This window comes from Haliotis rufescens, unplaced genomic scaffold (assembly GCF_023055435.1).
Source record: "Haliotis rufescens isolate VD_foot unplaced genomic scaffold, xgHalRufe1.0.p SCAF_15, whole genome shotgun sequence".
In the NCBI taxonomy this organism is placed as follows: Eukaryota; Metazoa; Mollusca; class Gastropoda; order Lepetellida; family Haliotidae; genus Haliotis; species Haliotis rufescens.
The window spans coordinates 6,289,340-6,433,518 of record NW_025963835.1 but is presented as its reverse complement, the minus strand read 5'-3'; the positions used below and the strand labels follow the sequence as shown (position 1 = coordinate 6,433,518).

The following is a 144,179-nucleotide window of genomic DNA, read 5'->3' as shown; positions in this document are numbered from 1 at the left end:
CTGGTGTCAAGATGCCTCTATGAGAGACAGGTGGTAAAATGTCTGTTTGAGAGACTGGTGTCAACATGTCCCTGTATGAGAGACTGGTGTCAACATGTCCTTGTACGAGAGACAGGTGTCAACATGTCTCTATATGAGAGACTGGTGTCAACATGTCCATGTATGATAGACTGGTGTCAACATGTCCCTGTATGAGAGGCTGGTGTCAACATGTCTGTATGAGAGACTGGTGTCAACATGTCGCTGTATGAGAGACTGGTGTGAACATGTCCCTGTATGAGAGACTGGTGTCAACATGTCCTTGTATGAGAGACAGGTGTCAACATGTCCATGTATGAGAGACTGGTGTCAACATGTCCCTGTGTGAGAGGCTGGTGTGAACATGTCTGTATGAGAGACTGGTGTCAACATGTCCCTGTATGAGAGACTGGTGTCAACATGTCCCTGTTTGAGAGACTGGTGTCAACATGTCCCTGTATGATAGGCTGGTGTCAACATGTATGTATGAGAGACTGGTGTCAACATGTGTGTATGAGAGACTGGTATGAACATGTATGTATGAGAGACTGGTGTCAACATGTCTCTGTATGAAGGACTGGTGTCAATATGTCCCTGTATGAGAGACAGGTGTCAACATGTCCATGTATGAGAGACTGGTGTCAACATGTCCCTGTGTGAGAGGCTAGTGTGAACATGTCTGTATGCGAGACTGGTGTCAACATGTTCCTGTATGAGAGACTGGTGTCAACATGTCCCTGTTTGAGAGACTGGTGTCAACATGTCCCTGTATGATAGGCTGGTGTCAACATGTATGTATGAGAGACTGGTGTCAACATGTGTGTATGAGAGACTGGTATGAACATGTATGTATGAGTGACTGGTGTCAACATGTCTCTGTATGAAGGACTGGTGTCAATATGTCCCTGTATGAGAGACAGGTGTCAACATGTCCATGTATGAGAGGCTGTTGTCAACATGTCCCGGTATGAGAGACTGGTGTCAAGATGCCTCTATGAGAGACTGGCGTCAACATGTCTCTGTATGAGAGGCTGGTGTCAACATGTCCCTTGTATGAGAGACTGGTGTCATCATGTCCCTGTATGAGAGACAGGTGTCAACATGTCTCTATATGAGAGACTGGTGTCAACATGTCCATGTATGATAGACTGGTGTCAACATGTCCCTGTATGAGAGGCTGGTGTCAACATGTCTGTATTAGAGGCTGGTGTCAACATGTCTGTATGAGAGACTGGTGTCAACATGTGTGTATGAGAGACTGGTGTGAACATGTCCCTGTATGAGAGACTGGTGTCAACATGTCCCTGTATGAGAGACAGGTGTCAACATGTCTCTATATGAGAGACTGGTGTCAGCATGTCCATGTATGATAGACTGGTGTCAACATGTCCCTGTATGAGAAGCTGGTGTCAACATGTCTGTATGAGAGGCTGGTGTCAGCATGTCTGTATGAGAGACTGGTGTCAACATGTCCCTGTATGAGAGACTGGTGTCAAGATGCCTCTATGAGAGACAGGTGGTAAAATCTCTGTATGAGAGACTGGTGTCAACATGTCCCTGTATGAGAGACTGGTGTCAACATGTCCTTGTATGAGAGACAGGTGTCAACATGTCTCTATATGAGAGACTGGTGTCAACATGTCCATGTATGATAGACTGGTGTCAGCATGTCCCTGTATGAGAGGCTGGTGTCAACATGTCTGTATGAGAGGCTGGTGTCAACATGTCTGTATGAGAGACTGGTTTCAACATGTTGCTGTATGAGAGACTGGTGTGAACATGTCCCTATATGAGAGACTGGTGTCAACATGTCCCTGTATGAGAGACTGGTGTCAACATGTCCATGTATGAGAGGCTGGTGTCGACATGTCTGTATGAGAGGCTGGTGTCAAGATATCTGTATGAGAGGCTGGTGTAAATATGTCTGCATAAGAGGCTGGTGTCAACATGTCTGTATAAGAGACTGGTTTCAACATGTCCCTGTATGAGAGGCTGGTGTCAAGATGTCTGTATGAGAGGCTGGTGTCAACATGTCTGTATGAGAGGCTGGTGTCAACATGTCTGTATGAGAGGCTGGTGTCGATATGTCTGCATAAGAGGCTGGTGTCAATATGTCTGAATAAGAGGCTGGTGTCAATATGTCCCTGTATGAGAGGCTGGTGGTAAAATATCTGTATGAGAGACTGGTGTCAGCATGTCCCTGTATGAGAGACAGGTGTCAACATGTCCCTGTATGAGAAACAGGTGTCAACATGTCCCTGTATGAGAGACTGGTGTCAGCATGTCCCTGTATAAGAGACTGGTATCAACATACCTGTATAAGAGACTGGTGTCAACATGTCCCTGTATGAGAGGCTGGTGTCAACATGTCAGAATGAGAGATTGGTGTCAACATGTCTGTATGAGAGACTGGTGTCAACATGTCCCTGTATGAGAGATTGGTGTCAACATGTCTGTATGAGAGACTAGTGTCAACATGTATTTGTATGAGAGACTTGTTTCAACATGTCCCTGTATCAGAGACTGGTGTCAACATGTCCCTGTATGAGAGACAGGTGGTAAAACGCCTGTATGAGAGACTGGTGTCAACATGTCCCTGTATGAGAGACTGGTGTCAACGTGTCCCTGTATGAGAGACTGGTGTCAACATGTCCCTGTATAAGAGACTGGTGTCAACATGTCCCTGTATGAGAGACAGGTGGTAAAACGCCTGTATGAGAGACTGGTGTCAACATGTCCCTGTATGAGAGACTGGTGTCAACGTGTCCCTGTATGAGAGACTGGTGTCAACATGTCCCTGTATCAGAGACTGGTGTCAACATGTCCCTGTATGAGAGGCTGGTGTGAACATGTCTGTATGAGAGATTGGTGTCTACATGTCCCTGTATGAGAGACTGGTGTCAACATGTCCCTGTTTGAGAGACTGGTGTCAACATGTCCCTGTATGATAGGCTGGTGTCAACATATCTGTATGAGAGGCTGGTGTCAACATGTCTGTATGAGACGCTTTTGTCAACATGTCCCTGTATGAGAGACTGGTGTCAAGATGCCTCTATGAGAGACTGGCGTCAACATGTCCCTGTATGAGAGGCTGGTGTCAACATGTCCCTGTATGAGAGACTGGTGTCAACATGTCCCTGTATGAGAGACAGGTGTCAACATGTCTCTATATGAGAGACTGATGTCAACATGTCCATGTATGAGAGGCTGGTGTCAACATGTCTGTATGAGAGGCTGGTGTCAACATGTCTGTATGAGAGACTGGTGTCAACATGTCCCTGTATGAGAGACTGGTGTGAACATGTCCCTGTATGAGAGACTGGTGTCAACATGTCCCTGTATGAGAGACAGGTGTCAACATGTCTCTATATGAGAGACTGGTGTCAACATGTCCATGTGTGATAGACTGGTGTCAACATGTCCCTGTATGAGAGGCTGGTGTCAACATGTCTGTATGAGAGGCTGGTGTCAACATGTCTGTATGAGAGACTGGTGTCAACATGTCCCTGTATGAGAGACTGGTGTCAAGATGCCTCTATGAGAGACAGGTGGTAAAATGTCTGTTTGAGAGACTGGTGTCAACATGTCCCTGTATGAGAGACTGGTGTCAACATGTCCTTGTACGAGAGACAGGTGTCAACATGTCTCTATATGAGAGACTGGTGTCAACATGTCCATGTATGATAGACTGGTGTCAACATGTCCCTGTATGAGAGGCTGGTGTCAACATGTCTGTATGAGAGACTGGTGTCAACATGTCGCTGTATGAGAGACTGGTGTGAACATGTCCCTGTATGAGAGACTGGTGTCAACATGTCCTTGTATGAGAGACAGGTGTCAACATGTCCATGTATGAGAGACTGGTGTCAACATGTCCCTGTGTGAGAGGCTGGTGTGAACATGTCTGTATGAGAGACTGGTGTCAACATGTCCCTGTATGAGAGACTGGTGTCAACATGTCCCTGTTTGAGAGACTGGTGTCAACATGTCCCTGTATGATAGGCTGGTGTCAACATGTATGTATGAGAGACTGGTGTCAACATGTGTGTATGAGAGACTGGTATGAACATGTATGTATGAGAGACTGGTGTCAACATGTCTCTGTATGAAGGACTGGTGTCAATATGTCCCTGTATGAGAGACAGGTGTCAACATGTCCATGTATGAGAGACTGGTGTCAACATGTCCCTGTGTGAGAGGCTAGTGTGAACATGTCTGTATGCGAGACTGGTGTCAACATGTTCCTGTATGAGAGACTGGTGTCAACATGTCCCTGTTTGAGAGACTGGTGTCAACATGTCCCTGTATGATAGGCTGGTGTCAACATGTATGTATGAGAGACTGGTGTCAACATGTGTGTATGAGAGACTGGTATGAACATGTATGTATGAGTGACTGGTGTCAACATGTCTCTGTATGAAGGACTGGTGTCAATATGTCTCTGTATGAGAGACAGGTGTCAACATGTCCATGTATGAGAGGCTGTTGTCAACATGTCCCGGTATGAGAGACTGGTGTCAAGATGCCTCTATGAGAGACTGGCGTCAACATGTCTCTGTATGAGAGGCTGGTGTCAACATGTCCCTTGTATGAGAGACTGGTGTCATCATGTCCCTGTATGAGAGACAGGTGTCAACATGTCTCTATATGAGAGACTGGTGTCAACATGTCCATGTATGATAGACTGGTGTCAACATGTCCCTGTATGAGAGGCTGGTGTCAACATGTCTGTATTAGAGGCTGGTGTCAACATGTCTGTATGAGAGACTGGTGTCAACATGTGTGTATGAGAGACTGGTGTGAACATGTCCCTGTATGAGAGACTGGTGTCAACATGTCCCTGTATGAGAGACAGGTGTCAACATGTCTCTATATGAGAGACTGGTGTCAGCATGTCCATGTATGATAGACTGGTGTCAACATGTCCCTGTATGAGAGGCTGGTGTCAACATGTCTGTATGAGAGGCTGGTGTCAGCATGTCTGTATGAGAGACTGGTGTCAACATGTCCCTGTATGAGAGACTGGTGTCAAGATGCCTCTATGAGAGACAGGTGGTAAAATCTCTGTATGAGAGACTGGTGTCAACATGTCCCTGTATGAGAGACTGGTGTCAACATGTCCTTGTATGAGAGACAGGTGTCAACATGTCTCTATATGAGAGGCTGGTGTCAACATGTCCATGTATGATAGACTGGTGTCAGCATGTCCCTGTATGAGAGGCTGGTGTCAACATGTCTGTATGAGAGGCTGGTGTCAACATGTCTGTATGAGAGACTGGTTTCAACATGTTGCTGTATGAGAGACTGGTGTGAACATGTCCCTATATGAGAGACTGGTGTCAACATGTCCCTGTATGAGAGACTGGTGTCAACATGTCCATGTATGAGAGGCTGGTGTCGACATGTCTGTATGAGAGGCTGGTGTCAAGATATCTGTATGAGAGGCTGGTGTAAATATGTCTGCATAAGAGGCTGGTGTCAACATGTCTGTATAAGAGACTGGTTTCAACATGTCCCTGTATGAGAGGCTGGTGTCAAGATGTCTGTATGAGAGGCTGGTGTCAACATGTCTGTATGAGAGGCTGGTGTCAACATGTCTGTATGAGAGGCTGGTGTCGATATGTCTGCATAAGAGGCTGGTGTCAATATGTCTGAATAAGAGGCTGGTGTCAATATGTCCCTGTATGAGAGGCTGGTGGTAAAATATCTGTATGAGAGACTGGTGTCAGCATGTCCCTGTATGAGAGACAGGTGTCAACATGTCCCTGTATGAGAAACAGGTGTCAACATGTCCCTGTATGAGAGACTGGTGTCAGCATGTCCCTGTATAAGAGACTGGTATCAACATACCTGTATAAGAGACTGGTGTCAACATGTCCCTGTATGAGAGGCTGGTGTCAACATGTCAGAATGAGAGATTGGTGTCAACATGTCTGTATGAGAGACTGGTGTCAACATGTCCCTGTATGAGAGATTGGTGTCAACATGTCTGTATGAGAGACTAGTGTCAACATGTATTTGTATGAGAGACTTGTTTCAACATGTCCCTGTATCAGAGACTGGTGTCAACATGTCCCTGTATAAGAGACTGGTATCAACATACCTGTATAAGAGACTGGTGTCAACATGTCCCTGTATGAGAGGCTGGTGTCAACATGTCAGAATGAGAGATTGGTGTCAACATGTCTGTATGAGAGACTGGTGTCAACATGTCCCTGTATGAGAGATTGGTGTCAACATGTCTGTATGAGAGACTAGTGTCAACATGTATTTGTATGAGAGACTTGTTTCAACATGTCCCTGTATCAGAGACTGGTGTCAACATGTCCCTGTATGAGAGACAGGTGGTAAAACGCCTGTATGAGAGACTGGTGTCAACATGTCCCTGTATGAGAGACTGGTGTCAACGTGTCCCTGTATGAGAGACTGGTGTCAACATGTCCCTGTATAAGAGACTGGTGTCAACATGTCCCTGTATGAGAGACAGGTGGTAAAACGCCTGTATGAGAGACTGGTGTCAACATGTCCCTGTATGAGAGACTGGTGTCAACGTGTCCCTGTATGAGAGACTGGTGTCAACATGTATCTGTATGAGAGACCGGTTTCAACATGTCCCTGTATCAGAGACTGGTGTCAACATGTCCCTGTATGAGAGGCTGGTGTGAACATGTCTGTATGAGAGATTGGTGTCTACATGTCCCTGTATGAGAGACTGGTGTCAACATGTCCCTGTTTGAGAGACTGGTGTCAACATGTCCCTGTATGATAGGCTGGTGTCAACATGTATGTATGAGAGACTGGTGTCAATATGTGTGTATGAGAGGCTGTTGTCAACATGTCCCTGTATGAGAGACTGGTGTCAAGATGCCTCTATGAGAGACTGGCGTCAACATGTCCCTGTATCAGAGACTGGTGTCAACATGTCCCTGTATGAGAGGCTGGTGTGAACATGTCTGTATGAGAGATTGGTGTCTACATGTCCCTGTATGAGAGACTGGTGTCAACATGTCCCTGTTTGAGAGACTGGTGTCAACATGTCCCTGTATGATAGGCTGGTGTCAACATATCTGTATGAGAGGCTGGTGTCAACATGTCTGTATGAGACGCTTTTGTCAACATGTCCCTGTATGAGAGACTGGTGTCAAGATGCCTCTATGAGAGACTGGCGTCAACATGTCCCTGTATGAGAGGCTGGTGTCAACATGTCCCTGTATGAGAGACTGGTGTCAACATGTCTCTGTATGAGAGACAGGTGTCAACATGTCTCTATATGAGAGACTGATGTCAACATGTCCATGTATGAGAGGCTGGTGTCAACATGTCTGTATGAGAGGCTGGTGTCAACATGTCTGTATGAGAGACTGGTGTCAACATGTCCCTGTATGAGAGACTGGTGTGAACTTGTCCCTGTATGAGAGACTGGTGTCAACATGTCCCTGTATGAGAGACAGGTGTCAACATGTCTCTATATGAGAGACTGGTGTCAACATGTCCATGTGTGATAGACTGGTGTCAACATGTCCCTGTATGAGAGGCTGGTGTCAACATGTCTGTATGAGAGGCTGGTGTCAACATGTCTGTATGAGAGACTGGTGTCAACATGTCCCTGTATGAGAGACTGGTGTCAAGATGCCTCTATGAGAGACAGGTGGTAAAATGTCTGTTTGAGAGACTGGTGTCAACATGTCCCTGTATGAGAGACTGGTGTCAACATGTCCTTGTACGAGAGACAGGTGTCAACATGTCTCTATATGAGAGACTGGTGTCAACATGTCCATGTATGATAGACTGGTGTCAACATGTCCCTGTATGAGAGGCTGGTGTCAACATGTCTGTATGAGAGACTGGTGTCAACATGTCGCTGTATGAGAGACTGGTGTGAACATGTCCCTGTATGAGAGACTGGTGTCAACATGTCCTTGTATGAGAGACAGGTGTCAACATGTCCATGTATGAGAGACTGGTGTCAACATGTCCCTGTGTGAGAGGCTGGTGTGAACATGTCTGTATGAGAGACTGGTGTCAACATGTCCCTGTATGAGAGACTGGTGTCAACATGTCCCTGTTTGAGAGACTGGTGTCAACATGTCCCTGTATGAGAGGCTGGTGTCAACATGTATGTATGAGAGACTGGTGTCAACATGTGTGTATGAGAGACTGGTATGAACATGTATGTATGAGAGACTGGTGTCAACATGTCTCTGTATGAAGGACTGGTGTCAATATGTCCCTGTATGAGAGACAGGTGTCAACATGTCCATGTATGAGAGACTGGTGTCAACATGTCCCTGTGTGAGAGGCTGGTGTGAACATGTCTGTATGAGAGACTGGTGTCAACATGTCCCTGTATGAGAGACTGGTGTCAACATGTCCCTGTTTGAGAGACTGGTGTCAACATGTCCCTGTATGATAGGCTGGTGTCAACATGTATGTATGAGAGACTGGTGTCAACATGTGTGTATGAGAGACTGGTATGAACATGTATGTATGAGAGACTGGTGTCAACATGTCTCTGTATGAAGGACTGGTGTCAATATGTCCCTGTATGAGAGACAGGTGTCAACATGTCCATGTATGAGAGACTGGTATCAACTTGTCCCTGTATGAGAGACTGGTGTCAACATATCTGTATGAGAGGCTGGTGTCAACATGTCTGTATGAGAGGCTGTTGTCAACATGTCCCGGTATGAGAGACTGGTGTCAAGATGCCTCTATGAGAGACTGGCGTCAACATGTCTCTGTATGAGAGGCTGGTGTCAACATGTCCCTTGTATGAGAGACTGGTGTCATCATGTCCCTGTATGAGAGACAGGTGTCAACATGTCTCTATATGAGAGACTGGTGTCAACATGTCCATGTATGATAGACTGGTGTCAACATGTCCCTGTATGAGAGGCTGGTGTCAACATGTCTGTATTAGAGGCTGGTGTCAACATGTCTGTATGAGAGACTGGTGTCAACATGTGTGTATGAGAGACTGGTGTGAACATGTCCCTGTATGAGAGACTGGTGTCAACATGTCCCTGTATGAGAGACAGGTGTCAACATGTCTCTATATGAGAGACTGGTGTCAGCATGTCCATGTATGATAGACTGGTGTCAACATGTCCCTGTATGAGAGGCTGGTGTCAACATGTCTGTATGAGAGGCTGGTGTCAGCATGTCTGTATGAGAGACTGGTGTCAACATGTCCCTGTATGAGAGACTGGTGTCAAGATGCCTCTATGAGAGACAGGTGGTAAAATCTCTGTATGAGAGACTGGTGTCAACATGTCCCTGTATGAGAGACTGGTGTCAACATGTCCTTGTATGAGAGACAGGTGTCAACATGTCTCTATATGAGAGACTGGTGTCAACATGTCCATGTATGATAGACTGGTGTCAGCATGTCCCTGTATGAGAGGCTGGTGTCAACATGTCTGTATGAGAGGCTGGTGTCAACATGTCTGTATGAGAGACTGGTTTCAACATGTTGCTGTATGAGAGACTGGTGTGAACATGTCCCTATATGAGAGACTGGTGTCAACATGTCCCTGTATGAGAGACAGGTGTCAACATGTCCCTGTATGAGAGACTGGTGTCAACATGTCCCTGTATGAGAGGCTGGTGTCAACATGTCTGTATGAGAGGCTGGTGTCAACATGTCTGTATGAGAGGCTGGTGTAAATATGTCTGCATAAGAGGCTGGTGTCAATATGTCTGTATGAGAGACTGGTTTCAACATGTCCCTGTATGAGAGGCTGGTGTCAATATGTCTGTATGAGCGGCTGGTGTCAACATGTCTGTATGAGAGGCTGGTGTCAACATGCCCCTTTGTACGAGAGACAGGTGGTAAAATGTCTGTATGAGTGACAGGTGTCAACATGTCCCTGTATGAGAGACTTGTGTCAACATGTCCCTGTATGAGAGACTGGTGTCAACATGTCTCTATATGAGAGACTGGTGTCAACATGTCCCTGTATGAGAGACTTGTGTCAACATGTCCCTGTATGAGAGGCTGGTGTCAACATGTCTGTATGAGAGGCTGGTGTCAACATGTCTGTATGAGAGGCTGGTGTAAATATGTCTGCATAAGAGGCTGATGTAAACATGTCTGTATGAGAGGCTGGTGTCAACATGTCTGTATGAGAGGCTGGTGTCAACATGTCTGTATGAGAGGCTGGTGTCAACATGTCCCTGTATGAGAGACTGGTGTCAACATGTCTCTATATGAGAGACTGGTGTCAACATGTCCCTGTATGAGAGACTGGTGTCAACGTGTCCCTGTATGAGAGGCTGGTGTCAATATGTATCTGTATGAGAGACCGGTTTCAACATGTCCCTGTATCAGAGACTGGTGTCAACATGTCCCTGTATGAGAGGCTGGTGTGAACATGTCTGTATGAGAGATTGGTGTCTACATGTCCCTGTATGAGAGACTGGTGTCAACATGTCCCTGTTTGAGAGACTGGTGTCAACATGTCCCTGTATGATAGGCTGGTGTCAACATGTATGTATGAGAGACTGGTGTCAACATGTGTGTATGAGAGACTGGTGTGAACATGTATGTATGAGAGACTGGTGTCAACATGTCCCTGTATGAGAGACTGGTGTCAATATGTCCCTGTATGAGAGACAGGTGTCAACATGTCCATGTATGAGAAACTGGTGTCAACATGTCCCTGTGTGAGAGACTGGTGTCAACATATCTGTATGAGAGGCTGGTGTCAACATGTCTGTATGAGAGGCTGTTGTCAACATGTCCCGGTATGAGAGACTGGTGTCAAAATGCCTCTATGAGAGACTGGCGTCAACATGTCCCTGTATGAGAGGCTGGTGTCAACATGTCCCTGTATGAGAGACTGGTGTCAACATGTCCCTGTATGAGAGACAGGTGTCAACATGTCTCTATATGAGAGACTGGTGTCAACATGTCCATGTATGATAGACTGGTGTCAACATGTCCCTATATGAGAGGCTGGTGTCAACATGTCTGTATGAGAGGCTGGTGTCAACATGTCTGTATGAGAGACTGGTGTCAACATGTCGCTGTATGAGAGACTGGTGTGAACATGTCCCTGTATGAGAGACTGGTGTCAACATGTCCCTGTATGAGAGACAGGTGTCAACATGTCTCTATATGAGAGGCTGGTGTCAACATGTCCCTGTATGAGAGGCTGGTGTCAACATGTCTGTATGAGAGGCTGGTGTCAACATGTCTGTATGAGAGGCTGGTGTCAACATGTCTGTATGAGAGGCTGGTGTCAATATGTCTGCATAAGGGGCTGGTGTCAACATGTCTGTATAAGAGGCTGGTGTCAACATGTCCCTGTATGAGAGACTGGTGGTAAAATATATGTATGAGAGGCTGGTGTCAACATGTCCCTGTATGAGAGACTGGTGTCAACATGTCCCTGTATGAGAGACATGTGTCAACGTGTCCCGGTATGAGAGACAGGTGTCAACATGTCCCTGTATGAGGGACTTGGTGTCAACTTGTCCCTGTATGAGAGATTGGTGTCAACATGTCTGTATGAGAGGCTGGTGTCAACATGTCTGTATGAGAGGCTGGTGTCAACATGTCTGTATAAGAGGTTGGTGTGAACATGTCCCTGTATGAGATACAGGTGTCAACATGTCCCTGTATGAGTGACAGGTGTCAACATGTCCCTGTATGAGAGACTTGTGTCAATTTGTCCCTGTATGAGAGACTGGCGTCAACATGCCTGTATGAGAGACTGGCGTCAACATGTTCCGGTATGAGAGACTGGTGTCAACATGCCCCTGTATGAGAGATAGGTGGTGAAATGTCTGCATGAGAGACTGATGTCAACATGTCCCTGTATGAGAGACTGGTGTCAACATGCCTCTATGAGAGACTGGCGTCAACATGTCCCGGTATGAGAGACTGGTGTCAACATGTCCCTGTATGAGAGACTGGTGTCAACATGTCCCTGTATGAGAGGCTGGTGTCAACATGTCTGTATGAGAGACTGGTGTCAACATGTCTGTATGAGAGGCTGGTGTCAACATGTCTGTATGAGAGGCTGGTGTCAATATGTCTGCATAAGAGGCTGGTGTCAATATGTCTGCATCAGAGGCTGGTGTTAATATGTCCCTGTATGAGAGGCTGGTGGTAAAATATCTGTATGAGAGGCTGGTGTCAACATGTCCCTGTATGAGAGACTGGTGTCAACATGTCCCTGTATGAGAGACAGGTGTCAAAATGTCCCGGTATGAGAGACAGGTGTCAACATGTCCCTGTATGAGAGGCTGGTGTGAACATGTCCATGTATGAGAGACTGGTGTGAATATGTCCCTGTATGAGAGACAGGTGTCTACATTTCTCTGTATAAGAGCCTTGTGTCAACATTTCTCTGTATAAGAGCTTTGTGTCAACATGTCTGTATGAGAGGCTGGTGTCAACATATCCCCGTATGAGAGACTGGTGTCAACATGTCCCTGTATGAGAGACTGGTGTCAACATGTCCCTGTATGAGAGGCTGGTGTCAACATGTCTGTATGAGAGGCTGGTGTCAACATGTCTGTATGAGAGACTGATGTCAAGATGTCCCTGTATGAGAGACAGGTGTCAACACGTCTCTATATGAGAGACTGGTGTCAACATGTCCCTGTATGAGAGACAGGTGTCAACATGTCCCTGTATGAGAGGCTGGTGTCAACATGTCCCTGTATGAAAGACTGGTGTCAACATGTCCCTGTATGAGAGACTGGTGTCAAGACGTCCCTGTATGAGAGACTGGTGTCAACATGTCCCTGTATGAGAGGCTGGTGTCAACATGTCTGTATGAGAGGCTGGTGTCAACATGTCTGTATGAGAGACTGGTGTCAAGATGTCCCTGTATGAGAGACAGGTGTCAACACGTCTCTATATGAGAGGCTGGTGTCAACATGTCCCTGTATGAGAGACTGGTGTCAACATGTCCCTGTATGAGAGACTGGTGTCAACACGTCCCTTATATGAGAGACTGGTGTCAACATGTCCCTGTATGAGAGACAGGTGTCAACATGTCCCTGTATGAGAGACTGGTGTCAACATGTCCCTGTATGAGAGACTGGTGTCAACATGTCCCTGTATGAGAGACAGGTGTCAACATGTCTCTATATGAGAGACTGGTGTCAACATGTCCCTGTATGATAGACTGGTGTCAACATGTCCCTGTATGAGAGGCTGGTGTCAACATGTCTGTATGAGAGGCTGGTGTCAACATGTCTGTATGAGAGACTTGTTTCAACATGTCCCAGTATGAGAGACTGGTGTCAACATGTCTCTATATGAGAGACTGGTGTCAACATGTCCCTGTATGAGAGACTGGTGTCAACATGTCCCTGTATGAGAGGCTGGTGTCAACATGTCTGTATGAGAGGCTGGTGTTAACATGTCTGTATGAGAGGCTGGTGTAAATATGTCTGCATAAGAGGCTGGTGTCAATATGTCTGTATGAGAGACTGGTTTCAACATGTCCCTGTATGACAGGCTGGTGTCACCATGTCTGTATGAGAGGCTAGTGTCAACATGCCCCTTTGTACGAGAGACAGGTGGTAAAATGTCTGTATGAGTGACAGGTGTCAACATGTCCCTGTATGAGAGACTTGTGTCAACATGTCCCTGTATGAGAGACTGGTGTCAACATGTCTCTATATGAGAGACTGGTGTCAACATGTCCCTGTATGAGAGACTGGTGTCAACATGTCCCTGTATGAGAGGCTGGTGTCAACATGTCTGTATGAGAGGCTGGTGTCAACATGTCTGTATGAGAGGCTGGTGTAAATATGTCTGCATAAGAGGCTGATGTCAACATGTTTGTAAGAGAGGCTGGTGTCAACATGTCTGTATGAGAGGCTGGTGTCAATATGTCTGCATAAGAGGCTGGTGTCAATATGTCTGCATAAGAGGCTGGTGTCAATATGTCCCTGTATGAGAGGCTGGTGGTAAAATATCTGTATGAGAGACTGGTGTCAACATGTCCCTGTATGAGGGACTGGTGTCAGCATGTCCCTGTATGAGAGGCTGGTGTCAACATGTCTGTATGAGAGACTGGTGTCAACATGTCTCTATGACAGACAGGTGTCAACATGTCTGTATGAGAGACTGGTGTCAACATGTCCCTGTATAAGAGACTGGTATCAACATACCTGTATAAGAGACTGGTGTCAACATGTCCCTGTATGAGAGGCTGGTGTCAACATGTCAGTATGAGAGATTGGTGTCAACATGTCTGTATGAGAGACTGGTGTCAACATGTCCCTGTATGAGAGATTGGTGTCAACATGTCTGTATGAGAGACTAGTGTCAACATGTATTTGTATGAGAGACTTGTTTCAACATGTCCCTGTATGAGAGATTGGTGTCAACATGTCCCTGTATGAGAGACTGGTGTCAACATGTCCCTGTATAAGCGACTGGTGTCAACATGTCCCTGTATGAGAGACAGGTGGTAAAACGCCTGTATGAGAGACTGGTGTCAACATGTCCCTGTATGAGAGACTGGTGTCAACATGTCCCTGTATGAGAGGCTGGTGTCAACATGTATCTGTATGAGAGACCGGTTTCAACATGTCCCTGTATGAGAGACTGGTGTCAACATGTCCCTGTATGAGAGACTGGTGTCAACATGTCCCTGTATGATAGGCTGGTGTCAACATGTCTGCATAAGAGGCTGGTGTCAATATGTCTGTATAAGAGACTGGTTTCAACATGTCCATGTATGAGAGGCTGGTGTCAACATGTCTGTATGAGAGGCTGGTGTCAACATGTCTGTATGAGAGGCTGGTGTCAACATGCTCCTTTGTACGAGAGACAGGTGGTAAAATGTCTGTATGAGTGACAGGTGTCAACATGTCCCTGTATGAGAGACTTGTGTCAACATGTCCCTGTATGAGAGACTGGTGTCAACATGCCTCTATGATAGACTGGCGTCAACATGTCCCGGCATGAGAGAATGGTGTCAACATGCCCATGTATGAGAGACAGGTGGTGAAATGTCTGTAAGAGAGACTGGTCTCAACATGTCCCTGTATGAGACACTGGTGTCAACATGTCCCTGTATGAGACACAGGTGTCAACATGTCTCTATATTAGAGACTGGTGTCAACATGTCCCTGTATGAGAGACTGGTGTCAACATGTCCCTGTATGAGAGGCTGGTGTCAACATGTCTGTATGAGAGGCTGGTATCAATATGTATGTATGAGAGGCTGGTGTCAATATGTCTGTATAAGAGACTGGTGTCAACATGTCCCTGTATGAGAGGCTGGTGTCAACATGTCTGTATGAGAGGCTGGTGTCAACATGTCTGTATGAGAGGCTGGTGTCAACATGTCTGTATGAGAGGCTGGTGTCAATATGTCTGCATAAGAGGCTGGTGTCAACATGTTTGTATAAGAGGCTGGTGTCAACATGTCCCTGTATGAGAGGCTGGTGTCAACATGTCTGTATGAGAGGCTGGTGTCAACATGTCTGTATGAGAGGCTGGTGTCAACATGTCTGTATGAGAGGCTGGTGTCAATATGTCTGCATAAGAGGCTGGTGTTAATATGTCTGCATCAGAGGCTGGTGTTAATATGTCCCTGTATGAGAGGCTGGTGGTAAAATATCTGTATGAGAGGCTGGTGTCAACATGTCCCTGTATGAGAGACTGGTGTCAACATGTCCCTGTATGAGAGACAGGTGTCAACATGTCCCGGTATGAGAGACAGGTGTCAACATGTCCCTGTATGAGGGACTTGGTGTCAACTTGTCCCTGTATGAGAGATTGGTTTCAACATGTCTGTATGAGAGGCTGGTGTCAACATGTCTGTATGAGAGGCTGGTGTCAACATGTCTGTATAAGAGGCTGGTGTGAACATGTCCCTGTATGAGATACAGGTGTCAACTTGTCCCTGTATGAGTGACAGGTGTCAACATGTCCCTGAATGAGAGACTTGTGTCAACATGTCCCTGTATGATAGACTGGTGTCAACATGCCTCTATGAGAGACTGGCGTCAACATGTTCCGGTATGAGAGACTGGTGTCAACATGCCCCTGTATGAGAGATAGGTGGTGAAATGTCTGCATGAGAGACTGGTGTCAACATGTCCCTGTATGAGAGACTGGTGTCAACATGCCTCTATGAGAGACAGGCGTCAACATGTCCCGGTATGAGAGACTGGTGTCAACATGCTCCTGTATGAGAGACAGGTGGTGAAATGTCTGTATGAGAGACTGGTGTAAACATGTCCCTGTATGAGAGACTGGTGTCAACATGTCCCTGTATGAGAGACTGGTGTCAACATGTCCCTGTATGAGAGACAGGTGTCAACATGTCTCTATATGAGAGACTGGTGTCAAAATGTCCCTGTATGATAGACTGGTGTCAACATGTCCCTGTATGAGAGGCTGGTGTCAACATGTCTGTATGAGAGGCTGGTGTCAACATGTCTGTATGAGAGACTTGTTTCAACATGTCCCAGTATGAGAGACTGGTGTCAACATGTCTCTATATGAGAGACTGGTGTCAACATGTCCCTGTATGAGAGACTGGTGTCAACATGTCCCTGTATGAGAGGCTGGTGTCAACATGTCTGTATGAGAGGCTGGTGTAAATATGTCTGCATAAGAGGCTGGTGTCAACATGTCTGTATGAGAGACTGGTTTCAACATGTCCCTGTATGAGAGGCTGCTGTCAACATGTCTGTATGAGAGACTGGTGTCAACATGTCTGTATGAGTGGCTGGTGTCAACATGCCCCTTTGTACGAGAGATAGGTGGTAAAATGTCTGTATGAGTGACAGGTGTCAACATGTCCCTGTATGAGAGACTTGTGTCAACATGTCCCTGTATGAGAGACTGGTGTCAACATGTCTCTATATGAGAGACTGGTGTCAACATGTCCCTGTATGAGAGACTTGTGTCAACATGTCCCTGTATGAGAGGCAGGTGTCAACATGTCTGTGTGAGAGGCTGGTGTCAACATGTCTGTATGAGAGGCTGGTGTAAATATGTCTGCATAAGAGGCTGATGTAAACATGTCTGTATGAGAGGCTGGTGTCAACATGTCTGTATGAGAGGCTGGTGTCAACATGTCTGTATGAGAGGCTGGTGTCAACATGTCCCTGTATGAGAGACTGGTGTCAACATGTCTCTATATGAGAGACTGGTGTCAACATGTCCCTGTATGAGAGACTGGTGTCAACATGTCCCTGTATGAGAGGCTGGTGTCAACATGTCTGTATGAGAGGCTGGTGTCAACATGTCTGTATGAGAGGCTGGTGTAAATATGTCTGCATAAGAGGCTGATGTCAACATGTCTGTAAGAGACCCTGGTGTCAACATGTCTGTATGAGAGGCTGGTGTCAATATGTCTGCATAAGAGGCTGGTGTCAATATGTCTGCATAAGAAGCTGGTGTCAATATGTCCCTGTATGAGAGGCTGGTGGTAAAATATCTGTATGAGAGACTGGTGTCAACATGTCCCTGTATGAGAGACTGGTGTCAGCATGTCCCTGTATGAGAGGCTGGTGTCAACATGTCTGTATGAGAGACTGGTGTCAACATGTCTCTATGACAGACAGGTGTCAACATGTCTGTATGAGAGACTGGTGTCAACATGTCCCTGTATAAGAGACTGGTATCAACATACCTGTATAAGAGACTGGTGTCAACATGTCCCTGTATGAGAGGCTGGTGTCAACATGTCAGTATGAGAGATTGGTGTCAACATGTCTGTATGAGAGACTGGTGTCAACATGTCCCTGTATGAGAGATTGGTGTCAACATGTCTGTATGAGAGACTAGTGTCAACATGTATTTGTATGAGAGACTGGTGTCAATATGTCCCTGTATGAGAGACAGGTGTCAACATGTCCATGTATGAGAGACTGGTGTCAACTTGTCCCTGTATGAGAGACTGGTGTGAACATGTCCCTGTATGAGAGGCTGGTGTCAACATGTCTGTATGAGAGACTCGTGTCAACATGTCGCTGTATGAGAGACTGGTGTGAACATGTCCCTGTATGAGAGACTGGTGTCAACATGTCCGTGTATGAGAGACAGGTGTCAACATGTCTCTATATGAGAGACTGGTGTCAACATGTCCATGTATGATAGACTGGTGTCAACATGTCCCTGTAGGAGAGGCTGGTGTCGACATGTCTGTATGAGAGATTGGTGTCAACATGTCCCTGTATGAGAGACTGGTGTCAAGATGCCTCTATGAGAGACAGGTGGTAAAATGTCTGTATGAGAGACTGGTGTCAACTTGTCCCTGTATGAGAGACTGGTGTCAACATGTCCTTGTATGAGAGACAGGTGTCAACATGTTTCTATATGAGAGACTGGTGTCAACATGTCCATGTATGATAGACTGGTGTCAACATGTCCCTGTATGAGAGGCTGGTGTCAACATGTCTGTATGAGAGGCTGGTGTCAACATGTCTGTATGAGAGACTGGTGTCAACATGTCGCTGTATGAGAGACTGGTGTGAACATGTCCCTATATGTGAGACTGGTGTCAACATGTCCCTGTATGAGAGACTGGTGTCAACATGTCCATGTATGAGAGGCTGGTGTCAACATGTCTGTATGAGAGGCTGGTGTCAACATGTCTGTATGAGAGGCTGGTGTCAATATGTCTGCATAAGAGGCTGGTGTCAACATGTCTGTATAAGAGACTGGTTTCAACATGTCCATGTATGAGAGGCTGGTGTCAACATGTCTGTATGAGAGGCTGGTGTCAACATGTCTGTATGAGAGGCTGGTGTCAACATGTCTGTATGAGAGGCTGGTGTCAACATGTCTGTATGAGTGGCTGGTGTCAACATGCCCCTTTGTACGAGAGACAGGTGGTAAAATGTCTGTATGAGTGACAGGTGTCAACATGTCCCTGTATGAGAGACTTGTGTCAACATGTCCCTGTATGAGAGACTGGTGTCAACATGTCTCTATATGAGAGACTGGTGTCAACATGTCCCTGTATGAGAGACTTGTGTCAACATGTCCCTGTATGAGAGGCAGGTGTCAACATGTCTGTGTGAGAGGCTGGTGTCAACATGTCTGTATGAGAGGCTGGTGTAAATATGTCTGCATAAGAGGCTGATGTAAACATGTCTGTATGAGAGGCTGGTGTCAACATGTCTGTATGAGAGGCTGGTGTCAACATGTCTGTATGAGAGGCTGGTGTCAACATGTCCCTGTATGAGAGACTGGTGTCAACATGTCTCTATATGAGAGACTGGTGTCAACATGTCCCTGTATGAGAGACTGGTGTCAACATGTCCCTGTATGAGAGGCTGGTGTCAACATGTCTGTATGAGAGGCTGGTGTCAACATGTCTGTATGAGAGGCTGGTGTAAATATGTCTGCATAAGAGGCTGATGTCAACATGTCTGTAAGAGAGGCTGGTGTCAACATGTCTGTATGAGAGGCTGGTGTCAATATGTCTGCATAAGAGGCTGGTGTCAATATGTCTGCATAAGAAGCTGGTGTCAATATGTCCCTGTATGAGAGACAGGTGTCAACATGTCCATGTATGAGAGACTGGTGTCAACATGTCCCTGTATGAGAGACTGGTGTGAACATATCTGTATGAGAGGCTGGTGTCAACATGTCTGTATGAGAGGCTGTTGTCAACATGTCCCGGTATGAGAGACTGGTGTCAAGATGCCTCTCTGAGAGACTGGCGTCAACATGTCCCTGTATGAGAGGCTGGTGTCAACATGTCCCTGTATGAGAGACTGGTGTCAACATGTCCCTGTATGAGAGACAGGTTTCAAGATGTCTCTATATGAGAGACTGGTGTCAACATGTCCATGTATGATAGACTGGTGTCAACATGTCCCTATATGAGAGGCTGGTGTCAACATGTCTGTATGAGAGGCTGGTGTCAACATGTCTGTATGAGAGACTGGTGTGAACATGTCCCTGTATGAGAGACTGGTGTGAACATGTCCCTGTATGAGAGACTGGTGTCAACATGTCCCTGTATGAGAGACAGGTGTCAACATGTCTCTATATGAGAGGCTGGTGTCAACATGTCCATGTATGATAGACTGGTGTCAACATGTCCCTGTAGGAGAGGCTGGTGTCAACATGTCTGTATGAGAGACTGGTGTCAACATGTCCCTGTATGAGAGACTGGTGTCAAGATGCCTCTATGAGAGACAGGTGCTAAAATGTCTGTATGAGAGACTGGTGTCAACATGTCCCTGTATGAGAGACTGGTGTCAACGTGTCCCTGTATGAGAGGCTGGTGTCAATATGTATCTGTATGAGAGACCGGTTTCAACATGTCCCTGTATCAGAGACTGGTGTCAACATGTCCCTGTATGAGAGGCTGGTGTGAACATGTCTGTATGAGAGATTGGTGTCTACATGTCCCTGTATGAGAGACTGGTGTCAACATGTCCCTGTATGAGAGGCTGGTGTCAACATGTCCCTGTATGAGAGACTGGTGTCAACATGTCCCTGTATGAGAGACAGGTTTCAAGATGTCTCTATATGAGAGACTGGTGTCAACATGTCCATGTATGATAGACTGGTGTCAACATGTCCCTATATGAGAGGCTGGTGTCAACATGTCTGTATGAGAGGCTGGTGTCAACATGTCTGTATGAGAGACTGGTGTGAACATGTCCCTGTATGAGAGACTGGTGTGAACATGTCCCTGTATGAGAGACTGGTGTCAACATGTCCCTGTATGAGAGACAGGTGTCAACATGTCTCTATATGAGAGGCTGGTGTCAACATGTCCATGTATGATAGACTGGTGTGAACATGTCCCTGTAGGAGAGGCTGGTGTCAACATGTCTGTATGAGAGACTGGTGTCAACATGTCCCTGTATGAGAGACTGGTGTCAAGATGCCTCTATGAGAGACAGGTGCTAAAATGTCTGTATGAGAGACTGGTGTCAACATGTCCCTGTATGAGAGACTGGTGTCAACGTGTCCCTGTATGAGAGGCTGGTGTCAATATGTATCTGTATGAGAGACCGGTTTCAACATGTCCCTGTATCAGAGACTGGTGTCAACATGTCCCTGTATGAGAGGCTGGTGTCAACATGTCTGTATGAGAGATTGGTGTCTACATGTCCCTGTATGAGAGACTGGTGTCAACATGTCCCTGTATGAGAGATTGGTGTCAACATGTCTGTATGAGAGACTAGTGTCAACATGTATTTGTATGAGAGACTTGTTTCAACATGTCCCTGTATGAGAGATTGGTGTCAACATGTCCCTGTATGAGAGACTGGTGTCAACATGTCCCTGTATAAGCGACTTGTGTCAACATGTCCCTGTATGAGAGAAAGGTGGTAAAACGCCTGTATGAGAGACTGGTGTCAACATGTCCCTGTATGAGAGACTGGTGTCAACGTGTCCCTGTATGAGAGGCTGGTGTCAATATGTATCTGTATGAGAGACCGGTTTCAACATGTCCCTGTATCAGAGACTGGTGTCAACATGTCCCTGTATGAGAGGCTGGTGTGAACATGTCTGTATGAGAGATTGGTGTCTACATGTCCCTGTATGAGAGACTGGTGTCAACATGTCCCTGTTTGAGAGACTGGTGTCAACATGTCCCTGTATGATAGGCTGGTGTCAACATGTATGTATGAGAGACTGGTGTCAACATGTGTGTATGAGAGACTGGTGTGAACATGTATGTATGAGAGACTGGTGTCAACATGTCCCTGTATGAGAGACTGGTGTCAATATGTCCCTGTATGAGAGACAGGTGTCAACATGTCCATGTATGAGAGACTGGTGTCAACATGTCCCTGTATGAGAGACTGGTGTCAACATATCTGTATGAGAGGCTGGTGTCAACATGTCTGTATGAGAGGCTGTTGTCAACATGTCCCGGTATGAGAGACTGGTGTCAAGATGCCTCTCTGAGAGACTGGCGTCAACATGTCCCTGTATGAGAGGCTGGTGTCAACATGTCCCTGTATGAGAGACTGGTGTCAACATGTCCCTGTATGAGAGACAGGTTTCAAGATGTCTCTATATGAGAGACTGGTGTCAACATGTCCATGTATGATAGACTGGTGTCAACATGTCCCTATATGAGAGGCTGGTGTCAACATGTCTGTATGAGAGGCTGGTGTCAACATGTCTGTATGAGAGACTGGTGTCAACATGTCGCTGTATGAGAGACTGGTGTGAACATGTCCCTGTATGAGAGACTGGTGTCAACATGTCCCTGTATGAGAGACAGGTGTCAACATGTCTCTATATGAGAGGCTGGTGTCAACATGTCCATGTATGATAGACTGGTGTCAACATGTCCCTGTAGGAGAGGCTGGTGTCAACATGTCTGTATGAGAGACTGGTGTCAACATGTCCCTGTATGAGAGACTGGTGTCAAGATGCCTCTATGAGAGACAGGTGCTAAAATGTCTGTATGAGAGACTGGTGTCAACATGTCCCTGTATGAGAGACTGGTGTCAACGTGTCCCTGTATGAGAGGCTGGTGTCAATATGTATCTGTATGAGAGACCGGTTTCAACATGTCCCTGTATGAGAGACTGGTGTCAACATGTCCCTGTATGAGAGGCTGGTGTGAACATGTCTGTATGAGAGATTGGTGTCTACATGTCCCTGTATGAGAGACTGGTGTCAACATGTCCCTGTTTGAGAGACTGGTGTCAACATGTCCCTGTATGATAGGCTGGTGTCAACATGTATGTATGAGAGACTGGTGTCAACATGTGTGTATGAGAGACTGGTGTGAACATGTATGTATGAGAGACTGGTGTCAACATGTCCCTGTATGAGAGACTGGTGTCAATATGTCCCTGTATGAGAGACAGGTGTCAACATGTCCATGTATGAGAGACTGGTGTCAACATGTCCCTGTATGAGAGACTGGTGTCAACATATCTGTATGAGAGGCTGGTGTCAACATGTCTGTATGAGAGGCTTTTGTCAACATGTCCCGGTATGAGAGACTGGTGTCAAGATGCCTCTCTGAGAGACTGGCGTCAACATGTCCCTGTATGAGAGGCTGGTGTCAACATGTCCCTGTATGAGAGACTGGTGTCAACATGTCCCTGTATGAGAGACTGGTGTCAACATGCCTCTATGATAGACTGGCGTCAACATGTCCCGGCATGAGAGAATGGTGTCAACATGCCCATGTATGAGAGACAGGTGGTGAAATGTCTGTAAGAGAGACTGGTCTCAACATGTCCCTGTATGAGACACTGGTGTCAACATGTCCCTGTATGAGACACAGGTGTCAACATGTCTCTATATTAGAGACTGGTGTCAACATGTCCCTGTATGAGAGACTGGTGTCAACATGTCCCTGTATGAGAGGCTGGTGTCAACATGTCTGTATGAGAGGCTGGTATCAATATGTATGTATGAGAGGCTGGTGTCAATATGTCTGTATAAGAGACTGGTGTCAACATGTCCCTGTATGAGAGGCTGGTGTCAACATGTCTGTATGAGAGGCTGGTGTCAACATGTCTGTATGAGAGGCTGGTGTCAACATGTCTGTATGAGAGGCTGGTGTCAATATGTCTGCATAAGAGGCTGGTGTCAACATGTTTGTATAAGAGGCTGGTGTCAACATGTCCCTGTATGAGAGGCTGGTGTCAACATGTCTGTATGAGAGGCTGGTGTCAACATGTCTGTATGAGAGGCTGGTGTCAACATGTCTGTATGAGAGGCTGGTGTCAATATGTCTGCATAAGAGGCTGGTGTTAATATGTCTGCATCAGAGGCTGGTGTTAATATGTCCCTGTATGAGAGGCTGGTGGTAAAATATCTGTATGAGAGGCTGGTGTCAACATGTCCCTGTATGAGAGACTGGTGTCAACATGTCCCTGTATGAGAGACAGGTGTCAACATGTCCCGGTATGAGAGACAGGTGTCAACATGTCCCTGTATGAGGGACTTGGTGTCAACTTGTCCCTGTATGAGAGATTGGTTTCAACATGTCTGTATGAGAGGCTGGTGTCAACATGTCTGTATGAGAGGCTGGTGTCAACATGTCTGTATAAGAGGCTGGTGTGAACATGTCCCTGTATGAGATACAGGTGTCAACTTGTCCCTGTATGAGTGACAGGTGTCAACATGTCCCTGAATGAGAGACTTGTGTCAACATGTCCCTGTATGATAGACTGGTGTCAACATGCCTCTATGAGAGACTGGCGTCAACATGTTCCGGTATGAGAGACTGGTGTCAACATGCCCCTGTATGAGAGATAGGTGGTGAAATGTCTGCATGAGAGACTGGTGTCAACATGTCCCTGTATGAGAGACTGGTGTCAACATGCCTCTATGAGAGACAGGCGTCAACATGTCCCGGTATGAGAGACTGGTGTCAACATGCTCCTGTATGAGAGACAGGTGGTGAAATGTCTGTATGAGAGACTGGTGTAAACATGTCCCTGTATGAGAGACTGGTGTCAACATGTCCCTGTATGAGAGACTGGTGTCAACATGTCCCTGTATGAGAGACAGGTGTCAACATGTCTCTATATGAGAGACTGGTGTCAAAATGTCCCTGTATGATAGACTGGTGTCAACATGTCCCTGTATGAGAGGCTGGTGTCAACATGTCTGTATGAGAGGCTGGTGTCAACATGTCTGTATGAGAGACTTGTTTCAACATGTCCCAGTATGAGAGACTGGTGTCAACATGTCTCTATATGAGAGACTGGTGTCAACATGTCCCTGTATGAGAGACTGGTGTCAACATGTCCCTGTATGAGAGGCTGGTGTCAACATGTCTGTATGAGAGGCTGGTGTAAATATGTCTGCATAAGAGGCTGGTGTCAACATGTCTGTATGAGAGACTGGTTTCAACATGTCCCTGTATGAGAGGCTGCTGTCAACATGTCTGTATGAGCGGCTGGTGTCAACATGTCTGTATGAGTGGCTGGTGTCAACATGCCCCTTTGTACGAGAGATAGGTGGTAAAATGTCTGTATGAGTGACAGGTGTCAACATGTCCCTGTATGAGAGACTTGTGTCAACATGTCCCTGTATGAGAGACTGGTGTCAACATGTCTCTATATGAGAGACTGGTGTCAACATGTCCCTGTATGAGAGACTTGTGTCAACATGTCCCTGTATGAGAGGCAGGTGTCAACATGTCTGTGTGAGAGGCTGGTGTCAACATGTCTGTATGAGAGGCTGGTGTAAATATGTCTGCATAAGAGGCTGATGTAAACATGTCTGTATGAGAGGCTGGTGTCAACATGTCTGTATGAGAGGCTGGTGTCAACATGTCTGTATGAGAGGCTGGTGTCAACATGTCCCTGTATGAGAGACTGGTGTCAACATGTCTCTATATGAGAGACTGGTGTCAACATGTCCCTGTATGAGAGACTGGTGTCAACATGTCCCTGTATGAGAGGCTGGTGTCAACATGTCTGTATGAGAGGCTGGTGTCAACATGTCTGTATGAGAGGCTGGTGTAAATATGTCTGCATAAGAGGCTGATGTCAACATGTCTGTAAGAGACCCTGGTGTCAACATGTCTGTATGAGAGGCTGGTGTCAATATGTCTGCATAAGAGGCTGGTGTCAATATGTCTGCATAAGAAGCTGGTGTCAATATGTCCCTGTATGAGAGGCTGGTGGTAAAATATCTGTATGAGAGACTGGTGTCAACATGTCCCTGTATGAGAGACTGGTGTCAGCATGTCCCTGTATGAGAGGCTGGTGTCAACATGTCTGTATGAGAGACTGGTGTCAACATGTCTCTATGACAGACAGGTGTCAACATGTCTGTATGAGAGACTGGTGTCAACATGTCCCTGTATAAGAGACTGGTATCAACATACCTGTATAAGAGACTGGTGTCAACATGTCCCTGTATGAGAGGCTGGTGTCAACATGTCAGTATGAGAGATTGGTGTCAACATGTCTGTATGAGAGACTGGTGTCAACATGTCCCTGTATGAGAGATTGGTGTCAACATGTCTGTATGAGAGACTAGTGTCAACATGTATTTGTATGAGAGACTGGTGTCAATATGTCCCTGTATGAGAGACAGGTGTCAACATGTCCATGTATGAGAGACTGGTGTCAACTTGTCCCTGTATGAGAGACTGGTGTGAACATGTCCCTGTATGAGAGGCTGGTGTCAACATGTCTGTATGAGAGACTCGTGTCAACATGTCGCTGTATGAGAGACTGGTGTGAACATGTCCCTGTATGAGAGACTGGTGTCAACATGTCCGTGTATGAGAGACAGGTGTCAACATGTCTCTATATGAGAGACTGGTGTCAACATGTCCATGTATGATAGACTGGTGTCAACATGTCCCTGTAGGAGAGGCTGGTGTCGACATGTCTGTATGAGAGATTGGTGTCAACATGTCCCTGTATGAGAGACTGGTGTCAAGATGCCTCTATGAGAGACAGGTGGTAAAATGTCTGTATGAGAGACTGGTGTCAACTTGTCCCTGTATGAGAGACTGGTGTCAACATGTCCTTGTATGAGAGACAGGTGTCAACATGTTTCTATATGAGAGACTGGTGTCAACATGTCCATGTATGATAGACTGGTGTCAACATGTCCCTGTATGAGAGGCTGGTGTCAACATGTCTGTATGAGAGGCTGGTGTCAACATGTCTGTATGAGAGACTGGTGTCAACATGTCGCTGTATGAGAGACTGGTGTGAACATGTCCCTATATGTGAGACTGGTGTCAACATGTCCCTGTATGAGAGACTGGTGTCAACATGTCCATGTATGAGAGGCTGGTGTCAACATGTCTGTATGAGAGGCTGGTGTCAACATGTCTGTATGAGAGGCTGGTGTCAATATGTCTGCATAAGAGGCTGGTGTCAACATGTCTGTATAAGAGACTGGTTTCAACATGTCCATGTATGAGAGGCTGGTGTCAACATGTCTGTATGAGAGGCTGGTGTCAACATGTCTGTATGAGAGGCTGGTGTCAACATGTCTGTATGAGAGGCTGGTGTCAACATGTCTGTATGAGTGGCTGGTGTCAACATGCCCCTTTGTACGAGAGACAGGTGGTAAAATGTCTGTATGAGTGACAGGTGTCAACATGTCCCTGTATGAGAGACTTGTGTCAACATGTCCCTGTATGAGAGACTGGTGTCAACATGTCTCTATATGAGAGACTGGTGTCAACATGTCCCTGTATGAGAGACTTGTGTCAACATGTCCCTGTATGAGAGGCAGGTGTCAACATGTCTGTGTGAGAGGCTGGTGTCAACATGTCTGTATGAGAGGCTGGTGTAAATATGTCTGCATAAGAGGCTGATGTAAACATGTCTGTATGAGAGGCTGGTGTCAACATGTCTGTATGAGAGGCTGGTGTCAACATGTCTGTATGAGAGGCTGGTGTCAACATGTCCCTGTATGAGAGACTGGTGTCAACATGTCTCTATATGAGAGACTGGTGTCAACATGTCCCTGTATGAGAGACTGGTGTCAACATGTCCCTGTATGAGAGGCTGGTGTCAACATGTCTGTATGAGAGGCTGGTGTCAACATGTCTGTATGAGAGGCTGGTGTAAATATGTCTGCATAAGAGGCTGATGTCAACATGTCTGTAAGAGAGGCTGGTGTCAACATGTCTGTATGAGAGGCTGGTGTCAATATGTCTGCATAAGAGGCTGGTGTCAATATGTCTGCATAAGAAGCTGGTGTCAATATGTCCCTGTATGAGAGACAGGTGTCAACATGTCCATGTATGAGAGACTGGTGTCAACATGTCCCTGTATGAGAGACTGGTGTGAACATATCTGTATGAGAGGCTGGTGTCAACATGTCTGTATGAGAGGCTGTTGTCAACATGTCCCGGTATGAGAGACTGGTGTCAAGATGCCTCTCTGAGAGACTGGCGTCAACATGTCCCTGTATGAGAGGCTGGTGTCAACATGTCCCTGTATGAGAGACTGGTGTCAACATGTCCCTGTATGAGAGACAGGTTTCAAGATGTCTCTATATGAGAGACTGGTGTCAACATGTCCATGTATGATAGACTGGTGTCAACATGTCCCTATATGAGAGGCTGGTGTCAACATGTCTGTATGAGAGGCTGGTGTCAACATGTCTGTATGAGAGACTGGTGTGAACATGTCCCTGTATGAGAGACTGGTGTGAACATGTCCCTGTATGAGAGACTGGTGTCAACATGTCCCTGTATGAGAGACAGGTGTCAACATGTCTCTATATGAGAGGCTGGTGTCAACATGTCCATGTATGATAGACTGGTGTCAACATGTCCCTGTAGGAGAGGCTGGTGTCAACATGTCTGTATGAGAGACTGGTGTCAACATGTCCCTGTATGAGAGACTGGTGTCAAGATGCCTCTATGAGAGACAGGTGCTAAAATGTCTGTATGAGAGACTGGTGTCAACATGTCCCTGTATGAGAGACTGGTGTCAACGTGTCCCTGTATGAGAGGCTGGTGTCAATATGTATCTGTATGAGAGACCGGTTTCAACATGTCCCTGTATCAGAGACTGGTGTCAACATGTCCCTGTATGAGAGGCTGGTGTGAACATGTCTGTATGAGAGATTGGTGTCTACATGTCCCTGTATGAGAGACTGGTGTCAACATGTCCCTGTATGAGAGGCTGGTGTCAACATGTCCCTGTATGAGAGACTGGTGTCAACATGTCCCTGTATGAGAGACAGGTTTCAAGATGTCTCTATATGAGAGACTGGTGTCAACATGTCCATGTATGATAGACTGGTGTCAACATGTCCCTATATGAGAGGCTGGTGTCAACATGTCTGTATGAGAGGCTGGTGTCAACATGTCTGTATGAGAGACTGGTGTGAACATGTCCCTGTATGAGAGACTGGTGTGAACATGTCCCTGTATGAGAGACTGGTGTCAACATGTCCCTGTATGAGAGACAGGTGTCAACATGTCTCTATATGAGAGGCTGGTGTCAACATGTCCATGTATGATAGACTGGTGTGAACATGTCCCTGTAGGAGAGGCTGGTGTCAACATGTCTGTATGAGAGACTGGTGTCAACATGTCCCTGTATGAGAGACTGGTGTCAAGATGCCTCTATGAGAGACAGGTGCTAAAATGTCTGTATGAGAGACTGGTGTCAACATGTCCCTGTATGAGAGACTGGTGTCAACGTGTCCCTGTATGAGAGGCTGGTGTCAATATGTATCTGTATGAGAGACCGGTTTCAACATGTCCCTGTATCAGAGACTGGTGTCAACATGTCCCTGTATGAGAGGCTGGTGTCAACATGTCTGTATGAGAGATTGGTGTCTACATGTCCCTGTATGAGAGACTGGTGTCAACATGTCCCTGTATGAGAGATTGGTGTCAACATGTCTGTATGAGAGACTAGTGTCAACATGTATTTGTATGAGAGACTTGTTTCAACATGTCCCTGTATGAGAGATTGGTGTCAACATGTCCCTGTATGAGAGACTGGTGTCAACATGTCCCTGTATAAGCGACTTGTGTCAACATGTCCCTGTATGAGAGAAAGGTGGTAAAACGCCTGTATGAGAGACTGGTGTCAACATGTCCCTGTATGAGAGACTGGTGTCAACGTGTCCCTGTATGAGAGGCTGGTGTCAATATGTATCTGTATGAGAGACCGGTTTCAACATGTCCCTGTATCAGAGACTGGTGTCAACATGTCCCTGTATGAGAGGCTGGTGTGAACATGTCTGTATGAGAGATTGGTGTCTACATGTCCCTGTATGAGAGACTGGTGTCAACATGTCCCTGTTTGAGAGACTGGTGTCAACATGTCCCTGTATGATAGGCTGGTGTCAACATGTATGTATGAGAGACTGGTGTCAACATGTGTGTATGAGAGACTGGTGTGAACATGTATGTATGAGAGACTGGTGTCAACATGTCCCTGTATGAGAGACTGGTGTCAATATGTCCCTGTATGAGAGACAGGTGTCAACATGTCCATGTATGAGAGACTGGTGTCAACATGTCCCTGTATGAGAGACTGGTGTCAACATATCTGTATGAGAGGCTGGTGTCAACATGTCTGTATGAGAGGCTGTTGTCAACATGTCCCGGTATGAGAGACTGGTGTCAAGATGCCTCTCTGAGAGACTGGCGTCAACATGTCCCTGTATGAGAGGCTGGTGTCAACATGTCCCTGTATGAGAGACTGGTGTCAACATGTCCCTGTATGAGAGACAGGTTTCAAGATGTCTCTATATGAGAGACTGGTGTCAACATGTCCATGTATGATAGACTGGTGTCAACATGTCCCTATATGAGAGGCTGGTGTCAACATGTCTGTATGAGAGGCTGGTGTCAACATGTCTGTATGAGAGACTGGTGTCAACATGTCGCTGTATGAGAGACTGGTGTGAACATGTCCCTGTATGAGAGACTGGTGTCAACATGTCCCTGTATGAGAGACAGGTGTCAACATGTCTCTATATGAGAGGCTGGTGTCAACATGTCCATGTATGATAGACTGGTGTCAACATGTCCCTGTAGGAGAGGCTGGTGTCAACATGTCTGTATGAGAGACTGGTGTCAACATGTCCCTGTATGAGAGACTGGTGTCAAGATGCCTCTATGAGAGACAGGTGCTAAAATGTCTGTATGAGAGACTGGTGTCAACATGTCCCTGTATGAGAGACTGGTGTCAACGTGTCCCTGTATGAGAGGCTGGTGTCAATATGTATCTGTATGAGAGACCGGTTTCAACATGTCCCTGTATGAGAGACTGGTGTCAACATGTCCCTGTATGAGAGGCTGGTGTGAACATGTCTGTATGAGAGATTGGTGTCTACATGTCCCTGTATGAGAGACTGGTGTCAACATGTCCCTGTTTGAGAGACTGGTGTCAACATGTCCCTGTATGATAGGCTGGTGTCAACATGTATGTATGAGAGACTGGTGTCAACATGTGTGTATGAGAGACTGGTGTGAACATGTATGTATGAGAGACTGGTGTCAACATGTCCCTGTATGAGAGACTGGTGTCAATATGTCCCTGTATGAGAGACAGGTGTCAACATGTCCATGTATGAGAGACTGGTGTCAACATGTCCCTGTATGAGAGACTGGTGTCAACATATCTGTATGAGAGGCTGGTGTCAACATGTCTGTATGAGAGGCTTTTGTCAACATGTCCCGGTATGAGAGACTGGTGTCAAGATGCCTCTCTGAGAGACTGGCGTCAACATGTCCCTGTATGAGAGGCTGGTGTCAACATGTCCCTGTATGAGAGACTGGTGTCAACATGTCCCTGTATGAGAGACAGGTTTCAAGATGTCTCTATATGAGAGACTGGTGTCAACATGTCCATGTATGATAGACTGGTGTCAACATGTCCCTATATGAGAGGCTGGTGTCAACATGTCTGTATGAGAGGCTGGTGTCAACATGTCTGTATGAGAGACTGGTGTCAACATGTCGCTGTATGAGAGACTGGTGTGAACATGTCCCTGTATGAGAGACTGGTGTCAACATGTCCCTGTATGAGAGACAGGTGTCAACATGTCTCTATATGAGAGGTTGGTGTCAACATGTCCATGTATGATAGACTGGTGTCAACATGTCCCTGTAGGAGAGGCTGGTGTCAACATGTCTGTATGAGAGACTGGTGTCAACATGTCCCTGTATGAGAGACTGGTGTCAAGATGCCTCTATGAGAGACAGGTGCTAAAATGTCTGTATGAGAGACTGGTGTCAACATGTCCCTGTATGAGAGACTGGTGTCAACATGTCCTTGTATGAGAAACAGGTGTCAACATGTTTCTATATGAGATACTGGTGTCAACATGTCCATGTATGATAGACTGGTGTCAACATGTCCCTGTATGAGAGGCTGGTGTCAACATGTCCCTGTATGAGAGGCTGGTGTCAACATGTCTGTATGAGAGACTGGTGTCAACATGTCGCTGTATGAGAGACTGGTGTGAACATGTCCCTATATGAGAGACTGGTGTCAACATGTCCCTGTATGAGAGACTGGTGTCAACATGTCCATGTATGAGAGGCTGGTGTCAACATGTCTGTATGAGAGGCTGGTGTCAACATGTCTGTATGAGAGGCTGGTGTCAATATGTCTGCATAAGAGGCTGGTGTCAACATGTCTGTATAAGAGACTGGTTTCAACATGTCCCTGTATGAGAGACTGGTGTCAACATGTCTGTATGAGCGGCTGGTGTCAACATGTCTGTATGAGAGGCTGGTGTCAACATGTCTGTATGAGAGGCTGGTGTCAATATGTCTGCATAAGGGGCTGGTGTCAACATGTCTGTATAAGAGGCTGGTGTCAACATGTCCCTGTATGAGAGGCTGGTGGTAAAATATCTGTATGAGAGGCTGGTGTCAACATGTCCCTGTATGAGAGACTGGTGTCAACATGTCCCTGTATGAGAGACAGGTGTCAACATGTCCCTGTATGAGAGACAGGTGTCAACATGTCCCTGTATGAGGGACTTGGTGTCAACTTGTCCCTGTATGAGAGATTGGTGTCAACATGTCTGTATGAGAGGGTGGTGTCAACATGTCTGTATGAGAGGCTGGTGTCAACATGTCTGTATAAGAGGTTGGTATGAACATGTCCCTGTATGAGATACAGGTGTCAACATGTCCCTGTATGAGAGACTTATGTCAATTTGTCCCTGTATGAGAGACTGGTGTCAACATGCCTCTATGAGAGACTGGCGTCAACATGTTCCGGTATGAGAGACTGGTGTCAACATGCCCCTGTATGAGAGATAGGTGGTGAAATGTCTGCATGAGAGACTGGTGTCAACATGTCCCTGTATGAGAGACTGGTGTCAACATGCCTCTATGAGAGACTGGCGTCAACATGTCCAGGTATGAGAGACTGGTGTCAACATGTCCCTGTATGAGAGACTGGTGTCAACATGTCCCTGTATGAGAGGCTGGTGTCAACATGTCTGTATGAGAGGCTGGTGTCAACATGTCTGTATGAGAGGCTGGTGTCAACATGTCTGTATGAGAGGCTGGTGTCAATATGTCTGCATAAGAGGCTGGTGTCAATATGTCTGCATCAGAGGCTGGTGTTAATATGTCCCTGTATGAGAGGCTGGTGGTAAAATATCTGTATGAGAGGCTGGTGTCAACATGTCCCTGTATGAGAGACTGGTGTCAACATGTCCCTGTATGAGAGACAGGTGTCAACATGTCCCTGTATGAGAGACAGGTGTCAACATGTCCCTGTATGAGGGACTTGGTGTCAACTTGTCCCTGTATGACAGATTGGTGTCAACATGTCTGTATGAGAGACTAGTGTCAACATGTATCTGTATGAGAGACTTGTTTCAACATGTCCCTGTATGACAGATTGGTGTCAACATGTCCCTGAATGATAGACTGGTGTCAACATGTCCCTGAATAAGAGACTGGTGTCAACATGTCGCTGTATGAGAGACAGGTGGTAAAGCGCCTGTATGAGAGACTGGTGTCAACATGTCTGTATGAGAGACTGGTGTCAACATGTCCCTGTATGAAAGGCTGGTGTCAACATGTATCTGTATGAGAGACTGGTTTCAACATTTCCCTGTATCAGAGACTGGTGTCAACATGTCCCTGTATGAGAGGCTGGTGTGAAGATGTCTGTATGAGAGACTGGTGTCAACATGTCCCTGTATGAGAGACTGGTGTCAACATGTCCCTGTATGATAGGCTGGTGTCAACAAGTATGCATGAGAGACTGGTGTCAACATGTCTGTATGAGAGACTGGTGTCAACATGTATGTATGAGAGACTGGTGTCAACATGTCCCTGTATGAGAGACTGGTGTCAACATGTCCCTGTATGAGAGACAGGTGTGAACATGTCCATGTATGAGAGACTGGTGTCAACTTGTCCCTCTATGAGAGACTGGTGTGAACATATCTGTATGAGAGGCTGGTGTCAACATGTCTGTAAGAGAGGCTGTTGTCAACATGTCCCGGTATGAGAGACTGGTGTCAACATGCCTCTATGAGAGACTGGCGTCAACATGTCCCTGTATGAGAGGCTGGTGTCAACATGCCCCTTGTATGAGAAATAGGTGGTAAAATGTCTGTATGAGAGACTGGTGTCAACATGTCCCTGTATGAGAGACTGGTGTAAATATGTCCCTGTATGAGAGACTGGTGTCAACATGTCTCTATATGAGAACTGGTGTCAACATGTCCCTGTATGATAGACTGGTGTCAACATGTCCCTGTATGAGAGGCTGGTGTCAAAATGTCTGTATGAGAGGCTGGTGTCAACATGTCTGTATGAGAGACTGGTGTCAACATGTCGCTGTATGAGAGACTGGTGTCAACATGTCTCTATATGAGAGACTGGTGTCAACATGTCCCTGTATGAGAGACTGGTGTCAACATGTCCCTGTATGATAGGCTGGTGTCAACATATCTGTATGAGAGGCTGGTGTCAACATGTCTGTATGAGAGGCTGGTGTAAATATGTCTGCATAAGAGGCTGGTGTCAACATGTCTGTATGAGAGGCTGGTGTCAACATGTCTGTATGAGAGGCTGGTGTCAACATGTCTGTATGAGAGGCTGGTGTCAACATGTCTGTATGAGAGGCTGGTGTCAACATGTCTGTATGAGAGGCTGGCGTCAACATGTCTGTATGAGAGGCTGGTGTCAATATGTCTGCATAAGAGGTTGGTGTCAACATGTCTGTATAAGAGGCTGGTGTGAACATGTCTGTATCAGAGGCTGGTGTCAACATGTCTGTATGAGAGGTTGGTGTCAACATGTCTGTATGAGAGGCTGGTATCAATATGTCTGCATAAGAGGCTGGTGTCAATATGTCTGCATCAGAGGCTGGTGTTAATATGTCCCTGTATGAGAGGCTGGTGGTAAAATATCTGTATGAGAGGCTGGTGTCAACATGTCCCTGTATGAGAGACTGGTGTCAACATGTCCCTGTATGAGAGACAGGTGTCAACATGTCCCGGAATGAGAGACACGTGTCAACATGTCCTTTTATGAGGGACTTGGTGTCAACTTGTCCCTGTATGAGAGATTGGTGTCAACATGTCTGTGTGAGAGGCTGGTGTCAACATGTCTGTATGAGATACAGGTGTCAACATGTCCCTGTATGAGTGACAGTTGTCAACATGTCCCTGTATGAGAGACTTGTGTCAACATGTCCCTGTATGAGAGACTGGTGTCAACATGCCTCTATGAGAGACTGGCGTCAACATGTCCCGGTATGAGAGACTGGTGTCAACATGCCCCTATATGAGAGATAGGTGGTGAAATGTCTGCATGAGAGACTGGTGTCAACATGTCCCTGTATGAGAGACTGGTGTCAACATGCCTCTATGAATGACTGGCGTCAACATGTCCCGGTATGAGAGACTGGTGTCAACATGCTCCTGTATGAGAGACAGGTGGTGAAATGTCTGTATGAGAGACTGGTGTCAACATGTCCCTGTATGAGACACTGGTGTCAAGATGTCCCTGTATGAGAGACAGGTGTCAACATGTCTCTATATGAGAGACTGGTGTCAACATGTCCCTGTATGAGAGACTGGTGTCAACATGTCCCTGTATGAGAGGCTGGTGTCGTCATGTCTGTATGAGAGACTGGTGTCAACATGTATGTATGAGAGGCTGGTGTCAACATGTCTGTATAAGAGACTGGTGTCAACATGTCCCTGTATGAGAGGCTGGTGTCAACATGTCTGTATGAGAGGCTGGTGTCAACATGTCTGTATGAGAGGCTGGTGTCAACATGTCTGTATGAGAGGCTGGTGTCAATATGTCTGCATAAGAGGCTGGTGTCAACATGTCTGTATAAGAGGCTGGTGTCAACATGTCCCTGTATGAGAGGCTGGTGTCAACATGTCTGTATGAGAGGCTGGTGTCAACATGTCTGTATGAGAGGCTGGTGTCAACATGTCTGTATGAGAGGCTGGTGTCAATATGTCTGCATCAGAGGCTGGTGTTAATATGTCCCTGTATGAGAGGCTGGTGGTAAAATATCTGTATGAGAGGCTGGTGTCAACATGTCCCTGTATGAGAGACTGGTGTCAACATGTCCCTGTATGAGAGACAGGTGTCAACATGTCCCGGTATGAGAGACAGGTGTCAACATGTCCCCGTATGAGGGACTTGGTGTCAACTTGTCCCTGTATGAGAGATTGGTGTCAACATGTCTGTATGAGAGACTAGTGTCAACATGTATCTGTATGAGAGACTTGTTTCAACATGTCCCTGTATGAGAGATTGGTGTCAACATGTCCCTGTATGATAGACTGGTGTCAACATGTCCCTGTATAAGAGACTGGTGTCAACATGTCCCTGTATGAGAGACAGGTGGTAAAGCGCCTGTATGAGAGACTGGTGTCAACATGTCTGTATGAGAGACTGGTGTCAACATGTCCCTGTATGAGAGGCTGGTGTCAACATGTATCTGTATGAGAGACTGGTGTCAACATGTCCCTGTATCAGAGACTGGTGTCAACATGTCCCTGTATGAGAGGCTGGTGTGAAGATGTCTGTATGAGAGACTGGTGTCAACATGTCCCTGTATGAGAGACTGGTGTCAACATGTCCCTGTATGAGAGACTGGTGTCAACATGTCCCTGTATGAGAGGCTGGTGTCAACATGTCCCTGTATGAGAGACTGGTGTCAACATGTCTGTATGAGAGACTGGTGTCAACATGTATATATGAGAGACTGGTGTCAACATGTCTGTATGAGAGGCTGGTGTCAACATGTCTGTATGAGAGGCTGGTGTCAACATGTCTGTATGAGAGGCTGGTGTCAACATGTCTGTATGAGAGACTGGTGTCAACATGTCCCTGTATGAGAGACTGGTGTCAACATGTCCCTGCATGAGAGACTGGTTTCAACATGTCTCTATATGAGAGACTGGTGTCAACATGTGTCTGTATGAGAGATTGGTGTCAACATGTCTGTATATGAGAGACTGGTGTCAATACGTCTGTATGAGAGACTTGTGTCAACACTTCTGTATATAAGAGACTGGTGTCAATATGTCTGTATGTGAGGCTGGTGTCAACATGTCTGTAGGAGAGACTGGTGTGAACATGTCTGTATGAGAGACTGGTGTCAACATGTCCCTGTATGAGAGGCTGGTGTCAACATGTCTGTATGACAGACTGGTGTCAACATGTCCCTGTATGAGAGGCTGGTGTCAACATGTCCCTGTATGAGAGACTGGTGTCAACATGTCCATGTATGAGAGACTGGTGTCAACATGTCTCTATATGAGAGACTGGTGTCAACATGTCTGTATGAGAGACTGGTGTCAACACTTCTGTATATGAGAGGCTGGTGTCAACATGTCTGTATGAGAGACTGGTGTCCACACTTCTGTATATAAGAGACTGGTGTCAATATGTCTGTATGAGAGGCTGGTGTCAACATGTCTGTATGAGAGGCTGGTGTCAACATGTCTGTATGAGAGGCTGGTGTCAACATGTCTGTATGAGAGGCTGGTGTCAACATGTCTGTATGAGAGGCTGGCGTCAACATGTCTGTATGAGAGGCTGGTGTCAATATGTCTGCATAAGAGGTTGGTGTCAACATGTCTGTATAAGAGGCTGGTGTGAACATGTCTGTATCAGAGGCTGGTGTCAACATGTCTGTATGAGAGGTTGGTGTCAACATGTCTGTATGAGAGGCTGGTATCAATATGTCTGCATAAGAGGCTGGTGTCAATATGTCTGCATCAGAGGCTGGTGTTAATATGTCCCTGTATGAGAGGCTGGTGGTAAAATATCTGTATGAGAGGCTGGTGTCAACATGTCCCTGTATGAGAGACTGGTGTCAACATGTCCCTGTATGAGAGACAGGTGTCAACATGTCCCGGAATGAGAGACACGTGTCAACATGTCCTTTTATGAGGGACTTGGTGTCAACTTGTCCCTGTATGAGAGATTGGTGTCAACATGTCTGTGTGAGAGGCTGGTGTCAACATGTCTGTATGAGATACAGGTGTCAACATGTCCCTGTATGAGTGACAGTTGTCAACATGTCCCTGTATGAGAGACTTGTGTCAACATGTCCCTGTATGAGAGACTGGTGTCAACATGCCTCTATGAGAGACTGGCGTCAACATGTCCCGGTATGAGAGACTGGTGTCAACATGCCCCTATATGAGAGATAGGTGGTGAAATGTCTGCATGAGAGACTGGTGTCAACATGTCCCTGTATGAGAGACTGGTGTCAACATGCCTCTATGAATGACTGGCGTCAACATGTCCCGGTATGAGAGACTGGTGTCAACATGCTCCTGTATGAGAGACAGGTGGTGAAATGTCTGTATGAGAGACTGGTGTCAACATGTCCCTGTATGAGACACTGGTGTCAAGATGTCCCTGTATGAGAGACAGGTGTCAACATGTCTCTATATGAGAGACTGGTGTCAACATGTCCCTGTATGAGAGACTGGTGTCAACATGTCCCTGTATGAGAGGCTGGTGTCGTCATGTCTGTATGAGAGACTGGTGTCAACATGTATGTATGAGAGGCTGGTGTCAACATGTCTGTATAAGAGACTGGTGTCAACATGTCCCTGTATGAGAGGCTGGTGTCAACATGTCTGTATGAGAGGCTGGTGTCAACATGTCTGTATGAGAGGCTGGTGTCAACATGTCTGTATGAGAGGCTGGTGTCAATATGTCTGCATAAGAGGCTGGTGTCAACATGTCTGTATAAGAGGCTGGTGTCAACATGTCCCTGTATGAGAGGCTGGTGTCAACATGTCTGTATGAGAGGCTGGTGTCAACATGTCTGTATGAGAGGCTGGTGTCAACATGTCTGTATGAGAGGCTGGTGTCAATATGTCTGCATCAGAGGCTGGTGTTAATATGTCCCTGTATGAGAGGCTGGTGGTAAAATATCTGTATGAGAGGCTGGTGTCAACATGTCCCTGTATGAGAGACTGGTGTCAACATGTCCCTGTATGAGAGACAGGTGTCAACATGTCCCGGTATGAGAGACAGGTGTCAACATGTCCCCGTATGAGGGACTTGGTGTCAACTTGTCCCTGTATGAGAGATTGGTGTCAACATGTCTGTATGAGAGACTAGTGTCAACATGTATCTGTATGAGAGACTTGTTTCAACATGTCCCTGTATGAGAGATTGGTGTCAACATGTCCCTGTATGATAGACTGGTGTCAACATGTCCCTGTATAAGAGACTGGTGTCAACATGTCCCTGTATGAGAGACAGGTGGTAAAGCGCCTGTATGAGAGACTGGTGTCAACATGTCTGTATGAGAGACTGGTGTCAACATGTCCCTGTATGAGAGGCTGGTGTCAACATGTATCTGTATGAGAGACTGGTGTCAACATGTCCCTGTATCAGAGACTGGTGTCAACATGTCCCTGTATGAGAGGCTGGTGTGAAGATGTCTGTATGAGAGACTGGTGTCAACATGTCCCTGTATGAGAGACTGGTGTCAACATGTCCCTGTATGAGAGACTGGTGTCAACATGTCCCTGTATGAGAGGCTGGTGTCAACATGTCCCTGTATGAGAGACTGGTGTCAACATGTCTGTATGAGAGACTGGTGTCAACATGTATATATGAGAGACTGGTGTCAACATGTCTGTATGAGAGGCTGGTGTCAACATGTCTGTATGAGAGGCTGGTGTCAACATGTCTGTATGAGAGGCTGGTGTCAACATGTCTGTATGAGAGACTGGTGTCAACATGTCCCTGTATGAGAGACTGGTGTCAACATGTCCCTGCATGAGAGACTGGTTTCAACATGTCTCTATATGAGAGACTGGTGTCAACATGTGTCTGTATGAGAGATTGGTGTCAACATGTCTGTATATGAGAGACTGGTGTCAATACGTCTGTATGAGAGACTTGTGTCAACACTTCTGTATATAAGAGACTGGTGTCAATATGTCTGTATGTGAGGCTGGTGTCAACATGTCTGTAGGAGAGACTGGTGTGAACATGTCTGTATGAGAGACTGGTGTCAACATGTCCCTGTATGAGAGGCTGGTGTCAACATGTCTGTATGACAGACTGGTGTCAACATGTCCCTGTATGAGAGGCTGGTGTCAACATGTCCCTGTATGAGAGACTGGTGTCAACATGTCCATGTATGAGAGACTGGTGTCAACATGTCTCTATATGAGAGACTGGTGTCAACATGTCTGTATGAGAGACTGGTGTCAACACTTCTGTATATGAGAGGCTGGTGTCAACATGTCTGTATGAGAGACTGGTGTCCACACTTCTGTATATAAGAGACTGGTGTCAATATGTCTGTATGTGAGGCTGGTGTCAACATGTCTGTAGGAGAGACAGGTGTGAACATGTCTGTATGAGAGACTGGTGTCAACATGTCCATGTATGAGAGGCTGGTGTCAACATGTCCCTGTATGAGAGGCTGGTGTTAACATGTCTGTATGACAGACTGGTGTCAACATGTCCCTGTATGAGAGGCTGGTGTCAACATGTCCCTGTATGAGAGACTGGTGTCAACATGTCCCTGTATGAGAGACTGGTGTCAACATGTCTCTATATGAGGGACTGGTGTCAACATGTCTCTGTATGAGAGACTGGTGTCAACATGTCCCTGTATGAGAGGCTGGTGTCAACATGTCTGTATGAGAGACAGGTGTCAACATGTCCCGGTATGAGAGACTGGTGTCAACATGTCCCTGTATGAGAGGCTGGTGTCAACATGTCTGTATGAGAGGCTGGTGTCAACATGTCTGTATGAGAGACTGGTGTCAAGATGTCCCTGTATGAGAGACAGGTGTCAACACGTCTCTATATGAGAGACTGGTGTCAACATGTCCCTGTATGAGAGACTGGTGTCAACATGTCCCTGTATGAGAGACAGGTGTCAACATGTCCATGTATGAGAGGCTGGTGTCAACATGTCCCTGTATGAGAGACTGGTGTCAACACGTCCCTGTATGAGAGACTGGTGTCAACATGTCCCTGTATGAGAGGCTGGTGTCAACATGTCCCTGTATGAGAGGCTGGTGTCAACATGTCTGTATGAGAGGCTGGTGTCAACATGTCTGTATGAGAGACTGGTGTCAAGATGTCCCTGTATGAGAGACAGGTGTCAACACGTGTCTATATGAGAGGCTGGTGTCAACATGTCCCTGTATGAGAGACTGGTGTCAAGACGTCCCTTGTATGAGAGACTGGTGTCAACATGTCCCTGTATGAGAGGCTGGTGTCAACATGTCTGTATGAGAGACTGGTGTCAAGATGTCCCTGTATGAGAGACAGGTGTCAACACGTCTCTATATGAGAGGCTGGTGTCAACATGTCCCTGTATGAGAGACTGGTGTCAACATGTCCCTGTATGAGAGACTGGTGTCAACACGTCCCTTGTATGAGAGACTGGTGTCAACATGTCCCTGTATGAGAGACAGGTGTCAACATGTCCCTGTATGAGAGACTGGTGTCAACATGTCCCTGTATGAGGACTGGTGTCAACATGTCTGTATGAGAGGCTGGTGTCAACATTTCCCGGTATGAGAGACTGGTGTCAACATGTCCCTGTATGAGAGACTGGTGTCAACATGTCCCTGTATGAGAGACAGGTGTCAACATGTCTGTATGAGAGGCTGGTGTCAACATGTCTGTATGAGAGGCTGGTGTCAACATGTCTGTATGAGAGGCTGGTGTCAACATGTCTGTATGAGAGGCTGGTGTAAATATGTCTGCATAAGAGGCTGGTGTCAACATGTCTGGATAAGAGCCTGGTGTAAACATGTCTGTATGAGAGGCTGGTGTCAACATGTCTGTATGAGAGACTGGTGTCAACACTTCTGTATATGAGAGGCTGGTGTCAACATGTCTGTATGAGAGACTGGTGTTAACATGTCCCTGTATGAGAGACTGGTGTCAACATGTCCCTGTATGAGAGACTGGTGTCAACATGTCCCTGTATGAGAGACTGGTTTCAACATGTCTCTATATGAGAGACTGGTGTCAACATGTCTCTGTATGAGAGACTGGTGTCAACATGTCTGTAAATGAGAGACTGGTGTCAATACGTCTGTATGAGAGACTTGTGTCAACACTTCTGTATATAAGAGACTGGTGTTAATATGTCTGTATGTGAGGCTGGTGTCAACATGTCTGTAGGAGAGACTGGTGTCAACATGTCTGTATGAGAGACTGGTGTCAACATGTCTGTATGACAGACTGGTGTCAACATGTCCCTGTATGAGAGGCTGGTGTCAACATGTCCCTGTATGAGAGACTGGTGTCAACATGTCCCTGTATGAGAGACTGGTGTCAACATGTCTCTATATGAGAGACTGGTGTCAACATGTCTCTGTATGAGAGACTGGTGTCAACACTTCTGTATATGAGAGGCTGGTGTCAACATGTCTGTATGAGAGACTGGTGTCCACACTTCTGTATATAAGAGACTGGTGTCAATATGTCTGTATGTGAGGCTGGTGTCAACATGTCTGTAGGAGAGACAGGTGTGAACATGTCTGTATGAGAGGCTGGTGTCAACATGTCCCTGTATGAGAGGCTGGTGTCAACATGTCCCTGTATGAGAGGCTGGTGTCAACATGTCCCTGTATGAGAGGCTGGTGTCAACATGTCCCTGTATGAGAGGCTGGTGTCAACATGTCCCTGTATGAGAGACTGGTGTCAACATGTCCCTGTATGAGAGACTGGTGTCAACATGTCCCTGCATGAGAGACTGGTGTCAACATGTCTCTATATGAGAGCCTGGTGTCAACATGTCTCTGTATGAGAGACTGGTGTCAACATGTCCCTGTATGAGAGGCTGGTGTCAACATGTCTGTATGAGAGACAGGTGTCAAAATGTCCCTGTATGAGAGGCTGGTGTGAACATGTCCATGTATGAGAGACTGGTGTCAACATGTCCCTGTATGAGAGACAGGTGTCAACATTTCTCTGTATAAGAGCCTTGTGTCAACATTTCTCTGTATAAGAGCCTTGTGTCAACATGTCTGTATGAGAGGCTGGTGTCAACATATCCCCGTATGAGAGGCTGGTGTCAACATGTCCCGGTATGAGAGACTGGTGTCAACATGTCCCTGTATGAGAGGCTGGTGTCAACATGTCTGTATGAGAGGCTGGTGTCAACATGTCTGTATGAGAGACTGGTGTCAAGATGTTCAATATGAGAGACAGGTGTCAACACGTCTCTATATGAGAGACTGGTGTCAACATGTCCCTGTATGAGAGACTGGTGTCAACATGTCCCTGTATGAGAGACTGTGTCAACATGTCCCTGTATGAGAGACTGGTGTCAACACGTCCCTGTATGAGAGACTGGTGTCAACATGTCCCTGTATGAGAGGCTGGTGTCAACATGTCTGTATGAGAGACTGGTGTCAACATGTCTGTATGAGAGACAGGTGTCAACACATCTCTATATGAGAGACTGGTGTCAACATGTCCCTGTATGAGAGACTGGTGTCAACATGTCCCTGTATGAGAGACTGGTGTCAACACGTCTCTATATGAGAGACTGGTGTCAACATGTCCCTGTATGAGAGACAGGTGTCAACATGTCCCTGTATGAGAGACTGGTGTCAACATGTCTCTGTATGAGAAGCTGGTGTTAATATGTCTGTATAAGAGACTGGTGTCAACATGTCTGTATGAGAGACTGGTGTCAACATGTCCCTGTATGAGAGGCTGGTGTCAACATGTCCCTGTATGAGAGATGTGTGACCATTTTTTTCCTTAAGTTGTATTCAATATTTGTGAAATTTTATGATTTTTAAAACAGTACCTCAAAACCTCAGGAAATAAATATCAATTGTCAAAAAAGAAACAAAGATAAAGAAAATGAAGGATACTTTATTTAGTGATTTCAACCGCATTCAAACAGTGACAAAATATTTTTTATGTTTGCAATGTAGTATTCTCACTTCAGAGAAAATGAATAAAACTCCATAATCATACACCAGTATCCATAACATCTGTAGGATTAATGAAAAGTATATATGATAATCACAAAAATAATGCCACAGCACAGTAGCTCACCTAGATATGACGTCAACAGAGACGGACACTTAACAATCACTGATGTAGCATTTTCTACTAAAATATTTTCTGCTTAAATACTGATGACAAAAGTATTAAATATGAAACAAGCATCTAAATTTCCACAGTGCTTCCAAATCTGCAAGAAAGACTGCATGTACTATTGTAGAGCATTGTTGCAATACACATTAGTAATGCGGTTTTTTTAATGCCAGAATATATGTGTTAGGCACCACTACAAACTACAGAGGTACCAAATGTTTGGAAATAATAACAGAGTAATAACATATTTCAGCTTTTAGTATGATGTATGAATTGCAAAGGTCAAATCAAGATCAAATTATAAAATATCAGAAAAACTGGACCATATAGTTTGAGCTCCACTACAAAATTTCATTCCAGCTTGAACAAAAGTGACCAAGAAAAGGCTCTAAATAGGTCTTTCAACATAGTCGCCCTGTCAGACATATCAAAATTTGCATTAGAACCCTTTGAAAAATTCAGTTGTCATCATTAGTTGGTACAAGCATGTGAAGTTATAGGTATGCTGGTTCAGCGGCTGGTGAGGAGACGACGTTTACAGTGAAAGGAAATGCATTTTGATTTAGAATTTAGGAGCATTAAATACAGGTCAAAATTGATAATATCACGAAAAACGGACCATATGTGTTGAGCCCCACTACCAATGACACACATGACAAATTTTATGATATTCTGAAAGAAAGTGTTCGAGTAAGGGCCAAATGAAGTTTCAGCTTTCAGTATGGTCAAAGTGCAACTGTCAAAATCAATTTGATTTAACCTCTTGAACAAATTGTGGTGGCATCATCGGTGGGGACAAGCACGAGAAGCAGAAGTTGCATTGGTATCATGGAGGAGAAGATGCTTACACGACAGACACCAGTCGAACGGGCCACAGCATAAGCTCACTTGACTTTCAGTCAGGTGAGCTGATTAAAAATATACATGAAGAGGAATCATTCAACATAAAGCATTCACAAGAAAACCTGTGATTGAAGTTCAACATAGTAAGAGGAAAAACAAGGTCATATAAATTCAATATCTCTTCCAAATGTGATGAAACTTGGTATGCAGGACTCCAGTCTGCTGATCTCATTATAGGCTAGATATTACAACCAAATCACTTGCTTGCCAAAAAGACTCACAGTCACACATCAGTGAGCGGGTGAGCTTAATTTCACATTACTTTATTAACATCTATACCAAGGCATTACTGCATTTGCCATATTAAACACCTTTCTTCCATAAGTGGCCCTGACCAACTTGTAGAACAATTTGTACGTATAACCTTCATGAGTGAGTGAGTGAGTAAGTATGGTTTTACGTCTCTTGAAGCAATATTCCAGCAATATCAAGGCAGGGGACACCAGAAATGGGCTTCACAGATTGTACCCATGTTGGGAATCAAACCTGGGTCTTCAGCGTGGCGAGTGAACACTTTAACCTCTAGACTACCCGACCGCCCTCTTTATAAGAGCCCGTACTAAGACCGAACATTTACATGACAGTCCATACTTTCTCATGCATATTACAGTTTTTAATATAGAAAATAGTAACTTAGAAAAGGTATACAAGTGCAAAAAATGTTTTTGAGTTTCACTGACATCTGAACAAAGTTCATTCACTAGAGCTTGATTTCTGACAACAAATTTAACTTGCTGTGTATGTTTTTAATAAGCGCCTCTCTTTATCAATTTTCTAAGCGCGCAGTGCAATTATTACGGCACCCAAAGAGAACTCAATTATGACATGTTCTTAATGTCTGGAAGCTTAAAATTAACACTTGATGAAGACCAAAATAGTAAACACTAATTTTACATCTACACGTCTGTCAGGGGATTGAATCATTCTCATTCTCCCTTTACAAGCAATGTTACTTCAAAATAGATGGGCCAGCAATAATGTTACTTCAAAATAGATGCGCAAGCAATAATGTCACTTCAAAATAGATGCGCAAGCAATAATGTCACTTCAAAATAGATGCGCAAGCAATAATGTCACTTCAAAATAGATGCGCAAGCAATAATGTCACTTTAAAATAGATGTGCAAGCAATAATATTTTCCAAATATGATAGGATCCATGAAGATCCGGGATAGAATAGGTCTTCAGCAACCCATGCTTGCCGTAAAAGGTGACTATGCTTGTCGTAAGAGGCGACTAACGAGATTGGGTGGTCAGGCTCGCCGACTTGTTTGATGCATGTAATTGTATCTCAATTGCCTGGATTGATGCTCATGATGTCAATAACTGGATTGTCTGGTCCAGACTCGATTATTTACAGACGACCGTCATATAGCTGGAATATTGCAAAGTAACAACTCAACCAACCAACCAAATATGACAGAATAGGACAGAACATGAAAATACAGTAAACTACCGTTATAAAGAACACGCTTATAACGATCTGACGGGTATCACGACGGGGGACACCAGAAATGGGCTTCACACATTGTACCCATGTCGGGAATCGAACCCGGGTCTTCAGTGTGACGAGCGAACGCTTTAACCACTAGGCTACCCGACCGCCCCTGCTTACAATGAACTAAGGTTATAACGAACTAAAAATAGTAGTCCCTTTAAGTTCGTTATAACCGTAGTTTACTGTAGACAAAAATTCTAAAAGTGATGATAATATATGCTTTAAACATTGACTGACAATCTTACAAATAGAACAAGCAGGATACTTTTGGTCTTGTTGATCATTTTTGAGAGTTTTTAATAATGATCGATGTCTTCATTCTTAAAAAAAGTAAATAAATATGGCATATTTTCAAATTTTCAATATCTTGCTGACAAAAGTGAAATATAAAAATGACACATAAAAAAATATACAATATCCAAAATGATGAAGTCTTCATTTTATCTCTTATAGTCTAGTTGATATACATGAGCCTATTAAACATGATTCTAGAGAAGCAGAGTACATACATAATAACGATTATATTTATGCTTAGTCTATTTTTAGAAATACAAGTGGCCAGTCAAATGACCAGTTCCAACATGGTGCCGTTCACATAACAACACATATTTAGCATTATATGTTTTATTGAAACTGAAGATTCTTAGCATAATTGGTTTGGCAAACCTGTGCATAAGCATTACATTCCTTTTTACTGAGTCTTTTTCAAGAAGAAAAAACAAAGCATATTTCTTTATGAAACCATCAGTCACTGTATAAATTCCCCCCCCCCCCCCCCCCCCCCTCCAATATTTAAAAAGGTGTCTCTCATGCATGCCTAATTGCTCCACATTTGTTGAGATATTTAACTGAGCATCTTGAGATCATTCATGATGACAACACATTCAGACAGAACATATTCATGAGCATTTCATGAGAATTTTTGCATGCTTTAAAGGGTTCATATTTTTGGAGATTAATAACAATATATCTGGAGATGAATACCACCAAACATGATGCATATAATATAATCATCAACATGATAATAATCTTTCTCAATCTCTGGTTATTTATTAGAAAAATAGTACTCATATTCTACATGTTTACTATAATAAATGAGTAATATGAAATATGACATTTTGAATAATCATAATTTTCCAATTAGACAATAGCTGTAGAGGTAAATGGATACACATTGAAGTGGACTTTGGAAAAAAATAAACAATGATAAAAACAAGAACATGGTAACAAGGTGAAATTGAAATCTGAAATGATTAATGACCAGATGGTTTGTATCCTAGTGATGGAAAAACATTCAAAGAGCATTCATAGAAAACAGAACAACTCCTGCACAAACTTGCAGGAACCAGCTGATGAAATGTACAAGCAGTGATATAAAGGACACATTCACACAAACATCTGGAATCTACATTATTCCTTCCAGAATGAACAGGACAAAATAGCTGGCCTCATGTTTTACAAAACAACAGGTGGCCCCCTAGCAGGTACAGACAACTGTCTCCAACAGGTGGCCCCCTAGCAGGTACAGACAACTGTCTCCAACAGGTGGCCCCCTAGCAGGTACACACAACTGTCTCCAACAGGTGGCCCCCTAGCAGGTACAGACAACTGTCTCCATGAGATGGCCCCCTAGCAGGTACAGACAACTGTCTATATATTGTATTTACTTATATCTTTATTCAGGTTGGTGGCGATACAATATTTCATAAACATGACATTTAAAATTATTTATTGTTTTCATTTTCTCAGTGTTTGAGTCGGTGGATCCGTGAACAAACTGAAAAAGAAATGACTGTACATAATGTAAAATGTGTACACAGAAATTAAGGTCATACAAAAAGAATGTCTTTATTAAAATGGCGAATGAAAATATGACCTTCCTGAGCATGTGTCTTGTTACTAACATACTACATAGTCACTGATACACACAGCAAATAAATGCAATAAATGCTCAGTTCCACAAAAATATATGGTCCACACATATTTGTCTATACAAATTCCAAATGTGTATCATCTAAAATAAGATTTGTATTCAGATCTTTCTGTACAAAATTGCCCCTGATAACGATTGTATTGCATAAAATAGGCCTGTAGCTCACCCAAGTTTTCTGATGTATTTTCATATATATATATAACCTCCCTGCATGTAGATTATTAGATACAATGATGATAACTTGCTGCGTAGAGGGCACATGATTGCTAAAGTAACCACAGCAGTACATAAAGGTCAACTATCCAAGATGAGTTTCACAACTGAACATGCTGATAAGACAGGTGTGAGATATGACATTTTCAATATGGCCGCCAGGAGATGCCATTGCTGGGATGATCCCTGGGAAGTTCTAGCTGCATGGGTTTTATGGTTTCAGCAGAGATGTCGAAAGTGTAGAGGCTTTCGCCATACACATGAATTAGGTAACAGAGGAAGTTAATGTGCTATGACAAACTCTAGTGCATGGTTCCCACTGTGCAACAAACACTCCCTTGTGATATTCTAATTCTAAGCCCTGACAAAGTTGTCTCCTTGTTTTACAGATGAACCTGTCACCCACTATTTTAATGACATAAACAGTTGCAACAAATTACTGTGTTTCATGGTTTTATGACTGTTTAGATTGCCATATTATTCGTAATATAAATGAACTTATTCAAGAGATCTTTTTCAATCAAGAGGAACCACAAAAATAGCATAAAAGTTTACATTGAATGTTACTTGACCTTCAGTCAACACTGACCACATATTGCGCATCAATAATCTTGCCAAATGTCTGTACAATAATGGTGAACGGGCATGTCCCAAAAGAAGGTGGAAGGACAACTGTGTCTACACAGTTTCAATGGAGCAGAGCATGACAAGAAGTAACATACATAAACTCAATCAAAGTGAGATACACAAAAAGTTCAAATCTCTGAAAATATACTGGCCCTATATTCATTTCTATCACCTCCATGTCAGAATGATGAGATCAGATTGATCTTGATAAAAACACAAGCTTCACATGGATTTCTGAGTGGGAGAATAGATCTCTTATACCCTGCCTCGAAACAAAAAGTTGTACGCTTTTTCCGAGTCAATGAACTGCACGTGACACAGCACAAGTTAACCTCAGCTCAATCAAACAGCTGTTTTCTTTCAAGTTTGAATTTGTTTTAATTGCTTTACAATGGCAAATAATGGTAAGATAAATTTGTTGTAGCAGTGCCACTTGAGGTACATGTGGTTCTATGCGCCCCCAGCTCGTAGTATAAATCCTAACACGGGAAGCATAAAACCACTTAAACCATGGCACCTTTGTCTTTGACTGTGGTCTAACTAACTAAATTGTTAGTTAAACACCACTTGGCAATGACGGAACTTCTTTTTTCCCCCCATCATTTGTCTTGATGATAGAACAATTTCATGAAAAACGTTGTAGCCAGTGCAATTCGAACCCGCGAAGTCCGCAGTGAAGGCTAACGAATGTAGTCTTAACAACTAAATATTTACTTATATCAGTACCAATTGCTTATCCCTTTATGAACTGCAAAATGTGTTTAATGCAATTTGTATACAGTATGTTACTCTATGCATACTAGTATTTGTACAGTACTTGTGATTTTGTAGCTTTTCATTCAACAAAACGAACAGATAGAAAAGAAATCACTATTATCTTGATCAGGGCTATATTTGCTCATAATAGGCCCATCAACATGGGCAAGTAATATTTAGTCGGGGGAACACATTTCATGTGCTTCATGCAGGGCAGACTCACACAGCGTTCTCACAGTTGAGCATAGATTTCCTGAATATCTTTCAAACTACCATTAACAAAACAATTTTAGTTTTTTACGCATTTTAGGTGCCATAAATGTTGGACATGGTTTAAGCTGCGCGCCTCGTAGTTTAATTAACCATTTCAACGATTAGACACTGGGTCCTCGTGGTCTAACCTATACCTATACCCCGAGTGATACAGCTGCAACCTATAGTAGGAGTTTTTGTTTTTGTTTCAGTAAACTTGGAGGTGTATTTCACCAAAAATTACTGTGGAACCCTCCAGTTTTGTTTTGATGTGTGTTCACTGTCTTCACAGATCCTTGCATTGCCAGCTGAACAGAAATCCAAGAGAACGGAATATATACACATCCACAACATTATTTAACTCCCACGTCTCAACCTTTGGTGAACACGTTATTCTAAAGTTTACATCAACCAATCATCCATTTGTTCCAAGAAAGAACCTATCAAAACTGGTTATTTCAGCATAGATTTACTGAAACAACAGTATCATATGTGCTGGTGATTAGGTGCCTCACTCTGAGAGAGTGGGTTTCGATTCCCGCATGGGACTCAACCCAAACAAGTACTAGGATTTGTACTTTACTTAGAAAGCGTTATCTAAAATATAACATTTATTACATTTAACCACTTTCTAATTGTGTATCACAATTAGATCTTATTCAGGATGACAAGAAAGATGCAGATTTATATACTGGCCTAATTTTACACTAAAATACCAATGTACTTTTACATACACCCTCTGAGAAAAATGATCCATGTTATTCCAGGATGAGTTTTTAAACCAATATTCCACTTTGTTACAGCCATGCTGGAACACTTATCAAAGGGAGATAACTCTAATGAGTTGTGATACTGTGCCGAGCTAAGATTCCTGCTAACTGAGGATCTACTGTTGTAACAGGCACCAGAATATTGATCTGCTTTGCCAGTCCATCCCTGTGAAGAAGATTTTGTGCATAGCAACTCCGTTGGCTGTCGGGTGATGACATATGTCATTTGGTATTATGTGGGACTCCCATACATACACACAGCAAGTCATGTAGCAAGGAATCACGGAACATTTATTTCCACAGACGCTCTAGGTTCTTAGCAATACTCTTGACATATTACTGGTCCATATAGAACGATGACTAAGAATCTTATCTCCCTTGAAGATTTCTGGCATCAAAAACTATAAAATGCAAATACAAAAGCTTGGTTAAAAACACAATATTCAGTCATTATAGTTCCAGTCTCTGTCTCAACACATATCACAACAGTAGGCTAAAAATAACGCAATGCATGTCATAACCAGTAAGCAGTATATACAGGAATTTAAAGGCTTTAAAGAAGAAGCAAAACAGAACCAGCATGTGAGCAATATCATCCTGTGATATGTTTAATTGATACCTTGAAAATGTACTATATAAATGGCAGAAACCAAAATCAGTGGTCAGGTCCCTTTGATTGAGGTAATATATAGTTGCCTGGAGATTTGGTCAGTTTGAAGTCAGTTTGAAGTCAGTTTGAAGTCAGTTTGAAGTCAGTCCATCAAGTAAATGCACTACAATTGAGTTATGTTAACCTCAACCATTTCGGAACCTTATAACTACTAGAGTGAGTGAGTGAGTTGGGTTTAACGCCGCTTTTAACAGTATTCCAGTTACATCACGGCGTGTCAGCTTAATGTTTGAGGAAAGCCCAAAGTGATTCAGGTATCAGACGTTTACCACTTTGATGAAACCAACAAGCATGGGTATGGTGCTGACAAACCTAGAGACATAATCGGGGCGAACCGGGATTCGAACCCACAATCATAGGTTTCAGACAGATCCAATGAAATATTTCTTCCACCTCAACATCATGCAGGTCGCCACACACACTGTCAACAGGTTGTATTTTACAGTCTACCATTGTACATGCAAAAGGAATGACCGTAGTTGCTCTCTAATATATCCAGATCTCTTAACGTAATAAGGAAATACTGAGTACCTAGTACCAGAGAGAACATTGTCCTCTACTGCATTAACCCACCTCAAAACAACGGTGACATTCTTAACTGAGCACACGCTGAAAACACTTTTCTAGATTCAAACTGATTTGTCTTTATCAGCTGGTGCTGTTTTTCCGACTCTGCTCCTGAACACACATATTGACCAGCACATATCAAACACTGGTGTCCTTGCTATCAGTTGGTAGCTGGCCGTTTGATATGAGTTTGACGGGATGTTTGTCAACAGTGTCTTCCTGCCATAACGGCGGTGATGTTTCTTCTGTCATCTGTGAGCGGAGACTGTTGCGGAATTTCTGTAAAAACAAAAGTGGGAGTTTCTTGAATATTGTTTCATGGCCTAGTCAGCAATATTCAAGCTATATCACAGCAGCAAAGTATATACTGTATCTAGGTAATCTAAACACCCAGTTCTAAGCATGAAAATTGTATGAGAGGTCTATTTTCTTGCATATAATACAATTTTCTAAGTCCCCTGGGTGCCTATTATGACAAATACAGTAATCAAGGCTGGACCAGCGGTTGATAGCAGGAACAACAATTCAGCCAGGGTCAGATTACCGTATTAAAATACGTTGTCAACTCTGCTATCAGTAGAATAGTAACAAACATGAACTAAGATATAATATTGTTAATAAAATACCACAGGCGATGGTGAGGATATAGCATTCTCAATGGATGCCCCAAGCACAAGATTTCACAGGGTGTCATAGAGGGGGCGTGTCACTTATTTTCAGGGCTCATGTCATGGGTGTCATGAGAGCTAACAAACCTGGGTATACATACTCATTTGTTCTGTGACAAACATGGGAAAGTATATGTTTTCACAAAGCCGAGAGGTAAATTATGGTAATAGTCTCTTTCCACAGATAAACATGGTATCTGTCAAGACAAAAAATATCAACATTCTGAAATGTTCTTGGAAATGCTAGAAAAGACTTTCTGATTTTGTTTGATCAATACTATTCATAGTGTTAAAAAGATAGATATCACAATAACGCAAACCTACCTGACCTTGACTTTTGTTACTAAAATCGATTATCATTCACAAAAACATACATTTACAGGTAAAATGAAGATATTTTTGTGTGTATGAGACACATTCTCTGAAACAAGCTAGAACTAGACCAGAGCTCCAGATAAGCTGACTATCTGCATAAAATACGCATCAGAAATGCAGAAATACGCAGTAAAATAAAATCCAAGCGTATCAAATATGCAACGAACATTACAGATACACTACAAAAATAACACTCGTGCGTATCATCAAAATATTGTGAAGTAACCCTGCATATTCGATTAGCAAATCAGCAACTATTTTTGAAATTATAAATGGGCATTCCGTCAACCTTGCCAAACTCCATGATCACAGTTACATCATGATCATTTGCCATCACACTTTCTTGTGAAAGTATCGTGGTATTTTTGAGTCCTATAAAACTCTCGAACCCACACGACACCAGTTTGCAGGGACTAGATGAATAGTGTTTTTAAATATTTAACTTAAATACCCACATGTGTAAAAAACTAGTGGGTAACAGAAATTTGAATATCCAGATAGAATTACTGATACCCAATGATTTTAAAATGCATGGGTAAAATACCCACAACACCAAAAGCTTATCTGGAGCTCTGACTAGACGTGACTACCTGACACCTGTTCCGTGTCATCTCACAGGTGTAAATGGCACCCAAGTTGACAATCAAGTTGAAGGGTCATCTCGAAATATACTTTAGGTATACTTAACAGAATGTTTAAGTATGTGATTGAGGAGGTAGCAGTAAATGTGTACTGTATTATTTTGGTTGTGAAATGGTAGAATGGCTTAAAATGTTGGTCAACATGCAATGTTTATTAATTATGTATATTTTAATCATCATTTACAGAAACAGCAAAGGAGTAATTGTTTCTTTTCTCAATCTTTCCAAGTGAAGTTAATGAAATCTAACATTAATCAGTTGAAAGATCGTAAATTTTGTGGTTTATGCTGACAGCCTGAAATGATACAAAAGAAAAGTCTGTGCGTATTACACACGACAGATATATTTTGCCAGAATTTATTTGCCCGTAATTAAGGGTGCATATAACACACGAGGCCGAATTATACCCGAATAAATAAGTCTTGTGTACATTGATCAGTCGGAAGGGTGCTAATTGGGATTGTTCACTTGCCAATATACTGGCAAAAATGGTCGTGGGCGCTTATTACGTTGAATACGGTACTTGAGAAGAAATAGAAAAATCTTAAATGGTTTTCTGTTGGTAAATGTTTGCTCTACCATGTGTGGTGTAATAACATATAGTTTGGCCCTGATCTGTTATAGTTCAGCATTAGGATGCCTGCAGGAGCGGAAGTTTCATCCACTCTATGAAGCTTCACCATTCATTTCCCCGTGTTCGTCCAGCTGTTCTGGGCATCAAACCCCCGACCTTCCGCTCTCTACCACTAGACCATGAAGGTGGTGGGCATCAAACCCCCGACCTTCCGCTCTCTACCACTAGACCATGAAGGTGGTGGGCATCAAACCCCCGACCTTCCGCTCTCTACCACTAGACCATGAAGGTGGTGGGCATCAAACCCCCGACCTTCCGCTCTCTACCACTAGACCATGAAGGTGGTGGGCATCAAACCCCCGACCTCCCGCTCTCTACCACTAGACCATGAAGGTGGTGGGCATCGAACCCCCGACCTTCCGCTCTCTACCACTAGACCATGAAGGTGGTCAGCATCAAACCCCCGACCTTCCGCTCTCTCCCACTAGACCATGGAGGTGGTCCGTATCAAACCCCCAACCTTCCGCTCTCTACCACTAGACCATGAAGGTGGTCAGCATCAAACCCCCGACCTTCCGCTCTCTCCCACTAGACCATGGAGGTGGTCCGTATCAAACCCCCAACCTTCCGCTCTCTACCACTAGACCATGGAGGTGGTCAGCATCGAACCCCTAACCTTCCGCTCTCTCCCACTAGACCATGGAGGTGGTCAGCATCGAACCCCTGACCTTCCGCTCTCTACCACTAGACCATGGAGGTAGTCAGCATCGAACCCCCGACCTTCCCCTCTCTACCACTAGACCACGGAGGTGGTCAGCATCGAACCCCTGACCTTCTGCTCTCTACCACTAGACCACGGAGGTGGTCGGCATCAAACCCCCGACCTTCCCCTCTCTACCACTAGACCATGAAGGTGGTCAGCATCGAACCCCTGACCTTCTGCTCTCTACCACTAGACCATGAAGGTGGTGGGCATCGAACCCCCGACCTTCCGCTCTCTACCACTAGACCATGGAGGTGGTGGGCATCGAACCCCCAATCTTCTGCTCTCTACCACTAGACCACGGAGGTGGTCAGCATCGAAGCCCTGACCTTTTGCTCTCTACCACTAGACCATGAAGGTGGTGGGCATCGAACCCCCGACCTTCTGCTCTCTACCACTAGACCATGGAGGTGGTCAGCATTGAACCCCCGACCTTCCGCTCTCTACCACTAGACCATGGAGGTGGTGGGCATCGAACCCCTGACCTTTCGCTCTCTACCACTAGACCTTGAAGGTGGTGGGCATTGAACCCCCAACCTTCCGCTCTCTACCATTAGACCATGAAGGTGGTGGGCATCGAACCCCCGACCTTCCGCTCTCTACCAATAGACCACGGAGGTGGTCAGCATCGAACCCCCGGCCTTCCGCTCTCTACCACTAGACCACGGAGGTGGTGGGCATCAAACCCCCGACCTTCCGCTCTCTACCACTAGACCATGGAGGTGGTCAGCATCAAATCCCTGACCTGACGCTCTCTACCACTAGACCACGGAGCTGGTCGGCATCAAACCCCCGACCTTCCGCTCTCTACCACTAGACCACGGAGGTGGTGGGCATCAAACCCCCGACCTTCCGCTCTCTACCACTAGACCATGAAGGTGGTGGGCATCGAACCCCCGACCTTCTGCTCTCTACCACTAGACCATGAAGGTGGTTGCCATCAAACCCCCGACCTTCCGCTCTCTACCACTAGACCACGGAGGTGGTCAGCATCAAACCCCCGACCTTCCGCTCTCTACCACTAGACCATGAAAGTGGTCGGCATCGAACCCCCGACCTTCTGCTCTCTACCACTAGACCATGAAGGTGGTTGCCATCGAACCCCCGACCTTCCGCTCTCTACCTCTAGACCACGGAAGTGGTCGGCATCAAACCCCCGACCTTCCGCTCTCTACCACTAGACCATGAAGGTGGTTGCCATCAAACCCCCGACCTTCCGCTCTCTACCACTAGACCACGGAGGTGGTGGGCATCAAACCCCCGACCTTCCGCTCTCTACCACTAGACCATGAAAGTGGTCGGCATCGAACCCCCGACCTTCTGCTCTCTACCACTAGACCATGAAGGTGGTTGCCATCGAACCCCCGACCTTCCGCTCTCTACCTCTAGACCACGGAAGTGGTCGGCATCAAACCCCCGACCTTCCGCTCTCTACCACTAGACCATGGAGGTGGTCGGCATCAAATCCCCGACCTTCCGCTCTCTACCACTAGACCACAGAGACGGTCCAAAATGTTAAAATATCTTCCCTTATATACAGTAACAGTCAAAGAGTCTGGAATTGTAACAAGTTGAAATCCAAGTCTTACCTGTAAAAGATTATTTCCTTTTGCCTTGTAGACAGCATGGACCATGCCCAGAGGTATACACACCATCGACACAAGGGCCATGACCCAGCCCAGGGCTTGTGCCCATTGTGGATACTTGTACCCTGCCATTGAGAGAGGCTTGTACTGTATCATGCTGAACACCAATATTCCCTGAAAGTAGGACATAAAATCATGTAAGTTCGTATCTCTCAATAAAATCAGATCTTTTAACACTAATTCAAAATCTCCATTAGAGGTCACATTAGGTTTGTTTGTTTGTTTGTTGTTTAACGCCGTATTCAGCAATATTTCAGCTATATGATGGCAGGCTGTAAATAATAAAGTCTGGACCAGACATCCAGTGATTGACATCATAAGCATCGATCCCTGCAATTGGAACATGATGTCATGCATCAACCAAGTAAGTAAGCCTGACCACCCGATCCCGTCAGTCGCCTGTTACGACAAGCATAGTCACCTGTTACAGCAAGCATTGGTTGCTGAAGACCTATTCTACCCCGGATCCTCACGTGTCCACATTAGGTGAACAAATTCTGCTCATTGAAAATGAAGGATGTGTGGGTTCTCGCGCCCATCAGATGTCAGCTTCCTCAAATGATTCACTTCACAACATTCTCAATTTTGTCAACATTATCTGTTGTCTGTCATTGTGTTTCTGGTTGCTATATTTCTTTACCATTTTGATTTAAAAAATTTGGTCTTGACAAAAGAAATCCCATGCACCTAAACTTTCCCTTGATAGTTCACCCTTTTGGGTAACAGGTCAATAATACAGCCAATATTATTCTCCATTTGGAATGGCTCATCTGTATTTAATAGCATTCAAGATACAGACCTGAGCCACATATTATACAGCCTTCATGGTGATTAGACAGTTCCCCCGACAAAACCTTCAATGAAGGGTATTTAAGATCTTGAAAGGTGTTGAATCAAAGTAATGGGGGAGGAAGTACAAACTATTCAGGCTGAAGGCATTTATGACCTTGGTGAAAGCAGACGTTTCCCATTTCATGCCACTAATCTTCATTTGTTTCACAAATATTCCCGCTGCATTCGAGGGTACTGAGGCTGAAGTACGAGTAGGTGATGAAATGGTTTTTGTTTTTTGCCTTTCAGCAAATTACAGCCATATCACAGTGATCTTTAAAACATGCTGTCTCAATATATCACCATCTGATTTCCGTGGATTGCAGAATTTGCAAAGCATGTGCACTGCCAACTCGTTGTCAGCAGATATTTTCCAAGTCTTTTCATGTTTTTAATCAAGATGCTCACGTGATTTGATGCATTTCGCGATGTAAGACCCATTTTATCACAATTTAGATCTTGATTATCGATCAGATCATTTTGACTGTGCGCCACCATTTTGTGTGAAGCAAACAGAAGTGATACGAGAGGTGGAATTGGTTGGTCCATAGGAGAGGCTTAGAAGGGACATAACTGGTAATAGCCACTGGTGGCGCTATGATTGAGCCCAGTAATTCCAGCCTAGTTCGGCAAGGGTGGAAACTGGACTTTTATAGTCAGTTAACTCTCTAGCCTTGGGAAGATGTATATCACAAACATAGAGCCTCCCAACTTATGAAGTAATAATTTTATGTCACATCAATCATATTTAGGTACAAATATCTGTAGTGAGTTAAGAAACATTGGTGCAAAAGATACTGTGAAAATGCGAGTGCAAACAGTGATGCCTTGAACAAAGCTGGACTTTGATAAGGTCATGACATTCACACAGAGTTTAGCCTACTCAAGTAGTAACAGAGGAGATATTTAAAAGCATGGCAAAAGTGCAACGGTCTTTCACCTGCAAAGGTCAGCATAAGTGTGGCAGATACCAGACCAGTCAACCCCTCATCATCACGATGGGAGAGATTGGTCCCAAAAAGGGGAGATTTTTAAAATAGTGAAGATAAGATAATTTTCAATTTGTATATCAAAATATTTTGAAACAATAATCAATAATTTTCTTGTACGTACAGCTTGCTTAAATTCTGTTTGCATTTTTCACCTCAAAGAATAAATCTAGCACAATCTACCCATATTACTTTCGTTCAAAGATCGTCTCAGGTAAACACACAGATATTGAAAACAAAAGATCAGTAGCTTGACCAGTTGACGACGTGTTCAATCCGACCAATTGTCAATTGTTTTGTTACAAAATACGCCAAAGAAATATTAAGTGCATTTATCCTGACACAACATGGTTGCCCATAATTTCTTTCAGATATATTGGTTGTTTTTTTCTGTCAGCAGTAGTCTGTTTACTTTGCTTCATAAATTTCCTAGAAATGTATGCCATATTTGGAAGTACTATTACATTTTACGACAATTGATGAATTAAATGAGCCTTGTTCTCATTGTTGACCTTTCTGACCTTGACGTGTATTAATCTCATTGGCTGACCAGTACCGTTGTATGCAAATTAGATTGTCGATCTGGAATGCTAGCAAAGTATAAGGCAATCAACTTGTGTAAAGTAATCACATGATAAATTCTCGTGAAATTTGATAGTTCTGTGTCTTGATATTTCTGTGCAGACGAGTAAAGATGTCAGTCGAAAGGAAATTTAAAAGTTTTACTTAAACTTTGACTTTGAAACCCTAGCTATGAGGAAGCCTGACCGTTAAACATTATTTTGACTACCGAATCAACCAATCACGCATAGTGTTGTTTCTGGAGATGCCGTTTGCTGGTCATATTTTGTTTTCATTTCTGAGAGTTTAATGACGTAACTTTGAGGTATGTTGATGTTTTAACAACATTTCTGACAAATCTGATAACCAATAAAGTTATGTATAACTGGGCCGATCATATGTATCTACGTTCTTAAATTATAGATGAATATACATGCTAAGAACATAAATAGAAGAAGGTTAATTTCATGAAGTGATAAGTACTCGGCTGAATATGTATTTCAAGTTCAACCCTTCACATTCTCCAGGCACCTGTTAGGACTATCCCAGTTTTCTTTACAGTTTACGTTGTTAAATCGTTCACCATATTGATTTAATTACCAGTTGATTACTAGACAAAGGCTCATCTGGGTCCCCCAGTGGATGGTCGTGATAAGGGTCGCTAATCCGGGATCGGGAGCTTCCCACATGCATGTATGCATACGGATTTAATCGGAAACTTGCTCGTATATTTCTGTAATTGTAACCTTCCTATTTTTTGTTTTTACTCAAGGGACAATGGAGGGGAATTTATAAAATAATTAAAATGCTGTTTTGTAGGAGAAATAGTCTCTCATGCAGGAGACCTGGGGATTTCATCAAATTGCGGGGGGGTTGACAGATCTGAGATACATATCATTGTATTATACAGGCATTTAACGTAGGAGTTCTAAGCCATGTAAGTGTTGCATTGATATTTGTATACTAACAACTGCTTTAAGAATTGCAGGTATATCATTTCCTATTTTAACTAATGAATGTATGTTTCTATCAACAGGTTTGGTCATATTGAAACAGACTATACTTCTGAGGACACAGAAGGTTTCAGAGTTGGCTCTATTATTAGCTCTGCAGTTACTTTCATTCTTACCCGAATTAAGGGTAGATAGGTAGGGTTACCACATTATTACGTGGCCTGATTTAATCAATGCTGATTGGATCATTCAAACTCTTGCCCTCTTTCCTAGTTCAAATCTGTACTTCACATTCACCCTTTGTACAAGCACGACTGTTCTATATTGGAGCCAACAATTGTTTTGATGTGTTCCATGGGTTTGTGATGATAATAGATATGTTGATTTGTTATGGGCGGCCATTCGGTCAAAAAATACAAAGGACAAAAGTACTCAATTAAGGTCAAATATTACGAATAAAGAACTAAATGTTACTATTAAAGGCCAAAATATAAAACAAACAGACGAGGGTTAAAAATACAAAGTTGAAATAAATGTCAAAAGTATGCAATATTAATAGTCATGTATTTATAATGTATAATGAACACATTGTGTATAAACATGTTGCGTTAAGCTTTGTCACCGCTAAAGGGCCTTTTCACAAATACAGTATACTGTGTAATCCAACACCTGCCTAACATTAGTACATGTATTTTGTATACAACCTTCATAAAACACTCACTTAATGCTAACCTAGGATTCATCTACAATGATCCAATAACTGTTCATGCTTGGTGCAACACGAGGGTGCTATGATGACGAGTTTTGTTTCAGATGCACATTTTCATCTGAAAAGTGATCGTTGTGCGAGAATTTGTTTTATTTGTTTTATTTAACAGTTTATTATACATTATAAATACATGCATATATATGTGTGACGTCAGACGGTGAGTGCACGAGGAATGACGTAATACATTGTGCACCTCGGCATGCTGTTATCATATACACGGCGGAACAAGCCGATTAAACTTGGAATGTTTTACAAATTGCAGCGCCATCTGGCGTTCTTTATTGTCAAAGTCCTTTCGTGCTCACTGACGTTCTTTATTGAAAACGTCCTTTCGTGCTCACTGACGTTCTTTTGTACACATTGTTCTGTCTTATGACGTCTTTTCGTAACATTTGACTATTAATATTGCGTACTTTTGACATTTATTTCAACTAGAGTTGATTGTCTCTCCAACAGTATCTAATGGTAAATGCACCGTCTCCGACCAAAATGCTGGTATTCTAAGTTTGCTATTTTCTTTACATAAACTGTAATATTGAAGCACCCAAAATGTGGAAAGTAAAGTCTAGCATGTGGCATTGTTTGAAATCTAGATCTTCAATAATTCATATCATTGGAAAGTACATATCCTAATGATGACATACATATGACATTTAAGTCAAAGTATTTTGAGAATTGACAAGTTTAATTTAATACAAGGAAATGATAGGCTAACCTTCGCAGGTAAAAGAAGGAAATATTATTGTATTTACAGTACAATAAGTAATACCTAGATTAAGTGATAGAGAAAATTACGAAAATATGAATTACCTGGATGAAACTATTTAAAAAAAACACATTTTCTTTCATATTATTTTTTATAAATACAACTTTAGAATTGTATTTACACTATGGTATACATGTACATTTAAAGACATATGTGATAGTTTATTTCAAGTTCAGTTTCCCATTTCATCCCATTCTACAAAAGGAAAAGTTTGAAAGAGATAATGATCCTAGATAAATGAAACTAATGGAATTATTTGTCATAAAAGGGAAAGCAGCATATGAAACTGAATTACGAAATTAAAACTAGCAAAATCCTTAATAGCAAAATCGTTTTGGCCTAGCTACAGCATAGAGGGAACATAACTTAAACTTGTTAAATAAACACAAGAATGCATTTATCTTGCTCCTAGACAAGATCTTTTTTATACAAATGTTATTTAAGGATACAAAATAAACAACACAGCATCATCACTATCCCCCACCATAGGGCACAAAAGACGGTTGTTTGTTCGTATAGTAGTGACCAATAAGGATGTTAAATGATGAAATGTGAAATTAATACATAAAAGGACCCTTCTCTGGGAAAAATAATTTATGACACCAATTTTCAAACAGTCTTGACAAGTATTCATAGTTAGGCATGTAAACTTTCATTCAAGTAACTTCAGTAGTTTCTGCGAAAACTTGTCCCCATTTCATGCAGTATGCACGAAGTTGAAAAGCACGGAGCAAGGCCCCTAAGTCTGTAAAACATTTATTTACGACCCTGATTTTCAAACTCATAAGAAATCATGACCAGTAAGATAATTATATTAAATTTCATTTCTCTAACTCAATTAGTTTTTGAGAAAAGTGGGCCCCATTGATTCTCCGTTCCTATATCACCCGCTGGGGTATAATTGAATAATACTAAAAACTTATGTAAATGACATGGCATTAATCAAAGTATTTGATAATTTCGATAATGCAGGTTAAAAATGAACATAATGCAAATTATTCAAAACATGAAAACTACATCACATTTACAATAGAAATGTTAACATTTTGTCATTCAGAAATTTATTATCAATTTTTTGTTTATTTGTTTATTTAATTTATGACTGCTTATGTTATTAATTCGAGATTCTAATGTACATATGGCTACTAAATAAAAAAGGCTGTTTAATCTGGGATCCATTTTGGCAGCTTTCTCACTATAAAACTTTCCATTCCTCTACTCAGTAATATGCCCCTTATTGCTTCCAATATCACGCCTTCAAACAGATAGGAAAAGCACATGTCACCATACCAAAATTAGAAAACTGTGCCAAATTCTAATGATGTTAGTAAAGCGATCAACAGTTAATGTGTAAATCTTCCCAATCGTGATGTTCTAGATCTATGTTCTAGTTCAGTTCAGTTCACTAGAATATCATACAATAATCAAGAGTACAATCTACATCAATAATTTTTAAATCTAAACTTAATTAGATCTAACATCCATTGCAGAATGTTGGAAATATGAACCCTGTCGTGTTATGATAATATACTTCATTTTCTGAGAAGATTTATATTGTGTATTTGATAATATATACATAATTGGTTATCAGTTACCTTGTACAATCACAGCATGTTACATGTAAATTAGACAGACGCTAGTTATATCAAAAAGCATATCACAGTTTCAATGAAAGGAAAAACACGGCACAGGAAGATTTCATGCGAATGTGCCCTGTCGATCACTTCAGGCTTGGCCATTCAATTTTAACATATTGATCATGAACTTCCTGCCCATAAATATACTTTATACCACCTTAATATTAACGATCACTGCTATCTTTTCACATACTAGATTTGAATATTTTCTGCCAATTAGCATCATAAATAGCACAACAATCTAGCTGCACTGTCGTTTCATCTCTAGTGTTGTGCTAAATCACCATGACACACAGTTGATAAAAATATGCAATACTTGAACAAAAAGCTTCCATTGCAGCTTAAACGTTAGCAGTCTTGCAACAATAACTGAATAGTGGGGAAAAGTAAAGCTTTCTGACCAGCCTGATCAGATTTCTTTTTCAAATTGGTTTCTGATACTAAAAAAGTTACGCGTATGTAACATGGGTGCATAATCACAATTTGCTGTCATTCGTTTGAAATTCAAACATGGCAGAAAAAGGGCGTCAGGCGTGATAAGTACTTTACTAATCTCACCATTTTTCACAATCTGTAGTAATCTATAAAATATGAGTTACACAATGTTGAAGATGAGGTGATTATGGTGATGATAGTTATGGTCATAAGTTTGGTTTTGCGCACTGACATCTTAATTCACAGTTAAAAAGAGACATTTTAAAGGGACCACATATGGTCCCGTGGCACCAAGAGGGTTAAGATAAGCATGGTGTACTGGGAACTTGTCCTGCCCCTGTGGGGTTAATTAGACTATAACGGTGGCTTACCAACAGCAGCAGAGGAGAAAGGAAGTACCAGCACACGATGAAGAACATAGGGGGATGATGTCCAGTCATCTCTTCAATGTCCCGAGCCAAGCGTCGGGCACCTGAAACCGTTGTTAACATAACTCACCCACCAAAGTATTGCACGCTACACTAGTGGTTGATATTGTGAACATCTGATAAACACTGAATCATAAGGTAGTGTAAGCATGAACGATGGCGTTTAGCATAAATGTTAATTGCAATAAAACAAATTGTCGCACCGTACTTGTATCTGTGTACGATAATAAGTGGCGACATATGCTGTTTGTTTACTCATAACAAAACCTCAGACAACACTTAGTAGTGTCTCTTTTTCATATAGGTGATATATTTGCAGTTTCATTTACAAGATATCATCAGACAGGAAAGTGAACATGTCACATCTCTGCGTAATTTCATTGTCTGAAGTTGACACAGTACCGCGCAAGTGCAATCCTCGCACAACCTTCACTTTTCAGATGTTATGAAAATGACGTAATATATTGTGCACCTCGGCATGCTGTTATCATATACACAGCTGTAACGGGAGTGGTTTAGGTGAATGAATCACTAAAGGCAGGTTGATTTGTTGATGACAGTTGTTTAATTCAATTGAATTAATGAACAGAGGCCCTGTGACAGTTGACTGAATTATTTCAGCGATGAACTGAGAACTTGTCTCCATACATAGTCAAATACAAGTGTAAATTCAAACTGCCCAGTCCCATAATGCACCCTGTCACTGAAAGTAAGGGGCTGGGGCTAGACAATAGAGACCAGAGAAACAATAGAGAAGGCAAGCGCAAGGGTGACTGTGCTATTGTAATAGTGAAGCAGGTTAGATTGGAGGGTAGACTAATACTTAGGTATTAAAATAAGAGGTGACCTTAAAATACACGTGATGATATGTACATAATAACATACCGCTACACAGCGGAACAAGACGATTAAACTTGAAATGTTTTACAAATTGTAGAGCCATCTGGCGTTCTTCATTGTCAACGTTGTCCTTAAGCAGTTCACTTTCCTTTCGTGCGCACTGATGTTCTTTAGTACACATTGTTCTTTCTTTTCAAATGACATCTTTTCGGAACATTTAACAATTATATTGCGTACATTTGACCATGATTTCAACTTTGCATTTTTTTACCTTTATTAGTAACATTTAATACTTAATTCACAACATTTGACTATTATTGCATACTTTTGTCCTTTTTTTCAACTTTGCATTTTATAACCCATAATATTTTTGTACTCCCAGGACAACTCACCATAAAACCAGGTGACAGCAATGACTTCAAAGAATGCCAGCACCATGAGTGATAAGGCAGCTGTGTAGTAATCTATCAGTTGGAAAAAATAGATCCCTCCCTGCAAAGATAAACACAACACAAACGTTTTTGTAATGAAATGTTTTTGTTATTCTATTCAAAGAGCTTCTATGGAAGGGAACCAATGAGACAACATGTTACTTTTGATCAATAGAAAAAAATCAACACACAAAGCCACACTATAAATGATGCTATACTAGAAATGAATGAAAATATGTAAGTGCTCACATTTGTATCCATTTACTGAAAATTTAGTTCAATAACATTGAAGCTATGATAAGGTCTACCAGAGGGACATTTGTGAACAGAGGGCGTTACCTGAGTTATATTTGGCAGGCCACACAGGCAAGACACCAAACACACAATAAGCACCAGGAGTTCCTTCCGGCGGAGATACTTTTTTATCTTTTCCCCGAAGTGATCAGAGATGGCAGTAACAATGACCTCCACGGAGGCAAACTGAAAACATCAACAGTTTCCGTCTTCACATGTCAATTCATTGGATGCTTCTGAATATACTTACATGGAGGCTCATCACCAGCACTGGTGAGTTGACAATGGGGCAGTCAACCTCAGGGAATGGAGCCACCAACAGGACTGTCAGTGGCCATAAGTGTTTATGATCAACAATATTTTGACATCAGGGATTTTAACTTCTTCTGTCACCAACAGGACTGTCAGTGGCCATAAGTGTTTATGATCAACAATATTTAGACATCAGGGATTTTAACTTCTTCTGTCACCAACAGAACTGTCAGTGGCCATAAGTGTTTATGATCAACAATATTTAGACATCAGGGATTTTAACTTCTTCTGTCACCATCAGGACTGTCAGTGGCCATAAGTGTTTATGATCAACAATAATTAGACATCAGGGATTTTAACTTCTTCTGTCACCAACAGGACTGTCAGTGGCCATAAGTGTTTATGATCAACAATATTTAGACATCAGGGATTTTAACTTCTTCTGTCACCATCAGGACTGTCAGTGGCCATAAGTGTTTATGATCAACAATATTTAGACATCAGGGATTTTAACTTCTTCTGTCACCATCAGGACTGTCAGTGGCCATAAGTGTTTATGATGAACAATATTTAGACATCAGGGATTTTAACTTCTTCTGTCACCATCAGGACTGTCAGTGGCCATAAGTGTTTATGATCAACAATATTTAGACATCAGGGATTTTAACTTCTTCTGTCACCATCAGGACTGTCAGTGGCCATAAGTGTTTATGATCAACAATATTTAGACATCAGGGATTTTAACTTCTTCTGTCACCAACAGGACTGTCAGTGGCCATAAGTGTTCATGATCAACAATATTTAGACATCAGGGATTTTAACTTCTTCTGTCACCAACAGGACTGTCAGTGGCCATAAGTGTTTATGATCAACAATATTTAGACATCAGGGATTTTAACTTCTTCTGTCACCATCAGGACTGTCAGTGGCCATAAGTGTTTATGATCAACAAGATTTAGACATCAGGGATTTTAACTTCTTCTGTCACCAACAGGACTGTCAGTGGCCATAAGTGTTTATGATCAACAACATTTAGACATCAGGGATTTTAACTTCTTCTGTCACCATCAGGACTGTCAGTGGCCATAAGTGTTTATGATCAACAATATTTAGACATCAGGGATTTTAACTTCTTCTGTCACCATCAGGACTGTCAGTGGCCATAAGTGTTTATGATCAACAATATTTAGACATCAGGGATTTTAACTTCTTCTGCCACCATCAGGACTGTCAGTGGCCATAAGTGTTTATGATCAACAATATTTAGACATCAGGGATTTTAACTTCTTCTGTCACCAACAGGACTGTCAGTGGCCATAAGTGTTTATGATCAACAATATTTAGACATCAGGGATTTTAACTTCTTCTGCCACCAACAGGACTGTCAGTGGTCATAAGTGTTTATGATCAACAATATTTAGACATCAGGGATTTTAACTTCTTCTGTCACCATCAGGACTGTCAGTGGCCATTAGTGTTTATGATCAACAATATTTAGACGTCAGGGATTTTAACTTCTTCTGTCACCATCAGGACTGTCAGTGGCCATAAGTGTTTATGATCAACAATATTTAGACATCAGGGATTTAAACTTCTTCTGTCACCATCAGGACTGTCAGTGGCCATAAGTGTTTATGATCAACAATATTTAGACATCAGGGATTTTAACTTCTTCTGTCACCAACAGGACTGTCAGTGGCCATAAGTGTTTATGATCAACAACATTTAGACATCAGGGATTTTAACTTCTTCTGTCACCATCAGGACTGTCAGTGGCCATAAGTGTTTATGATCAACAATATTTAGACATCAGGGATTTTAACTTCTTCTGTCACTATCAGGACTGTCAGTGGCCATAAGTGTTTATGATCAACAACATTTAGACATCAGGGATTTTAACTTCTTCTGTCACCAACAGGACTGTCAGTGGCCATAAGTGTTTATGATGAACAATATTTAGACATCAGGGATTTTAACTTCTTCTGTCACCAACAGGACTGTCAGTGGCCATAAGTGTTTATGATCAACAATATTTAGACATCAGGGATTTTAACTTCTTCTGTCACCATCAGGACTGTCAGTGGCCATAAGTGTTTATGATCAACAATATTTAGACATCAGGGATTTTAACTTCTTCTGTCACCATCAGGACTGTCAGTGGCCATAAGTGTTTATGATCAACAATATTTAGACATCAGGGATTTTAACTTCTTTTGTCACCAACAGGACTAGCCACAGAACTTAGTGATAAACAACATTTTAGTGATAAACAGACATCAAGAGTTAAATCTGTCAGATACCAGATTCACAGTTATTATTCCGTCTGTTTGTGCTACCCACCTGACTGTCAATGCCCAGACAGATGAGCATGAAGAAGAAAAGTGCGGCAAACAGCTGGGAGACAGGCATACTGGTGAAGGCTTCTGGATAGATGACAAACACCAGGCCAGGACCTGCAACAAACATGGATGTTGTACATTTGGGTGGCATGGACTTCGGGATGTGACCAGTCCATCATATGTGATGCACACGTCACATATGAAGTCACCATCACATGCAAGATGCACCAGGTCACTGACAGGATTCCACAAACATAACTTTTTGTCATAGCAACAGGATCTGCACTACACAGAAAATCTCTAGACCCCAGCACATATGCTAGACAACTGTAATACGCCAGAATATCTGTTTCACACCAACTTTTATTCTGCTGAAGGTAGATATTGACATATCATATTTGCTATATTTATCTAGTGGGCCAGCATATTTGTCCAGTGTATACACTATGGACCAGTGTATGTGTTGTGTGAACCAGTGTATGTGTCTAGTGGACCAGCGTATTTGTTTAGTGGATCAGCTTATGTGTCTAGTGGACCAGCGTATTTTTCTAGTGGACCAGTGTATTTGTCTAGTGGACCAGCGTATGTTTCTAGTGGACCAGCGTATGTGTCTAGTGGACCAGTGTATTTGTTCAGTGGACCAGAGTTTTGGTCTAGTGGACCAGTGTATGTGTCTAGGTGACCAGTGTATGTGTCTAGTGGACCAGTGTATTTGCTTAGTGGACCAGTGTATGTGTCTAGTGGACCAGTGTATTTGTTTAGTGGACCAGTGTATGTGTCTAGTGGACCAGCATATGTGTCTAGTGGACCAGTGTATTTGTTAAGTGGACCAGTGTATGTGTCTAGTGGACCAGTGTATGTGTCTAGTGGACCAGTTTATTTGTTTAGTGGACCAGTGTATGTGTCTAGTGGACCAGTTTATTTGTTTAGTGGACCAGTGTATGTGTCTAGTGGACCAGCATATGTGTCTAGTGGACCAGTGTATTTGTTTAGTGGACCAGTGTATGTGTCTAGTGGACCAGCGTATTTGTCTAGTGGACCAGTGTATGTGTCTAATGGACCAGCATACGTGTCTAGTTGACCAGTGTATTTGTCTTGTGGACCAGTGTATTTGTCTAGTGGACCAGTGTATGTGTCTAATGGACCAGCATACGTGTCTAGTTGACCAGCGTATTTGTCTTGTGGACCAGTGTATGTGTCTAGTGGACCAGTGTATTTGTCTGGTGGACCAGTGAATGTGTCTAATGTCTTCCCTGTCCCTTAGATGAGCTCCCACCCCTCAGACAGACTTCCCTGTCCCAAAGGTGGGGTCCCACTCCTCAGGAAGACTTCCATGTCCCTTTGATGAGCTCCAACCCCTCAGACAGACTTCCTGTCCCCTAGATGAGCTCCCACCCTTCAGGAAGACTTCCCTGTCCCTTATATGAGCTCCCACCCCTCAGGAAGACTACCCTAGCCCTTAGATGAGCTCCCACCCCCCAGGAAGACTTCCTGTCCCTTAGATGAGCTCCCTTCCCTTAGGAAGACTTCCTGTCCCTTAGATGAGCTCCCACCCCTCAGGAAGACTTCCCTGTCCCTTAGATGAGCTCCCACCCCCAGGAAGACTTCCCTGTCCCTTAGATGAGCTCCCAGCCCTCAGTAAGACTTCCATGTCCCTTAGATGATCTCCCACCCCTCAGGAAGACTTCCCTGTCCCTTAGATGAGCTCCCACCCCTTAGGAAGACTTCCTGTTCCCTAGATGAGCTCCCACCCCTCAGGAAGACTTCCCGGTCACATGGATGAGGTCCCACCCCTCAGGAAGACTTCCCTGTCCCTTAGATGAGCTCCCGCCCCTCAGACACACTTCCCTGTCCCTTAGGTGAGCTCCCACTCCTCAGACAGACTTCCCTGTCCCTTAAATGAGTTCCCAGCCCTCATGAAGACTTCCCTGTCCCTTAGATGAGCTCCCACCCCCAGGAAGACTTCCCTGTCACTTGGATGAACTCGTACCCCTCAGGAAGACTTCCATGTCCCTTAGATGAGGTCCCTTCCCTTAGGAAGACTTCCCTGTCACTTGGATGAACTCCTACCTCTCAGACAGCCTTTCCTGTCCCCTAGATGAGCTCCCACCCCTCAGGAAGACTTCCATGTCCCTTAGATGAGCTCCCACCCCTCAGGAAGACTTTCCTGTCCCTTAGATGAGCTACCACCCCTCTGGAAGACTTCCCTGTCCCTTAGATGAGCTCCCTCCCCCATGAAGACTTCCCTGTCCCCTAGATGAGGTCCCACCCCTCAGGAAGACTTCCCTGTCACTTGAATGAACTCCTCCCCTTCAGGAAGACTTCCCTGTCCTTTGGATGAGCTCCTACCCTTTAGGAAGACTTCCCTGTCTCTTAGATGAGCTCCCACCCCTCAGGAAGACTTCCCTGTCACTTGGATGAACTCCTACCCCTCAGACAGACTTCCCTGTCCCTTAGATGAGCTCCCACTCCTCAGGAAGACTTCCCCGTCCCTTAGATTAGCTCCCGCCCCTCAGGAAGACTTCCCTGTCACTTGGATGAACTCCCACCCCTCATGAAGACTTCCCTGTCCCTTAGATGAGCTCCCATCCTTCTGGAAGACTTCCCTGTCCCTTAGATGAGCTCCCACCCCTCAGGAAGACTTCCATGTCCCTTAGATGAGCTCCAACCCCTCAGACAGACTTCCCTGTCCCCTTGATTATCTCCCACCCCTCATGAAGACTTCCCTGTCCCTTAGATGAGCTCCCACCCTACAGGAAGACTTTCCTGTCCCTTAGATGAGCTACCACCCCTCTGGAAGACTTCCCTGTCCCTTAGATGAGCTCCCTCCCCCATGAAGACTTCCCTGTCCCTTAGATGAGCTCCTACCTCTCAGACAGACTTCCCTGTCCCTTAGATGAGCTCCCACTCCTCAGGAAGACTTCCCCGTCCCTTAGATGAGCTTCCACCCCTCAGGAAGACTTTCTGTCCCTTAGATGAGGTCCCATCCCTCAGGAAGACTTCCCTGTCCCTTATATGAGCTACCACCCCTCAGACAGACTTCCCTGTCCCCTAGATGAGGTCCCACCCCTCAGGAAGACTTCCCTGTCACTTGGATGAACTCCTACCCTTTAGGAAGACTTCCCTGTCCCTTGGATGAGCTCCTACCCTTCAGGAAGACTTCCATGTCCCTTAGATGAGCTCCCACCCCTCAGGAAGACTTCCCTGTCCTTTGGATGAACTCCTACCCCTCAGACAGATTCCCTGTTCCTTATATGAGCTACCACCCCTCTGACAGATTTCCTGTCCCTTAGATGAGCTCCCACCCCTCAGGAAGACTTCCATGTCCCTTAGATGAGCTCCCACCCCTCAGACAGACTTCCCTGTCCCCTAGATAAGCTCTGACCCCTCAGGAAGACTTCCATGTCCCTTAGATGATCTCCCACCCCTCAGGAAGACTTCCCTGTCCCTTAGATGAGCTACCACCCCTCAGACAGACTTCCCTGTCCCTTAGATGAGCTCCCGCCCCTCAGACAGACTTCCCTGTCCCTTAGATGAGCTCCAACCCCTCTGACAGACTTCCCTGTCCCTTAGATGAGCTCCCACTCCTCAGGAAGACTTCCCCGTCCCTTAGATGAGCTTCCACCCCTCAGGAAGACTTTCTGTCCCTTAGATGAGGTCCCATCCCTCAGGAAGACTTCCCTGTCCCTTATATGAGCTCCCACCCCTCAGACTTCCCTGTCCCCTAGATGAGGTCCCACCCCTCAGGAAGACTTCCCTGTCACTTGGATGAACTCCTACCTTTCAGGAAGACTTCCCTGTCTCTTTGATGAGCTCCTACCCTTCAGGAAGACTTCCCTGTCCCTTAGATGAGCTCCCCACCCCATGAAGACTTCCCTGTCCCTTAGATGAGCTCCCACCCCTCAGGAAGACTTCCATGTCCCTTAGATGAGCTCCCACCCCTCAGGAAGACTTCCCTGTCCTTTGGATGAGCTCCTACCCCTCAGACAGATTCCCTGTCCCTTAGATGAGCTCCCACCCCTCTGACAGATTTCCTGTCCCTTAGATGAGCTCCCACCCCTCAGGAAGACTTCCATGTCCCTTAGATGAGCTCCCACCCCTCAGACAGACTTCCCTGTCCCCTAGATAAGCTCCCACCCCTCAGGAAGACTTCCATGTCCCTTAGATGAGCTCCCGCCCCTCAGACAGACTTCCCAGTCCCTTAGATGAGCTCCCACCCCTCAGGAAGACTTCCATGTCCCTTAGATGATCTCCCACCCCTCAGGAAGACTTCCATGTCCCTTAAATGAGCTCCCACCCCTCAGACAGACTTCCCTGTCCCTTAGATGAGCTCCCACCCCTCAGACAGACTTCCCTGTCCCTTAGATGAGCTCCCACCCCTCAGGAAGACTTCCTGTCCCTTAGATGAGCTCCCACCCCTCAGGAAGACTTCCAAGTCCCTTAGATGAGCTCCCACCCCTCAGGAAGACTTCCCTGTCCCTTAGATGAGCTCCCACCCCTCAGACAGACTACCCTGTCCCTTAGATGAGCTCCCACCCCTCAGACAGACTTCCCTGTCCCTTAAATGAGCTCCATCCTCAAGACAGATTGATAACTATGCTTCTAACTTTATCCTGTATCCATCTGAGCATTGCTTCATAGTTACCTTTAAGATATCTTTTAATGGGTGATGATTTAAGGGTGACTTTTAAATAGCAACTTTTAACTACAACATGGATCCCCTAACTACAAGGGTTCTAAAACCAGAAAAAAAAACTAAATGTCTATACACCGTGGTAACGTCATTTTTCGTTGTGATGAAAACAATCACTGCTAGCAGTGAATCTTTGGAATAAAATAGCGCCAAATCACTGTAGCTCGCTAGATGCATTCAAAGTGAGCTCAATATCATGTAGTGAAATCTTAAGCCATCAATTAAGGACAGTGTGTCTGTTGATTGGCTGGCTACTGTGGGCTCTCCGATGGGAGAGGACATTATGGTATGTGTGATAAAAATCCTAGCTGTGTCACCACCTAAAGTGGCATATGGATAAAGTTTGACATTTTCTCCACTATAAATAAAAAGTGACATGTTTGCCAAGATATTACTGAAATACAGTTGAACCCAACATATACCCTGAATTTGGAACATACTAGATTTTGATTGTCAATCAGAGATTTCAAATCAGAACAACCACCTCTGATTGAAACAGTTCATTCAAAAGCCGAATCACTGCAGAGGCTAACATTTCTGGAAAGGTATTTCTTTTTCAATGAAAGTTGGCCGTTATTTTGAAATAATGCGGTTACTACAATAATTAAAGTATGTGTGGCAATACACGAAAACATGACGGACCAGTTACAAAAAACAAGGTTGAGCACACACAGGAACAAACTATTTATCAACTTTTCCATAACTCAGATTGACACACAACTCAATACTGGTGCCTGCTGCTTCACTCAGTCGCTTGCACCAAAGAATCATGGGAAATAAACACACTGTGCTTTCACTGTAGAAGTAGGTTATCTCCCAAATCACACAAAGATCATGCTCCCACAGGCTACAACTCCAGTGTATCATGTGAGGACACTGATAGTGTTGACATATCATACACATAGCAATCCTGCTGTCCTCCTTTCAAATAACAGCCACACAGCATGTCAACAATAACTGATGCTACCCAAGTGGTACTTCCTGTGGCTTCCTGGTCCATTACTGGAAAAAAATGATTCATGCAAGCTTTTGAATCTAAAATAGGTCATTTGGTTTACTTCAGACAAGGCATCAAGGTCAGATGAAGATGAAGACAGGAAATAAGAAATTCCTCAAGTTTGGTTTATATTTTTGAAACATGCATCAGTGTTTTTTGGAAAACATGAAACACACATGCATAAAATAAGGGCAGTAAGATGATAGTAAGACTTTCTCATTGCTTTCAAAATCATTCTGATTTCATGATACAACCAACTATGTGTCATTTGACAAAAGGGATAGACCATTTCATTCATCATGAAAAGAAATTTGTGGAATTTATGTTATGTTTACAAGAATTGCTGACAAGTCTGAAAACATGACCATAAATCAGGGACCTTCAAATGACCTTGACCTTCAAATTTGCAAGTGGCCATGGACTCAATCCATGACTTTGACCCTCTGCAAATCCTGGCTGCAATGGCCAGGACTCACCTTCTTGAACCACATCAGCTACGTCTTTATTCTGTGTCAGGGCCAAGTTGCCCAAGATGGAGAAAATCGCGAAGCCAGCCAGAATGCAGGTAAAAGCGTCGACTACCGCCAAAGATAACACATCTCTGGAAGGCAGATAAGGTTATGAAGAACATGTCTAGTGGTGCCTAGGCCCAAAAAATCAGTCATTCAATTTGTCAAGCCGACTTCCTATTCTAGGGTTTCTACTGAGTTAATATCTTTTACAAACTATATATCGTTTTCATTAGCCTCTCAAAATCCATTTTGATCTTCCATAGCATCAGAAAACTAACAAATCTTAGGATTAAAATACAACAGGGACACAGATGTTGGCTTTTCTAGACATATTTGAGACCTTCATCGCCCACAATCAATATTCCTACACTGACCACGTGGCACCAAACCCATAACCCCACACACTCCCTACCACCTATGATCATAAAACCTTAGCCCCCCCCCTCCCCCAACCACACCACACCACACCACACCACATCACATCACACAACACCACATGATCATAAACAGCAATCAAACTTCCATCCTCACAATTTACTCTACACTTCACTTGAACTTGGACCTGATGATTTATCTGAAACACTTACCGTCTAACAAATATTTCTTTCCAATAATGCAATAAAGTTTTGAGATGAAAAGCTGATTTCAGCCTTATATCTTTTATAAAAAAAATTTAAAAAATAATATTTGAATGTCACACATGTTATTCAATCGTCAACACAGATGATGAAAAGAAATCATGTATGAAATAATGTAGAGCACTATATTACATGATGATGACTCCAGCATAATCACTGGATAACAAAATATTTTTAAAAATCACATTCATAGTGCAGCAATATTTACTTCTTAGATATGAATAGGATAAATATTTTGGCATGAAGTTTACACAATATCAAAAAGCCTTAAAATACCCGGTAAATCTCTTATGAGCTAATGTAATTTAACACAAACTTTTCATTACGAACAACTTTAAAACCTGAAAGTAATGTAAAATAAACAACTACTGCAGTATAAAGAAAATGTGTGATTTGAATAACATTAGGCAGAATATGAGTCAGCATCAGCGGAGACACGAGATAGTCTCCAACTTCCAAACAACATTCACACTATTCATTTCATACATGTGTGTATGAAAAAGCGAACGCCTACAAAAAAAAATGACACACTGTAATTATGACATCCTGAAATACAACATGACAATATACACAATTGTGGTTGAGCAAAATGTCTGTTTAAAATAGAATAAACTGCCCTTTTAACAATTTAAGATATTGTGTCAACAAGATGTATATTTTATATTATCCAAATGATGTTTTTCGTAATAATAATAATATACAATCACTTTACATATTTTAATAAGAATGATGATAGAAAGATAGTACTGAAGACAAGACAGATAAATGATGGGATGAATGACGTATAAAAGGACGCATAAATGTGAATAAAGGATGTAAGAATTGATCAAACTAGTGATGCAAAGTTTTATGTTCATGACAATTTGATATTACATCAATGACAGTGGTAATTGACACTGCATAATACAGCGCTAGATACTAGCTATAATTTTGAAAAACTATTTCTCCAGTATGTATCCTACAAGTCGTTTTTATTCAGAGTATTTCTTGTCTGTGGGTATTCCATTGAGAACAGTTAACAACAGACTACAACATGAGCTACTGTAAATCAGGAAGCTCTGATAACACACACACCTACTGACTGAGCTTATGACATCTGTAAACACACCACTACCAATACTGCTATCAACATAACACAGGAGTCCTAATGGTCCTCCCTAGAACATAGCCCTGGACAGACATTGAACATGAGCAGTGGTGACACAAACAATAGTGGCCGTCATACATTCTGACAGTTATATATATATATATTGTTTGTTTGTTGCTTAACGCCGCACTCAGCAATATTCCAGCTATATGATGGCGGTCTGTAAATAATCAAATCTGGACCAGACAATCCAGTGATAGACATCATGAGCATCAATCCACGAAATTGGGATCCGATAACATGCATCAACCAAGTCAGTGAGCCTGACCACCCGATCCCGTTAGTCGCCTCTTATGACAAGCACAGTCGCCTTTTACGGCAAGCATGGGTTACTGTAGACCTATTCTACCCTGGATCTTCACGGGTATATATATATATATATATAACATGATGAAGATGAAGATGATGACGATTATGATGATAGTCACAGATTCTACAGAAATGTCAGGAAGACAGTCAGGTAGATAAAGAAAACAATGGTGAAACAATTTGTACAATATACAGAAGTCAAAAAGGAAGATAACTCACCTGAGAATGCTGTTATTGAACTTGCTGTAACTGGACATCGTGATGAGGCCGCCAAACGCGACGCCCAGAGAGTTGAAGGTCTGTGCAGCAGCGTTCACCCAAACCTGTTGGAACACATGAATAATGTTAGCTGGGTTGAACACAGCCTATGTTTGTTTGTTTGTTGTTTATCCCACCCTATGCAACAGAATCACATCACATGTCAGCGTAAGGTGGGAGGACAAGTGTGATATGGCGCTAACAGACCAAGGATCATAACAGGTTTAAGTCCTGGATTCAAACTCATGATCAGCAGTCTCTTGGGTTTGGAAAGGAAAGGGAGGTAACTGCACAGTGAGTGAGTGAGTGAGTTTAATGTGGCTTTTAACAGTATTTCAGTTATATCCTGGCGTGTCAGCTTAATGTGGGAGGAAAGCCCTAAGTGATTCCGGTCTCAGAGTGTCTACCACTTCAGTGAAACCCACGAACATGGGTATGGTGCTGGCAAACCTAGAAACATAATTGGGGCAAACTGGGATTCGAACCCACAATCATAGGTTTCTCGCATACTCAAGGGACTTAACTCTGCACAGCGAATCGCAGCGCCTTAGACGACTGGGCCACCCGTGCCCCAGGTAACTGCACAGCACCAGGAAGCACGTTGTAGAACACATTGTACAACCAGGCACCCATGTCTCAACTTCTGAATTTAAAGTAAAGCCTATATCCAAGACACCAGGGGTGTGTTTATCCATCTTTTACCTATTCCCATTTGAGTCTGGTTACCACTATATCCATCTCCAAGCTGTACTCACTTGGACCAGCAACCTATGTTTGCATCTATAACCTATTCCCATTTAAGACAAGAGATTCACTTTTGCGTTTAGAATCTATGTACTCATTTGGAACTAGTTTCCGGTCTTTGTATCTTGTAGCTATTCTGTGATTCACGATCTTTAATGGCTTCCAGGACCTATTCAAATTTGGGACAAGTGACCCGTGTTTGTGTAAGAGTGAACATTATCCTACCCTATTTTTAATCCCGGGATAAAATTCTCTAGTGTCAGGATGATTCGCCCTAGTGAATTTGAACCCATACAAGTGTGTTTAATCCCATCAACATATATTTCCCCCCACATACCCCAACCAAACATGATGAAAATGTAAGTATCAACATAAATAACACTAGAATATTTTAACCTATTGCTAGTTTTATTTATCCTATTTATTTTATTTAAGTAACTGAATACTTGGAATACTCTGTTCCATCCATGGTTGATCAAATCAACTGACAATGTCAATGTCAAACCTCAAAGTCATGAAGTCATGCGATCAGCTGACAGCATGAATGTCATGACAGCATGCAATGCATGTGTAAAGGAAGTCTGTCATGGCATAATATACACTGATTCACCTATTTCCACTTAGGTATGTTTCACTGGGATGAATTACCTTTAACTTTTGGACATAACCTATCCCAGATTTCCCACACTAAGGTAGGATACTATACCCTAAAGTAAAACTTCCCCCGGGATAATATTTAGGTAGGATATAATCCTTGCTTACATTTGCATCTCAAATGTACATTTAAGACAAATCTCCTTTTGCATCACAAATCTTTTCACATTGGAGACAAGTGACCTACCTTGGCATCTAAAAGCTGTTCCCATTTTGGTTCAATGAAGAATCGGATGCCGTCCATGGCGCCGTCCAGCGTGAGCCCTCTCACCAGCAGGATGACCAGCACCACATAGGGGAATGTGGCCGTGAAGTACACAACCTTCAGTACACAATGGTGGATTGATCAGACTATGTCATACATGTCAGCTAAATAGTTTTTGTCAAGGCTCCGGGTAACACAATTCCTAACTGGACATATTGTACCCAACTACCATGGGTATCAGGGTTGGGTCAGGTACCTGGAAAGTGAATTTGGACTCATCTCAGCCCTTACCGCAATACAGGATCTTACGATACTTGAATCTCTACACAAGGTACAATGATGCTCCAATATACAGTCGTCTATCACCACACCTTGGGGTGTAACAATACACCTTGCTGTGACAAGACACAATGGAGGTACGATACTTGAATCTCTACACAAGGTACAATGATGCTCCAATATACAGTCTAGCCACAATGAAGGTATGACACAAAAACATCTGTCAGGAGAAGGAGATACAGCTAACATTAACATATAGTGAGTGAGTGAGTCCTTTAACGCTGCCTCGAACAGTATTCAAGTTATATCACGGCATCAGAACCATAAAATAAATTGATGGCCCTCCCCAACAGTTTATCATTAACCATCAGCGCCACGGTCTGGCATGTAACTGATACACTCCGACATCCTGCTGTTAACCTCCCGGGGTTGCTGCATATGTGCAATACATGCATTCACAACTGACCATTTTGGTAACCATGTAAACAATATTTCATAATATCCGGGCGGTAGTTAATTCCCTTAGCCAAGATGTCTCCGACTACAACCAGCAAATTCCAATAATGGGACAGATCTTAGTTGATTACAATGACTTTTATCTTATCTCTCATTAGCACATGTCAGTTCGCTACAAATTATTTGCTGAACACATGTGTCTTCTGTGCAATACAGGTCCTTATAAGCCAAGGACATTTATTTCGATTTACAATCAGCACAGCCATGGACGACTTCATTCACTGGCAGGGGTGCAACTAGGCTTATTTTATATGTAAGCAAATCTAATTTTACGAATACCCGCTAGATGCTCTTAAATGCTATTTCCTGAATTTTGGGACCATTTATCATAGATAAATTTTTGCAACAAAAACTGGTAATTTTTTATTTGAATGTTTTATTTGTAATATATATACATGTATTTCCCCAACACATTTTCGACTTTAATTCAAGAAACATCTATGATGACAAATAAAATTTGGACATTAAAACAAATCGATATTATGACTTTTATGTGTTTTTCAATCTCATTAAAATCAGATCTAGGTTCTCTAAACAAAGATCTGAGGACATCCCATTACGGGTCACATCAGAACGACCTTTTGCGAATTTTGACCGACCACTGAAATGACTAATAAGAAGTTGACATCAGCCAATTAGAAAGCAGCTTTCTCGAGCTTCACGGCACTCGTTTCAACCTGGCGACTTCCATTTCAGACTACCCTTGGAAAATATGTTGACACAGTTCTCGATTTATATTTTGAAAACTGAACAAACGAACATTACTGAATGTCTAATATATGTATGAGATTGTATGGCATGTACTGTGCAACGCCTCCTCCGCTCAAATGTTTATGCCTGCGGAAGCTAGAGATAGACGATAATTTTGACGGAATCAGTTGTACGGGTCGTAACTGTCGTTTGGAATACATCGTGTTAACGTTTTCGAGGTTGCATGATTAGAAAACACATTCCGACTGTCACTTTCACGATAATTATAATGAAACTAATGTGTGAGCATGGTTTGCTTTGGTCACAAACCATCGACCACTAAAATCCTAAAGAGTGTAAAGATTCCCATTTTCAAGTTACACAATAAATATCACATTCAACCGTGCAGAGTTTGAGCAGTGTGAATTGTGTTCACCTTGCTGGTTGACTTGGGCCTATATAATTAGTTATAGCACTATTAGCGGTGTGAAGTCTGTTCACCTTGCTGGTTGACTTGGGCCTATATAATTAGTTATAGCACTATAAGCGGTGTGAAGTCTGTTCACCTTGCCGGTTGACATGGGCCTTTATAATTAGTTATAGCACTATTAGCGGTGTGAAGTCTGTTCACCTTGCCGGTTGACTTGGGCCTTTATAATTAGTTACAGCACTATGAACGTTGGGAATTGTGTTCACCTTGCCGGTTGACTTGGGCCTATATAATTAGTTATAGCATTATTAGCAGTGTGAAGTCTGTTCACCTTGCTGGTTGACTTGGGCCTTTATAATTAGTTACAGCAATATGAGCGGTGGGAATTGTGTTCACCTTGCCAGTTGACTTGGGCCTATATAATTAGTTACAGCACTATGAGTGATGCGAATTGTGTTCACCTTGCCGGTTGACTTGGGCCTTTATAATTAGTTATAGCACTATTAGCGGTGTGAAGTCTGTTCACCTTGCCGGTTGACTTGGGCCTTTATAATTAGTTACAGCAATATGAGTGGTGGGAATTGTGTTCACCTTGCCAGTTGACTTGGGCCTATATAATTAGTTATAGCACTATGAGCGGTGTGAAGTCTGTTCAGCTTGCCGGTTGACTTGGGCCTTTATAATTAGTTACAGCACTATGAGCGGTGGGAATTGTGTTCACCTTGCTGGTTGACTTGGGCCTATATAATTAGTTATAGCACTATGAGCAGTGTGAAGTCTGTTCACCTTGCCGGTTGACTTGGGCCTTTATAATTAGTTACAGCATTATGAGTGGTGGGAATTGTGTTCACCTTGCCGGTTGACTTGGGCCTTTATAATTAGTTACAGCATTATGAGTGGTGGGAATTGTGTTCACCTTGCCGGTTGACTTGGGCCTATATAATTAGTTACAGCATTATGAGTGGTGGGAATTGTGTTCACCTTGCCGGTTGACTTGGGCCTATATAATTAGTTACAGCATTATGAGTGGTGGGAATTGTGTTCACCTTGCCGGTTGACTTGGGCCTATATAATTAGTTACAGCATTATGAGTGGTGGGAATTGTGTTCACCCTGCCGGTTGACTTGGGCCTATATAATTAGTTACAGCAATATGAGCGGTGGAAATTGTGTTCACCTTGCCGGTTGACTTGGGCCCCTTCCAGATACAGAAGTACACCAGTGTCCAGCACATCAGCAGGATGAGGGCCAGCTCCCACCGGATCTTTCCCTGGTCGTTGATGCCTGATGACTGCTCCAACACACGCTGGCTGCAAGGTAATCCACATTCATTATTAACAGCAGGGTTGGCTTCTGCTGCACCTCAACAATCTTCAACATGTTCACACTACATTTAACACCATACCACATCAATGCCTTATCAAGCCTGACCAAACAATATAACATACCCAACAAATCTTACATTGTGGCCATAATCTCTGGCATCATATTCCTTTATTCACCCTGTTCCTGTATAACATCCTTATATTTACCCTGTTCCTGTATAACATTCTTATATTCATCCTGTTCCTGTATAACATCTTTATATTCATTCTGTTCTTGTATAACATCCTTATATTCATCCTGTTCCTGTATAACATCTTTATATTCATCCTGTTCCTGTATTACATCTTTATATTCACCCTGTTCCTGTATTACATCTTCATATTCACCCTGTTCCTTTATTACATCTTCATATTCACCCTGTTCCTGTATTACATCTTCATATTCACCCGGCTCCTTTATTACATCTTCATATTCACCCTGTTCCTGTATTACATCTTCATATTCACCCTGTTCCTGTATTACATCTTCATATTCACCCTGTTCCTGTATTACATCTTCATATTCACCCTGTTCCTGTATTACATCTTCATATTCACCCTGTTCCTGTATTACATCTTCTTATTCACCCTGTTCCTGTATTACATCTTTATATTCATCCTGTTCCTGTATTACATCTTTATATTCACCCTGTTCCTGTATTACATCTTTATATTCACTTTGTTCCTGTATTACATCTTCATATTCACCCTGTTCCTGTATTACATCTTCATATTCACCCTGCTCCTTTATTACATCTTCATATTCACCCTGTTCCTGTATTACATCCTTATATTCACCCTGTTCCTGTATAACATCCTTAAATTCACCATGTTCCTGTATTACATCTTTATATTCACCCTGTTCCTGTATTACATCTTCATATTCACCCTGTTCCTGTATTACATCTTCATATTCACCCTGTTCCTGTATTACATCTTTATATTCACCCTGTTCCTGTATTACATCCTTATATTCACCCTGTTCCTGTATAACAGCCTTATATTCACCCTGTTCCTGTATTACATCCTTATATTCACCCTGTTCCTGTATAACATCCTTATATTCACCCTGTTCCTGTATTACATCCTTATATTCATCCTGTTCCTGTATAACATCCTTATATTCACCCTCTTCCTGTATTACATCTTTATATTCACCCTGTTCCTGTATTACATCCTTATATTCACCCTATTCCTGTATTACATCCTTATATTCACCCTGTTCCTGTATTACATCCTTATATTCACCCTGTTCCTCTACCACAGCCTGTTCACTCTGTTTCCATATTAGTGTATTCAACTATCCCACACACTGCACCTTCCCACCCTACCCCATCACTGAACCAATTAACTCCAGTCTCCTCACAACCCTCTTACAATATCAAATATTTTCATGTGATTTCCACACAAGCTTCTGTTACATCACAGCAAGCTTTTTAAGGACAGAAAATTGAGTCCTCAAAACGTTGTAGCTCACCTGAACTCACAGTACAGGTGATCTAAAATAACTTTATGATTGAAATGCATCTACTTACTAATAAAAATCTTCCGTTGGTGATCTTGTCTTATTAGTCCTTTCCATGTCCATGTCAATGTCAAAACTGGAATTTGTTGTGTTACCAAGGTAATGGAACACTGTGGCGGCGGATACATTTTTGGCGTCTCCCTCCCAGCACATGTCGGAACTCCAGGTGTGATTGCATCCCTTCCACGGCAACTCCGCCTGGAATGTGCTGAACAGGTAGTAGAAGGACCAGGTGATGATGATGATGTAGTAGGTGGTGAAGAGGAATGATATCACCACTGTCGCAAGACCTGCACCTACAAATTACATCACTACAGATTAAGCAAGAAAACAGCGTTATTACTATCCCCCGCCATGGGGCACATTAGTAGTGAACATAAACAATAGAAAAAGAGTCCTAAAAAGCCATGAGAAGAGATAAGTACTTGTGTCGCTTTATGTCATCAGAAAAAATGAAATTATTGCAAAAGGCCCCTTCTCTGGAAAAGTAAACTCAGTCTAAGAGATACCTATCATCAGTAGTTTCTGAGAAAACTTGTCCCCATTGCAGACACTATGCACTTTGTAAAATAACATGGATCAAGGGCCGTAACTGTGCATGCTCAAAATCTAAAAACGTAGCAAGGGAGGTAAGTCTGGAAAAGATTAATTAACGTTACCAATTTTCGTACAGTCTTGAAAAGTATCTCTTACATATAGTCTAATAAGCATGCAAACTTTCATTCATGTAACGTCAGCAGTTTCTGAGAAAACTTGTCCCCATTGCAGACACTATGCACTTAGTTGAAAAGCACAGGGCAAGAGCCATAGCTCTGTAAAAAAAAAAAAATGGCACCAATTATCGAACTCAGTCTTGACTAGTGTCTCTTCTTTAATTGTTTATTTCTTAAACAGGGTTCGAAATTAAGGGACGCTACGACGCAAAATGCGTCTTAATTTATGATTTTGCGTCTATAAATCAAAATAAAGACGATATTTATTGCGTCTTGCTTTTTTCCGTTTCACAACTGGTTGAGAAATACCTAGATTTCTAAATTCACTGTGATATTATCATAACTTTTGATTTCACGAAGATTTTCCTTGATTTGTTTACCTCCAATTTAGAGTTACCTCCCCATTCGCGTTTCTGGAAAAACTTTTACTTCCTTTCAACTTTCGTGAACGCGGACTATTCGGGGCTCTTTTTGACCAATGAACATATAGCACGGAGATTAATATTATGCAAATGACATATGTCTATTTTCGTGAGACCAATCAAATGCCTTAAAAACTATGTCATCGGTAATTTATTCAATTGACCCAAGGTCGTTTCTTTTTTTTAATATGACATGCCATCCTCGAATCCCAGACAACACCCGTAAGGCTGGTTGACTGACCAAGCCAAAGTGACGTCAAAATAGTATATAATTTTATTAACCTACCTGTCATATCATTCATTTATTAAATCTATCACATTTCACAATGTCTGAAATACGCATTCCATTCCAATTTATCATTTCTTATCGATTAATTAAATTTTTTTTTCACTATTTCCTGCAATGATATTGAAAATAAAATCTCTAAAACAGTCTTCGACAACGGGTCCACATCGAACATGTCAAAGAGCAATGTAAAGACGTTTCAAGCAAATCTTTAAATATATTATACAAAGTAAAAGATAAAATATAAAAAATATAGATCTATCTTAAAGTTGTCAAACTAACAATTAAGTTATTATTTCCATCTTTTCGTGCGATCGCGTGTAATGTAAGTCAAATGACTTCTTGGTTTTCGTCGTCTCAATTTCCTCGGTTCGGACACGATGTTTAAAGCAAAAATATAAGCATGAAAAATCTTTGTCACAGCTCGTAACCTGGCATGATACATCAATGAAGTTCCATATTTGTAATATAGATCACAATTTCCTGCTTAAAACGTTCAGAAAATATCACAATTTAACAAAAGTCTTTCGTCAAATTCTGAAATTCATTATACCATAGATGTAATTTGATTGGCTGACTTAGGTCACGTGCTCAGATTTGACCAGTCACGAACCTTGTAGCAGATTTTGGCAAAGAAAATGTCATTAGAAACCAATTTTATCGAAGCTTTCTAGCGATGCGTCACTTGGCAGTCTTCGACGAACGTGTTCTTCGAAACCGGAGGAAACTATTCATGTTACTGAACGGACAGCCACTGTTATCAGGAAATGGGTGATGGCAGATACCGAACTATTTACAATTCTTTTTAAAATATTTTTCCAATTGCGTTTTTTATGAAACCTTATAGATTCTGTTTGCGAAAATCGTCAATTTTGCGCTTCCTTGAAACTTAATCTGGACGTTGTGAATGTGTTAGCTTACATTTTCTTTATTTACACTGAACATAATTAAGTTGTAAATGCATTATCTAAATAATGTGATAAACATAACATATTTATAAACAATAGGATTGGAACTTGAAATGGTGTATAATATGTGGTAGAAAAAGATGTTTTACAAACATGCAGATATTTTCTTTGATAAATGTTTTATGAGTGTAATTTAATTACTTTGTTATCTGAATGTCATGACATGCATAATCAAGCCATTATTTATATGCAGCACATATCATGATCATGCAATCTTGTGATATATATTTTGAAGTTTTGAGTTGAGAAAAATATTTGCTTGTTGATTTTATATTTTGCTTGTAACTTTTAAAACCACAAGCAAAAATTTGCTTGTGCCTAAACAAATTCTAACCCTGTTAAATGAGACATCAACATTATGTACAACCACTTGAAGGACTTTAGTAAAAAGTACATGCTTTAAAAATATCTACCCCTATTTAAATAATGATGAGACCCTGAACAGAAAATGGACAGCAACAATGTCAGACAAGTCAATTTTATAAACAGGGGGGTTAAATTTGGTCTTTCCCGCATATTCTTACAATTTTCACATCGACTATCTGTACCTTTCCTCCCAATACCAATTGCCATATCTCTCTCACTTTTGGAAGCGATTGTTCGGTCATTGTGATTATCCATGTTGCCCAGGAACATCTGTGGGGAACAACTCACTTGACACTTCCCTCTAAGGCACCAATTTTCCAACTCATATAAGACCATGACCAGTTACATCAGTGTGTAAAGTTTCATTTCTCTAACTTAAATAGTGTTTGAGCAACTATGTCCCATTTGAGAAGCGAATGTATGGACGGACAGACAAACTCCTTTGTGGAGGAGGATAATAAATGAATGTTTTGAATACAATATGGATAACAACTGTGAGGTACATATTATGGAGAAAGAAATTTAGATTGGCCAATCGGATTGACCCTGTGCACATAAACCTCATGCTGCAAACAAGTTGATTATTTTCTTACTTTATGAAATCTATTGGCAATGCATTGATTCTAAATACCCACGTTAAGACAATCGAGAGTGAGTGAGTGAGTCACATCAGCAATAATTCAGCCATATCATGACGAGAAATTATACGTTAAGAATACATACAGTCAAGTCCCGCTAATCCGACATCGATGGTTGCATATGATTATGTCGGATTTACGAGTATGTCGGATAAACGAAATAAAGTAGTATCAACGCTTGTGATCGCAAATCAGTACAACAACACGATAGATAACGATTGAAACACGTAATAAAAAACTATAAAATAAATATTCATATTGTTATGTTACATTGATGGCGGAATATGTTGTTTAATCATGCAACCTCTAAAGTGTAACACAAAACAACTGTTACGGACAGTATGACTTATTCAAAATACTTTAAAAAGCATAGTCTGGAATGGAAGTTGCAACTTTGAAACTGGTACCGCTGGTTCCTGTTAGTCATTTCATTGGTAAGTCATAGTCGTCATTGTTCTGACGTGACCTGTAATGTCCTCGCCGAAAGCGGGAACTTGTATCTGATTTTAATGAGATTGAGGTAATCTAAGCATGTGATTAATCCTGTTTTCTTTATTTAAAGCGTTAATTGTTTATTGTTAAACAAGCTTGTCTCTGCAGCCGTTGCAATATGCAGCTACCAGCCGACTCGTCTCGCATCAAAACACGTGACTGTGTACTCGCGGGCAGATGACCATGGAGTACGCTGATCACTGTGTCGGATTAACGAGACTAATTAATAAGTGATTTCGGTAATTTGTTGCAAATTAGGTGTGTCGGAGTCGGAGTGCCAGACTGTCGGATAAACGGGTCTAAATAACACTGATTTAATCGGTTCCCAACATTAGTGTCGGATAAAGCCGATTGTCGGATTAACGAGTGTCGGATTAACGAGACTTGACTGTATATTTAGATTAAATTGATGCACAGTAAAATAACTGGAATATCACAGATTACTATTTAAAACTAGCACACAACCAGAAAAAGATATCACTATATGTAACAATACATAATAAAAAAGGGCTATAGATCGCCAGCAGCTGAAGGTAGATCGCCATGAAAGGGTCCATGGGGACTTACAGTACCTTTGCTACCTGCATGGATCCCAGCCGGATGTACATCATCCCTTCTGGTGTTGGCAATTATTGTCAAATTAGGCCAAAATGAACACATATTCTATGATTCAAAATGTGGCAGAGAACAATTACTTCAAAGGACGTGGTCTTACATACCCTCTCTGAGGGACAATCATTATACACTACTTCAAGCCCAATCAAGGGTACAGCCACTAACAATCCAAGTTACCTAATTTCCTTCTACCAAGTGTAAAAAGATCATTTATTAATTACAACACATATGTTTCAAACTTTATTGAAAATTTAATTTCTTTAAAAATAAACAATAATTAAATGGGAATTAATAAATTTAAAAGATCCTTGACAGATCTCGGATGTAACATCTGTTCACAGGTTTATAATTGCTGTATGGAATTAGAAGTGGTTTCATAGATTTAGTGAGAGATGCTTTAGCTGCAACATCGGCCATTGTGTTACCAATGATTCCAACATGGCTGGGTAAACAGCAAAAGACTATGACTTGGCCTGTTGCAAGGTTATTATGTAATTGAATGATGTCAAGTAAAACTGGATGCTGATACAAATTATTGTCACAGCCTGAAGACAGGACAGATAGTCTGACAAAATAATGAATTGCTGATGTTTAGAGTGTTTGATATATTCTAGAGCTGTTAAAATGGCCTCTGATTCAGCTGTAAAAATGGATGAGTTACCTGGTAATCTAGCTGATATAGTTCTGGATCAAACGACAGTGGTGCTAGCAACAGAATAACCATCCTTGGATCCATTTATAAATTTGTTTTAGATTTAGAAAATTTAAAGCCGTTCTGCTCTGCCCAATCATTGATTTCATTTAGACAAAGTTGCAACTGTCCCTCAATCGTGTGCATATTTTTACCTCGACATGATACATTAAAGTCATCGACAAACAAAAACCCGTCAACAGTCATTTAAAACCTTAGATAAACTATTAATTTTTATGCTAAACAAAGTTACCATAAGTTAATATGCTACCTTGTGGGACACCTTGATCTTGATCGTAAAAATCAGACAAGGTGGATCCCACATGAACCTGGAAATGTCTATCTGTTAAAACCAGAGATACAAAACTCGGCATACATCCTCTCAATCCCATTTCATGAACATCTTTTAAAATTTCATGTTTTCAGGTCGTATCATACGCTTTTTCCAAATTGATAAATATTGATACCGCATGTTGTTTATTAATGATAACATTTTTCACAAAAGTCTCCAGTCTAACCAAGGGGTCAATGGTACCTCTATTTTTTTCTAAAACCACACTGAATATTTGTTAAAAGATTATTGGTTTCTAAATACCATATAAGTCCGTTATTTACCATTCTTTCCATGGTCTTGCAAACACAGCTGGTAGGTGATATTGGTCCATAATTTGAAGGATCAGTCTGATCACGGCCAGGTTTTGGTATTGGAATTATGACAGCATTTCGCCACAATGAAGGGAAATTACCTGTTGTCCAGATATTATCAAACATACCGGTAGTTAACGTCTCTAAACAGGAATCAGGTAAATGTTTAAGTAATTGATGATGGATATTATAAGAACCTGTAGCAGTATCATGAGCTTGCCCTTAGGCGGTATGCAGCTCATGTATGGAAAAGATTTCATTATAATCCTCACCATTGTCAGAGTTATAATTAAGTTTCTTTCTTTCTTCTTGTTTTTTAACTTTCTGAAATTTTGGGGTATAATTTGATGAGGATGAATGTTAAGCAAACTTCTCCCAATTCATTTGCTATATCAGATTTAGCAGTTAATAATGTGTCACCATCCTTAAGATGGTGAACACTAGATTCAGAACCTTTACCTTTGAGTCTTAGCACCATATTCCAAACCTTAGACATTGGTGTTCTGGAATTTATTTTCGACACATAGTTTTGCCAAGATTGGCGTTTATTCTGTTTAAATGTATGACAAACATTGAAGGTTGTATACAAAATACATGTACTACTGTTAGGCAGATGTTTGATTACACAGTTTTACTGTATTTATGAAAAGGCCCTTAAGCTGTGACAAAGCTTAACGCAACATGTTTATACACAAAGTGTACATTATACATTATGAATACATGCATATATATGTGTGGCGTCAGAGGGTGAGTGCACGAGGAATGACGTAATACATTGTGCACCTCGGCATGCTGTTATCATATACACGGCGGAACAAGCCGATTAAACTCAGAATGTTTTACAAATTGCAGCGCCATCTGGCGTTCTTTATTGTTAATGTCCTTTAGTGCTCACTGATGTTCTTTATTGAAAACGTCCTTTCATGCTCACTGTCGTTCTTTCATACACATTGTTCTTTCTTTTCTTATGACGTCTTTTCGTAACATTTGACTATTAATATTGTATTTTGAATACGCATGTTGAGACAATCATTGGATACGTGGGGACCTATTCTATTTTGAATACGCATGTTGAGACGATCATGGGATATGTGGGGACCTATTCTGTTCTGAATACTCATGTGGAGACAATCATGGGATATGTGCGGACCTATTCTGTTCTGTATACTCATGTGGAGACAATCATGGGATACGTGGGGACCTATTCTGTTCTGAATACTCATGTGGAGACAATCATGGGATATGTGCGGACCTATTCTGTTCTGAATACTCATGTGGAGACAATCATGGGATACGATGGGACCTATTCTGTTCTGAATTCTCATGTGGAGACAATCATGGGATACGTGGGGACCTATTCTGTTCTGAATACTTATGTGGAGACAATCCAGGCAACCTATTCTGTTCTGTATACTCATGTGGAGACAATCATGGGATATGTGCGGACCTATTCTGTTCTGAATACTCATGTGGAGACAATCATGGGATACGTGGGGACCTATTCTGTTCTGAATACTTATGTGGAGACAATCCAGGCAACCTATTCTGTTCTGTATACTCATGTGGAGACAATCATGGGATATGTGGGGACCTATTCTGTTCTGTATACTCATGTGGAGACAATCATGGGATATGTGCGGACCTATTCTGTTCTGTATACTCATGTGGAGACAATCATGGGATACGTGGGGACCTATTCTGTTCTGAATACTCATGTGGAGACAATCATGGGATACGTGGGGACCTATTCTGTTCTGAATACTCATGTGGAGACAATCGTGACAACCTATTCTGTTCTGAATACTCTTGTGGAGACAATCGTGACAACCTATTCTGTTCTGAATACCCTTGTGGAGACAATCATGGGATACGTGGGGACCTATTCTGTTCTGAATACTCATGTGGAGACAATCGTGACAACCTATTCTGTTCTGAATACTCTTGTGGAGACAATCATGGGATACGTGGGGACCTATTCTGTTCTGAATACTCTTGTGGAGACAATCATGGGATACGTGGGGACCTATTCTGTTCTGAATACTCATGTTGAGACAATCATGGGATACGTGTGGACCTATTCTGTTCTGAATACTCTTGTGGAGACAATCATGGGATACGTGGGGACCTGTTCTGTTCTGAATACTCTTGTGGAGACAATCATGGGATACGTGGGGACCTATTCTGTTCTGAATACTCATGCAGAGACAATCATGGGATGCAGAGACATCGTGACAACCTATTCTGTTCTGAATACTCATGTTGAGACAATCATGGGATACGTGGGGACCTATTCTGTTCTGAATACTCATGTGGAGACAATCGTGACAACCTATTCTGTTCTGTATACTCATGTGGAGACAATCATGGGATACGTGGGGACCTATTCTGTTCTGAATACTCATGTGGAGACAATCATGGGATACGTGTGGACCTATTCTGTTCTGAATACTCATGTGGAGACAATCATGGGATACGTGGGGACCTATTCTGTTCTGAATACTCATGTGGAGACAATCATGGGATACGTGGGGACCTATTCTGTTCTGAATACTCATGTGGAGACAATCGTGACAACCTATTCTGTTCTGAATACTCATGTGGAGACAATCGTGACAACCTATTCTGTTCTGTATACTCATGTGGAGACAATCATGGGATACGTGGGGACCTATTCTGTTCTGAATACTCATGTGGAGACAATCATGGGATAAGTGTGGACCTATTCTGTTCTGAATACTCATGTGGAGACAATCATGGGATACGTGTGGACCTATTCTGTTCTGAATACTCATGTGGAGACAATCATGGGATACGTGGGGACCTATTCTGTTCTGAATACTCATGTGGAGACAATCATGGGATAAGTGTGGACCTATTCTGTTCTGAATACTCATGTGGAGACAATCATGGGATACGTGTGGACCTATTCTGTTCTGAATACTCATGTGGAGACAATCATGGGATACGTGGGGACCTATTCTGTTCTGAATACTCATGTGGAGACAATCATGGGATACGTGGGGACCTATTCTGTTCTGAATACTCATGTGGAGACAATCGTGACAACCTATTCTGTTCTGAATACTCATGTGGAGACAATCGTGACAACCTATTCTGTTCTGTATACTCATGTGGAGACAATCATGGGATACGTGGGGACCTATTCTGTTCTGAATACTCATGTGGAGACAATCATGGGATACGTGTGGACCTATTCTGTTCTGAATACTCATGTGGAGACAATCATGGGATACGTGGGGACCTATTCTGTTCTGAATACTCATGTGGAGACAATCATGGGATACGTGGGGACCTATTCTGTTCTGAATACTCATGTGGACACAATCGTGACAACCTATTCTGTTCTGTATACTCATGTTGAGACAATCATGGGATACGTGGGGACCTATTCTGTTCTGAATACTCATGTGGAGACAATCATGGGATACGTGTGGACCTATTCTGTTCTGAATACTCATGTGGAGACAATCATGGGATACGTGGGGACCTATTCTGTTCTGAATACTCATGTGGAGACAATCATGGGATACGTGGGGACCTATTCTGTTCTGAATACTCATGTGGAGACAATCGTGACAACCTATTCTGTTCTGTATACTCATCTGGAGACAATCATGGGATACGTGGGGACCTATTCTGTTCTGAATACTCATGTGGAGACAATCGTGACAACCTATTCTGTTCTGAATACTCTTGTGGAGACAATCATGGGATACGTGGGGACCTATTCTGTTCTGAATACTCATGTGGAGACAATCGTGACAACCTATTCTGTTCTGAATACTCTTGTGGAGACAATCATGGGATACGTGGGGACCTATTCTGTTCTGAATACTCATGCGGAGACAATCATGGGATGCAGAGACATCGTGACAACCTATTCTGTTCTGAATACTCATGTTGAGACAATCATGGGATACGTGGGGACCTATTCTGTTCTGAATACTCATGCGGAGACAATCATGGGATGCAGAGACATCATGACAACCTATTGTGTTCTGAATACTCATGTGGAGACGATCATGGGATACGTGGGGACCTATTCTGTTCTGAATGCTCATGCGGAGGCAATCATGGGATATGTGGGGAATTATTCTACTTTGAATACACTTGCGGAGACAATCATGGGATATGTGGGGACCTATTCTGTTCTGAATACTCATGTGGAGACAATCATGGGATGCAGAGACATCGTGACAACCTATTCTGTTCTGAATACTTATGCGGAGACAATCATGGGATATGTGCGAATCTATTCTGTTCTGAATACTTATGCGGAGACAATCATGGGATACGTGTAGATTTATTCTGTTCTGAATACTTATGCGGAGACAATCATGGGATACGTGCGGATCTATTGTGTTCTGAATACTCATGTTGAGACAATCATGGGATACGTGCGGATCTATTCTGTTCTGAATACTCATGCAGAGACATCGTGACAACCTATTCTGTTCTGAATCTCATGAGAGATGATTGAATTCAAATCATGCTAAAATTCAAGAGGATCTGGGATTGGGGACACAAGCAGAGATCATGTGTGATTGAAGAGGCTGGAAAACAGTTTCAGGTGTCTGCCTTGGCCACAACTGACCACCTCCGTTTCTTAACAATTTTGGATCTGCCTCCTGCTGGATCTCCCACAGTTTCACTCTCACTCAAATCCTCAATTACATAACACATGTACTCACAAAGATTAACTGATAAGTTTTCTATATACATGTATTACAGAAACATATATACAGTATATAATTGATGAATACATTCTATGTAAAACAAAAACATATTCAGTGTATAATTGATGAATAAATGTACAAAAGCATATCTCATGTTTATGACATACACAGATATACAGATACTTCAGAATACCTCAACACATTGATATATTGAACCCTTGACAACTATCTCAGACATGCAACCAAACAATCAACAACCAAACATTCAGCAACCAAACATTCAACAACCAAACAGTCAACAACCAAACATTCAGCAACCAAACACTCAACAACCAGTCAGCAAGCAAACACTCAATAGCCAAACAGTCAGCAACCAGACAGTCAGCAGCCAAACAGTCAGCAGCCAAACAATCAGTTATCAAATAGTCAGCAGCCAAACAGTCAACAGCCAAACAGTCAACAACCAGTGAGCAATCAAATAGTCAGGAGTTTCAGAAAACTTTTTCCTGACTGGACTTGAAAAGCTTCACTATCAATACAAGAAGGGTGTTGACGCAGAGTTGGCTGTGCACATGTTTTGCAAATCCTGCAATCGACAGTAATCTGCACAGAAGTTTACGAACATGATGGCGATTTCATTATGCCATTTGGATTGGACTATGCATAGACTTGTTAGTTGAGCCAAAATGTAACAACAGAATTCCAACTTAGTTAAGCAAGTGTGGAAATTTTTATAGTCCCTTGCCTTGGGTACCGGTAGATGTTTTGCAATTGGATTTGGATGGATTTACATGCAGTGGGAAATTCATTGGACCATGTTGGGACAAATTTGGACTATATTTTAGCAAGAAGTAAGATTTTTTAATTGCATCCACTGACACATGCTTATCATTATTGTGACTAATTTGATGTTAGTTAGACTGCCACAATTAATTGTTTCATATGTTGTTGTGTGATCTCTCTTGTTATGAATGCAGGCTGTGTAATGGAACCTCTGGTTACAACATCAACAATTCGGAATATTTGATTTACTCTAATTTTCAAATGTCACCCTGTTGGTATACTCACAACATGAGGACAGTGATCATACATGCATATATAGACTAGGCAGAATCTGCAAAAATGTCTATATTTAAGGAGGTGGAAGCAAATTCTGTTAATTTATAAATGAGATTCCTTTCACACCTGTTTGTATATGCCGAATCCAAATCAAGTGTATGCCATGCATGAATTTGAGTTTTAAGAGCCATAAATGGCAGGTAACATAACAAAAATTTGCTTTTTTGTGTCATATTTCTAGATAGACGTCAGTGTATCTTGATATTATTGTGCGATTGTGCAGCCGCCTTCTTACTTATTGATATGTATATGTAACTCTCTACAATTGGTGATAAAATATAAATGGCACTGTCTTATATACTGAGGGAAACAAAAAAGGGAACATGTAAAAGTACAAGTGTTCCTTTATTTTTTTCTCCAGATTTCCATCAAGCTTTGTATTGCATTGAGGGTGAAAGTCTGGGGAAAAGCTGAAGTATAACTTTTTTCAGTTCATTGAGGTATGAATCGAAAATAATGTTCATAGGACCTGTCAATAAAGGCACAAGACGAGAAGAACTGCAACAGTCAGACTGTAACGAGCAGGAACAAATATGTCTGGGAGAAAGCAGTTGTTTCAAATGGCATGGCAGTTACCGCCAGCTTCAAACATTAGGTCCCTGAGAATGGGAAGACACAGTTGGAAAAATGTCAGTTAGAAATAAAACCCGAAGACATGAAAGTTGTGGAATGGAGGCGAGCGGGTAAAAAAACAGGCGAGCAAGCCTGCACACAGTTTCATTCCTTCTCGGGTTCAGTCCCAAAGGGTTGTTTGGACAATGAACATGCATACATTTTGCTAAATGTCCTGTGCATTACGATACAGGTGTGCAGAAAGGGAATTCTGTCGACTGTAATATTGTGATTCTCCAACATTCCTTAAAAGTAGTCATTGGGAAATAAATCTAATAACACGTGACTAACTCAGCTAATTAGGATGCAGGAATTTTAATGAACACAATGAAAATTTAAAAATTAGTAAATCAACCTCATTCGATGCATACATTCAGCTAATTAGGATGCAGGAATTTTAATGAACACAACGAAAATTTATATATGAGTAAATGAACCTCATTAGATGCATACATAGCCATGAATGTATTAGGCAACTTTCATTATTTAGTAATTCACACACAATTTATGACACAGATAGTTCTCATTAATTTATTGACTGAAGACCAACAAACTGATGTACCAGACTTTGTACCTTGATAAATAAGCAGGTAGCTTTTCGTCACTGCCGCCATCATCGTCTTTGGTGTTCCGACAGTTGTCACAAAATGTCCTGCACTTGCATGCTTTAATGCAAGGTAGGCGTAGTTTCTTGCAGCTACAACGTTGCCTGAGACATCCCTTCATGCACCCACATGATATGATCTCACTGCAACGGGATGATATAGGAGGCAGATAGATGAGCCTTGGCACAAGTTGGCCGTCCTGGTACACCCATCCCATTTCTCTCAGTGGAGGCAGATCTGGACTAGGAACATGCGCTTGGTTCCTGATATTTGCTTCATAACATGCACACATGATATGGCATGGGGCAGCATCTGAGGTCAGTGGAAGAGTGTCTTGTGTACGACCTATACAAAACTTGACTCGTGCTTTGTCGCATGTGTCTATGTGTAACTCCGTCATGCCATACAGCTTTCAGATGAACTTCTATGATGATATTGCTACGTTTTCAGTGAGATGAATTTTGCCAAGCCCAATCAAGTCCTTGTGATGATCCTTGAACACTTGCCATGCTTTCCTCTTGCCATGACCACTTAGCTGAGATGTATAGTCACATGTTGATATTGGATGAAAGTATTGTGTCCACTTGATCAGCACGAAGCGACCTGTGGATATCATGTACCGGAAAGTACTTGGAGCCTTTGAAGTGCCAGCTTTCATGCAGAGATTTTTATATGTCATTGAGTCATAATGTGCTAGAAGTAAAAGAAGCACATCTGTGGCATTAGCTGATATGACTATTGTCTCCATGTGGGCATGGGTGCAATGCAGAATCAGCACTAAGTGTGGAGACATTGACTTTGGGATCAGACGCCTTGATGGTGATCACTTCCGTAAATCCACCTCCTGTAATCTGATGGGCTGTTTTCAAAGAGATGATCAGAGAGAAGTAGAGCGAGCTCTGCTTTATTTTCCTCCAAGGCAGGAAGTTTGACCAGTCAGATTGGATAGGGACAAACTTATTCTCTAAACGACGACGCACTGGTTGGTTTCTCTGCTTGTGTTTGGTCCTAGTGTCAGCTTTGATTGATTCCCCACAATACCTGTCAAATACTATGTCAATTCTCGCATGTTGCTCAGGAAGAAAAATATTAATGAACCCCATTTTACCTCACCATACCTCTTGTACTTTTGATGACAGAACAACAACTGACCTTTAAAGAAAGGGCACATCTTGTCCAGGGCTCCAATGGGTCCACGCCGCGTGTACTGTCCGATGGCCATTTCCATGTATGTGAGAGGGACTCCACACAAGACCAGCATGATGAAGAATGGGATGAGAAAGGCCCCTGCAACAGACACATTAATTCTTTATCACATACAAACACTGGGAAATGCATGCACGTGTGTGTGTGTCTCTGTTTGTACTATTCCGGACTAATGCCAATTTTATAGTGCTGGCCCACTGAGATACCATGCCGCAGTTTAACATGAATACTCCACTCCAAGCTGACCAGTCCTAATTTTAGCCCTTAATGCTGAGTGCAAGGCAGGGTAACAAGTACCATCTTTTAACATCTTTTGGTATGACTGACCAGGGACCTTCCACTCGCCGGGCAGACGCACCACCACCAGAGACAATATGATGGTGTATAAAAGATAATGTGACATGTAAATTGACAGAGGCGGTTAGTGAGGGAGTATGGTTCTAAAAACCCTGGAAACACAATACTAGGCTAGGAGATTTAGAGCCAACAGCGGGGGAACCCAAAACAAATTGGGGCAAATCTGTGAATAGAATGATCATGGGATTCTGGTTCAACTCAGGGATGCAACTGACGGCACATTAAAATTGTGGTTCCTCAGAACACTTAACTTGGCCTTTGCTGGTTAATCTTAACACAATCGGCTATTTTCAGTGAAAATAGTCCTCTGAAGTGACTCGCAGCCCGTCATGTGATGTAAACATCCTAGTGTGCAGATGACAGTAATGAATGGCTTGTCATAAGTAAGAAACTGTATCTGATGTGACAAAAAGTGGCCGTTTGCATAAGTTATGTGACTCATCTTACGTTTACAATAGTTTTTAAAAGTTATTTATGCTCACTGGTATACTGCGTTAGACCCACTCTGGACATTTGTTTACATCAACATGTTGGAACTATATTTTCAAACCATTGTTGTATATGAATATATTTTGAATACATTTTGCATCAATTCTACTGAATAAGTAGCTAACCTGTTAAAACGATGAGAAATCATGGGGTATACTCACACCCTGCTCAAACAAACATGGACCCCAGTACCAAATTTACCCACTATTACATTTGTAATAATGAAATACTTGTGTATATAATTTCACATAATGTCAAAGGCTATATAACAGTCATTGTACTAATGATGAAGGGACTGGACATGACAGGTTGATGTTGACGTTGTGTAATGCCGCACTCTGCAATATTCAAGCTATATGACAGCGGTCTGTAAACAATTGAGTCTGGACCAGACAATCCAGTGACTGACATCATGAGCATTGATCAACGCAATTTGGATACCGTGACATGCATCAACCAAGTTAGCGAGCCTGACCATCTGATTCCGTTAGTCGTCTCTTATGACAAGCACAGTCGCCTGTTATGGCAAAGCCTTGATTGCTGAAGACCTATTCTCTATACCCAGATCTTCACAGGAATTATGTTGGTCCTACCCATGTTGTTTATCAAGTTGAATGATATAGTATACACTCCTAAATGCAAAAAATAAGCGGTCATGTTCTGTCGTGTCACTGGGTGACCTAACCCTATCACACATGTTACATTCATACGTCTTACATATTTCACCCATCTTACATGTCATAAGTCTTACAAATATCACACGTTACATATATCACACATGTCACATGTCATACATCTTACACATGTCACACATCTTATACATATCACACGTTACATGTATCACACATGTCACATGTCACACATCTTATACATATCACACGTTACATGTATCACACATGTTACATGTCAAACATCTTACACATATCACATGTTACATGTATCACACATGTCACATGTCATACATCTTATACATATCACACGTTACATATATCACACATGTCACATGTCATACATCTTATACATATCACACGTTACATGTATCACACATGTCACATGTCACACATCTTATACATATCACACGTTACATATATCACACATGTCACATGTCATACATCTTATACATATCACACGTTACATGTATCACACATGTTACATGTCAAACATCTTACACATATCACACATCTTATACATATCACACGTTACATGTATCACACATGTTACATGTCATACATCTTACACATGTCACACATGTTATACATATCACACGTTACATGTATCACACATGTCACATGTCATACATCTTACACATGTCACACATCTTATACATATCACACGTTACATGTATCACACATGTTACATGTCAAACATCTTACACATGTCACACATATTACATATATCATATGTGTTACATCTACATACGGCTAACAATAGCCTTAACTGCGCATGGGAAGTTTTGTGACACCCTGATAAGATTACCAAATATCAAGGCTACCGTATTTTCTTGAGTATAGTGCGCACTTTTTTTCGAAAAAACACAGCTGTGTAGAAGGGGGTGCGCATTATACACGAATTATGAGTTTGGATGTTTTTTCCCCCCCATGGAAAGACATTACCGTGAGCACGAAACACCGGGAATACCATGTCAACAAATCCATACTGAAGTACGCAAAATAATTATGTAATTACACTGTCTGGCTATAAAAAGTGTTCTTTGTATATCTGGACTTATGTTTGTAACTTATTTCATTGATTTTATTCAAAATTCCTTATAATATTGTTTTTATTAATTTCGGCGAAATCGTGTGTGAAGCGATCGGAAGATCGCACAACTCACCGTTATTAACAGCAACCACGGTCAGAATACCGCTATTGACGCCTTGAAACAAACTTTAGTTGACAGAGAATGGATACATATATCATAAATGACATACTTTGACTCGTTAAAAGTCATATTTGTTTTTGTTTAACGATTCTATGTCAACATGAAATTCTCGCGATCACATGAGCCTTGACGGTGACTGGTCAGACATGTTCCATGTAAAAAATAATACCCGGGAATAGCGGTCAGCTGCTTCGCTTAGGGTTATTATTATTTTAAATATGTTTAGTAAAGGTTGCATATAATTAAGAAAATAATGGAATATATTATTCCTGATAAATAAAATAGTTTCAGATACAATTGTTGCCGATCCTTGCATTAAAAATCTTATAAAGTTATATCATTGGGTGTGTCTTGACCGAATCACCGGTCGATTCCAAGAAAGTGTGTGTACAGCTGATTGCTGTTTCCAGCTTAGTTTACGAGAAAATACGCAAGGTAATCTTAATCCCTAAATATAAAACAATGCCTAGCAGAACAATAAATACTATTTAAACGGTAAATAAACATGTCTGGTGATTTTTTATCTCAAATTTCGAATTTGTACTGACGAAGTTTCTCAGCACCCGTTCGTTTGCCGGACTTCGCTGAAAGGGTACGGTGTAAAAAAATTCTGCGCATAATATTCAAATTTCTTTTTTTTCCAAAATATTGAACCCGCTAGAGGGGGGTGCGCATTATACATGGGTGCGCACTATACTCAAGAAAATACGGTACTTTTGCAGGTGTTATTGTTGATAAGTAGGAAGCAGCCTGATGAAATGGTAACTCAGTGTCAGTCCATGAATATTAAACTATAGGTGTCAGTCCATGAATATTAAACTATAGATGCATGAGTGTGTGAGCTTGTGCGTGATTGAGCAAATAATTTGGCGTGTGTGCCTGTGTGTATGTGTGCGGGCGTATCATGTGTGTTATTGAATTCCTTAACATAACATTAACTATTGTGTAGGTATATGTCTCAATTTATCTTATTCTGATCTATGACTTAATATATATGATTTTATATTAGTGTCTCATAGGCCATACCTGGTCTGAAGTTACATACTATTGTCTGTGTACATGTGTTTTAGTATGAAGTTTATATGTTGATAATTACAACCTCCGCAACAGCTTGCCCCCTTCTACTACTGAGTCAGCAAATCAATCAATCATTCCAGAATCTGCGGAGTCACTGAGACGTTTCCCCTGATCTTCCAAATCACAGGCATTAAGCCATGGTCGCTAATTACACAGCAGCCAAGAATGGCCATGCAGGACAAGGTCTACCTGGTACCTAGAAACATATTGATTTCTCTTCCTCTGATGTGCCACATCATGACTTGAATTGCTGCGTCATGCACCTGAATCAATATCATGACACAGCAAACCTACATATTTGCAGCCAATCCTTATTTATAGCACCTGTCCTGAAGTTTCAAACATAAAGAAACAAAATGTTGTATGATTAAAAAATGTTTATTTGGAAAAAGATAATTTTTTTGTCATGAACTTTGTTAACCTAAACAGATGAACCCAGATAAATATTTTCCTGCCCCTCCTGAAGACAGGTGTGTTTACAATATCTGCAGCACAAAACTGGTGTGTGATGTGTCCACTGTCAGCGCATGAGTGAATGAATGAATCTGATGTGACAGCACACCCTCTTTATTCCCTTACATTTGTTTGTTTGTTTGTTGCCTAACTTCATACTCAGCTATATGACGGCGGTCTGTAAATAACTGAGTCTGGACCAGACAACCCAGTGATTGACATCATGAGCATCGATCAATAAACCAAGTCAGCGAGCCTGACCACACTATTCCATTTGTCACCTCTTACCAGAAGCATGGGTTGCTGAAGATCAATTCTAACCTGGATTCACTGATCCAGTGACTTAAACTTGTGACATCCTAAGGAGACACCATGTCTTTACTAAGTCTCACCGACTCAGGCGTTTTACTTAAATACAATACCTCTGTGTGAATACCAGAGGACACTTCCACAGGAGGTCATGTAAGGTCACCTTTCTAATGAGCCAATGAGCATTGAGGCACCTAAAATATTGGTACCAGCATTTTATATCCTTATCTCTTATCTGTATCTCTTACTGTGAATATAGTCAGTTTAATCTGAATGCAAATACAATTAAAGCCATGCCATTTTATACAGCTTGTCGTTTCTGAGCACCACATAGAACCCAACAGTGTACGTACTGTCAAGGCAATAGTTGTTCTGTGGTGATTTCCTTTTGCTGAGCTAAACATTTCCAAATCGATGTGGTAAATGAAGCCAAATTGTTTTAGATAGCTGACTTCCGATTTGCTCAAGACCCCACTTCTGTGGTCTAGTGGATGGAGCTTCTGCCTGGAGAGCCGAAGGTCGGTGGTTCAATCCCTGGGCATCACACCAAAAGATGCTAAAATATTTAAAACGTTGTGACCCTGCATGATGTTCAGCATTAAGTCGATAAAAACAAGAACTGGCCAGCTCAGAGTCAGCATAATGTTTCTGAGAAGGGTATCCATGTTCAACAATGGCATCGTTTCTGAGTAGGTAGGCTTTATAAAAACCGGCATCAGCCCAGACTAGTACAAGCAGCCACACACGCACACGCACACACACACACACACACACACACACACACACACACACACACGCACGTCCCTATAGAAGTACAAAAATTTCAAAGCTGAAACCTTTCATCTCAATCTAGTGATAGACGCTAAAAAAATCACCCACAACATTTTTTATTTATTTTAGTGATACTGCTGAAAGCACACTTCCAAGAACTTTCCACGAGGATATGACATGCAGGGGCTAAATGGACTTTTTCTCTCTTAGAAATGAAGATAATTGTGGGTTTTCAGTTCATTCAGTCTATTGATGGAATGATGTCAGATAAATTATTTTGTTTGAAATGCTATGTTGATAACAACACGAAATTCAAACTTTCTTGATTTTATTATTCTGATTCTTGTTTCTTATGAGGGACAAACATTAGATTGACTATAACAGAAAGAAAGAACTTCAATTAGTATATGGCTATTAATATCCCTAAGCTGACACATCTACTTCATAATACAGCTATGTCATACTAGTTTGGGCATGTTTACTTCATAATACAGCTATGTCATACTAGTTGGGGCATGTTTACTTCACAATACAGCTACGTCATACTAGATTGGGCATGTTTACTTCACAATGGCATGTACATTTGACAATAATGTAAATTACAGCACAAACTTGGAAATACACAATTGTCCAATAAAACATGCAAAAACAATACCTTACCTGCACTGTATAAACAGGAAGCCTAATATTTCATATACTCCCGTACCTTTCATAACAACTTTAGGTGAAAAGAGTACTTATGAAAATTTGAATTCTAGGCCATATTTCCATATCCCAAGTCGAAATCAGCCATAAAACCTGAATTATGAAGAATCAAGTAACTTTGGCAGAAATTATAGGGCGTATGCTGAAATATCGTACCAATGAAATGCAAAATAGATATAAATCTAAAAGCAACAATTTGTCTTAAATGGCATGAAAGTTGTTTATCTGTCCATACCAACTCGAGTTCATCACTATAATTTCAGACATTTTCATGAAGTAGAGAAAAAGTTGTTTCACAAACTATCTTGTAATTGTTGTGTTTCAATGCATGTTGTTACAAGGGGGTCTGCACTGTAAACTGAACAGCCCCACAATTGCACGTGAAATTCGCGAGTGAGGCCAACCCACTACTGTCTTTTCTGTAATAAAATCATGTCAAATGAAAAGTCTAAATCAAGTGCATATCTTTCTGTAGTAGTTATAAAACGGATTATACAATGAGAATCTGTAAAATATTATCCAAGCAATGTTAGTGATGTTCTTGGTATTGCTATTCAAGCTTATTTCTAAGAGATGGTTTAAATCATGCAACTGTCAGTCAAATAATTTTGTCGGTGACAGCACGGACTTGTATAATGTTATATAGGTTCGTGGTGACAGTGATTATGAAAATATTTCACAATAGAAGTTTTGAGACTACCCCTATGTTCCGCGATACCCCATAGCTGTTTTGTTTATTGCGCAGACCCTCTTGTAACAAAAGGCATTGAAACAACGTTTTCACTACTTGACAATGTCTGAAATTATGGTGACAAGTTGGTATGGACAAATAAATAACTTTCATGTCATTTCAGACAAACTGTTGTTTTCGGATTTATATTCTATTTTGCATTTCATCGGGATGATATGGCTGCAAAAGAACTATAAGAAGATGCATTTACAAACAAATTCCTATTTATGAATTGTCAAATAAGTGGAGTTCAAACAAACATAAATAAACATATTAACCACTTCAAGTAGTCAATATTGTATAATACTGTTGCACTATGCAAACAGACAAGTGGTGGACATATTAAAAACTAGATTTTATACTTCCAGTTGAGCTGCCATGACTAATAGGACATGGAATAAACATGATGACTATTACCATGCAATATAAATGCTATCCTATGCTCATGACAATGGAGCAAGTAAATACAATTACATTGGTTTACTTATTCATGCCATGATCTCTTAAGTAGTTGTGTTGGTATTTTTTTGCATTTTATATAATACCTTAACACCATGTCGGTGCCTGTGAAGTGAGAAGTTAAATCATCCAGTTAAAACTGTGATAACACATGTACAGTTGTAGATATTCTGCTCATGTTCTATATATATATATATATATATATATACATATATTTCGGTTTGGGAAACATTTCTGTTACAGTGAATGTATGACACATTACTCCACATACTCCAACAAACATGTCATGAAACAAAATGCACCAGCCAATATCTTTTGTAAGTCAGAACGCGTTATAGTGTATATAGTGTATATAGTGTATAAATATTAATATATTTCAAACACGTTAAGGCCAGAAATTGACTGAACTGAACAACAAGTCACTTATACCTTCTGTAAAAACCTTTCCAGGGTTCCGTGGGGATTCTGGGTCAGAATAGGTCTGGACAGGTACTCTGTAACCTCCTCAAGTGGTAAAGGAAGGTCTGGGCAGGTGCTCTGTTACCTCCTCGAGTGGTAAAGGAAGGTCTGGGCAGGTGCTCTGTTACCTCCTCGAGTGGTAAAGGAAGGTCCGGGCAGGTTCTCTGTTACCGCCTCAAGTGGTAAAGGAAGGTCTGGGCAGGTGCTCTGTTACCACCTCGAGTGGTAAAGGAAGGTCTGGGCAGGTTCTCTGTTACCTCCTCGAGTGGTAAAGGAAGGTCTGGGCAGGTGCTCTGTTACCTCCTCGAGTGGTAAAGGAAGGTCCGGGCAGGTTCTCTTTTACCTCCTCAAGTGGTAAAGGAAGGTCTGGGCAGGTGCTCTGTTACCTCCTCGAGTGGTAAAGGGAGGTCCGGGCAGGTGCTCTGTTACCTCCTCGAGTGGTAAAGGAAGGTCTGGGCAGGTGCTCTGTTACCTCCTCGAGTGGTAAAGGAAGGTCCGGGCAGGTGCTCTGATACCTCCTCGAGTGGTAAAGGAAGGTCTGGGAAGGTGCTCTGTTACCTCCTCGAGTGGTAAAGGGAGGTCCGGACAGGTGCTCTGTTACCTCCTCGAGTGGTAAAGGAAGGTCTGTGCAGGTGCTCTGTTACCTCCTCGAGTGGTAAAGGAAGGTCCGGGCAGGTGCTCTGTTACCTCCTCGAGTGGTAAAGGAAGGTCTGGGCAGGTTCTCTGTTACCTCCTCGAGTGGTAAAGGAAGGTCTGGGCAGGTTCTCTGTTACCTCCTCGAGTGGTAAAGGAAGGTCCGGGCAGGTGCTCTGTTACCTCCTCGAGTGGTAAAGGAAGGTATGGGCAGGTGCTTTGTTACCTCCTCGAGTGGTAAAGGAAGGTCCGGGCAGGTGCTCTGTTACCTCCTCGAGTGGTAAAGGAAGGTCCGGGCAGGTGCTCTGTTACCTCCTCGAGTGGTAAAGGAAGGTCTGGGCAGGTGCTCTGTTACCTCCTCGAGTGGTAAAGGAAGGTCCGGGCAGGTGCTCTGTTACCTCCTCGAGTGGTAAAGGAAGGTCTGGGCAGGTGCTTTGTTACCTCCTCGAGTGGTAAAGGAAGGTCCGGGCAGGTGCTCTGTTACCTCCTTGAGTGGTAAAGGAAGGTCCGGGCAGGTGCTCTTTTACCTCCTCGAGGTGAGATGGATTGTCTGGCCAGGTACTCTTTCATCCCTAAAAAGGTGATGGATTGTCCGGGCAGGTGCTCTGTTACTCCCTTAAGAGGTGAGGGATTGTAAATATAGTGATTGTCTTGGCAGACACGCCCTCACTGAGACTCTCTCTCACCTGATAGCACCATGAACAAACTTCACCATCCTCTGTTATGGGTTTATCAGCTTTTCGGAAAGAATGAAGTGGGTGGAAATTGAATGGATGACTTCCTTTGATCCTGTTAGACTCTTCAAACTTTAACCATCTAATTCCTGTTGTTCTCCTTTTGCCTTATTCAGCATGTCCAAAAACTAAAAGGGGACAACATCATGCAAAATCTATTGGCCAATCTTGCAGAACCATACCTATTTCTTCACATACATTTGTTCATTGTTTGTTTGACATTTCTGTGACATAAAATCAGAGAGAATCCGGAACACAATGTGGCAATGATTTATTGTGTCAGGTACATAGTGAACCAGACAATCTTGCTTCTGTGGTGTGCCTATAGATTTATACTGATTGTATGACATGATGCATACAGGGTTTATCGATGTTTAATGTTCTCCTCTAGTTTTCCCCTCATATAGAGATTTTTCTAGGGCTGATTATCAAGGACCACTTTTCAGTCTGAAGTCTACTGCAAATGTTCCCATTCAGAATTTCATAATCGCATGGACTACCATAGCTTGGTAAGATTAACACATTTCACCACAAACAAAGAAACTTTCATACATTGTTTTACATTAATGCATTGAACACATAAAAACATAAAATTTCTTGAGAGATCCCATGAAGTAGATCTTCAGTCCATGTGAGATGAGGGGTACCAGATATAAATATTTGCTGTGCAGAGGTGCACCCTTTTGACATTCCACAAACGTATGATCGTGGGCTCAAATTCCGGTTCGACCCAATTATATTTCTAGGTTTGTCAGTGACCATACCCATGCTCGTGGGTCTCACCATCTAAATGCTAAACATTTGAGAACTATATCGTTTCTGGCTTTCCTTCCCTTCCTACTGGAACTGGAATACTGTTCAAAGAGGCACTCACTCATTCAGCCCATGTAACCTTGAAAGATCAAAGAATAATAAACTTTAGGAGGTTTGAGTCTTGGGCTTCTTAAAACACACGCAAAATGATAACTAGGAAGATGGTCCAAGTTGCTTTTGTTTTACTATCAATACATATATTTGTTTCATAAACAGAAGGAAAGTAAAACCAGACATGTTTAGGTCCTACTTTTCCTCCTTGTCATTCCCCACTGGGGACAAGGCTGGTACTGCATTTCATCGGCATGTTCAAACTGTAAGACTGGTCAAATCCAGTAATATATAATTCAGTAATCATGTTGAGTGACTTTCTTTATTGGTACTAGTCAACAGCGTCCGAAATAACTGCTTGCCCATCTGCCCATGGCTGGAAACTTTTCTGCTGGGCTGTCTGAAATTTTCTTCCACCTGCCTGCCTGTCTAGTGGATAATTTTAAGACTACCTACTTACGTATTCAGTTTTTGAGAAATTGTTTGCATTATTTCAACCGAATCAAGATGCAATTTGTCTCTTATTTTTCGTAGTTTTTCACTATTCATGATGTCTGAATGCAAACAGGTAACTTTGAAAATGGGCAAGCAAAATTTATGGGTCACCTGCCTGACTGACTTCTTGGGTTTTAAAATAATTTCAAACACTGGTTACAAACACATTAAATATCAATACACTTTATCCATTTTCATTGAACAATAAACAGATTAAGAGACATACAATTATTCTGGGGTAATTCATGACTGTTTTAAATTTATATAAAAATCTAAAATTCCTTCCAGTGATGAACTGAACATGTCCCAACAGTAAGCCTTGCTGTACAGGAGCAGGGAGAAAAGGTGTCCTGGTGCAACTTAACCTGCTAGTCTATGTCTGTTGGTCACATCTAGATCAGAACACTTCAGATAGCCAACAACCGATGTTTGAATGAGCTCATGCATTGTCTGAATAAGTCATACTGATCTGTTTGGAGATTAAACAGGTGGATGACCCTGTAGGGATTCTGGCCTCACCCAATTTGTCAGATACCTTAAAATAAAAAAATGCCATGGTTGATAAGTTGAGAATAGGCCTCCAGCAACCTGTGGATTGGGTGGTCAGACTTGGTGACTTGGATGATTAGGTCATCGTACCTTGATGACTTGGATCACAATACCAATCACTGGACTGTCATATAGCTGGAATATTGCTGAGTGCAGCATTAAACAACAAACAAACACAGGCAGAGATGGGAATAAAAAAAAATATAGGTTGTTGATCTTGCAATCAAGGATGTCTGTAAACAAAATTGGTCTCACTGGCTGAGACTTGAATTATTCACAAGCTGTTATGACTTTCTGAATGTGACATACAAAAATTTACTTGCCTGTCACTGAACAAATAATTGGTCCAACAAGTGTTTTTATTAGTTTTCAAAGTACACTACATGTCAAAAGTCACTTCCCTTGTATCGCATACCTATTCATGATACGTTCATGACAGTGCCGTGAAAGTATCGCGAAAGTGACTCGAAAGTGGCGTGATAATACCGCAAAAGCGACTAGAAAAAGCAGCAGAAATGCGTCGTGCGTTACTTCCCCATGTATGTATGTATGTATGTATGTATGTATGTATGTATGTATGTATGTATGTATGTATGTATGTCAATCTAACCTGGAGCTATATTATGCCTGTTCCTCTTGTTATATTTAGAGAGGTGTAAGTAGTTCCGTCCTTTAACAGTACAAAGCTTTACATGGATATGTTCTTAAAAACTGTATTTTTTATGCAAGGATGCATCACCTATTCTGTATTAATCAATAAGAAATTCATAGACAAATGTTTCTATTTGCTGATGTGTGTAACTCATTTGTATCAGTTATAATCTTCGGAAAGGGGTAAACTGGTGGTCTTTGTAATCACAGGGTTATTCAACAACACTTGAAAGAGGTGTGTGTTTATATTGCCCCAATTTCAAACCATGCCTTTCAGAAAGCAGAGGCTGCATGACCTGATGTCAATACCAGGAGCACAAGGCACTGGCTAGCCACAATGAGGGGGCTTTGTGTATGCTGAGATATGCTGGGGAAGTCCCTGCATAATATTAACATGACGGCCATCAACAGGATCACTGGTTCTTACTGTGGCCATGACCATTGTTCACACACAACAAACAGACAGAAACCATGGAGCATAATGTTCTATTTCTCAGTGCACATAGAGGAAAATGAGATTAATATATGAGGCTATTCACGTATCTTGCTGTAAATTGTTCACAGGGGTTAAGTCTAAGGTCATGTAGGCAAGTTGTACACACACCTAATATAGACAAACTACAGAGCTAAGCCATACAGTCGAATCATACAGGCAAGTTGTTTACACAAGTTTTGTTTGTTTGTTTTATAACGGTGCACACAGCAATATTCAAACTATATGATGGCATTTTGTAAATAGGACCAAACAATCCAGTGATTGACATCATGAGCAATATAGCCAAACAACAGCGCAAAACCATGTATGTAAAATATGAAGCCAAGTTTTGTAAAATACTCTTTTCACTTTTTGGATCTGCATGTGTTACCGGGTGATGTCCGTCTGCCAAATTTATTCTTGAGATGACACAAGCATGATAGTGCAGGCACCCTTGTCGATTACAGGGCTGTGTATTGGCCAAAACATTGTGTAGCAATATATTGCAATACAGGTATCTGCGACGTATGGGGAACTAAAGTGTTGGACAGTGATTGACACTGATTGTACATGCAGATCTTATTTTCTGCATACTAAAGTAAATATTACTCAAAATGGTCAGTCGCCGCCATTTTATAGTCTTGGATACAGGGGAGATGTCACACAGCGACTGATTTATGACTACCATTGTCTGAAGTACATTTGACTTCCAAAGGCTAATTACCATGTCTCCATAACTTAATTGTCATTACGTTTTAGGCCCTAATCCCCGTTGTTAATCCTCACCAACATTTCATTGTATATTGACTGACAGCCAACCTGGGCTACTATATCAGTTCCCGTTAATTACTGTTATTTATAGTATGACATTTATTGCCTTAATTGTTCATCCCCTGAGTTGTGTCGGTTCATCACCCCCAGAAGTCCCATGTCCAGAGCAACGTCATTGTCTTTCCATTGTTGTTCATTACTATATATGTGTGACCATTGCACAGTTACTACGGTGTGAGTCAAGCTTGGTATTCTGAGCGTTGGTGTAGGGACGACCTCGAGCAGGATGTGCTGCTCGTAGGAAACGTCGTGAGGTTGAGCTGGAGCTCCGCTCACTTCATGTATGCCTGAGCTGGAAGGTCCGCTCATCGCTGTGTTTGTGTTGTCAGAGCAGGTATTCTGCTCATTGTGCAATTGTTGTTTATTGTTTACATGTTGTGCATAAAACGTTCCGGGACAGTGATGTCGATTTTGTCCTTTATTCCCCCCAAGAGCTAATTCCTCGTCAACATGCGCGTTGACAGATAACAAGAGGAGAGAGATATTCCTTCTGCATTGCTGTCATTTTGTCACTCAATTTCGCAGGTCATTTGTGATAGATTTTAGGATAAATGATACAAATAATAACTAAACTTTTATTTCCGCCCCCTCCCCCCCAATACCAGAACACAGAAAGAAAATTGCAATACATATTGTTTGGAAAGCGTACTGCAATATACTGTTAATACCATTCAGTCCTACTTAAGAAAGTCCAATTATTTCATGTAGGAGTTGACATATTTGCTAACCTGCAGCATGAAATATGTTGTCAGTGAGTGAGTTTAGATTTTACTCCACGCCAGCAATTTTCCAGTAATACTGCATAATTATTGTCAGCTTTTTGAAGTACATGTAACATGGCTGCTATACTTTACATTTGCTAATATAGGGCCTTGACTGCCTCAGTAGTTCATAATCAATAAGAATTTTCATTGTGTAAACAAATCAGTCAACCTTTGCAACAACAGATGAATATGCTGATGACTGGGCCCCAGTCTAATGAGTGTTACTGATTCACATTTACAAAGGTGAGCCAGCTGAATTGTGACCTCACAATTAACCCTGTATGACTGGTTATGGGCTGGGAAGGCGAAAATCGGTGTATGAGGAACGGGGCAGCAGGTGGTCCGCGACAAGTAGTATGATGTCTCTGTCTCTGTTAACGAGTTCTAGTGGTGAGTTCTATCACACATAATAGTACGTGTTGATGTGAGGTCCCTGATGACGGAGAAAGCAAATGTCGTGACAATGGAAGGAATTCATTTTCATACTTTTTTTTTACGCCAGAGAACACTAATGAATAGTGTCACGTCATTCATCAAATGATTGTGTAGGCTGAGACCTTAACATAAAGATAGTTGACTCGGTGATATACTCCTTAATTAATCCCATGTGATTGTTTATGGGGTTTCAGCATGCTGTAAACGTAATATTGCTAGCTGGATTTAATTTGAGATAAGTGGATAATCATAGCACTAGTCTTCACATCCTGATGCGCTTTAGCATAGATACAGACAGACCAGTGGCAATGCAGGCTTTTGACAATGCTTGAGATTTATTTGCACATTCTTCCTCCATGTAATTTATGACATTACAGGCCAATTCTTGAGCCTGAGGATGCATGATTTGACCATGCTTACCTAGCTTTGATGTGTTTATTTGCTTGTAATTGACTTCTATCTTTGACTTTCAGAGAATTCTGGAACTGAATTGTCACACTGGCCTCTTATGAGCAACATGTGTGTCCATGGGAGCGCAGTCAATTTCATCCTCATGACCTGCATGTGGAAACGTGTGTACACCCTCTCTACCTGTCACAAACCAAATATGTAGGCCCAAATTCTGTGCACTGCCTACTTGTCTCACACACATTTTGTGAATTGGTTCAACTTATCCTGTAAATACATAAAGACTGGGACTTGACACACAACCAGAGAACAATGCAGTAAATGACAGTAGTGAGTGAGTGAGTATGGTTTTACGCCGCTTTTAGCAATATTCCAGCAATATCTTGGTGGGGGACACCAGAAATGGGCTTCATACATTGTACCCATGTCGGGAATCGAACTTGGGTCTTCGGCGTGATGAGTGAACCCTTTAACCACTAAGCTACCTGACCGCCCCATAAATGGCAGTAATTTGTTTCAAAATTTCCAAGTACCATATTTGCTTGAGTGTAGTGCACACTTTTAAAAAAATAATAATCACAGCTGTGTAGAAGGGGGTGCGCATTATACATGCCATAATTGATTTTTGATATTTTTCCCCTAACGCAAAGACATTACCATGAGCATGTACCACCGGAAATACCATGTCAACAAATCCATACTGAAGTACGCAAATTAATCATGTAATTACACTGTCTGGTTATAAAAAGTGTTCATTGTATATCTGGACTTACGTTTGTAAGTTATTTCATTACTTTTATTCAAAATAAAGATATTAGAATATATTATTCCTGATAAAAAAATAGTTTCAGATACAATTTTTCCCGATCATTGCATCAAAATCCTTTACAATTATATCATAGGGTAAGTTTTAACTGAATCACCGGTGATTCCAAGAAAACGTGTGTACAGCTGATTGCTTTTTCTGGCTTACTGGGGTAGTTTACGAGAAAATACACAAGGTAATCTTAATCCCTGGATGTAAAACAATGCCTAGCAGAACAAAAAATACAATTTAAATGGTAAATCAACATGTCTGGTGATTTTTTATCTGAAATTTCAAATTTGTACTGACCAAGTTTCTTATTACCAATTTGTTTACCGGAATTCGCTGAAGGGGTGCAGTTTAATTTTTTTTTGCACATAATATCCAATTTTTTTTTTCAAATACTGAATCTGCTAGAGGAGGGGTGTGTGCGCTCATTATACTTTGGTGCGCACTATAGTCAAGAAAATACGGTAAATTAATAAAAATACTATTTTCATCACCAATAACTGTCCGAGAGATACAGTGCATATAAAGAAATTCTGCAGATGGTGTGCAGATTAGTAATGGGGGACTAAGGGAGGCATGTCAGTGAATGCTACTCACTTATCAAGGACAAGGATAATTCCTTCACAATGACCTCCACCTAGAGATATGTAAATGATGAATGGATGGAATTTGTTAAACATATTTTCAATGAAACAGCTCTCAAAACTCATTATGGCAAGAATAAACTCACTTTAAAGCACTTGTTATGTGTTTAGGTTAGACAGCAGCCTACTTGGTTATATGTAAAAGGGTAGAGTGTAACGATATGGTAGGGTTGCGATACAATATATATCCCTATACTAAGGCTGCGATACGAGTCATATCCCAATACAGTACTTGTATGTCACAAGTTCATATTCTTTTCTTTGCAGGTGTTTCACAACCATGAATCATTTGTTTTTAACTTTCAGAGATCAAAGATGGGACATTGTAGGGCAGAAACATATAGGCTAGAGGGCACTGTCTAAGTTATGCGGTTTATGTCCAACCATGAAAAACGTGAGAATCTAAGGAAGTTGGTGGTTGAACAGTTTGTTTTTATTCACGTGTTTTAACACCAATATAACTTTTAATGGAATGGAATGTATCTAATGTATTGCGATACCAGGGTTGTAAATCAATATATTGTATGGTGGGCCTTATATCGCTATACAATACTGTAACTCCATATTGTTACACCACTATAAAAGGGGATATCCCACCCCAGGGAATGCGACCAGTGCTTTCAGTACAGCAAGACATACTTACCCTTTTTGCGAACACCTGGTGTCATCAATGGAATTCTTAAAATTTACATCACTAATTTGAAATCTATTTCTGCCGATATTCAAGACTGATTACCCCTAGGCAAGACATTTTGAATTTATTAGTCACAGCTTGAACATCCTCAGAAAAAAATATCACTTACAAAACATCTATCGGTTTTACAGTTCAAACATAACTACATAATAGAACAAAATTGATACCACTACTGATAATAACATCTTGTTTAATGATCATAACAATGCAATGCACACAACCATACTCATGATAATCATATGAGTACTATAGCAGTCCATGAAAGGAATACATTTAGAGAGTGTAGCATACAGATTCCTGATTTATATTAACCGACCTGCCAACACCTTTCTGAAAGTGTCGCTGGGATAAGGTGAGGTGAGATGAAATGAGGTTTAATGTCGCGTTCAAGATTATTGCACTTATATAGTGATGCGCATGCATGTGTGTGTGGCTGCTTGTACTAGTCTGGACTGATGCCGATTTACAGTGCTATCCCACTAAGATACCATGCCGCAGTTTAACATGAATACCCCACTCAGACACAGTATACTGTCTCTGAGCCGAACAGTCCTTGTTTTAACCCCTTTAATGCCGAGCACCAAGCAGGGTACAACAAGTACCATTGGACCTTCCGCTCTACCATTAGATCATGGCAGTGGTCTTGCTGGGATATAAAGGTTACATTTAATAACTTCTGTATGTACACCACCAGGGGGGTTCAGCCCCTCCATTTCTCTAATTTGAATCCCTACCATTGGAGAATGCTTCCAACCAAATATGGTTGATATCTATCTCTTAGTTCCAGAGAAGAAGTCTTTTAAAGCAATATAGCCAATTACCCCTATTTGGCCCCGCCCCTCAGCCCCTTGGGGGGTCAGCTCCTCCATTTGTACAATTTTGAATCCTCACCAACGGACAATGCTTCCAACCAAATATGGTTGATATCTATCTCTTAGTTCCAGAGAAAAGCAATATAGCCAAATTACCGCTATTTGGCCCCGGCCCTCAGTCCCCTAGGGGGTTAGTGCAACCATTTATACAATCTTAAGTCCCCACCACATAGGGATGCTTCCAGTCAAATTTTAATGAACACATATTCTATGATTAAAAATGTGGCAGAAACAAAAATTACTACGAATGACGTGGTCTTACACACCCTCTCTGGGGACAATAATTTTACACTACTTCAACCCCCTTCAAGGGTACAGCCACTAACAATCCAAGTTAACTAATTTCCTTCTACCAGGTCTAAAAAGATCATTTATTTATTAATTACAAAACATATGTTTAATTTATGTAATAATTATATTTCTTTTAACAAACCAATAATTAAATTGGAATTAATACAATGAAAAAGATCCTTGACAGATGATGATTTCAAATATTTATCACAAAATCAACACAGTCAAGCAGGACATGCTTGACCGTGATTCTCTCATCACAAGGGATACAAAATGGAGGATCCTCACCTTTAAATAAATATTCATGAGTGTATCGACTGTGGCCAATACGACATTGCCGTATTACTACCTCTTCAAATCTGGACTGATAACCCAAGTAGGTGTAACCGATAGTTGGTTTAATTTGATGTAATTTTTTCATACCTACTTGGGTGTCCCACTTCTTTTGCATTAGATCTCGGATGTAACATCTGATCACAGGTTTAATGATGGCTCAAATACTTATCTGCATCCTGCAACTGGGACCTACTCCTCTCTTGATTTGTCACTAACTGTCTCTAACCTTCTCAATGAATTTGAATGGTCAGTCCACAATGACCTTTGTGGAAGTGACCAATCAATTCAATCTAAATCCAGGTTTGAAGTGAGGTAAAATGTGTGTTGTGTAATATGCACGTGGCAGCCCAGCAAGAGATTATTGATCAGTTGATTTAGTTTTTTGTAAATCAATGGATCGTTCCTAGTCATCAAAGGATTAACAGAAAATATGTTGATTGATTAATCACTGTTATCTTACGCAGTGGATATGTCAAAAATGAGTGTTTACATGTCTAGGTTTACTAAAACAAAGGGAATACACTCATATCATGGCGTGAAGTGCTGATGTAAAAACAACATACTTTGTTCAAAGGGTTAACGGATAATACATTGATTGATTGACTAACAATATCAATTCTGACACCAGGCTGCAGTCTGGGATTTACCCAATCTATTTATAGATACATTACACCACCTCAAATTACTGTTTAAAAATAGCATCTTGACTTCCTTTGACACCTGTAAGTCAGATGCTACCTGTCCTGATTGGCCCTTTGGTTATCTGACTCCCATTTCCTTTCTGATCTGCCCTCAACTTTCTTTCTACATAAACTCTTAGTGATGAGGGTTCTTTTATCCGGTGATAAATATTTTAATATTCTGATCTTTTCAATCCTGATATAGAAAGACATTATTTACAGAAAGGGTATCACAGCTAGGCTTTGAAGTAAAATATATTTGATTACAGTATCATATAACAGGGTACATACAGGCACTGACCTCCAAAATTCAAGCACTTTTCAAGCACTTTTCAAGGACCTTGGACAAAATTTCAAGGACCATTTTTCAAAAACAACCTTTCAATTTTAAAGGTGCATATTCAATTAAAAATAACAAAAAGTACAAACCTCTGCAATCCACTTCATATCAATGTTTAATGTTCAGAAATTTCACTGTTGTTTCAAATACACAGAAATACACAGTACAATTACAATGTTTAGAAAGGTCATGATTATCATATTTATTTATATTGTCCTTCCTATTAAGGTCACTCAACAGCAGCCGATCTTGTTAACCATTTCAAAGCTGAAGTTGTGGACCAATTGAAAACCACAGGCATGATCCAGAAGTGTTTGATGACGTGTCGTGAACAATATGTTAAAAATATTACACACATCATGATCAAATAAATAATCTATCATCTTCACTTACATTTTATAATGAAATTTAAATCAATCAAATCATTTGGAATGACAGTCACATTGCTGTGCTATGCTTATAAGCGATAATCATGTTCACATTTTAGAACAATTAATAAATAAACAAATTGTTTTAAATTATCATAAGCTTCATAACCAATAACTATAATTTGATTATACCATTTGATGTTTCATCATGTTCACTCAGGGATGTGAGCAGGTTTTCCCCCATAATTTTTTTTAAACATTTGATTGCATTTTAAGCAATTTCATGCAGTTTGTACAACATTTACACCAAGAAATGTAATAAGTCAATGGCAAAAGTCAACTCAATAAGTCAAATAAACAAAGATGGTGGATGCAGAAAAATTTCGAAGTTACATCAGTTCTTTTAAAAAATCGGGCTTAGCTTCCACGCACCTGGCTACCCCCCATCCCCCAGACACAAGGACAACTGTCACAAGCTTGCAATGTCTGACACTTTCCCCATGTTGAAGTATATTGAAAAAAACTTACCTTGTACTTACCTTTTGTTGAAAAAAAAACTCCATTGCAAACATAAGACATTAATACAATATGTATCCCCGTATTATGGGTTTTCGAACGCTGAAGAAACATTCATAGTTTTCTCGCTAATCACATGAACAACTGTAAAACATTTAATTTACTTATAGGCTAAAAGACAACTTTATCTTAAAACAAGCCATCATCTGAGTATTTACAATTTCTGTGTGACGCCACACCCCATGTTATAGTGCAAGTATTCGTGATAGAAAACGTGATGTTTGAAACCGCTCCAAAACATATCGAAAACCGGACAACCTGTTTTCGATCAGAGCTTTCGAATGACTTATCAATAATGACAACACACGGAAGTTAATTGTTAGAAACGTGACGCACGATTTATGTGTCTTGAATATATGAAATTATGAGATTTTGTTCTGAATTTGGACTCATAACAAAATTCAAGGACTTTTCAAGTACATGATGCTGGAAGAGGTACTATGCTGGCTGCATTGAACTCTGGGTAGGAGAGTGTTTCCACGCTGGCTACAATCAGAATATGTACAAAACTAAATCTGGACTCACAATTATAAATTACAAAGTGTGTGTGTTAACCTATTTTCTGTGATTCTGATTGGCCGACGTTGAATCAAAATGACAAAATCTTTTTCTTAGGTCCAGCTGCTTAGAATGCTGTCTGCCCTTTTTGTTTGATTCGGTCCCTACATCACAGACTTGCATTACAGTAGAATACATTACCAAATACATTCACCTATGATTAGTATCTGTTAAAAAAAGACCAAACTAGTACAAATGACTTATTTAACTTCACTGTGAAATGAAGACGTTTACTGTGCTTACAAATTTGAAAACTCACATCCCAGTCAACCATTGTCAGTCTTCATCAATAAGAATCAAGCCTCGCTTATGTCAAAGAATATGCGTATATATTAATTGTTTTTAGTTAATGCTTGTTCCAGTCGCCATTCCAAGATTGCTACTTCACCTATTTGCCGTGTGCAACTGTGAACGTAGTAACTTTGCAATGTGTTGCCTTCTTAGCATGGTGATATCTTTACGGGCACGAATGTCTAAGGTAGTATGCACTGCAGGTGAACCTGTTAGCAAGGTCATGGCTGTTCATTTGGGCAAACAGTCTACATTTTCAAATCTATAATTGCTTAGCTCTTTTTGAACATTTTGAAGCATTACTGAAATAAAATAAATTGACGATTAATATGACCTTTATTTGATTAAGGTCCCTGACACCTCAGAGGAAATATCACTAAATGAGATGGGAAGTAGCAATTGGGCCCCAACCTGTTCTTGGTGAACAGAAATTTTGTGAAAAACAACCTGGTTGGAAAAATGACCCAGATTATTTCTTTCAAAACTGGTTCTTCAAAATGTTATTTGAATGTAGCTATGTGTGTAGTTTTAGATAAGCCTGTCTCATTACTATCTTATAATAATACATTTAACCTATTGTATTGTGGTAAGCATGTTAACTTGAATTTGATGGAATAACAAAAACATTGCTTTTGAGATTTAATATTTTGGGGTGAGTGGAAAGCAAGGACAAGGTATGATAAGGTCCCATTTCGGCCTTCAGCTTCTGGATAATGTAAGAAAGGGTAGATTGGATCACTATGAAAACTGGAACTTTATAATTTCAGCACATGTATGTTTTCAACATGAGGGAGTGGTGGGGTAGCCCGTTGGTTAAGTCTTTGCTCGTCTCGCCGAAACCCCGGGTTCAAGTCCCCTCATGGGTAGAATGTGTGAAGCCTATTTCTGGTGTCTTTGCCATGATATTACTGGAATATTATACCATACTCTCTTACTTACTTGCTACATTAAATGTACACACAATACTAAAATGTGTTGAAAAGGCTGATTTTCGGCGTTTTCAGGAAGCTTATTTTTAATATTTAAGTATGAAAAGTCTTTGGCCTAAAGTGATTTTCAGAAGGGATATACATACATCTAGAATAGGACTCGCACGCTGTACCAAGGTTATTGAAATAGGCAGTCAAAGACAGATTCCTAGATTGGGTCTTGCAGACTAAGAATTATTCCATCTTTGTAGGTTTTGAAGTGGAAACTTTTATTATCATTTGTCATAAAACAATCCCATTTCATTCTCATCCCCTTCCAAGCTCTAGCAGCTCATACTCATCTCCTTCCAAGCTCTAGCGGCTCATACTCATCTCCTTCTAAGCTCTAGCAGCTCATACTCATCTCCTTCCAAACTCTAGCAGCTCATACTCATCTCCTTCCAAGCTCTAGCAGCTCATACTCATCTCCTTCCAAGCTCTAGCAGCTCATACTCATCTCCTTCCAAGCTCTAGCATCTCATACACATCTCCTTCCAATCTCTAGCAGCTCATACTCATCTCCTTCCAAGCTCTAGCAGCTCATACTCATCTCCTTCCAAGCTCTAGCAGCTCATACTCATCTCCTTCCAATCTCTAGCAGCTCATACTCATCTCCTTCCAAGCTCTAGCATCTCATACTCATGTCCTTACAAGCTCTAGCATCTCATACTCATCTCCTTCCAATCTCTAGCAGCTCATACTCATCTCCTTACAAGCTCTAGCAGCTCATACTCATCTCCTTACAAGCTCTGGCATCTCATACTCATCTCCTTCCGAGCTCTAGCAGCTCATACACATCTCCTTCCAAGCTCAAGCAGCTCATACTCATCTCCTTCCAAGCTCTAGCAGCTCATACTCATCTCCTTCCAAGCTCTAGCAGCTCATACTCATCTCCTTCCAAGCTCTAGCAGCTCATACTCATCTCCTTCCAAGCTCTAGCAGCTCATACTCATCTCCTTCCAAGCTCTAGCATCTCATACTCATGTCCTTACAAGCTCTAGCAGCTCATACTCATCTCCTTCCAAGCTCTAGCAGCTCATACTCATCTCCTTCCAAGCTCTAGCAGCTCATACTCATCTCCTTCCAAGCTCTAGCATCTCATACTCATCTCCTTCCAAGCTCTAGCATCTCATACTCATCTCCTTCCAATCTCTAGCAGCTCATGCTCATCTCCTTACAAGCTCTGGCAGCTCATACTCATCTCCTTCCAAGCTCTAGCAGCTCATACTCATCTCCTTCCAAGCTCTAGCATCTCATACTCATGTCCTTACAAGCTCTAGCAGCTCATACTCATCTCCTTCCAAGCTCTAGCAGCTCATACTCATCTCCTTCCAAGCTCTAGCATCTCATACTCATCTCCTTCCAAGCTCTAGCATCTCATACTCATCTCCTTCCAAGCTCTAGCATCTCATACTCATCTCCTTCCAATCTCTAGCAGCTCATGCTCATCTCCTTACAAGCTCTGGCAGCTCATACTCATGTCCTTACAAGCTCTAGCATCTCATACTCATCTCCTTCCATGCTCTAGCAGCTCATGCTCATCTCCTTCCAATCTCTAGCAGTTCATACTCATCTCCTTCCAATCTCTACCAGCTCATACTCATCTCCTTCCAATCTCTAGCAGCTCATACTCATCTCCTTCCAAGCTCTAGCAGCTCATACTCATCTCCTTCCAATCTCTAGCAGCTCATACTCATCTCCTTCCAATCTCTAGCAGCTCATACTCATCTCCTTACAAGCTCTGGCATCTCATACTCATCTCCTTCCGAGCTCTAGCAGCTCATACACATCTCCTTCCAAGCTCAAGCAGCTCATACTCATCTCCTTCCAAGCTCTAGCAGCTCATACTCATCTCCTTCCAAGCTCTAGCAGCTCATACTCATCTCCTTCCAAGCTCTAGCAGCTCATACTCATCTCCTTCCAAGCTCTAGCAGCTCATACTCATCTCCTTCCAAGCTCTAGCATCTCATACTCATGTCCTTACAAGCTCTAGCAGCTCATACTCATCTCCTTCCAAGCTCTAGCAGCTCATACTCATCTCCTTCCAAGCTCTAGCAGCTCATACTCATCTCCTTCCAAGCTCTAGCATCTCATACTCATCTCCTTCCAAGCTCTAGCATCTCATACTCATCTCCTTCCAATCTCTAGCAGCTCATGCTCATCTCCTTACAAGCTCTGGCAGCTCATACTCATCTCCTTCCAAGCTCTAGCAGCTCATACTCATCTCCTTCCAAGCTCTAGCATCTCATACTCATGTCCTTACAAGCTCTAGCAGCTCATACTCATCTCCTTCCAAGCTCTAGCAGCTCATACTCATCTCCTTCCAAGCTCTAGCAGCTCATACTCATCTCCTTCCAAGCTCTAGCATCTCATACTCATCTCCTTCCAAGCTCTAGCATCTCATACTCATCTCCTTCCAATCTCTAGCAGCTCATGCTCATCTCCTTACAAGCTCTGGCAGCTCATACTCATGTCCTTACAAGCTCTAGCATCTCATACTCATCTCCTTCCATGCTCTAGCAGCTCATGCTCATCTCCTTCCAATCTCTAGCAGTTCATACTCATCTCCTTCCAATCTCTACCAGCTCATACTCATCTCCTTCCAATCTCTAGCAGCTCATACTCATCTCCTTCCAAGCTCTAGCAGCTCATACTCATCTCCTTCCAATCTCTAGCAGCTCATACTCATCTCCTTCCAATCTCTAGCAGCTCATACTCATCTCCTTACAAGCTCTGGCATCTCATACTCATCTCCTTCCGAGCTCTAGCAGCTCATACACATCTCCTTCTAAGCTCTAGCAGCTCATACTCATCTCCTTCCAATCTCTAGCAGCTCATACTCATCTCCTTCCAAGCTTTAGCAGCTCATACTCATCTCCTTCCAAGCTTTAGCAGCTCATACTCATCTCCTTCCAAGCTTTAGCAGCTCATACTCATCTCCTTCTAAGCTCTAGCAGCTCATACTCATCTCCTTCCAATCTCTAGCAGCTCATACTCATCTCCTTCCGAGCTCTAGCAGTTCATACTCATCTCCTTCCAATCTCTAGCAGCTCATGCTCATCTCCTTACAAGCTCTGGCATCTCATACTCATCTCCTTCCAATCTCTAGCAGCTCATACTCATCTCCTTCCAAGCTCTAGCAGCTCATACTCATCTCCTTCCAAGCTCTAGCAGCTCATACTCATCTCCTTCCAATCTCTAGCAGCTCATACTCATCTCCTTACAAGCTCTGGCATCTCATACTCATCTCCTTCCGAGCTCTAGCAGCTCATACACATCTCCTTCTAAGCTCTAGCAGCTCATACTCATCTCCTTCCAATCTCTAGCAGCTCATACTCATCTCCTTCCAAGCTTTAGCAGCTCATACTCATCTCCTTCCAAGCTTTAGCAGCTCATACTCATCTCCTTCTAAGCTCTAGCAGCTCATACTCATCTCCTTTCAAGCTCTAGCAGCTCATACACATCTCCTTCCAATCTCTAGCAGCTCATACTCATCTCCTTACAAGCTCTGGCATCTCATACTCATCTCCTTCCGAGCTCTAGCAGCTCATACACATCTCCTTCTAAGCTCTAGCAGCTCATACTCATCTCCTTCCAATCTCTAGCAGCTCATACTCATCTCCTTCCAAGCTCTAGCAGCTCATACACATCTCCTTCCGAGCTCTAGCAGCTCATCACATCTCCTTCTAAGCTCTAGCAGCTCATACTCATCTCCTTCCAATCTCTAGCAGCTCATACTCATCTCCTTCTAAGCTTTAGCAGCTCATACTCATCTCCTTCCAAGCTCTAGCAGCTCATACTCATCTCCTTCCAAGCTTTAGCAGCTCATACTCATCTCCTTCCAATCCCTAGCAGCTCATACTCATCTCCTTCCGAGCTCTAGTATCTCATACTTATCTCCTTCCAAGCTCTAGCAGCTCATACTCATCTCATTCCAATCTCTAGCAGCTCATACTCATCTCCTTCCAATCTTTAGCAGCTCATACTCATCTCCTTCCAAGCTTTAGCAGCTCATACTCATCTCCTTCCAAGCTTTAGCAGTTCATACTCATCTCCTTCCGAGCTCTAGCAGCTCATACTCATCTCCTTCCGAGCTCTAGCAGCTCATACTTATCTCCTTCCAAGCTCTAGCAACTCATACTCATCTCCTTCCGAGCTCTAGCAGCTAATTCTCATCTCCTTCCAAGCTCATGTGACTCATGAGGGTTCCTTAATACTAGAGGGTTCACATGCACTTTCATTAACTTCATTTCTGGCACCATAATTTATGTTTGTCTGCTATGACTATTAGCAGTACCACTTTGGTCTTTCTTCCCATATCAAGCAGACATGATGTGACATAACTAAATATTGTTCACTGCTTTATCTAAATCCATTAGTGTTTATACTTTGGTGGCATCGATCATGAACTAGACTCTGCTAACATGGCTAAGATGAAATCCTGAGATTAATTGTGTTTCCTGTTGTCCATGTAATCTGCCATCCAGCACCTGTCATGAGTGTAGAAACTGTAAACCTAGCCACCAATGCTGTGATCATAGCATGGGGCATTCAAAACATGCAGCCACATAATGCATGGTAATCTGCTTCATGGCAACGATTATTAGTGACCGACCATTTGATATTCTTGGGGGAGCCTGGGATTTTGTGTTGAGACAAGATATTTTTTCACATCAGCAGCAAAACCAGATATTTTTTAACCTTAAATTATGAGCCAAACTATTTTTTTTTACAAAAAAACACATTGCAACAAAGTCATTTTTGTGGCAGACCATTTCTTTTTTCCCAACAATATTGTCCTCCAACTGACACTGTTCTCTAACTACACATCACCTCTGGGAGACATTGTCAGAAGATTCAACCTACAATTTCATCTTTACGCAAATGGCACTCAGCTGTACATGGCATTCAAACCTTACTGCATAACATCAGTAGAACATTCTTTCGCAATTGTCTCACGGTGTGTTGCTCAGATATTTAGAGAATGGATGGACACACACTACTTAAAACTCAACAAAGACAAGACTGACCTTTTAATCTTCTGTTCCAAATCATCACCACTATTTACAAATGGCAACAGTGTCATAGAGACAAGCACAAAGGCAGCAACCCTGGGGTTGTACAGGACTCTGCTTTAAGCCTTGATGATCACATCATAAACGTCTGCAAACTGTCATACTACAATATCAGATATAAATGTAATGGCCTTTTCAGGAAACACATCAACCCACGTGTGGCTGCATCTCTCATTCAGGCTTTCATTCCCTCGTTATTGCACCCTTCAATATAGCGCACGGCAAGGCATGGCTCCCAAAATTTACTAACATTTTCAATAATTACATTTAGTACTAGCGACTAAATGTTTTTATTGCAGGTATATCATCTTATGTTTACAATTTTACTTACTTCCTGCTACGTCATCGCACGCGCGTGTCCTCGGAAGTTACGTAACCATCTCGTGGTGACGTAATCACTGCTTTTTCATTACGTAACCGTCTCTACTCTTCACTTTGGCACAGCTGTCAATCCGTGGTACATCGCATTGTCACTCTCCGCTTTCTCCGTTTTTACGTTTTCTCTCATCCTTCAATCCTACATTCGCTGACGTTTAGTCATACCTTTCTCGCAACCGTTGATAGACCTATCTTATAGCTTCGCTGACGTTTAGTCATTCTCCTATCACAACCGTTGATAGATCTATCTGATAGATATGCCCGCGAAAAGAAGAGCCGCCATAAACCATCGCTTGGTCAGAGGGGCCAAACAGGCAAGAGTTGTCACCCAACCCCCAAGAGAGGTGAACGGGATCCCCATCGTGCCAAGCGCTACAGCGGACGGTGAGTTACAATATTCCATAAATAATCGTGTTTCAATACCATCTGGTATTTTGGCTTCCACCGCCCCCGCGCCCAAACAAACTCATCACGTTTTGCATAATAATCAAAACGCATCAGTAGCGCAGCAGCTGCAACAAATCTGGGCGCTCTTGGGGCAATCGGGGGCCAATAACATGGGCCAACAACAAAGCATCGACAGTGCCGACATTCCCGCGCATTCTCTCGATGGTGGGGTTAACCCGCCTTTTCAGATTGAGGCTCACGGTGACGTGTCAATACCGAACACGTCAGCCAATGAAAATCGTCCGTCGGGGGAATCCCTCGTCTTCAACTCAAAGTTTATCGATGCACACGTCAAACAACAAACCAGGGAAAAGGTATGGCGAGGTGAGTATGTGGACATCGGGACACTTCTACCCAACAACGCGGGCACCGAGGAGAGCGAAGCGCTTACTATGGTCACCGATACTGCAGGTAAGGTGCTATTTAAACCTGTCGAAGTGCCAACGAGGAAAATAACACTGGGAAGCTGGACATCCGCTTTCCATATTTACATGAACATATACCTTGCCAAACATTTCAGTTTACGGATAGTGCAAAGCCTATTATCGTACATGGAAACAATCCGTTCAGCGGCACTTAGATGTGGACCGGATGCCTGGTGTCTATACGACCAGCAATTCCGACATAGGATGGCTAGAGACCCTCTACGACAATGGGACGGTGAGCTATGGCTAAAATACATGATCCCGCAGTCGGGGCATCAACAGGTAGGTGGTACATTCGGTCAGCTGACTGCTTCAAGTGTTTCAGACCCTGTACTTAACCTATGCTACGCATTCAACAAACCTCATGGGTGTAAAAAGTACAGCTGCGCGTACTCCCACATATGCAGCAAGTGCGGCGAAACGGCTCACGGGGCGTCGACGTGCTTTCGAGGACAGGGGGTCACACGACCCCCCCTCTCAATCAATAGCTCAAGCTCACGCTTTAATGGCTCAAGCCCACGCTTTAATGGCCCAAGGCAGTCAACCAGAGGAACTAGAGGTAAGGTCTTTGGCTCCTACTCCCGTCAAACTAGATAAGTTAACACCATGGTTGTGTCGTTATTCTCAGTTAAACGCAGAGGATGCGCAATATTTGCTCGATGGTTTTACATTTGGTTTCCAACTCGAGTTCCAAGGTACACGCCATAGTCGGCTGGCAGGTAATTTACAATCCGCAACCCATAAAGACAGGAGGGACATCGTTAGACAAAAGCTTAAAAAAGAACTGGATCTTAACAGAATGGCAGGACCGTTTAGCACTATCCCCTTTGTTAACTTGCAAGTATCCCCTGTAGATCTAATCCCAAAGAAACAGACAGAATCACAACAATGCCAAGGTGAGAAAGTCGATGATTTCCGTCTAATTCATCATCTGTCTTATCCCAAAGGAGGGTCAATTAATGACCACATAGATCCGCAAGCATGTTCCGTCTCTTATGCCAAGTTCGACGAAGCTGTACAGATGGTGCAACACTTGGGAAAGGGAGCACTGCTTGCAAAGTTCGACATCAAGTCAGCATTCAGAATTATACCAGTGCACCCGGATGATTTCGAACTGCTGGGTATCCAATTCGAAGGTAAATTTTACTTTGATAAATGCTTACCATTTGGATGCTCGATATCATGTGCTATTTTTGAGACCTTCAGCTCATTTCTCCAATGGTGCATAAGTCAGCGTATCCCAGCAATACCGATTATGCATTACCTTGATGACTTTCTGACGGGGGGACAGCAGGGCACAACACAATGCCAATCCTATTTGCAGTCTGCATTAGAAATGCTAACTCAGCTTGGTATTCCCATCGCCCAGGATAAAACAGTAGGTCCAGTGTCTCAACTTACATTTCTGGGCCTCGAAATAGACACGCTAGCTATGCAGGTGAGAATACCGGAAGGTAAGATCAGTGAAATCACAGCCCAAATTCGGCACATACTCGCCACATCAAACTCAAAGGCAATAAAGAAAGAATTACAGTCACTCATTGGTAAGCTCAATTTTGTGTGTAGGGCCATCCCAATGGGTAGAGCATTCTGTCGAAGACTCATCGACCTCTTCTGCCAAGGTAAGCAACCTTTCCATCATATTCAAATCACAGAATGGGTAAAACAGGATCTTCAAATGTGGCTTACATTTCTCACGAACTTTAATGGTGTATCAGTATTTCAGGACAAGCTGTGGGTGGACAACTCTCACCTTCAGCTTTACACAGATGCAGCAGGGAGCATAGGTTTTGGGGCCTACCTTCAGGGCAGATGGTTCTGCGGTAGATGGCCTGACCATTGGGTTAAGGATGGGACAACACTTGACATGACCTTTCTGGAGCTGTTTCCCATCGTCTGCGCCATTCAGCTATGGGGAACACAGCTGATGAACAAGAAAATACTGTTCTACTGTGACAACCAGGCAGTTGTGGCAATCATCAACAAGCAATCAACCAAAGCCCCTCGGGTGATGAATCTTCTCCGCCGCCTCATCCTCCTTTGTCTTAACTATAACATTTTGTTTAAGTCAAAATACATTGCAACTAATTCCAATGTTATAGCCGATGCACTCTCGAGGTTTCAGTTCAATCGTTTCCGGGCAGTAGCACCGGAAGCAGAGCCTGCGCCAACGCCGGTTCCAGACAACATATGGCACATCTGAAGCAAGAAGTAGACAGGCTACTACTACAGTCACTATCTGAAAATACGTGGTCGACTTACAGGACAGGCATCAACGCGCTGCAGCAGTTCAGATCGGTGCATCAGCTTCCGGAAACGTGGTCAGTCCCCCCAGATCAGGTCGTAAACTTTATTGCTCATTTGTCAGTCACCAACCATTCTCCCAACACAATAAAAACATATATCGCTGGTATATCCGCCAACCATAAATTTAAAGGTATGGAAGACTGTACCAATCATTTCCTGGTTACTAAACTAATAACAGGTATGTACAAGTCAAGAGGGCGCCAGGACACAAGGAAACCTATTACTCTGGATCTGTTGAAGGTGGTCATCAACAATCTCACACAGGTTTGTTCATCGTCATACGAGGTATGCCTCTTCAGAGCTGTCTATTGTATAGCCTTCTTTGGCTTCTTTAGAGTAAGTGAACTAGTTCAAACTAAGATGTCACAGACAGGCTGCTCCATCAATAACGTAAGTATATCAGGCGAACCGGAAAAAGCTACTATCCACCTTCCACACTCCAAAGGCGACCAACATGGGTACGGCAATTCAGTGGGTATAGAGCCGACACCAGGTAAATCACCCTGCCCAGTGGCTGCCCTTAAGGCATACTTAAAGGTGCGCCCATCTGGCCCCACCCCAGCATTTATCCACTTTGATCATTCACCGCTAACCAGGTATCAGTTCCAAGCGGTCCTAAAAAAGGCCTTGGCCCTCAGCTCAATAGGTACTGAAAGTTATTCTTCCCACTCTTTCCTAATCGGGGCGGCAACAACAGCAGCTAAAGGCAAATAACTAATAACTGCCAAATGCTACTATAGTACATTTGTTCCAGTCTGGATGGTGGGCTCAAGCTTTATGACAAGGGTGAGGCAACAGCTGTCCCCACAGCGCCCGGAGCTAGTGCCCCACAAAAAGATTTTGTGGTTGGCAAGGGGCGGACTGCGGTGGAATGACCTGGACAGGGTGATCGACGCTCAGGTGGAGGCAGCGTGGCGCAGCCCTTCAGCTGTCGTAATAAACTTGGGATCCAATGATTTGGGCTCCACGAAGACCAGCCAGCTCCTCATGGATATGGAGACATCAATCATGCGGATCCAGGCACACCTACCACACACCCATGTCTGTTTTTCCGGTATCCTACAACGAAGGTATTGGCATTCCGCACGCGACCCACGTAAGGTGGAAAAGAGTAGATCTAAGCTCAATAGGCGGTTAGCCAATCGTCTCCGCGACCTTCCTAAGTTCTCATTTATCCCCCAGCCTAAAATAGTGGCCACTGACCGGTCCTGGTTCCAGTGGGAGGGAATCCACCTTAGTTGTAAAGGGATAGGAGCTTTCGTAAAGGATATCGATCATGCCTTGGTCCAAATTTTCAAGTAGGTAATTATAAAAGGTAAGACATCTTTCTTATGAGGCAATCATGGCGGGCACGCGTATCATCATCCGCGGCCGTGGGGTGTGGGGTAGCACTTTGGTGCTAAGTGGTGTGGTTCTTCTGGGCTACCTCCTATATCATCATAATTTATATTGATATATATACTAATTAGGGTTTCCGGTTACCTGCTTTCCAGCGGGAACCCAGACTGGGTTACCTTCTTACCAGTTGGAACCCAGTCTTTCCCGTGTTTTCACTCGGGAATCTAGTAACAATTATATTTGGCAACGCAAGTTGCCACATAGCTGGGCCTGGCGGCGTTCGCTCCCATTTAGACCCGCAGCGTTGGTCGGGTTGCGTCATTTCCGTCATTTGGGCTGTAGCATTAAGTATATATTAACAATTAAATTTGGCCTGGCGGCGTTCGCTCCCATTTAGACCCGCAGCTGTGGTCGGGTTGCATCGTTTCCGTCATTTGGGCCGTAGCATTAAGTATAAATTAACAATTAAATTTGGCCTGGCGGCGTTCGCTCCCATTTAGACCCGCAGCTGTGGTCGGGTTGTGACATTTCCGCCATTTGGGCCTCAGCATTAATTATATATTAACAAATATGTTTGGCGACTCAAGTCGCCACATAAATACTATTTATTCCATTTCTAAATTGGGGTAGCCCTTTAGAACCTCCACACCCTCGGCCATTAAATCCACTGTTGCGTCTTTGTCATTCTTTCAACATAGCCCACCTTCCTCAGGGAGGTGGGCCATCGCTGTAATATCCTGCAATAACTCGAGTTTTTCTAATGACACAATGTTTTTTCCCCCCCAATTCAGAAAACATTATCAGCTGATCACCGCGATCACGTATCACCGGAAATACCTGTCAACAAATCCAAACCGAAGTACACAATTTAATCCTATTATCATAATATCTAGTAATAAAAAAAAAAATTGTTTATCTGGACTAATGTTTCCAATATACTTTAATTATATTCAAAATTTCATTCAATGATCATAATAATGTTTACAATAATTTCGGCGAAATCGTATGCAAAGCAATCGGTAGATTGCACAACTCACTGTTATTAACAGCAACCACGGTCAGATTACCACTGTTGACACCTTGAAACGAACTTTAGTTGCAAGAGAATGGATACACATATCACAAATGCCGTACCATGACTCGCTAAAAGTTACATTTGAGACAGTTTGACTATTAAATGTCAACATAACGTTGCACGGGAAGTCCCTACGGTGACTGGTCAAAATCGTTCCATACGTCAAAAAATATCCTGCATACAATTTGTACCAAAGTGCTACGCTTATGGTTCTTATAATTTTAAGTATATATGGTGGAAGCTGCAACTAAAATAACACAATTTTGGAAGACATTTTTCCTGTTAAGATATTAATTTCAGATACAATTTCTTCCGTCCATTGCATCAAACTTCTTTAAAGTGGTATCACTGAGTACGTTTTAACTGAATCACCGGTTGAATGGGAGGAAACGTTTGCACAGCCAATTGCTAATTTCCAGCTTAGTTTACGAGAAAATACACACGGTAATCTTAATCTCTGCAATTAAAACAATGCCTTCGAGAGCAGGAAATACATTTTAAATGGTAAATCATCATGTTTAGTGATGTTTAATATCAAATTTCATACTTTTGTTGACCAAGTTTGTTATACCTGTTTATTCATCTGAAGGGATACGATGTTTTTTGGGTTTTTTGAAAGTGCATATTAATACTCGATAAATCTTTTTTTACACTATGAATCATAAATAACTTCTATTCTAATCTTTTTCGAAACTCTGAAACATGCAACGTAGATCATGTTAGGTAGGCAGAGCATGTTTACTGTTTTGTTGGTCATCTACCAGCTACGACTCGACCTTCGTTAAACCGCTGATCATCTATAACGCTCATTAATTATTTGGACCCTGAAGGTAGCGTTGAAGCGAGGGATGACTGTATCTCAACTGGATTATTGTAATGTGTTTCTGTATGGGTTGCCTAGAGAGAGATCCCGAACATTCAGTGTATTCAAAATGTAACTGCCAGGGTGGTAACCCGTGATAGAAATATGAGCATATTACACCTGTACTAATGCAACTACACTGGCTCCAAAGCGCAAAGCGCATCAAATTCAAAATACTTGTGTTAGTTGAAAAGCACTTCATGACATCGGTCCAGCTTACATCAGTGAATTTATACAGCAATATCAATGTGTAAGATCACTCAGGTCTGGTAACTGGCTTCTGTTTGTGCCCTTAAACAAACGGATGTCACTTGGTGACCCATGCTTTGCAAGGGCTAGGCCAATGCTTTGGAACAACATTCCCGTCAACATCAAAAGTGCCAAAGATTACAGATTTAAGGGACTGTTAAAAACCTAATTGTTCCAATCTGCCTACAACTCTCATTGAACTCTCTGTTTGACCACCAGACTCATGCAAAAGCGCCTTTGAGCAGACCCAATCTGGAAATTGGTGCTATATAAATTATTATTATTATTATTATTAGTAGTAGTAGTAGTAGCAGCAGCAGCAGTAGTAGTGTTGTTGTGGTTAGTAGTAGTAGTAGTAGTAGTAGTAGTAGTAGTAGTAGTAGTAGTAGTAGTAGTAGTAGAAGTAGTAGTAGTGTTGTGGTTATTATTATTATTATTATTATTATTATTATTATTATCATTATCATTACTTTATGAAGCATAATTATTTTTTCAAGAATTTTCGGGGGCAGTTTACTTTTTTTCGATAAAATCCAAGAATATCAAATGGTCCACACCTTAAGAATACAATGTTGAAGTTGAATGTTGTGTTTGCTGTTTCCGAATCAGGGTCTTCAATGACACCCAAATGGTAGTTTCAACTGTGCTGCTATCCAGCCAGTAGTAACTGAAAATCAATGTACTCACTGCCAATGTAGCCTTCATAATGACCAGATGTTTCCACGCTACCTATGGGGTCCAAATAATTGATGAGCCTTATGGACAATCAGTGGTTTAACCAGGGTGGAGTTACAGGGCTCTGAGTATACATACTCTGCCTACCTGACATGATCCATGCCGCACGGTCTGGAGTTTGAAAAAAGATTGGAATATAGTACCGGTAGTTGTTTATAAGTGATAGTGTAAAAAAAGATTTACTGTGTGTTATGTGCAGTGGAAAATAGACATTGTATCCCTTCAGCGAAATCAGGTGAACGTACAGGTGTAACAAACTTGGTCAATAAAAAAATTGAGATAAAACATCACAAAACATAATGATTTACCATTTTAATTGTATTTCCTGATCTCCAAGGCATGGTTTTATATGCTGAGATTAAGATTACCATGTGTATTTTCTCATAAACTAAGCCGTAAATAGCAATTAGCTGTACACATGTTTTCTCCCAATCTAACGGTGATTCAGTTAAAAACTACCCAATGATAGTACTTGATGCAGTGATGGGAAGAAATTGTATCTGAAATTATTATTTTATCAGGAATTATATATTCCAATTACATGTTATTTTAGTTGCAGCTTTAACTATAAGCGTAGCACTTTGGTAAAACTGATTGCTCTTGTCAGATATTTCTTACGTATGGAACAATTTGACCAGTACCAAAGAACAGTACCACCTTGAGTATAACTAGTTGTGAGGACAGTACCACCCTGACTATAACTAGTTGTGAGGACAGTACCACCTTGACTATAACTAGTTGTGAGGACAGTACCACCCTGACTATAACTAGTTGTGAGGACAATAACACTCCGACTATAACTAGTTGTGAGGACAGTACCACCCTGACCATAACTAGTTGTAAGGACAGTACCACCCTGTCTATAACTAGTCATGAGGACAGAACCACCCTGACTATAACTAGTTGTGTGGACAGTACCACCCTGACTATAACTAGTTGTGAGGACAGTACCACCTTGACTATAACTAGTTGTGAGGACAGTACCACCCTGACTATAACTAGTTGTGAGGACAATAACACCCTGACTATAACTAGTTGTGAGGACAGTACCACCCTGACTATAACTAGTTGTAAGGACAGTACCACCCTGTCTATAACTAGTCGTGAGGACAGTACCACCCTGACTATAACTAGTTGTGTGGACAGTACCACCCTGACTATAACTAGTTGTGAGGACAGTAGCACCTTGACTATAACTAGTTGTGAGGACAGTAGCACCACTACTGTATACAACTATTTGGAATGACATTCAGTTCCACCCCATTGAGTTCCACCAACCCTGACCCGAGTTTAACCTCAGCCTTAAATTGCCCATACTGGCCACCTCTAACACACACGACCCGTGAAGATACGGGAATAGAATAGGTCTTCAGCAACACATGCTTGCTGTAAAAGGCGACTATGCTTGTCGTAAAAGGCGACTAACGGGATCGGGTGGTCAGGCTCGCTGACTTGGTTGATGCATGTCATCATATCCAAATTGGGTGGATGGATGCTCATGATGCCAATCACTAGATTGTCTGGTCCAGACTTGATTATTTACAGACAGCCGTCACATAGCTGGAATACTGCTGTGTGTGACGTTAAACAACAAACAAACAACACACTAGCAATTGAGTACACAAGCACTCTTCTGTGCATGCTTACCAACAAAACAGGTCTGACCAAAACTACCAGTGTGTATGTTGGCTAATTCCATATGTGTCACACTCAACGTTTATGCCAGTACTGTTATCATGTACTTGATTGCCTGTTTGACAATTCAATAGACAGTTTTCTACGAACCCTGTCATTTTCATTTAATAAGTTGAAGGTCAGTACTTAGACATACCTAAATTACATTTCCAAAACCTAGCCAGTACCACTCTGACTATAACTAGTCGTGAGGACAGTACCACCTTGACTTTAACTAGTTATGAGGACAGTACCACCTTGAATATAGTTGTCAGTATAGTATAACCCTGATTATAAAGTATCCCGAGTTATGAAGACAGTAACAATCTGACAACAAAAAACTAATTGTGAGGATATTTTCATTAGGATTATTAATTTCATGAAGGACAGATGAAATACAAAGTTTACCTGTCCTGTGGACAATCATATTTTTTCTACCAATTAGTATACACACTACTATGAGTCATATTACAAAAATTGATTATTTTTTCACAAGTTTTAGTCCATAAAAAGTACATGATGTTGACCAGAATTGCAAATAATAGCCTGTCCAACCATGCATGACTGGTCAATTTCACGAAGGACGGGTGAAATACAAAGTTTACCTGTCTTGTTGACAATCATTTTTTCTACCAATTAGTATAACCTAATCTAAAAATTAGAGATAGGGGGCTCTTATTAGAATATAATTTTGGTGAAAGAGTTGCAAGGTCATAAATATCGTGGTTTATGTTTACAGCCTGAAATGATACAAAAGAAAAGTCTGTGCATATTATACACGACAGATATTATTTTTATTTTTCAAGAATATAATTGCCCGTAATTAAGTGTACATTTAACACACAAGTGCATATTATACAGGAATAAATTAGTCTTGTGTACATTGATCAATTGGAAAGGTGCCAATTGGGATTGTTCACTAGCCAATATATTAGCAAATATCGCCGTGGGGGCTTATTACGCCGAATACGGTACATATCTCCATGATGTTCATTGTGTAGAAAAACTACATAACCCTAATTCAGTTTCAAAGTAACAGACAACAGAAACAGAAATGCATGAGTGAGTGAGTGAGTATGGTTTTACGCCGCTTTTAGCAATATTCCAGCAATATCACGGCGGGGGACACCAGAAATGGGCTTCACACATTGTACCCATGTCGGGAATCGAACCCGGGTCTTCGGCGTGACGAGCAAACACTTTAACCACTAGGCTACCCGACCGCCCCCAGAAATGCATGAAGTTGGGGCAGGGGCTATGCCTGTGGTCTGGGGGGAATTCAAGTCATATCTGCAACCCATCCATGACTTGCATTTCTAAACTCTTAATGCCAAAATTGTTTAGTCATGATGACTATCATAGCTAAATGCGAAAAGCAATGAATTACTCACATCCCCTGCAAATTGTATGTGCTAGTGAGTGCACGACTTAATCCTGTCCACGACTTAATCCTGTCCACAAACACCATCTGGGACATATTCTAAAGAACCAATGACACTGAATCAAAAACTGATTAATATGCTTCTAGCTGACGGATTTCTATAGCCATATCAGTGGGCTATGGGAGGATCACAGTGGGGAGAAGTTATCACTGGACACATATGGTCACGCCCTCGGACTTCGTTCATGCATGTCATCGTATCCCAACTGCGTAGCTTGATGCTCATGATGTCAATCATTGCAGTGACATATGAATGGACAGCACCCACTATATCCCCTTCCCACATTGGAGATAGCTGACCTTTCAATATACAATGAGTAATGTTTAAACAGAAATATCTGAGTATTTACTTAAACTAGATTTTAAGTCAGACTGACCCAGACTGCACCTAGTCTTTTCAGACTTCAGTATTACACGCACATATACATACACATGGATAAAATATTATTCACTTTTGAGAATGCCCTTTCCTCTGAAAACAATAGTATTAAAGTACTTAAACCTGCCGTAGATATAGTACTGAGTAGAACTTGGCAACTCAAAGTTACTTGGGGTGTGACCACGAGACATGATTGACAGTTTATTGACAGCTTTAATAACTCATCCCAGAACTGATAACCAGGCATTACAAGTAAAGTAAAGTAAAGTAAAGTAAAGTAAAGTAAAGTAAAGTAAAGTAAAGTAAAGTAAAGTAAAGTAAAGTAAAGTAAAGTAAAGTAAAGTAAAGTAATGTATGGCAGGAAAACCTGCTAATGCTGCATCTCCCATGAGTCAGTTCAATGTCACCATGTTCCCATGCATTCTTGCTCTGAAGTACATTTCCAAAGACAGTTTGAATTAAAGGACAAACTTGTTAAAAACAAATAGAAAAATGTAATAGCTATATTGACATATACCCCCTTCACTTCTTTCTTTGCTAATATTGGACCATTCCACTCCCACTTTTCAAGGAATGAGGATACTCATATATCCCACTCTCCCTCGTAGGTCATATATGTGACTGCAAGGTTTAGACAATTTATTACTCTATCTGTATGCTTTACAGGAAATATAACAGTGGACACATAACATTTCTCGGCAGAACATACATTCATGATAATAAATTAATTAGTTCTTCTAAATCAGATATGTTTGGCTTTTATCTAAATCTGCAAGATTATCGACAAAATAATTCTGTAGCTGATAACAATTACAACCTTTGTCTATCTATGTACAATCTATATCTAATATATTATTTGTTCTAGTTCAATCTACTGCACTTATTATATGAAGTCCTTTTGAAGCTCATTGTAAGATTCAAGCAGGAATGACATGGTACAATGAATAAAACTAAAATATTAAGAGCGAAAATCATTCACCCGTTAATTATAGGCCATGTTTAAATGCTGAGCAATAGCACATGTCATCCTACACAACACCTGCCGACACCTGTGGAGGGGCAATTATAGGAAAATCCTGCAGTAGTTTCCCACAACGTCTCCACAGCTATGCAAAAGTTTTTACAAAAATTCTAAGTAGTCCCTGTATAGCAAAACAGAAATTTTGCGAAATATAGGCAAAAAAGACTTTTGCAGAGTTGTGTTGCTGAAATATTGATATGTGGCATTAAACATAAACAAACAAAATTTTATGTCGTAGTTTACAATATTAAACATAATGTTAAGTGACTTGCTGTTGTAGAATTACCTATGTGAAGGGTAACTTTTACAGGCCTCAAAGTTGTGTCTAAAACAGTCGCCAATGCGACCTAAATTTCAATTTGTCTATTGTCTAAAATTCAGAAGTAGCCAAATGACTACCGGTACCTAGAAAAATATCTTGTGGCGACTGAATTCTATTGCTACACATCTGTCCAAACAAACATATATAACAGCTGATCTTGGAAAACATGTCTGCTAATAATTGTACTCGCAAATAATTCCTCCTAAAGATGACAATGAACCAAAATACATAAATATTAATGTAATTAGTACTTTCTTATAGTTGACAATGCTCATTGGATAAGTAAGGACATATCTAAATAATCTAGTAACATAAATTGCATCATTGTTCGAGTCACAAATAACAAAATCAAGTACAGTTTCCAGTATTGTACAATTCTAAGACTAGTGCTATGACTTGTACATATTATACTAGTTATTTGATAAATGATAATTTCAAATGCTTTTGGCTACCTACAATATTGGCTTGACGTTATGATTTTTCCACTGGCTACCTGGAAAAATAAACTTGTAGCCATATGGCTACTTGGTAAAAATTTAAACTTTGAGGCCTGTTTTATGACACAATGTTCTAGGTAAAATCAGATCAACATATCCTGTGATATAAACAGATGGTAGCCTACACACTTCTGACATTACATACAGGTTACGTCAAGTATGTGCTTTTATCTTATCAAATGACGGAAAGCATGTCATTGGAGTTGCCAATTCTCCACTTAAATCTTGTGATCAGCACCACGCAGTTTCAAATATTCATTTACTTCTGAACCTTAACAGGTTCTTGGCACGTGACGCACAAACACTTCACCCACTGTGCTACCGCCTGCCTCCAACACAACCTTAATTCGTGCTGATCAGTTTATGGTAAAGTCTACAATTTGTTAAAGTCTCACCAAAGGATATTTATCTAAAAGATAAATCTAAGATTATCTGAAACAAGAGCGCTTGGGCACTGAACGTGCACAAAACTCAAACTATTGTTACAAAAAAATGACATAGTGTACGACATCATCAAAAGGGAAAGTTTCCCGAGGATGTCATTTGATCACTAGAGAAAAACAGTGCAAGGGCTAAAACTACCATAACACCCATATTATAACATTGACTTCCGACAGTCGTAGTGAGTGAGTGAGTGAGTACGGTTTTACGCCGCTTATAGCAATATTCCAGCAATATTGCGGTTGGGGACACAAGTAATGGGCTTCACACATTGTACCCATGTCAGGAATCGAACCCAGGTCTTTGACGCGACGAACGAACGCTTTAACCACTAGGCTACCCGACCGCCCCCAGACTGTCGTAGCACTATGATAGTTTTCTGCAATGTGACCTGGCACAGTGTCAAGGGCTGATATAATTTTTGCTGTATGTAACAAAAAAGTAGTATATATGATTATCAATAACAAAAACAGACAATTGCGAACACAAGCGCTGATGGGCAATAAAGTGAACAGTAGTCGAGAGACAGTTTGGTCATGTGACGAAATCTATGCCAGTCTGGTTTGGCTACTTTGTTCGGATTTCCCCGGCCAAAAGGCAGCAACAATCTAGTCTGGATCAGTGACGGACATCATGAGAATCGTATGTAATTGAGATACAATGACATGCATCAAACAAGTCAGCGAACCAGACCACACGATTCCGATAGCCTTTGTCGCATTCTAATAACACCAACCAGTTGTGACTTAATCTAAATGAAACACCTTAAACTTCCCACTGATATAACCTCTGTAATTCCTAAAAGTCATTTAACTGAACCACACTAAAATGGCATATCATTATACAGAATATGCTTGTATTAAGTTGTCTGCTTGTTGTTTAACGTCGCGCTCAGCAATAATCCAGACATGACAGCGATTAGTAAACAATCAACTCTAAACCAGACAACCCAGTGCTTGACATCATGATCATCAATCCATGCAATTGGGATACAAAGACATCCGTTTGTTACCTCTTAAAATAAGCAGGAGTTGCTGAATATGAATCCTTACCTGGATCTTTCCAGGGACTATATGAATGGGGGCAACTAGCTTTTGAGCCTGCATGCAAACTAAGGGTTGTACTTCATTAAATACCGGTTAAACTAAAGGGATAAATAACCAGCCAGGGTGAAGCAGAAAAATCTTCATAACAGGTTACTGAGACAAGATAATTGTTCCTGGTTCCTGTCCATTGAAATAGGTGACTGAGTCATGAACAGTTATGGGATGTCACGTTCAGCAACAAAGTTTTTGAAGGAAAAGATAACAATCATTATAAAATTGGACCTTGTTATTACTTTGCCTGGCGTAAAGAGAACATGCATAAGGTGTAAACATACATATTTCAACAGTATTTGTGTTGGCCTCAGTTTCTGATATTCCCGTCCAAAGCATACTTAAGGCATCTTAATATTGACAACTACCCTTTTGTTGTTGTAAATTATCTATTAACAGAAACTTTCTCTTTCCAATTCTGGAAATGAGAACAGACAGTTCTGCCAATCTTTCATAACGATTACTGTCAATCTAATCAATCAGCATCATATGACACAGCTCGAAGAATAGTTTACCTGTCTGGCAACTACAATGTATTGTAGAAAATGATATGAATATTGCAAGAAAAACTTCCCTTGGTATAATATAGCCTATCTCATCTTATCTTACTGGTAAAAACACTTGGAATTACCGGTCGACTGAAACACTGTTCTTTCAGGGTATTTGCAATGAGAAGGGCTGATACATATTGGCTGGACAAGTATAAACAGTGTTGATAGTGGTGGCGGTCATGGTGATGAGCATCGTTATCATTATCACATTGTTTTGTTGATAATTCACCTTTCAGATTAAGGCCACTATGCTTGTCGTAAAAGGCGACTATGCTTGTTGTAAGAGGCGACTAATTGGATCGGGTAGTCAGGCTCGCTGACTTTGTTGAAGCATGTCATTGATCCCAATTGCATGGATCGATGCTCATAATATCAATCACCGGATTGTCTGGTCCAGACTCGATTATTTACAGACCGCCGCCATATAGCTGGAAAGTGTGAGATAGATTTGACACAACTTTAACAGTATATCAATTGCACAGCTTGTCATCTTCAATTAAACACATGAAGCTCCAACTGTGATGGAAATAGAACCACAAACTGGCTATTCTGTACCTTTCTTTGAAGGAGGATTCTAAGGCTTATCAAGCTTATTCAAGTTTATAAGACCCTTACACCATACATTCTTGTCCATCTCGTTCTTACAAGCAAGAACTGAATACCTGTCCCACAGGTAACATAAATAACCAGTGCTAATTTAATGAACATGTTTTTCTAGATTAGAAATCTCAGCACAATAGGGACAAACATGACTGCCATCAATAAAATAAACATGTGCAAACATGTGAAAGTTAGGCTTGATACATGGCCCAAAATTGCATATGTATGTGCATGCACTACCAGTCTATATTATGTATAAGCATTACCATAATTACTGTGCATTTATATGAGCCAAAATGACAAATAATAGTGCTTAACTGTTTAAAGGTCCATTTTCCTTCTGACTATCAGCATGAGGACACATGTCTCTCTTCGGGAATGGAGAAACAACGCCTTCTGTGTTGTGTAAGATGCTGGCTTTGTCAGCACCAAACACAGACATAACGCGTGGGGATGACAAAAGAAAATGCCTCTCGGGACAAGTACAGTTCATACTAGTGAGACTTCAAAGGGCCTTTTTTAGCAGGCTTTCTTGACAGTGACTTAATGATAATCCATATTTGCTCATATATGAATATATGCTATTTTTTTAACACCTTTGTAAATATACATGTATGTGCAAGAAACTTCAGCAAATATGAATTGAGGATGCACTCAGTCATCCATTCCTTAGTTAAAATACCCTCAGGTTCAGGGAAAACTTGACACAGGCAATATCTTATAATTTTATCCAAGCATCCTGTGACAAAAATTCTTGTCATCTCAGAAGCTAAATAATATTTACTGTGGAATACATGACAAGTTCTCCAGTTTTGGTCTCCTTTATCAAGTTTATTTGTCCATGTTATATAATCAGTAATAAATTTTAAATGTACAGTGTATGTGAAACGTATACTTCACCTGCAGCTGTGCGGTTACTACTGGAAGCTCTCACACCATCTATGTCAGTAGTTTCTTCTTAATATTATTATGTTTTTGCAACGTATCACTCACTGTGTAAGATGTGTGAATAAGCTCAATAGAAAAAGATAAAATAATATTAGCTTTTTAGGTGTAATATTTCCGTGTTGAGTGAGTGAGTGAGTTTGGTTTTACACCGCTTTTAGCAATATTCCAGCAATATCACGGCGGGGGACACCAGAAATGGGCTTCACGCATCGTACCCATGTCGGGATTCGAACCCGGGTCTTCGACGTGATGAGCGAACGCTTTAACCACTAGGCTACCCGACCGCCCCTTTCCATGTTGAGTGATCCAGCAGAGTGTTTGCATTGAGTATTCCAGCAGAATGTTGTTGTATCTTAATACTCACACAAGACTCTGGCGTAGGTGTATTATAATGCAGTGTTAAGGATATCAGTCACCAAATATATGACATAAACACTAGTTAACCACTCAAAGTTGAAAATATATGTCAGGCTCCTAGGTGGGTTAGAAGGGATGTATGACATAAGTAATTCTCCAATTACAATCTCCTCACATCAACCTGCATAAGTTGGAGTGTTTGGGAAATTAAAATAAAAAAAATACATATAATATTTCGTCCTCCCTAACAACATCACCTCATCGTACTGACAATTCAGCCAGCTGTCATCAATATTTATAAACAAAATAGGCCATGTTTGACAAATAAAATTCAGTATGATTTTACAGGCCAAGTACTTTAGTGCAGTGAAGTTACTAGTAGTTGGGAGGGTAAAACTGTTACCATAGTAACTCTTTCGACCACTAGTTGCATAAGCATATCAAGGAAACATGAAAGTCGAGCGTGGTTGGGGATGACATCCTTGTTTACACGTAAAATTCCGACCATATACATAATTAACACAGTCGGGATGTGTCCTTTCCCCGAGTATGTAGGTTAATCTGGCCATTTGGTGCAATTTAGACCGTAACACTCTCACATGGCATTATTTTCCAAGGCTAAATAACTAATCCGTCACTCGGACGATAACAAAACAGAGGTTGTATAACCATTTTCTATATGAATCGATATCCATGTGTATACATAACAGCTAATATATTGCGGTTGTATATTTATCGCACGTGGTGCAAGGGCTAATCCACTCTCTCTGGGGATAAGAGCGTTTGAACCCATGTACGAATGTACTGTACAAAGAAAAACCTACCTCCCCCACTCCGGAAACACAGGTAAGGGAACCGCCACACATTTCCCAGTCCAACGGCGTACCCGATCGTGGCAAGCAGAAATTCCAATTTTTTGTTCCAGTTTCCACGTTCTTCCATACTGTCAGATGAGATTGACTCGTTGCTATCTGTACGACGAGACCAGCAGTTGTGTGCGCTTCTCAAGCCTGCGCACCTTATGAATGGCGTTAGCAAGACCGCTGAGTCACGATTGTATATTTATGCAAATAGTTCCCGGATTCAAGCCAATCAACAAACGTTTGACATAAAACGGTTCGGTGTGTGCCAATGTCTATTCGCACGATATCGTGTACATAAAGAGTACATATTCCACAATGTAAATAACAGACAATTTATCACAATATGCACGATATCGTGTAAATAACAGATAATGTATCACAATATGCACGATATCGTGTAAATAACAGACAATTTATCACAATATGCACGATATCGTGTAAATAACAGACAATTTATCACAATATGCACGATATCGTGTAAATAACAGACAATTTATCACAATATGCACGACATCGTGTAAATAAACAGACAATTTATCACAATATGCACGATATCGTGTAAATAACAGACAATTTATCACAATATGCACGATATCGTGTAAATAACAGACAATTTATCACAATATGCACGACATCGTGTAAATAACAGACAATTTATCACAATATGCACGATATCGTGTAAATAACAGACAATTTATCACAATATGCACGATATCGTGTAAATAACAGACAATTTATCACAATATGCACGACATCGTGTAAATAACCAAACTTTAACCATAATATGCACGATATATCGTGTAAATAATGAAACATTTACCATGATATGCACGATATCGTGGGAATAACAGCACACGATACTCACACGTTATGGTATCCCGGGTTACATTATTCGATCAGCAGCGATTACGAACATTATAATATTATACAAGTACATGTTATCTTTGTTGTTTTTCAGATTATGATGAAAATTATATTTTTGTGAGAACTGAGTCATTTTGCAAAATGACCAACAAGAATACTACTGCATTATTTTTGTAAAGAAGTTTTGTTATTTCATGCTACTGTATATTTTAGTTGTTTTGGATGTTCAAATGACTCTGTAAGATCACCTCTGTGGTGTAGATACAGCATCTGTCTGCCTGGAGAGTGTAAGGTCGGTGGTTTGACCCTTTAGCCGAGTCGTAAAAGATGTTACTAGCGGTTACCCCGCCCTGTGCTCGGGTTAACGGGATAAAGCAAGGAATGGCTGTCTCTGAGTCAGTAAAATGTGTCTTGGATGCAATGTTAAGCCCCATTTCAACTCTATTCACCTACAATATAAGGTACATTCTGAAGTCCCAATATTAATGACCAGGCTTCATGAATTCTATATCTTACCATGATGACATGGAGTAATGCTTACACTCTGAAACCCCACCCCCGTATCAGCCTTTGGGCTAATGGAACAGCATCTTATTAATTTGTGAGTTTGGTTTAATACTTTAAACAATAATTCAGTCATATCACGTCTGGTAAAAGGCATGTGGGAGTATGGTTGTTTTAGATCTTAGACATTTACCACTGTGAAACTCACAGGATTGCTATGTGCTGATATCCTAAGGATCATAATTACCGTATTCGACGTAATAAGCGGCCACGGCGATATTTGCTGATATATTGCCTAGTGAACAATCCCAATTAGCACCCCTTCTGATTGATCAATGTACACAAGACTTATTTATTCGTGTATAATACGCAC

At 41.7% G+C, this 144,179-nt stretch overlaps 1 protein-coding gene across 1 annotated transcript; it reads right to left on the bottom strand.

The window, feature by feature from the left end:
- Positions 1 to 47,152: 47,152 nt before the first annotated feature.
- LOC124135005 (sodium- and chloride-dependent GABA transporter ine-like) lies at positions 47,153 to 142,614 on the bottom strand. The gene is made up of 13 exons (XM_046500158.2): positions 142,400 to 142,614; positions 97,341 to 97,475; positions 83,330 to 83,615; positions 81,608 to 81,740; positions 78,499 to 78,633; positions 76,875 to 76,978; positions 74,526 to 74,650; positions 68,361 to 68,473; positions 65,814 to 65,954; positions 65,436 to 65,535; positions 64,147 to 64,247; positions 56,778 to 56,948; positions 47,153 to 52,446 (listed from the first exon to the last, which is right to left on the bottom strand). The coding sequence occupies exons 1-13, from the start codon at positions 142,515 to 142,517 to the stop codon at positions 52,306 to 52,308; spliced, it is 1,803 nt and encodes a 600-aa protein (XP_046356114.1). The 5' UTR covers positions 142,518 to 142,614; the 3' UTR covers positions 47,153 to 52,305.
- Positions 142,615 to 144,179: the final 1,565 nt, after the last annotated feature.

Excerpts from the sequence above, each read along its gene's own strand:
- LOC124135005 (XM_046500158.2), bottom strand. The coding sequence starts at position 142,517 with ATGGAAGAACGTGGAAACTGGAACAAAAAATTGGAATTTCTGCTTGCC. Across the intron at positions 76,979-78,498 it reads AACAGCTTTTAGATGCCAAG|GTTTGGGTGAACGCTGCTGC; the intron begins GTAGGTCACTTG and ends GTGTTCCAACAG. Across the intron at positions 65,536-65,813 it reads GCCTGCCAAATATAACTCAG|GGAGGGATCTATTTTTTCCA; the intron begins GTAACGCCCTCT and ends TTATCTTTGCAG.